Raw genomic sequence first — 128,126 nt, 5'->3', positions numbered from 1 at the left:
ATTGAATATCTGCAGAAAATGATAACGGGTAATATATTCATTTACAATATCTATTTCTGGCAGAGATGTAGTCATCATTATTGCAACCAGTGGCGTGCTTCTGTGGGTTCAAGGACGCCAACATATTCTTTTTAGAGCCCAGGACAAATTTGAATAATGGGCCCCCCACAAATATGACAATTATATCTTGGTCTACTTTGTCTTGTCTCTATCCCCTCGAGCATCCCCCTCGTGTCTTCCCATGTTACACCCATGTCAGTCCATCTTTTATGCTTATCCCTCACATGTATTTCTCCTCTTCCCCCTCAGGTCTTTCACTCTTTGCTTTTCCATAATGTATTTTTCTTATTTCCATTTCTCAATGTATTTAATTTTTATCTCTTTCCTCCCTGTATCTCTTTAATCTCTTTCCTCCCTTATCTCTTTCCTCCCTTATCTCTTGCCTCCCTTATCTCTTGCCTCCCTTATCTCTTTCCTCCCTGTATCTCTTTAATCTCTTTCCTCCCTTATCTCTTTCCTCCCTTATCTCTTGCCTCCCTTATCTCTTTCCTCCCTTATCTCTTTCCTCCCTTATCTCTTTCCTCCCTTATCTCTTTCCTCCCTTATCTCTTTCCTCCCTGTATCTCTTTAATCTCTTTCCTCCCTTATCTCTTTCCTCCCTTATCTCTTTCCTCCCTTATCTCTTTCCTCCCTTATCTCTTTCCTCCCTTATCTCTTTCCTCCCGTGTCTTTCTCTTTCCTTTTCGCCAGCATGACAGGGTCTCCCTAGCTCTGGTCTTCTCTTCAGTGTTTCAAATGTTCAGATTTCCTGGTCAAGAGATGACGTTTCCTGGTCTAAAAACTCAAAAGGTGTGAGAAGTAGATTTATCAGCAGTTTTAACATATAGGAGGAGAAGAAACTCCTCTCTGGGTGATTCCCTGCTTTCTTTTTTTTACAACTTCAATTTTATTGAGTTTTTGTGCGCAAGACATGAAGCCATTTCATACATAAACAGATGCATATTTGAGTTCACAGAACTAAGACAAAGGCCTCCTGTACATGCCCTCTTCAACGACACACAACAAGATTCCCTGCTTTCTACCTGCTGCTCTGCCTTTATTAAACCTGCTGCAGTCAGTGTGCGAGTGTGTGTCTGTGTGTGTGTTACGCCTTTAATAAACCTGCTGCAGTCAGTGTGCGAGTGTGTGTCTCTGCGTGTGTGTTACGCCTTTAATAAACCTGCTGCAGTCAGTGTGCGAGTGTGTGTGTGTTACACATTGTGTGTGTTCTGCCTTTAATAAACCTGCTGCAGTCAGTGTGCGAGTCTTTGTGTGTGTCACACATTGTGTGTGTGAGTATTCAGTGTGCGTCTCTGTGTGTGTGTGTGTGTGTGTGTGTGTGCATTCAGTGTGCAAGTCTGTGTGTGTTCCACATTATGTGTGTGTGTACCACATTATTTGTGTGTGTCACAGAATGTGTGTGTGTGTGTGCATTCAGTGTGCGTCTCTGTGTGTGTATGTGTGTGTGTGTGTGTGTGCATTCAGTGTGCAAGTCTCTGTGTGTGTGTTCCACATTGTGTGTGTGTTCCACATTATGTGTGTGTGTCACACAATGTGTGTGTGCGCATTCAGTGTGCGAGTCTGTGTGTGCATGTGCTCTGTCAGGCCTATCTGCCCTAATGGGAAGCTACTTGCCAGTGTCGGCCGCCTCCTTTCTGCCGCCCTCCTGCTCCTTTGGAATCCCGGCATCAAATGACAATGCGGACGCCCCCACCGTGATGTCACGCCGGCGTCTCGTTGCCATGACAACGGGACGTCGCCGTGTCAAATGACGTCATGACTTCGTGTTTCCATTGCAATGTGCCGCCGCCCGACGTCGCGGCATCATTTGACACCGGGATTCCAAAAGGAGCAGAAGTGCGGCACCAAGGACGTGGCAGACAAAGGCAAGTGCCATGGAAATCCGCCGTGGGGTGGTGGAGTATGAATTCTGTGCCGCGCACCACATGCCGTGTGTGTGTGTGTGTGACTGTGTGTGTGACAGACTGTGTGTGTGTGTGTGTGTGTGTGTGTGTGTGTGTGTGTGCGTGCGCGTGTGTGTGTGTGTGTGTGTGTCAGACTGTGTGTGTGTGACTGTGTGTGTGTGTGTGTGTGTGTGTCAGGCTGTGTGTGTGTCAGACTGTGTGTGTGTGTGTGTCTGTGTGTGTCTGTGTGTATGTGTGTGACAAATTCTGTGTGTGTGTGTGTGTGTGTGTGTGTGTGTGTGTGTGTGTGTGTGTGTGTGTGTGTGTGTGTGTGTGTGTGTGTGTGTGTAACAGGGGAGTAATCCCTGTTCAAGTAATGTGCCTTTAATCTGGCAGTGAGGTGGTTAACTGCTGGTAGTCAATTAATAAACACCACCTGCCTGATTGCTTACAAAAGCCTGTCTGTTGAGACAGGAAGTGACTCCTTAGCTCTGAATGAGAGCTGACTTTGGAGACAGAGGAGTGTTCTTGAGTCTCCCAGGAGAGACTGACCAAGAGAACACACATCTCTGGAGCTGACCGGTCTTGAGCTCTGCCCAGCAGAGCTGATTGCAAGACACCAAATAAGACTTCTAAACCTGGATGCTGATATTTTCTGTGCACGCACGGGTGCGGTTCCAGGAGAGCAGAGAAGCTTACTCTACAGCAAGAAACAGATAAGACTTTCATAATTAAGAGACTGCTTATATCTGCTTATTTCATGCTATATGTTTTGGGGCTGCGAGACATGCTTTACTAAGGGAGATGGGAATTAATTGCATAGGATTTCAGTAGAACTACTCCCAAGTGAATAGAAGCTTTGTTCCCCCCCACCCCACCCCCCCCTCTCTGTGTTTGGATGGTTTCCTGATGAAAAGGAAAAGGCACAATAAAGCCTATTATAATTTCACCTTATAAAGTCTCCAATTGTGTACCTCTGTGAACGTCTGTCTACATATGGTGTCCGAGGTGGGACAAGAGGTGTCCTTGTAGTTAAAAAGGACCAGAGATTTTAATGTGAAATTTTTTTTATGCTTTTTGCCTACAAACAATCTGAGAAACTTAGGGGAAAAAAAAAAAACCTCATGCAGCAGAGATCAGAGTTAAAGGGACACACTGCACTGAAACTTACAAAAACCCAGAAGAGACTGCTGAAGTAGCTAAACCTTATTTTGCCTATCACAAAGTGTAATATGGTCATTGAAATAGGAGTTTTGCCTTCCAGCCATAGTCAGGGTTCAAGAAGTGAGTCAGCCCTTAAAAAGGGATAGGTGTTTGTTGTTTTCAAAAGTTTCGCTGAAGCAGTGAATACAGATGGTGACCCACGAGTGGTGCTGATTTTGCAAATAAAGGTTGCCATACCGCATAGGGCTACCAGCTGTGAATGGAGTATATGCAGAAAAGTGTGAAAATTGATACAAGACTGTGCTGAAGCAGGGGAATTTTTAGCAAACAAATGCTGAGTGTTGAGTCACCCTGCCGGGAATGAAAGAATGTTTTTTTTTTCTGCAAGTAAAAAAGTCTGCCTATATATATCTTGGGAGCAAAAACAAACACCCAAAGTGTGAAGTGTAAATGCCATAATACCCAAAGATGAGACTGAAAATGACTGAACTCAGGCAGAAAACCTGGAGCTGACCGGTCTTGAGCTCTGCCCAGCAGAGCTGATTGCAAGACACCAAATAAGACTTCTAAACCTGGATGCTGATATTTTCTGTGCACGCACGGGTGCGGTTCCAGGAGAGCAGAGAAGCTTACTCTACAGCAAGAAACAGATAAGACTTTCATAATTAAGAGACTGCTTATATCTGCTTATTTCATGCTATATGTTTTGGGGCTGCGAGACATGCTTTACTAAGGGAGATGGGAATTAATTGCATAGGATTTCAGTAGAACTACTCCCAAGTGAATAGAAGCTTTGTTTCCCCCCCCCCCCCCCTCTGTGTTTGGATGGTTTCCTGATGAAAAGGAAAAGGCACAATAAAGCCTATTATAATTTCACCTTATAAAGTCTCCAATTGTGTAACTCTGTGAACGTCCGTCTACATATGGTGTCCGAGGTGGGACAAGAGGTGTCCTTGTAGTTAAAAAGGACCGGAGATTTTAATGTGAAATTTTTTTTTATGCTTTTTGCCTACAAACAATCTGAGAAACTTAGGGAAAAAAAAAAACCTCATGCAGCAGAGATCAGAGTTAAAGGGACACACTGCACTGAAACTTATAAAAACCCAGAAGAGACTGCTGAAGTAGCTAAACCTTATTTTGCCTATCACAAAGTGTAATATGGTCATTGAAATAGGAGTTTTGCCTTCCAGCCATAGTCAGGGTTCAAGAAGTGAGTCAGCCCTTAAAAAGGGATAGGTGTTTGTTGTTTTCAAAAGTTTTGCTGAAGCAGTGAATACAGATGGTGACCCACGAGTGGTGCTGATTTTGCAAATAAAGGTTGCCATACCGCAAAGGGCTACCAGCTGTGAATGGAGTATATGCAGAAAAGTGTGAAAATTGATACAAGACTGTGCTGAAGCAGGGGAATTTTTAGCAAACAAATGCTGAGTGTTGAGTCACCCTGCCGGGAATGAAAGAATGTTTTTTTTTTCTGCAAGTAAAAAAGTCTGCCTATATATATCTTGGGAGCAAAAACAAACACCCAAAGTGTGAAGTGTGAATGCCATAATACCCAAAGATGAGACTGAAAATGACTGAACTCAGGCAGAAAACCAAATTCTGTTGCTGAAGCGGAGAGATTGCACCTAGCAAGTAAATGGTGTAGAGCAAATAGACTTTTTTTTACCTAGCAACTGCACATCTTGTATACCTGATAAGAGAAAATGCATGCACAGTACTGCTGATATTGGAAAAAAAAAATATCCAAGAAAGAAAAGTCTACAGAGATGCCTGTGAGAGCTACGACCTCTACAAGCAAAATATGCCCATCTGTAGGACTACCACAATTGGGGGTTCTAGCAAATACAGTGGCAACAGCTGCAATAGTGCCTCCTGAGGTCAGGAAAAAAATTACATCTGATAGCCTAAAAATGGAGGACAAGATGCAGCGTTCCTGTAATGAACCCTACCCCATGGAAGAGTGGCCCTTCCAGTCCAATAAAGAGGAAGACATCTCTTACGGGGAACCCGAACCGAGTCACACGAGAGAGAGACTGTGTGTGTGACTCTGACTGTGTGTGTGTGACTGTGTGTGTGTGACAGACTCTGTGTGTGTGTGTCAGATTCTGTGTGTGTGTGTGTCAGACTGTGTGTATGTGTCAGACTGTGTGTGTGTGTGTGTGAGAGAGAGAGACAGACTGTGTGTGTGTGTGTGTGTGTGTGTGTGTGTGTGTGTGTGTGTGTGTGTGTGTGTGTGTGTGTGTGTGTGTGTGTGTGTGTGTGTGTGTGTGTGTGTGTGTGTGTGTGTGTGTGTGGAGAGGATGGGGAGAGGAGAAAGGAGGGAAAGGAGGGGGAGGAGGGGGAGGAGAGAGAAGGAGGGGGAGGAGAGAGAAGGAGGGACAGAGGTAGAGGGAGAAAGGAAGAGAGAGAAGGATGGGAGGGAGGGAGAGAGGAGGGAGATAGGGGAAGGAGAGAGGACAGGAGGGAGGGAGGAGGGGGAAGGAGAGGAGAGAGCTAGAGAGAGAAGGAGGGAGAGGAGATAGAAGAGAGAAGGAGAGAAGACAGAAGGAGGGAGAGGAGAGAGAAGGAGTGGAGACAGGAGGGAGAGGAAAGAAAGAGGGGGTGAGGAGGAGAGAGGGGTGAGGGGGAGAGAAGGAGGGAGAGGAGAGAGAGAGGGGGTGAGGAGGAGAGAAAAGGAGGGAGAGGAATGAGAGAGAGTGGTGGGGTGAGGAGAAGAGAGAAGGACAGGGAGAGGAGAGAGAAGGGGGAGAGGAGATAGGAAGAGAGAGAGTTGATCAGTGGGGGATGATGTGAGATGCAGGGGGGGATGATGTGAGATGCAGGGGGGGATGATGTGAGATGCAGGGGGGGATGATGTGAGATGCAGGGGGAGGTGATGTTTAAAACAAAATAATTACAAAATATATACACATTGTTTATTCAAAAGTACGAGTTAATTTTTATTTATTACCCTAATGCTTAACACGTCTATTTTGTGATTTACCCGTCGAACATGTGTCATCCAGATAGAGGTTCCCCGAAATTTTACAAAATACTCAAAGGGTTCCGCCAAACAAAAAAGGTTGGGAATCACTGACTTAGAGATTGATTCTTCAGTTGCTCATTTTTCATTTATCATATCATTACAATTAGGATTTTGATAACATCATATTTGGGCTTCTCTTCCTTCCTATATTGGTTTTATTATTATTATTATTATCATCGTTTCTTTGTGAAGCGCCAACATATTCCACAGCCCGGTACAACGGGGTACAGAGTTATGTATATTACAAAAACACAAAGAGTTACATACAGTTGAGGACAGACATGCTCACACAGATACAGAGAGGCAATGAGAACCCTGCTCGCGAGAGCTTACAGTCTAGAGCAGGCCTGCACAACTCGTAAAGTGAGAAGGGTGGAACTGCTCCAAGGAAAAAAAATTGGGCCGCACGGGTAAAATCATCATCATCACCATCATCATCATCTCTCCTCCAGCACCTCATCATCATCATCATCATCCTCATATCTCCCCCAGCACCCCTCATCATCATCCTCATATCTCCCCCAGCACCCCTCATCATCATCCTCATATCTCCCCCAGCACCCTTCATCATCATCCTCATAGCTCCCCCAGAACCCTCTCCCCCCTTGCACCTCACATCGCCCTCCCCCCTTGCACCTCACATCACTCTCCCCCCTGCACCTCACATCACTCTTCCCCCTTGCACCTCGCATCACTATCCCCCTTTGCACCTCACATCACTCTCCCCCTTGCACCTCAAATCACCCCCCTTGCACCTCAAATCACCCCCCTTGCACCTCAAATCACCCCCCATATACCTCAAATCACCCCCCATACACCTCAAATCACCCCCCATGCACCTCCAATCACCCCCCTTGCACCTCAAATCACCCCCCTTGCACCTCAAATCACCCCTTGCACCTCAAATGGGGAGTGCCCCATTCTCCTCAAATCACCCCCCATGCACCTCCAATCACCCCCCTTGCACCTCCAATCACCCCCCTTGCACCTCAAATCACCCCCCTTGCACCTCAAATCACCCCCCTTGCACCTCAAATCACCCCCTTGTAGACTCTAGAGAATTTACCTGATTATGTAATAATAATAACTATTTACATAGCGCTTTTCACCCAATGGGACTCAGCGCGCCTCAGAGCTACAAAAAGAGATTAAGAAGAAAACATTGCCGGTTTTAAACGGGACCAAACACCAGGAAATGTACAATACAGCAGGGGTGCGCAATCTTTCTGCACTGCCCCCCCCCCCCCTGCCTGGCAGCCCCGAGCTCATGTCTCCCCCCTTACCTAAGATCCCACGTCATTTAACGCTCGTTGCCATGGTGACGCGTCACTTCACATGACCCCAAATGACACCGCGTTGCCAGGGTGGCGCACTGTAGAAGACACTGCAGAGGCCTCAGGCAATCCCCCGGCATTTAATGTAAATATCTTGGGGAAGAGCGCAGGGTATCTGCAACCTCCGCGCTCCCCCCCAAAAAAATCTTGCACCCCCCGGCGGGCGCTCCCCCCCACTTTGCACACCCCTACAATACAGGATACAACAACAATGATAATGGAAGTCCTAAGAGTTAACACTAATGCTGTGAGCTAAGTAATACCACATGGCGGTTTCCTACTGTGCTTCCCGAGAGGCACGTGAATAATTTACACCCTGACTGCCCAGAACGCCTCCTGCAAACACAACAAAACAACCATTATTACCCATTATAATAATGCGGCTATGAATCTTGTATTAAAATGATGATTTATTTATAACACGACAGCATATTGCGCAACGCAGTACAATGGGGCGGATAAACTAGAACAATAAAACACCAAACACTAACATACATTGGCAGAGCGGGTAAGTCGGGTCCTGCTCCAAGGAGCTTACAGTGGCTACGGAAGAGGGAGAGTGGAAACCTGGGGGGCAGGAGGGAGAAGAAGGTCCGTGTGTTTCTGAGAGCTGCTTGTTAATTGAGAGGGGTTTGGAGTTGGGGAAATAAGCCCTATGGCTGCCTCCTTTGGAAGCCCTATAGTTGCCTCCTTTGGAAGTCCTATAGTTGCCTCCTTTGGAAGCCCTATGGCTGCCTCCTTTGGAAGCCCTATAGTAACCTCCTTTGGAAGCCCTATTGCTGCCTCCTTTGGAAGTCCTATGGCTGCCTCCTTTGGAAGCCCTATAGTTGCCTCCTTTGGAAGCCCTATTGTTGCCTCCTTTGGAAACCCTTTGGCTGCCTCCTTTGGAAGCCCTATAGTTGCCTCCTTTGGAAGTCCTTTGGCTGCCTCCTTTGGAAGCCATATGGTTGCCTCCTTTGGAAGCCCTATGGATGCCTCCTTTGGAAGCCCTATGGCTGCCTCCTTTGGAAGCCCTATGGCTGCCTCCTTTGGAAGCCCTATGGATGCCTCCTTTGGAAGCCCTATGGCTGCCTCCTTTGGAAGCCCTATGGCTGCCTCCTTTGGAAGCCCTATGGCTGCCTCCTTTGGTAGCCCTATGGCTGCCTCCTTTGGAAGCCCTGTGGCTGCCTCCTTTGGAAGCCATATGGCTGCCTCCTTTGGAAGCCCTATGGCTGCCTCCTTTGGAAGCCCTATGGTTGCCTCCTTTGGTAGCCCTATGGCTGCCTCCTTTGGTAGCCCTATGGCTGCCTCCTTTGGAAGCCCTATGGCTGCCTCCTTTGGAAGCCCTATAGTTGCCTCCTTTGGAAGCCCTATGGCTGCCTCCTTTGGAAGCCCTATAGTTGCCTCCTTTGGAAGCCCTATGGCTGCCTCCTTTGCTTCAACTCTGGAGTTCTTTCTAAGACAGTCTGAGGTGAAGTGAAGAAATCTGAACCAGACAGCCTCAGTACATGACCCATGGATGCCCCACTCTGCCCTTTCCTCCCCCCCCCCCTCCTATAACAGACACGGACACATATAACACGCCACACTGTATGGGATGTAACGGCCGCAGATTTTATTGAACTCCAACATATTTATATAGCCAGTATGCCAACCCGTGCCAGACTGCCCGTGGCTATGACTTGAGCCCACACATACACGTGACTCCCCCCCCCCCTGCGGTACAGATATCCAGCTCAGCCACCATGGTAATACCTACCAACCGGCAGTATGCCATCTGCCCAAACATCCCAGTGCTTTAGCCCACTATTTCCCCTGGGACCAGGTCTGGCACCCACAAAAACACCCCGCCAGCCATGACAAATAATAACCAAACAAACCCCAAAGTAACATACTTCACTTGTTAGTTCTTATTTATTCACTTTTTATGTATGTAACACCCCCCCCCGCCCCCTTTATTGGGGTTACTATATGGGTTAGAGACGTTAAATACTAAACATTTGCTCCTTTAGATCGTGATCTGCCATTGACCAGGCAGGAGTTTCGTTCCTCCTCTTTTATGCCCGAGGGGGAGGGGGGTGACAAGTCTGACAAAGTCAAGAGCAGGAGGATTCTGGGAGACAGTTGCAGGGAGCAGAGACCAAGGAAGGATCTAAATTGTGAGTATTTAAGTTGGGGGAGAAGCCCTCTTTAGTGTTTTCCATAGTAGGGATGTTTCCCTTACAGTGAAGCCCTTAGTGAAGGAAGCCAAAGAACTGTATGTCTCCACAGAGGGGGTTGCTCTGGCTAAGGTCCTAAGACCAAATCTGAAGCCAGGAATAACAGGACTTATTGTGCAGTGCCCTAAGCAGGATCCTGGGATGAGGAAGTGCTGTATAAGTGTAAGGGTGTGTTAGGAACCATATGTGTGTTCGGAGGGAGTGTGGCAGGTTCCGTGGCGGCACGTTAGTACAGGGCGCCGCCATGTTGTTGCGCAACCTTGCAGAGGGCACTGATAGAGTGGAAAGGTCGCGCATGCGCAATGGAAGCGCGCAAATGACGGGCCTGTAAGGGAAAGGCTCCGTGGAGGAACTACAACTCCCATGAGCCCTAGAGTGGTCACCTGACGGGAGGAACCAATTAGAAGGCCAGGATTATGGAAAAAGGAAAGGGAAGCGTGGGGGAGAGACCACGCTAGGCAGAGGAGATCTGGAAGGAGCCGGAGGAGGTAGTGTGAGTGCAGGGGGTCCGTGGCCCGCCTGCATAGGACAGCTATCCCCGCAGGCCCTTAGGAGTATCCCCTGAGTCACAGTAGGCTGCTGTGCTGCAGGGAAGCCCTGTCGTGGAAGTGATTGTCACCTTACTGAATACTGTTTAGGGACAAAGCACAGAGTTGCGGCGGTTGCAGTCATCTGGGACCAGACAGCTGGACACCGTGATATCTGGAGGTCAAGGGTCGGATGCGTCTGATCCTTTGCGAAGTGGTACCGGTCACTGCTGTGACCGGAAGGTATTAATTACATCAAGTGCACCAACACCGCTGATCCTGCCTTAGGCGTAACTCTTTGGGGACACTAATGAGTGGCCAAAGGCCTAAGTACACGCAGCTATCGTTCTATCATTATTACATGGACACGTGTGTGGGGCACGCGGTGACGGGACAGAGACATACTCATAAGAGCGTGGCTGAGCCACTATTGTACAGGACAATATTCTCTAGGGGTGTGGCCGAGCCACTTATGTTATAAGGACATTATCAGTTAGCGGCGTTAGAGTATAAGTATAGTGTTATAGTATAAGTGTATGCATTTTGTATTATTGCCACGGTTCATATAGAGTGATAAGGTTATTATTGCACACAGTAAAACTGGTTGCACGCATTGTGTTGGTATGTTTCTTGTCCAGGGGAATCTTACATGACGGGATCCTGGATAAGTGGAGGCGCTGCGCTAATAAGTGTTACCCCAGGCTCCCAGCTAGCGGAGGCTCAGATCTCCTGGAGCCACAGGTGCGTGCAGTTACCCGTAGTTTCTTAGAGTGTCAGAAAAAGGGCTACACATACATAAGTATGAAGAGTCACCCCATGTTACCTCCGCATCAGAGGATGGGGTGTGAAGTGAGTAAAGTGAGGTACAGAGAAGAGAGTCCCTGTCTTACCACAGTAATTATGGTGCCCCCTGCTGGGCCCCTTGGAATATCTAAGTAGGAAAGGTTACCAAGAGCATGCTAACGTATGGTCTACCCGAAGTGCAACCAAACTGAATGCCAAAAGCAATGTGCCTCCTCAGGACTGCAGGTATGCAGCGGGGGAAGTGTTGTAACCGAAAATGTGAATAAAGACTGTTTGCTTAAAAACTAAAAAAACTCCTGGTGCACATCTGTACTATCTGCATATATATGCCCAGTCTGTACTGACCATCATCCCTGATGAAGGTAATGCACCATAAGTAACCCACAACACAGAAAATTTGTAACCTCCCTTATAGCCGGGCAGGGAGGGTCACACTTATTTCTCTCTTTTTTTTTTTGTGTGATAAAAAAAAGGTGTTATATATTGCACATAAAAAGCAAAACACCACATATATGTAGCTAGGTTCCCCCCCTGGGTCCCCTTAACTCCTCAGATGCCGGTGGGTGGTGCGCGGGTGCCTCCGACTAGTGCGGGAGCTAAGGCAGGCTGTCGGCGCATAGGCAGGGCGACCGAGTCGCCGACGGCTCCTGTTGCAGGGCGTCGCCATATTTAAATTGATTGCTCATGACAAGACGCGGTAGGACCACGTGAGCGGCGGTGATTAGGTAGAAGGGCTCCGCGGGGACTACAAGACTCATCAGGCAAAGGGGCAGCTAACCAGGTGATGCCACTCAGCCAATAGGGTTGCAGCTTTCCCCTGCACCACAAAAAATACTTTTCGCACGCGTACACCACGTTAGCAGTTGGAGCTGGGACAAGTAGGGGGTAGGTTGTATGTGCTGGTGTCTGTGGCACCAGCACTAGGCCATATATCCCCTGTTAGGCCCCAGCTAGGCCCCAACACCCACATAGTTGTGGTTGCTATAGGGACTTGCTCTTAGACAGGGACCTTGCCCGCTTAGCACTATTAGTGTCAGGGACACAGTGAGACACCACATGGTGACTGTGGCCTGTGGTCCAGGACTGGACCACTCTATATTGGAAGAGACATTGTATGGTGGTTGTGACAGGGTAAATAACAGCCACCAGTTATATGCCTGGAAAACCTATGTCTAGTCTGCAGTGCAGCACTGACTAGGTTAACTTCAGCTGGGAACCTCAGGACAATTAGCTGGATCCCAGCTGCCTAATCAAGGTGTGTTAAAACCCAGGCTGTACACACATGGAGGCTGGTTGCTGATGAGAGAGGAGTAAGCTGCTGCTAAAGAGATTTCCTGATACAAGGTCTGATAAACAAACTAACTGAATTGTGAACTGTCTGTGCCCTGCATAGAAAAGGGCAACTGCCATATACACTGTCTGCTAAAGTGAAACTATTTTTGTCTGTCTGCTGAAGCAAGCCATTTTCCTTTTGTTGCTGATAAGAAAGTTATTTTTGTTTTGTGTGTTGTATATATTACAAGGCTAAATAAATAAGCCTTGTCAAGAAACCGGCGTGTGTAGTTGCATATACCCTGCAACATATGGTGTCAAGAATTGGGAAGGTTTTTTTCAAAAGGCTCCTGCAGTTAAAGGGCCACACACACACAAGAATGGAAGAATTTTTGAAAGAGTTTTTGTGCGAGCAGGCCCGGCTGCAAGCAGAGAGAGATGAAAGAATTTGGCAGCAGCAAACCCAGCTCGTAGCCCAGCAGCAGGCAGTACAGGAGGAGCGAATGGCCAATCTGCTGACCCAATTACAGGGGTCTGCCAGTACAGAACTTGCAAGCAAACCCCCGATACTCCTGAGGAAAATGCTCCGAACGAGGATCCAGAGGCTTTTTTACTGACTTTTGAAAGCGTTGCCGAAGCTCAGGGCTGGGCTACAGATCGCTGGGCGACTGCTTTGGCCCCGCTCCTCATAGGAGAAGCCCAGGCCTCATATCAGAGTCTCCCAGCAGATCAGGCAATGGACTACCGACAAGTAAAAGCCGCCATACTGGATCGCTTAGGTCTGACCCCAGAGACCTACCGGCAGCAGTTCCGGAACATGAAGTACACCGCTAAGATGAGACCCCGGGTCCTCGCTCAGCGATTATTGGACTTATGTACGCGCTGCATACAACCCGAGGAGTGCACTAAGGAGGCAATTCTTGAGCAGGTGGTTTTGGAACAATTTCTACAAATAATACCCCCCTCCGCACGCTCGTGGGTAAAACGCCACGCTGCTGAAACCCTAGCTTTGGCGGTCCGACTCGTGGAGACCTTCCTTGGGGCTGAGCAGCAGGCGAGTGTCCTGGACCCGACTCCACCGGCATTTGCAGACGCCCAAAGAGGGAGGTCAGATCAATGGGGAACCTACGGCCCATCACAGAACTGCCAAGTCCAACGGAAGGAGCAGTCGTTCCAGCAAGGACGGAGTCCAAATGCTGGTCCCCGCAGAGACCCTCATCTCCTTCCGGATGTCAGCTCGTCGCAAAGTGAGAGGAACTTCCGAGGACGTCGCCCACAGGACCCACCAGATGCCTGGTCTCCAGTAACCGGTCCAGCGGAGCGCTATCCACAGCCCCCTCTTGCGAGGGAACCTTCTCCATGTTCCGCCTGCGGAGAACAAGGCCACCGGTATGTGGACTGTCCATTGATGGATTGTTCATTCAGCAGAACCGTCGTCTCGGCTTTTTCTGGGGAAAATTACAAGCCCTGGCTACTTCCAGCCCTGATTGGGGAAAAAACCGTCCAGGCCCTTGTAGATTCGGGCTCTGGGAAAACTCTGGTGCTCCAGGAACTGTTACCGCCCAACGCGTGTTCTTTTGACTCCCCATGGAGCATAGAATGTATACACGGCGATGTAAAACGCTATCCGACAGCCAAAATCCGGCTACAGGTAAAAGGTCAGGAGGCTTACCTCGAAGTAGGAGTCGCTCCTTGGCTCCCTGCCCCGTTGTGCTCGGTCGGGACTGGCCTTTCTTTTTGGACCTAATGGCCCCAGTCTTTCACAAGGAGCCTCCTTCTAGGGCTCAGGAGAACCCTGGCAAACTGTTCCCCTTCTCGGCAGACCTTTTTCCCAGTAGACACCGAGTTCAAAAGACTCGGAAGCAAAGACGCGTGGACAAACAGGACTGGTTGCAGAAATCTGGGTCTCAAGGTGACCATTCTAGTAGTCAGAGGTCACAAGTGATGGCTGGGGATGGCCAAAGAGAGGGGGATATGGGCCCTGAAGATTTACCAGACCTACTGCACCGACACACTTTATTCGAGCAAATACCCGGTATGTACCTGGCAGATACCTGGAATGTGCCACTCCTCACCTCTGACAAGCCCCGTTGCATTTGCCTTCCCAGCCTGGGTTCATGCCTGGCTGATGGGCGGCTGATCTGTTAAATGATAATGATTAGGATTTAATAGGCTGCAATGCTTCGCGTGTCTACCAGATGGCATAAATTCATGAATTGTAATGCAGTATATATATATATATACTGTGCAGTATTGCAGCCAGCGGGAATAAAATGCTTCAATCCCTGCTTGGAAAATAACTCAATGCACTCGGGCAGAAAACAGTCACAAACCTCAATACACCCGGGTATACCCGAATTCGTGGGACTAGCCAAGCTCGAATAAAGTGTGTCGCCAGTGTATACCTCCCTAACTTTCGCCAGAAGCAAAGGGAAGACCCAGTCCTTGCTAGACAGTATGACAAGGTGATGAAAATTGATGAACAGATTTTAGATGCACAGGGGGTGATAGTATTCCCCCATTTTGAGCTATCAAAGGATATCCTATATAGGGTGAATAGGCAGACACAAACAGGGGAGGTCACCAGACAGATATTGGTTCCCAAGGCGTTTGTTAAATCTGTGTTCACTCTAGCCCATACTGTCCCTTGGGGTGGTCACCTGGGCAGGGATAAAACATTGGACCGTATTTCATCCCGATTCTATTGGCCAGGGATGCATAGTGATATTGCTAAGCTATGTGCAGCATGTCCAGAGTACCAGCTAACTAGTCCAAAAGGACAAAAAACAGCCCCTTTGGTTCCTCTACCCTTAGTGTCAGTTCCCTTTGAGAGGATTGGGGTAGACTTGGTAGGACCTCTAGAACCTTCTGCGAAAGGACACAGGTTTATCCTTGTAATAGTTGATTATGCGACAAGATATCCTGAGGCGTTCCCCCTGAGAACAGCAACGGCGAAGCAAGTAGCCAACAAGTTGTTGGAACTGTTCTCACGGGTTGGACTTCCCCAGGTTATGTTGACAGACCAAGGTACAAATTTCATGGCTAAACTGATGCAGGATGTCTTAAAGTTACTAGAGGTCAAGTCTGTTCGGACATCGGTCTACCATCGGTCTACTTATGTAATAAAAGTGTAAGTACTTTTTTACACTAGGCTGTATTCATTTCTCTACATGCTTGCTGTGGGGGCCTATGCTGAATCCCTGAGGGCACTACCAAGTACAAGAGAAACCATCCGACTGTAACCACGTGGGGTTCGTGGATATTGAGGTTGGAACGCGACACAGCACAGATTCTCTCCCCTGAATGTACAAGAAATTATCTTGTAAGTTAGGGTTATTTCCATCTCTGTTGGGGCTGTGGTTCTTTATATACTGCGCAATTGGTGTGTCTCTTTTTTATTAATTGCAGAGAAGATCTGGGGCCATTCTGAAGACCATCAAAGCCACTCCGAATTGCATTGGTTAATCCACCCATTGCCAGGACTGTCTTTTCCATCAAGGACTGTATCTTGGATCATGGTATTGTGGGCTTTAACTCATTAGGGGACCTAGCTTTTTGTATTTTCATGTTATGTTAGATTTGGAACTGTCTATTGTTTGCTGTCCCCTTGGCAGCTGTTTCACATATTTGTTATATCACGCACATTTTGTTTGATATTCATATCACATTAGCCTAATTGGATCAAGCGCTGATAGAGAGCGTTATTAGTTAGTTTGTGGTTTAGACGAGAATCACCCTTACCGAGGGGGGAGGGTGGATCAGCAGGCACGACATGCAGGAAAGAGTTGCAAACGGCTGGACTGGGCTAAAAATACTTTATTTAAACATGGATTAAAAAACCAAGAGGAGGGGAACAAACCCCTGCACCTCTAACGCGTTTCACCCAAGTATGGGCTTTTTCAAAGAGTAGTATTACTCGTGCGCAGTCCCCTAAAATACCGGAAGTAAACCGGACGTGACGTCACTCAGCCAATGAGATGCAGGTACTCCCGAGTTGGTATGACAGGAGACTGCACTCATGGCTTGCGTGTGTACGTGCGTGATGCTCCGGCATTAGGGACATGCGCAGTAGACACAAATTAAAATACAGAATAGAAGTAGAAATAAAAACAAAAACAAATGGCGCCTAATTAACATTAGTATGAAATTTAACTAATTCATAACCGCAAGTCTTGGTTTGAGTGGCAAAAATGCAATAGTATACAGTATACAAATATATGTACAAAGTCACTCAATTCCGAGTTTGCTGCTAATAACGATATTATATGGCAAAAAATGCAACATAATACAATATAAAATTAAAAACAAGCCAATTCAGGGGTTTTGAGGATTTTCAATTAAATATAAACATAAATTCATTATCTTCACATGTATATATGCATAGTTCAAGATTGTAAGGTAATCACAGTTGTAAACTAGAATGATAGTAATATATAAAAAGGTTACCAATATAATGAAGCACAGAAAGTGACACACATTTTTTTGTTTGATATATACAATGGCTGTGATGAATTTCAATTTTTTAACCATTTTTTTAAAGGCATATAAAATATTTTCCAATTAATGAGAAAAGGAAGGAAGGAAGGGGAGAAGGGAGGGGGGGAGAAGGGAGGGGGGAGGGCGGGAAAGGGGGGGAGGGGGAAGAGAAGGGGGGGGAAAGGAGGGAGGGAGGGGCTTGGAGGGGAAAGGGAAAAAGAACTCATAAATTGTTTGTGGTGTATTCTGACTAATGTATAGCCGCCGTCGTCGAAAGGGTCGTCATAGACCGGTTCCTGCGGGGTCTTCCTCACACCATCCAGAAGGGGGTCAGCCAGAATGACCCCCAAAACGTAGAGCAGTTGGTCGCTTTAGCGGAACGTCACTTTGCTGCTGAGAAGATGTCCCGGAGTTCAAGTATCCGATGAGTTGTCCGGTCCCCAATTCCCGCACGTCAGGAGGTCCGGTAAGACTGTTCATTGGCCTAAGAGGCCACAAGGACTCAGACTCACATAAAGGAGTTGGAAGTCCCACGGCCCATAGAAGGGCCTCTAGTCCCATTCTTTCCAATAGACTGGAGAAAACATCCGACCCAGTTTTGGGAAGTACATTGAATGCTACAAATGCCATGAACTGGGACATGTGGCGGAAGTTTGCCCTATGATCTCTGTCCGAATGCAATGTGACATTTCTGTGGGTTATTTTTCGGCCAGCGTTCCTGCTGTTAAGCAAACAGTTATAGAAGAAGACATTTAGAGAAGAATAGGATGTGTGAAGTCAAAGTAGATGGGGTACCTGTAAGAGCAATGCTTTTTAATGGCAGTGCAGTTACGTTGGTCGCTGCACATCTGGTTAAGCCTGGGTTTCTACCAGGGATCTCCTTACAGGTAACCTGTATCCATGGGGATAATTGCACTTACCCAGCTGCACGAATGTACATAGAAAACCCCATCGACCCAGTACATCATCAGATCGGGGGAGTGCTGAATCTGATGTACGAGGTATTGGTGGGTCAGGATTTCCTGTGGTTTTGGGAACTGTGGGAAAGAAAGTCTGATTGTGCCCAGGACGTACCCTTGGTGTCTGAGGTCCCCGATCCTGTAGACCCCGGTTCTCTGTCAGAGGGTATAGCAGGTAAATGGCAGATGAGGGTTTAATACTAAGGCAATGCATTTGGGAATCAAGAATGATCATGTTATATACAAACCAAATGAGACAACATTAGGTTAATCCTTGATGGAGAAGTTTATGTTTGTTTCAGGGCTTTCACACATTTTTTCACCAGTCCATGGGACAACTATTACATATATTTAGTGTAGGTACCTGCATGCGGTTATGCCTTGTCGTGGCATGCAGGCTTATAAATGTGAGACAACCGATTGTGATTTTACTGCTGCAAGGAAAGAATTTGATTTTGAAGGGTGAAAAAAATTCAGTGAATAGAAACTAAAAGTTGTTCCCCATTATCTGCAATAATGGTCCAGTAATTCCCGAAACGTAATCCTAAACCGTTATACTTTAAATGCCACTTTGCAGCAATTACTTTATTTCTCCTTTTATCCCACCTCCTCTCCGTGCTCTCACTGCAGCAGAGTTATCGCCCATGATAAAAAAAAAAGCATATTATTCAGACCACAGGCTGCTCGGACAGACAGACCTAGTACTCGTCTGCTCACACATCCTTCTGTGAAACTGTGACCATGAGCTCCCTTCTCACATTCACCTGGGTCATTTCCGCTCTCTATCGCTACAGGTGAGTGATTTCACTGACTGATGGTTAGGGGAATATGTCCAGTAGTATGGAGTACCACTGCTTTTTATTTACAGACCCAGAGAACCCACTACTAGATTTGCAGAACTTCCCATTCCATCTCCTCCTTTAAAGAAAAAAAAATATTATTATTATTCACAAAACTTTCCAGCTTCCTATGTGACTTCATCCAATTATAATTGTCATATCCAAATGTTTAAAAGTTAACATTTCTTTAAATTGTGTGCCGCACCTTAATTCTATCACAAAGTTATCAAATGAGCGATTATTCAACAAACACAAATCTCATCACAAAACACATAGATCAGTCCACTGCTTCTGTTTTTCTTTGTCCTTCTAGATAAATCTATTTCTGGAATGCCGGGCAAAGGGCACACAGATCAAAATATGAGAACTATATAAACACAAGGGCTATAAAAGGGATTCCAAAGAGTCACTGGCAGGAAAGTGTGCACAGGAGTTTGGTTACCAGCACCACTCCCACTGACAGAAGTACCGGCAATTCCACCTCTCTGTGAGACACACTTTATTTTGTGACGTTCCGAGTTGGTTATCTTCAGAATAAAGGCTTTGCAGATCTTGCCTGCAGCTCTGTGAGGTTATTACTATGTACTCCCAGTGACACTCCATCTCCTTTACAGTACAGTATGTCAATAATATGATGATTTCTAAAAACATGATTTAAAAATACATGCGTTGCTGGACACTCTGGAAACAAAAGGGTTAATAAAATACAATTCTTCTGTGTTCTAAGAGGGACATGTTTCAGCCTATATACATGTGTAGCCCCCCTTTGGGAACTACTAGTTGGTATAAGGGGTTAATGGCCTTAATGGGTTAACTGTGTGGGCTCACTCAGGTTACTCCCCTCCCCCTCATGTGATGTAGGATGACTTGCAGGAAGGATAGACTGGACTGGACTTCCAGTAGGTTTCATGACCAGTGATGTCATCATAAGGAGAGGGTTTGCATAGCTCCCCTGAATGTTCTAGAACCAAGTTCCTCGGGAGTGGCAGTTGGAGAGGGCCTCACTATATATCGTTAAATAGTTAAATAGTTACCTAGTAGATTAGGTTGAAAAAAGTTCCACCTACGCTAAATTTAGACGACAGATACTTATCCTATATTTGTATGTGCAGTATTTTCATCCAGAGCAAGGCACACACAAAGAAAACGGTGAAACATTATCCAATTATATCTCTCTAGAGGAAAAATAATTTCCTTCCTGACTACAAACAATGGAAAAAAAAGAAAACAAGAGAGTGGTACGTCGCTCAAACCATAATATCCAAAAATAATATGTAAAGAAAAGGCCTGGTGCACAGGGAAAAGAATTATAATGAAAGAAAGTGACAGAGGTCACTGAAGTCCCCTATTAGTTGCACTCACGGCAAAAACAAGTAGCATAACTATAAGATACAAATATCCTCAGTATGGACTCAAGGTCCCAGATGAAATAAGGTTGAAAGTGGTGAAGAGGCGGTCACAGCAAAAAGTCAGGTTCAGGAACAGTTGAAGTTAAAAGCAGCTTTATTAGTACATGCTGTACATCTCAGAAGGGGGCACTCTGACGCGTTTCGTCCCTCTCCGGGACTTTATCAACCTTTATCAACCTTGTCTACTATACGGCTGGAGCACGCAGGCTTTTCACCGCGAGATTCGCCCGTTTGGAGGTCTGACGTCATCACTCCTTCCCCACACACGTGGACACGCCGGAGCGCAGGGATTGCAGAGACGCACCAGCACTCCTCCGTTAGCCGGAAACAGCGTGAGCGCGATCACCCAGCGGGATCCCACACACACCCTGTGAAACCGTTACCACGGAGGGAGGACACCCCGACTGCACGCGCAAGGATTGACAAGACGCCGCCGACGGCACTCCAACGGGTCACCCGCATTGCATCGTGGCAAGCTTACAGCTAACCACACAGAGATACCAGTGACACCGGGCTGGGTAAGGGCAGCAGCTGTGGCGCAAGGAGGCCCGCGAGTGGAGTGTCCCTGGATGCTTCATCCCCCGCACCCGGCCATAGTCTGCACAACGGGCCCCCCGCCCAGGGTGAGTTCTTACAGTGTATCTTTTTATATTTGATGCTCACGGTGATCTGCTATATACATTCTCTAGTGGACTGTTGGTTTAATCCCACTCTAAGTTATACCAGACTTTAGCAGCATCAGGTTACTTGGGTTTACTCCCTTAGTCTTTCCTCCCAGATGAAATAAACTAGTAGCTAGAGGATATAATATCCACAGATAGACAATTGTCTAAGACAAATAACCATAATCCCTAAAGGACCATGTATCCACAGAAAAAGTCTAGTGGCCTAAGGTATAACAATGGCATCCACTATTAAAATCCTAAAAATAAAAAAACCTTTAGTACATCATTTATAACGCCGAAAAGCAAGTGACACAAAAATAAAACAATGGTGATGTTAAAAAACCCCTGTAGGGGAGCGGGTGGGAGGGGGTAGCAACCAATAATTCTTATAGTTATGCTACTTGTTTTTGCCGTCAGAGCAACTAATAGGGGACTTCAGTGGCCTCTGTCACTTTCTTTCATTACAAACAATGGAAATCAGATTTCTCCCTGGATCAACTTCCTTCCCATGTTTACATATTAGGCATATCCCTGTTTACCTTTCCTTTCTAAAAAGACGCCCACATTTTTTCTTTTAAAGATATTTTTTGGATCTGACATCACAATCTCCACGGGTAATGAATTCCAAGTTGTAACTGCCATTACTGTAAAGACCACTTTTCTTTGTTGCTGGTGCAATCTCCCTTCCTCTAACCCAGCGGTGCGCAAAGTGGTGGGTGCGACCCACCACTAAATTAAGTGCCAGGGGAGCTGCAGGGCCTCTGTACACCTACTTACCTTGATTCAGCCGGCATCTGGAGACGCGTCGTCATGGCAACGCGGCATCGAATGACGCAGCGTGGTCATGTGACGTCACGTTGCTATGGTGACGTGACGTCATGACACCGGGAATCAAGGTAAGGAGGGAGGGGGGCGTGCGGAGAAGAGGACATCCAGCAGGGGGCGCTCTAACCATAAGGGATGCCCCTGAGTCCTTCGTACTGCCCGTGGGATGAATGGTTCTTTTGAAAGCTCCTTTTATTGTCCCTGAATATATTTGTATATAGTTATCATATCCCCTCTAACATGCCACTTTTCTAATGTAAAAAAATCAGATTATCCATCTCCTTTAATAATTTGGTGGCTCTTCTCTGATATTTTTCTAGTTCCATAATGTCTTTTATGGAGTGATGCCCAAAATTGTACTCCATATTCAAGCTGTGGTCTTACTAATGCTTTATAAAGGGGCATAATTATGTTTACTTCCCTTCCATCAATTGCCCGTGTAGCAGGGTCCCCCCTGGCCCTCCTCGCCTGCGCAGAGTAGCGGGTACCCCCGCACCATATCAGGCAGTTGCAGGGACTCCCGGCGACATCAGTGCCAGGGCGCTGCCATTTTGCGTGCGTTCGCGCATGCGCGGGAAGTCATGTATGTGCAGTGTAGCCCCAGGAGTACTGGCGGCCATGTTGCGACTGGCGCGGTGTTCACGCATGCGCGGTGCATATGAGGAGTTGCAGTGGCCATTACCTGTAGTGCAGGGCCCCCTTGTTGTTGCGCAAGTGCAGGAAAGTGTCGCGGCGGCCATTAGTCTAGCGCAGGCGCAGATAGAGAGAGGTAGGTGGCCATTAGAGAGGCGCCTATGCGGTCCTCATAGGGAAAAGCCCCAGAGTGGACTACAACTCCCAGCAGCCACTGGGACTGCACTTTCACCCAGATCACATGCAGCCAGACAGCCACTAAGGCTGACAGATTCTCATGCTGCATGTGAATTCATTGTTATGTGCAGAGTCAGGCCTCGTTCAGGGTGCCAGAGGCAGGAGTTGGAGGGCGGGCGTTCGCGAGGGCGGCAGTCTGCTGGGCGATGTGTGTACATCCTCCCCAGCAGACTTTTTCAAGAGTTGAGGGGGCGGGGCTACAGACCTGAGGTTAGGGATCGATGTTGCAGTCTTGAAATCATTCCCAAGAATGATTTCATTGGCTGCCGAGGTACCAGTGACGCTGCTGCAGCTTCAAAAAACGACTTGGGTTGTTTATTGAAACTGTAGCCAGCGTCAACTCCATACTTCAGAGACAGGGCAGCTGCTACCCTGACAACACCAATTAACTTTAAATACATTGTGTCGGACGGCCGCACGCACGTCAGCACGCCCTCCCTCCGAAGCCAGCACCCTGAACGAGGCCTCAGGAAGCTGAGAGCGAAGCACATGAGTTAGTTGGAGCTGGGATAAGGGAGGGGGAGGTAGTGTGTAGGGAGCAAGTGGCTTCTTACATTAGGCTTGGTTACCCCCATCTAGGCCCAACTCACCAGTAGATGTGTAGCTGCTGTGTAGGGAAGGCCCTAAGGTAGAGACTTACCCTTTTAGCAGTAGCTTAGACAGTGAGAGACGCTGCTGTGTGCTCTGACAAGGAGGGAGCAGTGTGACAAGTGTGTCTGGGATCAGACCTGCATCACTCAAGATAGAGACTGTCTGTGTGGTGAGATTATCTGGATTGGGAGAGGACGCCATTGCTGCGTATTCCGCGTTGGACGCAGACGGGTCCTTTCCTATTGTTGCTGTACCCGGCGCAGGAGCCCCGGGCAGGTATTTCTACAAGTGCACCAACCTTAACCTACATACCGGTTTCCTTACAGGCGCTGATCACGCCTAGTGGGTGGGTTGCTGGACTATTGGGACACTTGGGTATAGCGGTGGGGCTTGTGGCCCAGTGAGGCCAGGTTAAGGGTGACACGGCTGTGTTGCTATTATTGATGGGATGTGATGTTATTGTTTTGCCCATATACTGTAGTAAACAGTTACATATATATACTCCTTGTCGGTGTTTCCTATTTGTGGGTCCTGTGTCAGGGGTCATTCTATACACCTGGAATACCTGCACAGGTGGAGGCGCTGTAAGTACGTTCCAGTATACACCCCGGGCTCCCAGTGGGGGAGGTTCAGGCCTCCTGTGAGCCTAACAGGTATTGCACCACACTGTAACAGATGTAGATTTCCCCACAGGGTCCCTATCTGCGATTGGGGGGGGGGGGGGCGGACTCCGTTACACCCGTTTAATGCAAGATAATATTTTGTTTGCTTTTGCACCCACAGCATGATTTGGGGCAATATTGCTAAGCCTGCTGTCTACAAGCACTCCTAAATCTCCCTCCATCAAGACTACACCTAATTTTTCCACATTTAATTTGTAAGACGCCTGTTTATTCTTGTTTCCCAAAATGGATAACTTTACATGTATTAAACCACAGCTGCCATTTACCTGTCCAAGTTTCCAGTTTATTCAAGTTCTTCTGGAGAGAAATTACATCCTGCTCTGATGTTACTACCTTACACAATTTAGTATCATCAGCAAAGATGGAGACTTTGCTCTCGATTCCAACCTCAATGTCATTTATAAACAAGTTACAGTAAAAAGCAAGGGTCCCAGTACCGATCCCTGAGGTACTCCACTCACGACTTTAGCCCAACCTGAAAAAGTTCCAATTATGAAAACTCTCTGTTGTCTGTCCTTCCACCAGTTTTCTATCCAGGTGCAAATATTTTTACTTCGTCCAATTTGCTTTGTTTTGTACACTAACCACGGGGGGGAGCAGGGCTGGAGTCATTATTTAGCATGTATCAATCTGGCCTGCTGCCTCACAATGAACAGAGTTGGCTGCTTCCATCATTTATCCCTGGGGGTCTGGAAGCAATACGTGCAAAGCAGTATGACCTGATTCCAGGCTTTAAGATACTGCAGTCCAGTCCTTTCTTTTAAGCCTGGTCTCTCTTGCTCACAAGAACCCTACATTTCTATGAATCATGGAGAACATTGAATGGGCTAAAATGTGATACTGCTATGGAGTTAGATTTACAATACCTTACAATCTTTTTTTTACTGTATATGGAACATATGCCTGGTACAGAAACATCTGATGTACAGATCTGCAATAGGCCACACAAAGCAACATGTCTGTGTGCCAAGATCTTTTTTTTTTTTTTTAACAATAGTGGTTGCACTTGGAGCCTCAACAGCTGTGAGACCAAAAGGTTATTATCCCAGACCTAGTGGAGCAGATACACGAGGATTGCACATTATGTAAATAGATATACAATACAGTTCCCTTCTGGTTGCAAGCAATGGGCTACACATAATTCAATATCTATAACAGTTTTAAGACTACTGCATCAGAAAGGAGATCTACAGTATAGTGTGTGTATATATATATATATATATATATATATATATATATATATATATAAAAACAAAAAAGTGTGGCGCCAAAAAATAATACTGTGATATGAATAAATTAATGGAACTATAATTAACAAATAAAGAATTGTGTAAAGTGTGTAATGTTTAAAATGTGTATAACTCTTGAACTAGTGTGACCTTTTGAAATTCTATTATAACACAACCAATAAAAATTATCATAACAGTGCATAAACGTGCTAAAAAAAAAAAAAAGAAAACAGAAAAATCAATAAAAATCCAACCAGTCCTTCAATAATTAGTCCATAATGATGAGGTTTCCGATGTTGATAAAGGGGTCTTTGGGCTGCTCTCACACGGGGTAAACCACCTCCACAGATATCTACAGACAGAAAAAGAGAGAGAGCGCACGCCCCATAGCATAATATTGCATAAAATGTATTAAAAGGGGGAAGGGGTTGGGGGGTGGGGGGGGGTAGGAATCGCACTCACAGGATGCAAATAGTTAAAAGGCAGTTTGTGAATATATCACCACCATCCGGTTCTGGATACTGGAACACGTCTCCGTGGACTCCCTCAGGGCTGCCAGACACGATCACCAGGAACCAGATGTATAAGGCTCCGTTCGCTGTCTGTGTATAGTCCAAACTCCAGCTCTCACTTCCAATGGCCGCCGATTGTATTCCCGCGCTTGGTGTAGGCTTCTGCGCATGCGCGGCGTCATCGTGATGACGTAATCACGACGACGACGCGCACGCGCAGAAGCCCCCTTTTAATAAATTTTATGCAATATTATGCTATGGGGCGTGCGCTCTCTCTCTTTTTCTGTCTATATATATATATATATATATATATATATATATATATATATATATATATATATATAAGGAGAGGGGTGTTATTTTATATTGCAGACACGTTACAATTTACACTGTTAAATTGCCCACCAAGCCCACCCTCTTTTGAAATTATAGTTGGCAAAATCTGCCTCCCCTTTTCTAAGCCCATCTTGCTTGCTGGCATCTACCGCCCCCCTAAAGCCCCTCTACAATCCCTGACTGAAATCACCCAGTTTCTTGGCTCCATTTCCTCTCTGAATGAGAAGAGTGAGCTGCTAGTTCTTGGGGATTTCAACTTCATTTGGCTTGACCCTAAAAACCACAAAATCCAGATACAACTCAAGTCACTTAACCTATCGCAACTCATTTCCCAACCCACACGGATAAACCTGAAGTCGCATAACCATTCCTTGCTAGACTGGATTCTCTCCTCAAACCCCAGCAGAATCCAATCCTCTGGCATCCTTCCTGACATTTTCAGTGACCATGCAATAGTGTACTGTGTAAGGAAAATTAAACCGCCCCATTCAAGCCCTAAAGTTCTCCTCACTAGAACATTTAAAAACTTTAACCCACAACAGTTTCTGGATGGCCTTACCAACTGCCCATGGCACAGAATCGATTTAATTCTTGACCCTGATTCTGCGCTCGACTATTTCCAATCAGAGTTCTTAAAACTCTGCGATACCCATGCTCCACTACGCAAAATAAGGGTACGGGGGGCCCACCTTCCATGGGTTACAACTGACCTTATTGCACTCTACCAGCTCAGGGATACCTTGTGGAAAAGCTACAAAGTAACTGGCTCTACCAAGGATCTCAATCACTACAGATGCCTGCGGAACATGTGCACAAGGCAAACAAGGCACGCAAAAGCACAATATTACTCTGACAATCTCCACCAAAATACATCAAACCCAGCTAACTTCTGGAAGGTTATCAACAATATATTCCAGCCTTCTAACCATCAACAACCAAGTAATATCACTAAGGGGGAGATTACTCTGACAAACCCCACTGACATTGCAAATGCATTCAATGATTACTTTGTGGGGTGTGCCACTAACTTATTAGCGAAACGCAGCCAAAACCACAAATCTGAATCTCATCCTGGGAGTACACACATAGCCCCACCCCCTCCCAACACTGCCCACAATTTTCAATTTGGCCAGTATCTGAAGAGAAGATTACACAAGTGCTCCTCAAACTAAAACTAAGCAGCCAATGCGGACCTGACACTACAATCTATGTTCCTACGACTTGGTGCCCCAGCCATTGCCAAACCAATTGCTTCCATTGTCAACTCTATCCTGTCTGCAGGCCATATCCCTAAGACCTGGAAAACCGCCAGAGTTGTCCCAATCTTCAAAAGTGGGGACAAAAACACTGTCTCAAACTACAGGCCAATCTCACTTCTCCCAATTCTATCCAAAGTCATGGAAAAATGTGTCCAATACCAATTAAGCGATTTCTATACCAAGACAAATTTCCCTAGCCAATTCCAATCTGGCTTTCGTCCCAAACAGTCCACCGTAACTACCCTGCTAAAAGTTTGCAATGAAATCCAGTGTGGAATGGAACGGGGACAACTCACTGGTGCAGTATTCCTAGGTTTTGCCAAGGCTTTTGACACAGTTGATCATGCTATCCTGCTTAACAAACTCCAGAGCTCTGGAATAGGGAAGCATGCTTTAAACTGGTTTCAGTCCTACCTATCAGGAAGATCCCAACATGTGTCCATCTCAGGCTCTAACGCCAACCCCCTGGATATCACCTGTGGTGTCCCGCAAGGCTCTGTTCTGGGGCCCCTACTCTTCTCAGTGTTCATTAATGATCTTCCCACAGCTTGTCAGGAAGCCTCAATACACATGTATGCAGATGACACAATCCTATATGCACACAGCCATAGCCTCTCTGACCTTCAACACATACTCCTGATCCAGCTAGGATTGTGCTGGCTGTCTGCCCTGAGGTAATTGTTAGCCTGGACAGACTTAAAAAAAGGTTTTGTTTCTATTTTGTTGTTACTGATATATATTTTGAGGTCTAAAAATTCTATATGTTCCTTATGGTGGTTAAAAGTACATTTTAAATCCCTATCGTTAGAATTTAAATACCTAAAAAACGACTCAAGCTGTACCTGGCTGCCTGACCAAACAAATATAACGTCATCTATGAAACGGCGCCAGAGCACCAGGTGAGCCCCGAGAGGACAGTTGTTCCAAATGTAATCTTCTTCCCAACTGTCCATAAAGAGATTAGCGTAGCTCGGGGCAAACCTCGTGCCCATCGCCGTTCCACAGACCTGCAAGAAAAACTGTGAGTTAAATTGAAAGTGATTGTGTGTTAAAATAAATTTAATACTATTAACTAGAAATGATTTAAGTGCTATAGGTGTAGTGTCATCCGATTCTAACTTGCGTGATACGGCCTGACATCCTTTCACATGATTAATGGTGGTATACAGTGATGTCACATCTGCTGTTACCCATGTATATTCGGGTTTCCATTCCAGATCTCTCAGTTACTGTGGTTGAAACCTATCCCTCACCCTTGTGCCGTATGTGATTTATGACTTTAAGTGTTAAATGGTCCCTGAATGTTTGTGATGTAAGTGTATGTGTGTAAATATAAATATATAGAGCGCCCACAGTTTATACAGCGCTATGTAGTAGCAGCCCCCTGGGCATTTCATGCACATGATGAGGTACACGACATTGCTGGAGGAACATGTGAACCGTCCTCTGATTTGGTACTCCAGATTCCTGTGTGGTATTTGTATTGTGTCCGCTGTGTGGAGCATTGCACAGGTTTTGCATCTTGCGTCCTGGCATGGTCTTGTCCTGCAATCAGTTGTATTGTTGAATACTTTACTCCCTCACCATCATTTCCTTGAGGTTGTCTGTATGATAATAAGGGTGTTACAGGGAAGACCTGTTGCTTTTATCTCCCTGGAGAATGGGTTGTAGTTCCCTGGCGATCTTGCGATCTTGCGTAGGGCTTCTAGGTGTGGGTTATATGTGACCACCAAGGAGATCACTTCTTGGTATGCAGGTGACTTTGCGGATTTGCTGGTTCTTTGGTTGTATCCATGGTTTATGAAATCCGATCTCAAGACTTTAATCAGCTGGCCTCTGTCTGCTGTGTTGGAGCATATCCGGTTGTATCGTATGGCTTGACTGTAGATGGTTGCATGCTTAGTGTGTGTGGGATGGAAGGTGTTGTCCCTCAAATAGCTGGCTCTGTCTGTAGGTTTCCAGTATATATCTGTAGTTGATGGTTCTTTATAGTAATAGTGGTGTCTAGGAAATGTACTTCGTCCGAGGAATGGGTGAGTTTGAGGTTGATGGGCGGGCGAAATGTATTGAAGTTCTCATGGAACTGTATGAGGTCCTGTTCACCAGAGTTCCAAATCAGGCGGTACTGAAGGTATGTAAGGGGTTTACAAATGGTGAGGAAAGAAAGTCACTTTCCAGTTTTGCGCAGAACAGATTGGCATACTGTGACGCCATCCGAGTACCCATAGCGGTCCCGGTTGTCTGGAGGTATGTGTCATTTCCAAATGTGAAGTAGTTATGGGTCAGAATAAATTAGTTGCATTTAGTCACGGTCTCTGTGAGTGGCTCCTGCGGTCCCAGAATGTATCTGCAGGCTGAAATCCCATCTTTGTGGGGGATGTTTGTGTAAAGGGATTCTACATCCATGGTTGCTAGTAGTGTTCCTGTTGGGAGGCGGCCAATGGCATTGAGTTTGTTTAGCAGGTCGGTGGTGTCCTGGATATAGCTGGGTGTGTTCCTGACAAGTGGTTTTAGAATGCCCTCCACCCAGCCAGAAATATTCTCAGTCAGTGTGTCAGATCCAGAGATAATAGGGTGCCTATCATCACATTTTAAGTTATGATGGGTGAAAAAGGCAACAAGAAACCTCCACCATATAGCACACAGCAAACAAAAAGATCACTTGTGCCTTTCATCAATATCACCTAGCATACAGTGCTTCTAATGCAGCAAGGGATTCTGGGACATTACATGCAAATGAGCACACCGTGTCACCTTTTGCCTGAAATACATTTTTACATGGAACCCTTATAAGCTAATGCTCGCTGTTAACACAGCTTTTAAGCACAGCATGGGAATCAGATGCAAAGCCAGAGAAACCACTCACAGACATGTTTAACCTTAATGGGTCTCATTTCCTTTTGCCCTTTTTCACCCACCATAACTTTAAAATATGATGGTAAATCCTACAGCCTTGAAAATTGCAAAGCCAGTACAACCAACCTCACACTGATGAGACCCATTAAGGTTGAAACATGTCATGTTAAATTCATATTCCCAAATGCCTGTTTTTTATCCTAAAAATTCTCTGCCTAGGAAAGTGGATACAGCCACCTTGTCCTTGTCATCAATCTCCACTTTATGACTAGAAAAGGAAAATAAACCCATTTTCTTTGGAATAAAAAGATTCCTGGGTATAGAAACACGCTCATACCTTTATTTCTATAATACTTACTTCTTCACCGTTGCATCTGTATAATTAAAATACACGCATGTATATCAATCTTAACATGTTTAATGCTGAATTTGAGTGACAAATAGAGATCTGTTACAACCGTGGATAGTTCTGCATCATTTAATTCACCGTATCACTAATGGTACAAACATGTGTTTGTGATTCTTGTGACTAATATCAGATCAATGATATTTTATATTTAGCAAATGCCAGAGTATGGGAAGTGAATCCCTGATTGGTGCTACAATTTGATCCCTGATTGGTGCCCTTTGATAAAGCGCCTACCAGGCGAGAAACGCGTCAGAGGACATTGGTACCTATTTTTGTAATTATGCTTATTTAAATAAAACTTTTTTTACTTTCAGCCTCCAGCCCTATTTTCTATTGTTGTGCTCAGTTCTTCACCCAATTTTGTTTATATTTAGCAAATGTACACAAACTTTTGGACCGTCTGTCCTGGACGCACACTCTGGCATCTCCAGAAGCTGTCAGGAATCCCTTTAAAGTTATACTAAAAGGTTTCTTGTGTTTATGTCACGGTCAGAAACAAGTTGTGACTCCGTCCCTCTCCCCCGCCCCCCCCCCCCCCCCCCACCAATTTTCTTAAACCAGGTGGCCACAGATAACCTCACTCCTAGATAAACACATAAACACATAGAAGCAAGACATTGCCTGACCTGCAATAAAAACTGCAGTTGTATTTTTTAAGACAACTGGCAACTAAAATTAACTGTTTGTGTGCCAGTTAATTAAGATACTGAATATTTTCCTGGCCTTATCACGACACTGTACATATGAATCATTTATATAAGTATTGTTAATGAAGGATAATCAAGAGTGCATATTAGGGTTTCATTTAAATGATATGTCTCCTGCCCTCTTAATTTGTGATATTCCATCAATCACATATTTTTTGGTAGATTGTATCCTAAAATGTCTAAGGATTACTATTTTTACTTATATAGCACTGACAGTGGAAGCAACGCTGAACATAGTATCTTGCAGGCTCGAGTCCCTGCCCCATAGAGCTTACAATCTATGTTTTGGTGCCTGAGGCACAGGGAGATAAAGTGACTTGCCCACGGTCACAAGACGCTGACACCGGGAATTGAACCAGACCCCTACTTCAAACTCAGCGCCATTGTTTGCAGAGTCAGTGTATTTACTCACCGAGACGCTGCTCCATCCTTCTAAAAACTATTATAAAAACTATTTTAACAAATCTAAGGACCTATAAATATTATGTTGCTGACCACATAACAGAACCTTGGATCCCCCCACCCCCCCAATAAGGTCAGTCAGGACCACCCCACTTTAAGGGTCAGTACTTCTGCTGCACCAGGCCAGCACAACAAGGATTAACCCTTACACAGACTGAGGAGTCCCAATGTGGTTACATAGTTACATAGTTACATAGTTACATAGTAGATGAGGTTGAAAAAAGACGTAGGTCCATCACGTTCAACCTATGCTAAATTTAGATACTTTATCCTATATCTATACTTACTTATTAATCCAGAGGAAGGCAAACAAAAAACCCCATTAAGGGGAAAAAATTATTCCTTCCTGACTCCAAGAAGAAAAAAGGCACACACAAAAACAATACATACATACATATTTATATATTCAAGAAAAAACGCAAAGCGGGCTGATGCTCCCATAGATTTTACACTCAGACTTGAGTCGTCTTGAGTTTTGTGTTTGAACTGCTGTGGATCGCGGAATGTTAGGCTGCGGTCCCAGTCACTGCCACAGCGCACGGCTCGGCGTGCGCTGTGCGTGTAAGCACCGCCACTCAATGGGGAAGGGCCCATTACGCTCCTTCACGCTGAAGGTGCAGCTGCGCCGTACTGCAAGATTTTTTAAAACTCAATGAAACTGAGTTTAAAATTTGCGACAGAGGCGTGGCCACGCCCCCACCGGCGGTTCACCCAATGAGGGCGAACCTGACGCGTGACGTGATGGCCATGCCCCCCCCCCCCCGCCGGGCACGCGTGTCACAGACATGACTGGAACCGCAGCCTTAAACGGACTCAGCCGGCTCCTCTATGAAATCAGGATCTGCCTCTTAGAGATGGATACAAAAGAGAAAAAAATGGCACATCGCTCCGTCTATGTGTCCTCTTAGTGAGATGTAAATGAAAATACAGATGGGTACTCACATTTGGGATGTCTTTGGTAATCACATAAATAAATGTTGCTTATCCTGAGTGGCTGTTCCTTGGGACTTTTATCCCTGAATAGAATGCCCTAATAAGAATGGATTGGTGATACTAGGTTTGAAAGCTTCTCACTACAGTAAATAAATGTATGAGAGAACGCCCTTTGTTACAGCAGCAGAGCAGTGTTAAAGCTTTGAATGTATGGTCCTTTCTGGGAACACATGGGAACTATGACCAAGTGGTAATGCTGTGAACAGACAGAAAACCTGGAGGATAGACATACAACACGTGGGATTCGTGATATCTGGAAGAGAAGAGGTTAAAAGCACAGATTGTCTCAAAGGAACAATAACACAGCAAGTCTGTAAGTTCATTACTTTAATCTGTTGTGGAGTTATTTATGGATTCTTGTGGCTGCGCAATGGTCTTTTCCTTTTTGTCCATTACATACTAGGAGGAGTTCGGAACCAGCAGCCAGCAATTGGATCACCATCGCTCCATCAGCTGGAATATTGAAAAGAACTTTCCATATCTATATGGACTAATCATTGGACTGGGGTATTGTTGTAGCCTGCAGCGCCGGGTCTTGCATTTTTTGTATAATTGTCTGTAATGAGTTTGTGAGGAATTTGTTTGGCAGAGACCCCGTGGCAGCTTTCACTTAGCAATAAGCTTATTATTCACATATTGTATTTACACTTTATATATTTTTTTGCGCTGAGTTATAGGGTATATCTTTTTTTAGTTTATCATTTGAATGTATGGTGCTCAAGCACAGGGACCCATGGGGTTAATAATGAGGAGAGAAAAAGTACTGGGAAATAATAAAGGACTGAACCTTAAAGTATTGTGGCTCCAGATGCCCTGAAGGCTGGGGTGGATGCACGGAGACACCCCCCCTTACCTCATTGGGCTGGCCCCCGTGAGTATACTCACAACTCTGTGTCACCAGTCTTTCTCTCCATCAGCGTGCTGCTGTTCCAGTCAGGAAGAGTCCAATGCAGATTTGTGTGTGTGCAGCGCACAGCCAAAATAGGGTGATAGCAGGTCTGGCAAAAAAATCTTTATTAAATGGTCATAAAAACGGAAGGTTGCAACCTTCTACGCGTTTCGTGCAATCAACTGCACTTTATCAAGATATCCGTTTTTATGACCATTTAATAAAGATTTTTTTGCCAGACCTGCTATCACCCTATTTTGGCTGTGCGCTGCACACACACAAATCTGCATTGTTAAAGCTGTTTAAAGACGCAATCTTTGTTACTTAAAAAAAAAAAAAACTTTGTATATTTGTTGCAACATCATTGTGAGAGGACTTGTGTCTTTCTTCTCGTGACCCAGGGGCTACATTTGTATTTTTTGGTGTGTGTCAAAACCAGCATGAAAACTACTAGTATCTCTGACGCGGGGTCACTGGGGGTCAGGGGACATGGATCAGCTTTGAGGGACATCCCTGTTCAGTAATTAAAAAAAAAAAAAAAAATCCCGAAATATAATCCTAAACCGTTATACTTTAATTGCCCACAGCAGCAATCACTTGAATTCTCCCCTTATCCCCACCCACACTCCATGCAGCAGACAGGGGAGGTAACACCCATCAGTGAGGCATATTCAGAGCCCAGGCAAGACCTTGTACTGCTCACGCATCCTTCTGTGCAACTGTGACCATGAGCTCCCTTCTCACATTCACCTGGGTCATTTCCGCTCTCATCGCTACAGGTGAGTGATTTCACTGACTGACTGGTTAGGGGAATATGTCCAGTGGTATGGAGTACCACTGCTTTTTATTTACAGACCCAGAGCCCCACTGCAAGATTTGCAGAACTTCCCATTCCATCTCCTCTTTAAAGAAATTCTATACAAAGCATCCAGCTTTCTATTTTTCAGCATACCGTACATGTTTCTTCATACAATTTTATAATTGTTGTATCCAAATTCTTTACATCTATATCTGGACGGCCAGGCAAAGCGCACACAGTTTAAAAAATATGACACTTGAACGCATACACATTTAGGTGTATGAAAGAAATTCAAGGTAGCAGCTGGTACAACGGTGTGTCTGCCATTAACACTCACACCGGCACAAGTACCGGCGACAACCCCTCTTTTTGAAACCTACTTTGTGTGAAGTTCCGAGATGCTTATCGTTAGAATAACAGCTTTGCTGGTCCTGCCTGCAGGTTATCACAATGCAAAAATAACAACCTCCACCTCTTTGTCTATTATGATTTCTAAAAATGATTTAAAAACGCATACGTTGCTGGACCCTCTGGCAAAAGGAGTTAATAAAATATAATCCTGCAAGGATTAGGGCAGCCGCCCACACTACTGTTTTTGTTTTTCAAAGCCCATTTAAACCAGTGATCCCCTAAAGCTGCCGTCCCCAGGGAACCCCCTGATTCTTGAGCAAAAAGCAGTATTTTCCACCAGGCAAAGTTGCGACGTTATTGGGAGAGGACTTGCAACTTTATTTTTGTGACCCAGAGTCCATATTTGTATTTTTTTTGTGTATCAAATTTGGTACAAATCTCTTGGTAGTGGGGGTCCGTGGAAGTTGGGGGTCAGTGGAAGTTGGGGGTCCGTGGATCAGCATTGAGGGACACCCAGGTTGAAATAAGCTTTTAAAAAAAAAAAACAGCTTTGTTGTTGCTGTTCTTTTTTGTTTGTTTGTTGTTTGCAAACATACAAGTTGGTAACTTTTGTGCTACAGGAAATCAACACAATCTTACTGCAATATGGGTCATTAGTTCTGCTATACTGGGACAGCACAACAAGGATTAACCCTTACACAGACTGAGGGGTTCTGCCAACGATGAGGGTTTTATTTCTCTCTGCAAGAAACCAGAGTGAATGTGCAGCCAATTTTTTATGTCATTTGATTCTGTTGCCACCCTGCTAAATTCCATCTCTGGGCAGCCCCCTCAGTGCTTTCTGGAATCTCACATTGAATCCTTTCTCACTGCAGGACATACATATCTGAGACAACGCCCGTGTTAAAGCAGAAGAGCAGGGTTTCAACTGCTTAAAGGAGAGAGAAATGCTCCCTAAACATCACTTTATACAACATGTGATGGGCACCTGTGCACAATAGGACACACCGGTGATATCACGCTAATTTAAATCATTTGCATTCCTAAATTAGCATATACAAATAATGCATAATATATGCCTTTTTTTGCCGTGGATTTGAACTTTGGGATAAAGTTTGCCTATTACGTCTTTACAATGTGATATTTTTTTTTTTTTTTCATAGGGACCAACTTTCTCAGGGTTGTTATACTTAAATGGCAGAAGGGGTGTGTTATTGTGGATAAGGTTATATGGCGTTCTGCAAACTTCAGGCGAGTTATACAAGCTCGCCAGGCTAAGATCGTAGGGGCTGCTGAGGCCGCAATAATATCGTTATAAATGCAGGACCGCATAAAAGCGCTCTCACTGTTACATACCGGTATCTAAACTGTGCCTTTGGGTAAGGTCCTCTCTAACTCCACCTTTTAGACCCATCATGTCGGGGCCTTATACCATACAAACAGGAGTAGATTGGGCCTTGCTTATAATGGCAGTGCGCGTGCAACACATGCAGAGCAATGAAGGTGTGCACGAATGTCGCGTCCAGGAACGCGATTTTTCAATAGACTTTTTTTATTGATCTTGTCACGTGAGCGTCAGCCCATGAGGGTGAACTGCTAACGTGACGCCTCCGCTGCGCCTCCGAATGCCTCCAGTGCAGGTTTCGGGTGCATCGCACGAGTGACGTCACGAGGTCGAGCGCTCAGCCGGAGTAGGCCTCGGGCATGGTCAGCGCTTAGGCGCTGAGGCGCGCTGCTGCTCGGCAGTGAGCCCCTGCTAAAGCCGCAATGAAAGCTTAGAAATTTTTTAGATTTTCGCGCTATGGGAGCGCAGGGCCTGTCACGTGAGCGGTTCGTCCAATGAGGGCGAACCAGCTCCGTGACGTCAGGGTGGGATTGGCCCTGACGGCTCACCACGCGGGAGTATCCACAATATCGTGTAGGAGCTCGTCTGATCCTTTGTGAAGCCCGTTGCAGGCTCGAGCACTGGAGTGCTCGGCAGGTAATCTGTAACATCAAGTGCACCAACAAATCCTATTACCAGACATAGGGGCTGCGCAGTCACACACACACATTTATATGACTTGGTAGTGCGGGACATTGTGTGGGGTTACTGGACACGGGGTGGGATCATTTGGTGAAGTGTTGGCGTCCGCCGTGGAGGGTTAGCGTCCGCCGTGGCGCGTGGAGTGTTGGCGTCCGCCGTGTCGCCAGAGTGTTAGCGTCCTGCGAGACGCAGTAGTTAGTGTCTCCTCTAGGGAGGGACACCTGTTGATGTTACTAGCACGTACGTTCTTATGCTCGCAAGTAAAGTCATTGATTGGTTACATACGTTGTGTTGGTTATTTATGTGTCCTGCGAGGAACCATTCCTGCTCTGCTAGGAACCATCGCAGGTGGAGGCGCTGCACCGAGTACAGGGTTACTCATACTATAATTGCCCCAGGTTCCCCGTGGCGGAAGCTCAGCCCTCCTGTGAGCCAAGCAGGTAAAGCACCACACCTGGTAACATTGTATGTTCTCCGCACCCACACTATATATGCGATTGGGTGGGGTGGAATACACGTTACATACCCATAAATATGTCTGTATGTTCTGTGATACAGAAAGTCCTTCGGCTGAAAAATAGTTCTCATAATACCATCTCATAAGTTGGAACAACCACCGTTACTAAATGCATATGTATACATGCTACAGGGTGGATTCCCCATGTGGATCTTAATCAGATCAATATTCTCACATAAGGAAATCAGAGCACAACCATCACAAAACAATGATAGATAGGACCACGGCGGGTCAACGGTAACACGGAGGGCTCCGTCACTTATACAAGCCTCACTGTAGAGGTGTCTATCTGCAGTGTCTATCGAAAGACGCCGCCACTTCTGGTGACGTCACACGTCCCGACGATCGTTTCGCGTGGACTACACGCTTCAGGGGGAGGAGTCTGTTCCCTGACCTGGCCGATAGGTATTTATACTCTTTTACATGTCAAAATCCCGCCTCCTATGACTCATGGAGGCGGAGTCTATGCCCGTGATCTAATCGGGTTCATAGTATATAGTAATTTACTCCAATATCGTGTGTCAATGGATGTAAATAGTATATCTGCGTTGCAAGAACATTATTAACAGTATGGTAAATATAATGTGAGCATACATAACTGTCTGACTATAGCAACTTACAATATCTCTGTGGAGGCCATATCAGTATGAGAGAAGATAATTACAATTCGAACTAAATTAGTTGGTAAGTATATTAATGCCTAGTGTGCTATATCGCATTATGTCACAATTCATTCACTTTCCAAAACCTTAATAAATCAATAAATATATATAGGTGTAATGGGTATTCCCTCTATCCCAATCACAGATATAGTGTGTATGGGTGGGAACCTGTGTGTTACCAGGTGTGGTGCATATACCTGTAGGTTCCCAAGAGGCCTGAGCCTCCGCTTGTTGGGAACCTGGGGCGAGTCCTTCCGCTCGAACTGGTTCACAGCGCCTCCACCTGTGCAGGGTTCTAGGAATGTAGAAGGATGCCTACACAGGACCCACATATATAATAAGTACATACACGGAGATGTATATAACCAGTTTATATAATATGCAGGAGTAACACACACTTTAATACTACTCCCCCTAGGGGGTAACTCCACAGACGCAGTCCAAAGTGTCTTTCACTCCACTAGGAGTGTACCTACCCACCACCGTGTATCCCCACACCGTGTCCACAGCCTAACCCCTTTGTCCCGTGGTCAGCGCTGCCACTGTGTAATTATAATATATATATGATACGTTGGGGCACTTAGGAAGGTACCTGCCGAGCGCTCCTGCACTCGGGCCAGCAATCAACTTCAAAAAGGATCTGCCGCTTGGTGAACCCGTCTGTCATCCAATGCTTCCTCACACAAGGGTCCCCAGGGGCGATCCCACACTGGAGATAGTCTCTGTCTCTTTAGCACAGACTTGAGCCCAAGTCTCTTCTCAGGGAGCGCAGCGTCCGCTGTGTCCCTATCTGACACTAGTACTAATGTGACAGGGTCCCTAACCTAGGGCCTGTCCCTGTAGCACCACAAGCTGGGGGGGTTCAGGACCTATCTGAGGCCTAGGGGGTTGCTGGCCTAATGCAGTGGGTCACAGATCCCTGCACTCACCTCCTTCCCCTAGCTCTTCCTGGTCCAGACTAGCGTGGGCTTCTCAGCGCGCGAAATGTATCTACTTCTATCAAAGCAGGGAGCTCCTGCAGTCCTATTGGCTCCCTGGCGTCATGGGGCCGCTCATGGGACTTGTAGTCCCGTTTAAGAGCCTTCCCTGGTAGGCTATGGTTCGCGCGCTCCTCCTTGCGCATGCGCAACTCTGCTGGGCCGCCGGGGGCTTACTGCGCATGCGCGACATAACGCAGATGGCGGCGCCCTGCTCGGGAGCCGCCGGGACGCTCAAACGCTCCCTGCACTGGCCCCCACCCTCCAGAAGTGCCGGCGGGTCCATCGAGTGACCCACGGCAGCGGAGGAAACGAAGGGGGGGGGGTCGCGGGGCAGCAGGCACGCAGAGGGGTCCATGCTACATCGGTATGCGTCTGGATTTATTTCGTGTGGTTTTTGTTATTGTAATTCTTCAAATTTGTAGTGCACTGTCAAAAAGGTTTTTTTTTATATATATATATATATATATATATATATATATATATATATATATAATACCTGTAGGATTGGTAGATATAGGAGTTATTATCAGTTTATGTATAAATACACTTGGTATAAAGAAATTTAATAAGAATACATTAATAATGTGAAATAATAATTCATTGTGAACTTCTAAACAATAAGATGATCTACACTTAGACAAATAGATCAATAAGTGATGAAGTATAAACATTAAAGGGGGTGTGTATGGTTTAGGAGTGAATGAACACTTAAATGATCTGCCCCTAATGGTCAATACCGATCCAGTTGTGATTAATAACTATATACCTGGATCCCCATTGACCAACCCTTGATAATTACCCAAGTGTAGATGTACATATACATTGTGTTCCCCCTATCAATCCAATTTAAATTAATGATGTTATACTACAAATTATATACTCCCAGATTACAGGAAAGAAGAATAAATTAATCCCTCATTAAGTCCCAGAGGGGAGAGGGTTTGTAGTTGGTATATCCAACGGCACACTTTTTGTAAAAGCCGCTTATCCCAGTGACCCACTCTGGGATCTCTAGGGACATGTTCGATACCACAGAAGTGCATAGCCCTTGAATCTCCTTTGTGATGTTGAATGATATGTCTAGCTACAGGTGTATCCGTGGTATTCTGTACATTCCCTATATGCTCTAAGACTCGTTTTTAATTGTCTGTGAGTCTTACCAACATATGTTAGGCCGCAGTCACAGGTCATTAAATATATTGTACCATACGTCAGACAGTTAATAAAGTCTTTAATTTGGAAAGTAACAGTATTGGCATGCATAAAACGACAGGCTTTACATCTAGAGCATGGGAATGTTTTCTGTTGTGTTTGAATAAAATGACTAAAACATCTGTCTTTAATGTTGGTGTTACGTCTGCAACCCATAGTTGGATTGTCTTTCAAAATCTTGTGTAAATCTATATCTTCCAATAGAACATGCCAATGTTTTCGAGAATGTTCCTTACATGACCAGTGATTCCCAACCTTTTTTGTTTGGAGGAACCCTTTAAGTATTTCGTAACATTTCGGGGAACCTCTATCTGGATGACACATGTTCGACAGGAATAAATCACAAAATAGACGTGTAAAGCAGTAGGGGTAATAAATAATAATTAACTCATACTTTGTTTATTCCAATGTGTATATTTTGTAATGATTTTGGTTTAAATATCACCCCCCCCCTCAGCTCCCATCACCATCCCCCCCCCCTGCATCTCACATCACCTCCCCCTCCCCCCCCTGCACCTCACATCACCCCACACGGACCGATCGATCTCTCTCTCTCTCTCTCTATCTCTCCCTCTCTCCTCTCTCTTCCCCTCTCTCCCTCCTCTTTCCCCTGTCTCCCTCCTTCTCTTTCCCCCTCTCCCTCCTTCTCTTTCCCCTCTCTCCCTCCTTCTCTTTCCCCCTCTCCCTCCTTCTCTTTCCCCTCTCTCCCTCCTTCTCTTTCCTCTCTCTCCCTCCTTCTCTTTCCTCTCTCTCCCTCCTTCTCTTTCCTCTCTCTCCCTCCTTCTCTTTCCCCTCTCTCCCTCCTTCTCTTTCCCCTCTCTCCTTCCTTCTCTTTCCTCTCTCTCCTTCCTTCTCTTTCCTCTCTCTCTTTCCTTCTCTTTCCTCTCTTTCCTCTCTTTCCTCTCTCCCTCCTTCCCTTTCCTCTCCCTCCTTCTCTCTCTCTTTCCTCTCCTTTACCTTCTCTCACACACACGAACACGCACACACACTGTCACTCACACACACACACACACTGTCACTCACACACACACACACACACACTGTCACAGTCACACACAGTCTTGCAGCAAAAGCTGCCTTTCTCCCTCCCGTAGCTCACATGTAAGGAGAAGCAGCTCTCGTATTTCCTTAAGGCAACACCTCAGCTACCATCTCTGAGACCTGTGATCAGTGATCTCCCATTGATCTCCCAGTGATAAACTCCCAATAGAGTTAATCTCCTGCTGAGAAGCGTGGCTTATTGGATCGTGGATTGGATTCTTTGGCACAGACTCCCCGAACGGGTTGAATGGGAACGTGTCTTGCATGCTTTTTAATGGATTAACACCTCTATCTTGTATGCACAGGCTATATATAATTTCAGCGCTTATAGATGGTGCACAGTTTTGCGTACAGGTGATCATATTCACAGACTATAAATGTTATTATTCTATTTGTGTGGTGTTGTACACTGCCTTTATGTCCACATTTGGCACGATGCATGCTGCTATTTGTACAAAAAGCATTGGTGCCGGGTTCAGTGATATGTGATGCAAGTTATCGCTTAAGCCAGGGATGCTCCACCCCACGCCTCCACCCCACATCAGGTCAGGTTTTCAGGATGTCCCTGCTTCAGCACAGGTTGCTCAATCTGAGGTTCAGTCAAAGCCACCTGTGCTGAAGCAGGGAAAACCTGACCTGTTGAGGGGAGTGCTTGAGGACTGCAGTTGAGCACCCATACATTAGGTTTGTAGGAGTATTCATTTGAATACAATGTTATTAGTACTACACCTTTCAATGTTGTTTGAGACCATAACATATATTTAGAGAGCCCCTCCTTTCTCTCATGTCAGTAGATATGCTTATTATTGCACATGGACACTTTAAAAAGTCATAACAAAGTTCTTTCTGTGATTGTTTCTACGAACATGCAGAAGTTTCCATTTCTTTCTACTTTTGTCTTTTTAAAGTAAGTACTGTAACTGCAATGTGTTTGTCTGTCTTCTCTTGCAGGTTATTCTCTCTCGTGTATACATTGTGCCAGCTCGGATCAGAGCTTCTGCTCGGGCATCCCGCAGCCCTGTCCCTCGTCACAGCATGTCTGCACTTCTTCTTACTCGATGACCACAATAGGTATGTTTAAAAAAAGCAAGTTGAAGATGAGGATAGGAGATCAGTATTACAGTCCTAGAAAGGGAAGGGACGTCATTCTGGTCTCTGTCCAAGGCCAGCATTACTAATTGCCTGAATCGGGGTAACCACCTTTGCACAGGGTTAATGTTCATAATGCATATGCAGTTGTGTCTCTGAGCAAAAACGGTGCTACATTTTTGTTTGTAGAACCAGTGCTATTTGCATTTAAACCCTGAGCAATAATGTGTGCATCAGCTGTCTGAAGAGAAAAGCAGACAATCCAGCCAATGTCCAGACCTCTGGCAGAAAGAATATCATGTAGTCTGTGTCTGGTCATTGAAGTATGAATATAGTGAAGCCTTCCACCCAGGAACTTTCAAAAGTGGTATAGTTAACTCTTTTCATGACTACAAAGACACCAATTTTTTTATTGGGAATCCACCTTTCGTCAGGTACAGAACAACCACAGTGACACGATGTGAAATAAGTCCGATAAAATCGTTGGATCCAAGGGAATGGAGGTCATCCTAAATTGAAAAATAGATTAATAATTAAATACGTCCTTACTGTCTGTTTTGGATTTCTTCCATTTCCTTTTGAGGCATGTCCTCTTTTGTAGAGAACAATGTGGCTTGTAATATGTTGAAAATATACTCTAGTTCTTTAATCTTTCTGTTGTGTAGGAGTTATTGCATGGTTGGTTAGAGATATTGCACTGTATCATTAAATCAATGCTGCACTTATTGAGGATTTGATTCCATTTTTCAAAGAATTGGCTGAAGATTGAGCCGTACACCCCTTGGGATTCTTTCCACCTCGACGTACTCCAAGTAGAGGTGCATAGTTATTTGCTTAACTGTTTGTTTAGGAGCTCCCGCTGTTTACACCGATATTAACGCGGTTTAATAATTTGATGTACAGTCACTGCTTTCTGATTTCGACTCCGTCCAATATCTGTAAAGGACATGCTTCCAATTTGTTGATGCATACCTTTAAGTCCCATTGGGTCGTAGTGCAAACATGTAATGTACCCTGCTCCAAAACAACACCTTCTAAACCATGTAGTATGAATTAAGCAAAGCTTTCTGTAATTACACTATTCGCTGATACATTAAAGCTGCAGTTCAGTTTTATTTTTATTTTATTTTTTACATTTATTTTTTTACTTCAATAGTTTCATGTGTGGAATCTCTAATTACCTAAAGAACAGTACTGTATAGCTGCAGCTCAATTCGTTTTCCATGTATTGATATGTCACCAAATTTCGACCTATTAAAAGCTGGCATTTGTTTATAATCTGCTTGACTGGCAGTGGAAGCTCATGAATATTCATGAGCATTGCTACACTGACAAGTGCTAGAGGGAGGGCAGTGCTGACAAAGGGGTGTGCCAGAGCTTGTGACAGGACATGAATGGGCAGTGCCTAAGCAAATGGCTGTTAAAATAGAATACAAGAAAATTGGTCTTTCAAAGTTGTTTTTTTAAAAACAGAAAATGCTAAAAGTATTTTTTCTTACTACAGAACTGATTTATTAAAAAAAACAAACATGCAGGATATTGACTGAACTGCAGCTTTAAATTGAATGATCCAGTATTCATTTAAGAATGACATCCATCCAGTACCTTAGGTATAAAGATGTTCGAAAACTTTCCTAAATTAATTGGCAACAGTTTTTGTATCTGTGACTGTATCAAATTCCATACCTGGCTAAAAATGTCTCACATCACACATTTTCACCATCAAATTGCTCTTTCACCTCATCGCCCAATTTGCAAGTGATTCACGAAGTATGAGCATGAGAACTATTTGGAGAGATGCCTGTGAGCCAACTTGAACGCGCCAGAGTTAGCTGGGAAAGATATTACTTTCAATCATCTGCATATCCAAATTCGCATATTTCCCCCCCTTATCTCTGTTATATCTTACTTGTGCTCACAGGTCTCTCCGCGTGTTGTGTATATAGAACATGTATGGGGTGTTGTATTTATTTCACGTTGTCGCTGTGGATGTTACACCTGGTGATGAAAGGTGAATTCCACCACAGAATGTTATTTTTGTTACTAAAAACACCATCAATCCTATAGTACACAGTGTTTTGTAGCTTCACTATATGCATACTACTTGGTTGTGAAGGCGTTGGACATAATAGAAGCATCATGGATGCTGGCGTATAATGTTATTAGAATAAGTGTGCTTTGCTCTTCGTTGAGGTTCTGGAAACGTGACTTCTTTCTTTCGTTCATATCCAGATGGAGTGAATCTATCTAAAATATTTGCCAGAATATGTGATAAAAGCCAGTCGTGTAATAAATCTGGAAGTATCAGCATCCCCCAGGGTAGGATCAAGAGCAGCACCACCTGCTGCAACAGCGACAACTGTACTCCTGCCACACCCACCTGTAAGTGCCCACATGTTTAATACTGTACGTGTATACACTTGCCTACCTGTCTGTCGCTCCGCCTGCCCTCCCACGGCTCTCATTGGCCAGTGTGCTCTAACCCAGGGGTCTCCAACCCCTGGCCACACTGCCTAAGGTGAGGAAATACTCCGTGGGGCTGTTGCTGCTGCTCCGTTATTGCCCCCTCCCCCTGCTCTGTTTTTGTCCCCCCAGCTCCGCTTTTGTCCCCCCCAGCTCTGTTTTTGTGACACACAGTGACACACACACACAGGGACACACACACAGTGACACACACACACAGTGACAGACACATTGACTTCCCCCTCCCTACCCTGCTTTTCTCCTACCCCCCCCGCCCCTGCCTTCCCCTGCCTTCTACCCCCCACCCTTGTTTTCTCCCCACCACCCCTGCCTTTTCCCCCCACCGCCCCCCCCACTCCGGCCTGCCCCTGCCGTCTCCCCACCGCGCCTTCTCCCCCACCCCTGCCTCCTCCCCCCGCCCCTGCCTTCTCCCCCTGCCCCTGCCTTCTCCCCCCGCCCCTGCCTTCTCCCCCCGCCTCTGCCTTCTCCCCCCGCCCCTGCCTTCCCCCCCTGCCTCTGCCTTCCCCCCCCCGCCTCTGCCTTCCCCCCCCGCCCCTGCCTTCCCACCCCCCGCCCCTGCCTTCCCACCCCCCGCCCCTGCCTTCCCACCCCCCGCCCCTGCCTTCCCACCCCCCGCCCCTGCCTTCCCACCCCTTGCCCTTGCCCCTGCCTTCTCCCCCCGCCCCTGCCTTCTCCCCCCGCCCCTGCCTTCTCCCCCCGCTGTCGCCTTCTCCCCCCCGCCCCTGCCTTCTCACCCCCGCCCCTGCCTCCCCCCGCCCCTGCCTTCTCCCCCCGCCCCTGCCTTCTCCCCCGCCCCTGCCTTCTCCCCCCGCCCCTGCCTTCTCCCCCCGCCCCTGCCTTCTCCCCCCTGCCCCTGCCTCCCCCCGCCCCTGCCTTCTCCCCCCGCCCCTGCCTTCTCCCCCGCCCCTGCCTTCTCCCCCCCCGCCCCTGCCTCCCCCGCCCCTGCCTCCCCCGCCCCTGCCTCCCCCCGCCCCTGCCTTCTCCCCCCGCCCCTGCCTTCTCCCCCCGCCCCTGCCTTCTCCCCCCGCCCCTGCCTTCCCCCCCGCCCCTGCCTTCCCCCCACGCCCCTGCCTTCCCCCCACGCCCCTGCCTTCCCCCCACGCCCCTGCCTTCTCACCCCCCCTGCCTGCCTTCTCACCCCCCTGCCTGCCTTCTCACCCCCCCGCCTTTCTTCTCACCCCCCCTGCCTTCTCCTCATCCCCCCCCTGCCTTCTCACCCCCCCGCATTCTCACCCCCTGCCCCTGCCTTCCCCCCCGCCCCTACCTTCCCCCCCGCCCCTACCTTCCCCCCCGCTCCTGCCTTCCCCCCAGCCCCTGCCTTCCCCCCCGCCCCTGCCTTCCCCCCCGCCCCTGCCTTCCCCCCCGCCCCTGCCTTCCCCCCCGCCCCTGCCTTCCCCCCCATCCCTGCCTTCCCCCCCCACACCTGCCTCCCCCCTTCCCCTGCCTTCCCCCTCCCCACCCTTGTCTTCCCCCTCCCCACCCTTGTCTTCCCCCTCCCCACCCTTGTCTTCCCCCTCCCCACCCTTGTCTTCCCCCCCTGCCTTCGCCCCACGCCCCTACCTTCCCCCCCGTCCCTACCTTCCCCCCTCGCCCCTACCTTCCCCCTCGCCCCTACCTTCCCCCTCGCCCCTACCTTCCCCCTCGCCCCTACCTTCCCCCTCGCCCCTACCTTCCCCCTCGCCCCTACCTTCCCCCTCGCCCCTACCTTCCCCCTCGCCCCTACCTCCCCCTCGCCCCTACCTTCCCCCCCCCCGCCCCTACCTTCCCCCCCCCTGCCCCTACCTTCCCCCCCCCGCCCCTACCTTCTCCCCCCTGCCCCTGCCTTCTCCCCCCCTGCATTCTCCCCCCTGCCCCTGCCTTCTCCCCCCTGCCCCTGCCTTCTCCCCCCCTGCCCCTGCCTTCCACCCCTGCCCCTGCCTTCCACCCTCCCCGCCCCTGCCTTCCACCCCCCCGCCCCTGCCTTCTCCCCCACCCCCCCTACCAGCCGTCTCCCGCCCTGCCTTCCTTCTCACCCCCCCGCCTTCTCATCCCCCGCCTTCTCCCCCTCCTGCCCCTGCCTTTCTTCCCCCCCACCCCTGCCTTTCTTTCCCCCCACCCCTGCCTTCTACCCCCCCCGCCCCTGCCTTCTCCCCCCCGCCCCTGCCTTCTCCCCCCCCGCCCCTGCCTTCTCCCCCCCGCCCCTGCCTTCTCCCCCCCACCCCTGCCTTCTCCCCCCCCGCCCCTGCCTTCTCCCCCCCCGCCCCTGCCTTCTCCCCCCCGCCCCTGCCTTCTCCCCCCCGCCCCTGCCTTCTCCCCCCCGCCCCTGCCTTCTCCCCCCCGCCCCTGCCTTCTCCCCCCCGCCCCTGCCTTCTCTCCCCCCTCCCCTGCCTTCTCCCTCCCCCACGCCCCTGCCTTCTCCCTCCCCCACGCCCCTGCCTTCTCCCTCCCCCACGCCCCTGCCTTCTCCCTCCCCCACACCCCTGCCTTCTCCCTCCCCCACGCCCCTGCCTTCTCCCTCCCCCACGCCCCTGCCTTCTCCCTCCCCCACGCCCCTGCCTTCTCCCTCCCCCACGCCCCTGCCTTCTCCCTCCCCCACGCCCCTGCCTTCTCCCTCCCCCACGCCCCTGCCTTCTCCCTCCCCCACGCCCCTGCCTTCTCCCTCCCCCACGCCCCTGCCTTCTCCCTCCCCCACGCCCCTGCCTTCTCCCTCCCCCACGCCCCTGCCTTCTCCCTCCCCCACGCCCCTGCCTTCTCCCCCCCCACGCCCCTGCCTTCTCCCCCCCCACGCCCCTGCCTTCTCCCCCCCCCACGCCCCTGCCTTCTCCCCCCCCACGCCCCTGCCTTCTCCCCCCCCACGCCCCTGCCTTCTCCCCCCCACGCCCCTGCCTTCTCCCCCCCGCCCCTGCCTTCTCCACCCCCCCGCTCCTGTCTTCTCCCCCCCCCGCCCCTGTCTTCTCCCCCCCCCTGCCCCTGCCTTCTCCCCCCCCACGCCCCTGCCTTCTCCCCCCCCACGCCCCTGCCTTCTCCCCCCCACGCCCCTGCCTTCTCCCCTCCCTCGCCTCCCCTGCCTCCCTCCCCCCTGCCTTTCCTCCCTCCCCTGCCTTTCCCCCCTCCCCTGCCTTCCCCCCCCTCCTCTGCCTTCCCCCCCCCTCCTCTGCCTTCCCCCCCTTCCGCCCCTGCCTTCCCCTGCCCTTCCCCCCCGCCCCTGCCTTCCCCTGCCCTCCCCCCCGCCCCTGCCTTCCCCCTCTCAGTGTTTTTTGTCCCATCCCCCGACACCCACAGTGACACAGTGACTCACACACGGTGACACCCGCCGCCTCCCGCCCCTACGCACCGACATCACGGATCAGCCGCCGCCCGCACTCGCCAGACACCTGCCGCCTCACAGACGCTCACACCCTAGCGGTAATGCCACCCCCAGCCTGCACTCAATACCCACCCGCAACACACACTCATCAGCCACACACCACCTCACACCCCTTCCCACCCTAGCGGGATCGCCACACCGCACTCACCAGCCACTCGCCGCCTCACACCCGCTCACACCCTAGCGGGACTCGCACCCACACATCACTAAGTACTGAACACCCGCCCGCCGACTCACACACCTCACATTTAGACATCACTTATGTCACCAAAATATACATTGTACTGTGGTGTGTTTACAATAAACCATTTTTAAACAACATTGTATTACATTTTCTTCCATGTTTCTTTTCAACATTATTAGACAACCTTTCCACCCCCCTATTTATACATAATTGTTAACCTATTGTTCCCCTATTTATACATAATACTACCAATTACGGATTTACATCCCGGGAAATGCCAGGTATATCAGCTAGTACACTGTATTTTCTTTAAAAAATTATGTAATTTTTTTCTCTCTCTTTCTTGTAAGTTGCACCTGAAAGCTCTGAGAAGAATGGTGTCCGCTGCGGTGCCTGCATGTCTGTTAACTCTAAATCGTGTGTTCCTTCAACTACTCTGGAATGCACCGGAAATGAGAACCAGTGTATCCTCCAAGTTTCAACTGTGTCAGGTATAAACAGTGTAATTGATTATCATGTTACACTTTAATTGCACGGCGGACACTGCTCTCTATTCCAATGCACTGAGGTTAGCCTATCATAATACAGGCAGTCCTCGGTTATCCGACACAATACATTACTCAAAATGGCGTTGTAAAGGGAAACACGCTTTCCCATAGGAACACTGTTTAAATGCAAGGTTCCGTTCCTGAAGGCATTTTTAATGCTAAAATACACCAAATATTTTATGCAGGCAATAAGATATGCAGCACACACATAAATTATATAGTGTATATACTGTATTATATATATATATATATATATATATATATATATATATATATAACATAATAAATAATATATTATATAGTATAACATTATATATATACGCTCTTACGACGCTTTGCAACGTTGTTTATGTGAATATGTGTGTATATATATATATATACACACATACAAAGCGTTGTAAGAGCGTTGGATAAGCCATTTTGGCGTTGTAAAAATGAATATAGGTATGCATTGCACAGCGTTGGATAAGCCATTCGTTGTAAAGCGAAGCGTTGTAAAACGAGGACTGCCTGTATTAATCGGTACCCCTTGACACTTAAACTGGTTCACAGATATATACAGACCTGTGATGTAAGTAGGCATTATTTTTAGATCACGCCGCAATGATTTCAGTGGGTTGGTGGGCCGGCTGTCCCATACACTTATACTATGACACAAAGTGGTACAATTGGAAGGTTGTCGTGTGGGGGAGTAGCAATGCTGGTCCTGGCTTTCAGTCTGATTAACTAATCTCAGCAGCGCTATGCCTTCAATATCAGAGACATCCCAATCTCCTTTACTAGCTGCAAAATCCAAATGCTACCCTACACGTAAACATTGTTTTTATCTCCGCTCTGGGTCATTTATGCCTGCACTGCTAACTGTTGCCTTGCACTTCCTGGGTTCAGCCTGCTGCCTTCCCTCGGGCTGCCAGGTGTCGCTTTGCACCTTGATTCTCACCTCCTCCTTCTTCCCTGGGCTATTGGCCAGTCATCCTCTCTCTGTGGGCAGGCTATGCCCCCGACCATCCTCTCTCTCTCCGGGAAATCTATGCCCCCTGGTCACTGCTCTGGCTGTGCATTGTGATCCAGTTCATCCTTTTGTGCATCTTACATTTCTATCCCTTAATCATACTGTTGCATCCTTTAGTAAGCCCAGAGGAAGGGCAGTGTGGCAGCCATGATTCCTCACAGGTGTCCTCTATTGTGGTTTTTCCTAACCTGTATGCTGCTGTGCACCCCTTGGGAGTTTGAAGTTGTAACCATTTTTCTGGATCTCTTACCCTCCACCCAACACCAATATCAGGGTATTAAAACCAAAGTTCTCAATACAATAAATTGTTAACAAATTTGTTTCCACTGTTACCTACGTAAACACAACTGACACCTTTATTGGGTATATTAGTTCCATTGTTCACTGCCAGAAAACACACAGGTATTTCCCTAGGAAGATGCACAGAAACCATACAATTACCCTTCTCCATAAACTAAAATTACACTACACAAACCATCTGGTGGATGATGGGGCAATGCTATGTATCCCTCCCTGCTCGGCTCTCAAGGAGTTTACATCAGGTGACTATGTACATGGCTGTGCTCTCGTACCTTGTCAGGGAGCTGGATCCGCTCAGGCTGGGCGTAGATGGGCTGATGGAATAATGACGGGCGCCAGGAAATGTTCTAGTTTATTTATTAATAAAATATTTTACCAGGAAGTAATACATTGAGAGTTACCTCTCGTTTTCAAGTATGTCCTGGGCACAGAGTAAAACAAATAATACATGGTTACAAGCACAGTTACATAAATGAGCAGGATATACATTATATACAAAACATTGCATGCACAGTTAAAGAAAATATATATTATGAGCGTATGAAACAGTTACAGACCAGATTAAAGTGTGAGACAGCCTTAGATTTGAAAGAACTTAAACTGGTGGTGGATGTGAGAGTCTCTGGTAGGTTGTTCCAGTTTTGGGGTGCACGGAAGGAGGAGGAGCGGCCGGATACTTTGAGCCTTGGGACCATGAATAGTCTTTTGGAGTCTGATCTCAGGTGATAGGTGCTGCATGTGGTAGGGGTGAGGAGCTTGTTCAGATAGCTGGGTAGCTTGCCCATGAAGAATTTAAAGGCAAGACAGGAAAGGTGAACATTGCGCCTAGACTCGAGTGATGACCAATCTAGTTCTTTGAGCATTTCGCAGTGATGTGTGTTGTAGTTGCATTGGAGAACAAAACGACAAATTGAATTGTAGAGGGTGTCAAGTTTGCTAAGGTGGGTTTGAGGAGCCGAGCCATATACTATGTCTCCATAGTCGATAATTGACATTAGCATCTGCTGTGCGATATGCTTTCTGACCAGGAGACTGAGGGAGGATTTGCTCCTGTAAAGTACCCCTAGTTTGGCATAGGTCTTGGTTGTCAGGGTATTAATGTGCATCCCGAATGTTAAGTGGGAGTCAAACCATAAGCCCAGGTATTTAAAACTAGTGACAGGTGTTAGGGTGGTGTTAGCGTTGGTTCTAATCAGGATCTCAGTCACTGGAAGCTTTACAAATTTAGTCTTGGTCCCAAATACCATTGTTACAGTCTTGTCAGTGTGTAAAAACAGTTTGTTTTGGGAAATCCAGTTTTCGAGTCTCAAAAAGTCAGACTGAAGTATGTGTTGAAGGTCAGAGAGGCTATGGCTGTGTGCATATAGGATTGTGTCATCTGCATACATGTGTATTGAGGCTTCCTTACAAGCTGTGGGAAGATCATTAATGAACACTCAGAAGAGTAGTTCAAACAGGAGCTTTATTGACAGCTGTCCACAATGCTCCTCACATGTTGGCATTTCCATGATAGACATACTGCTGGTATCTTAACAGTGACGTGCCACTCTTAATGCTCTAGGGATTATTTTAAACATATTACTGTCATTTTAAGTGGCCATCTTTTGTGCAGTGTCCGTAACAATTAGGTCCCATCTTATGTTACCTTTTACTATCCGGAACTGTGGGATCCTATCCCGATGCAGGATACTGCGTGCCACTCTTGGGCACTCCGTTTCTGAGGTAACAGTGTGCGTCCTAGCAGGGGTGATACAACTAGCTCCCCAGGGCCTCCTACTTGGAAAACCCCTATATGAAATGAGCTTCCTTTTTGTGAGCCTATAAACTGCTGTAGTACCATGGCTACGGACGCTTTCCCTAACTATAAAATAACAAACGGGGACAGGATAATATCGCTATACATTAACTATACACTTAAACATATTTACATTACCAATAGTGAGGCTCCTCTAACTGTCACTCCCAGAGACCTGAGTTCTAGAACCTTCAGGGCAGTCTTATATACCCTGGTGGAGACGTCACCAATCACCAGATATGGTGTGTTTGTGGCGCTTCTTTTCTGCCAAGTTACTCTTTACCATGTAAGGGGCGTTACTCTGTGAGCTGACACGGTTAACCTGTTAAGGCCGTTTACCCCTTAAACTAACTAGGAGGGGGGGCGACAACAACTTCAGTCTCAAAATGGCAATGACGACGTGGTTTGCTGTACCACTGGCTGTGTAGTGTCTGCTACATCACCGCATTCCAATGTGTGTGTATATACACCTGTAGTTAGGCTTACTGTACTTGGAGTGGCTGAGTTCTGTACCATTCATTGCACTAGTTCTTCCCTCAATCAATCGCTATCCAAATTTGGATTCATTCAACACCTATAAGGAGATTCCACACTAGAGATCATGTTCGTGCGCTGACCCCCACTCAGACTTTTTTTTTTTTTCACGTGTGCACGATGACTCCTTGAATTTTAATTTCTTGTGCTTTCATTTTTGCACGTCAATATTCCAAACCAGCTACACAGTGCAGTAGTAATGCAACATTATTTGACTTCTTCTCAGCTGGAGCAACCATCGCAACGGCTGTACGGGGCTGTGCCTCAAAGTCGATCTGCGAGTTCGGCAGCCAGGAAACCGAAATGGGAAGTATGAAGGTGAAGGCAGAAGTTTCTTGCACCAGCACTGGCATCGCCCTCCACCACAACCTGTTTCTCGTGGCTCTTGCTGCCCTCTCCCTTTGGAAACTCGTGTGTTAACCAACAGACGGGCCTATCTGCAAGAGACCATGTGTGTGCGTGTGCGTTTGTGTGTGTGTGTGTGTGTGTGTTATGCACTGTATGTATTGTACGTATACACATATGAGCTTCCAAAAGTGAATTCATTTTTGTTTGCAATGTACGCTTTAAAACATGTCTACATATTTCAGGTTCACTTCAGTGTATGCATCAGCGGGAAACACATGGTAGGCTGAATTTTATATACAACAATATTGTAGGCTCCATGAAATGAACCTTAACCCTCCACCACACCTTCTTCATGCACAGGACGAGATTGAGCTGGTGGTAGATGCACTAAGATGACTGCTCTACCCCCTGTTTGTGGCGCGCACACCCATCCTCCAGGAAATCCACTTTAGGACCTTATTCTCAAAGCAATGTTAGCCCCTGCAACAGGGGTGGCCAACTCCCATTCTCAAGGGCCACCACCAGATCAGGTGCTAAGGATATCCATGCTTCAGCTGCTTGTGCTGAAGCAGGGATATCCTTAGCACCTGATCTGGTGGTGGCCCTTGAGAGCAGGAGTTGGCCACCTCTGCCCCTAGCACATGGTAACCACTACAGTATTTAGAGAATGAATGTCATGACGATGCCCTTTTCCTTCTGGTTGTATAAAGGAATATACACAGTCTTGGTAAGCTCCAAACCCACACCCACTATATAGTACATATATGTTAGTGCTATTGGGTTTGTGACCTTTATGTACTACCAATATTTTACGGTCTTCTATATCTCTTCTTATACATGGAGAAGGAAGGGAAAAAACACTGCAGCAGACAGCATAGTGTGTGGGACATGCAGGCAGTGCCTGAAGGGTTAACATTTCAGAAGCACTTTAAAGTGCTACATATGAGCTACAGTGCAGGTAAAACTGGTTGTACTTTAATGTACTAAATGATTTGCCAAGTCGGATGTTTCATTGGTGCCACTTTTTGTCTTTTGTTATATAAAGGGATATTACTGAAAATTATCCAGAGAGAAACATGTTCTGACTCTCATTCTGCTGGGGAGACAAACTTGGGAATTAAGGCGATCTTGAGCCCTTGCTCTGCAATACATTACCCCTCCACCCCCCCCCCCCCCACCCCACCCCCTCCCCCAGCACTAAAGTGGTTATAATATGCAATATGATTTTGTAGCTTCTGCCCAATTCATATTAGATTATTTGTTTTACTATTTCATTTCCTCCATAGCACTGAAAGCTGCTTTGAAAATGACTTGTTAAAAATATCAGGTCTGTCTGACGGTGCGGGTGTAATCGGTGCACCTGACACACTGCACCAAACAGTTCTATACATACATACTGTACATTCGTATGTATGTATGAAGAGTCAGTGAAGTAAAGCAATCCTAAAAAGTTGAACCCAAGGTGCAATGGAAGGCCAGTATAGTATTGGGGCAAAGTTAAAGTCCAGAACACCTAATAAATTCATATTTAGAAAAATCCCAAATTTGCTGGAATATATATATATTCCAGCAAACTTGGGATTTTTATTTATATATATATATATATATATATATATATACACACTCTTTACCCCCCCCCCGAAAGCTCCATAGTGTAAATCGGTATTAAAAGGTTTTAGTCAGACACAAATAAAATCCAGCAACTCATAAACGCTGAAGTTAAAGGTGCAAGGGAGAACAAACTACGGGGCCATTAGTTTGATGCGTGACCGGGGACCAGAGCCAGGAACACCAGCCTGGGAAAGACGATGACGTGTATCCACTTCTGGAGAAGGACCGAGGAGCGTAACTACAGAAGTCTTCCTCCAATTTCTCAGCAACTCAGATAGGGTTCCACAGATCCTTCATCTGCGAACGGGATGACTCCAAAATATGAGAGTGCAAAAGAATCAGGAACAAGCCCTACGCGTTTCGTCGCTTAGAATTATGACTTCATCAGGGGTAAAATGTGAGAGGGCTGGTAGCTCTTATATAGTCCCAATCAATGATTGTCAATAAACATTTAACCCGTCATAGTTTATTTGAGACACAAGGTGAGACATATACAACTACAAAATAACAAACAGTCACACAAAGACACAATAAAAATGAACAAAAAAGTGCAAAAAAAAGTATCCTAATATACACTCTTCCCATCATGAAGACAGATATCATGTCTCAATATACACAAATAAAAACATTTGTACAAAAGGGAAGAAAAGACAAAATAAAAATCATCAAAGGAGAAAATGTATTTTATATATATAGAAGAATATATAAATAATTCGACTTAATGCTCATTGATGCATGCAAATAATTAAAAAGTGATACCAGGTGAAACTCAGACAAAGATTCGATTAACACCTCAAGGAGACCTCTCCCTTTGTTATTGTATGCAAGAAACAATCGATATTTCAAAGATCCGATTAACAAGTCAATGAGACCTCTCCCCTCAGTTACCGTATACGAGAAACAAAATATGTTTAAAAGAGATTCGATTAACAATTCAATAGGACCTCTCCCCTCGGTTACTTTATACGAGAAACTGTTTCAAAGAGACTGATTAAGATCTTAATAGTTCAGAGAGCAAGACCCCCAAACTGGTATTTAAAGCCCAGCGAGCCGTGAGACAGGTTAGGTTAACTTTTTCCAGCAGAAGAGGATGCTTCAGTAAGCAGCGCCACAAGGCTGACCTGAATCATGAAGTGAAGAAATTCCTCAATACAAGATATGAGCAGGAGGAGGAGGTTGATTTTATTTATATACATATATTGTAAATTTATCCTCTACTTCATCATACGTAGGAATCTTCTCCGCTACTTCGGATAGATTTCCACCCCCCCCGGGAGGCCTTTCCCTACTCTTAAGGCGCTGAACAGGAAAAGACGAGCAGCTTGGAGGAGCAAGTAATTGAGTCGGACACCAAGATCGTTGTCAAAAACCTCTCCTGTTTATTAATATTTACAGTCAGGCTTTTATAGCCGAGCGAATGTGTATACGTGCAAAGCTTACTTCCCTTATTTCATGCTTATCTGAAAAGTGACAGTTTGGGAACTTACAGATAGCCCAGACTTGAGCGACATCATAATTCTTGCTTCAAGTGCTGAGACAGTACATAAATTTAGACTAGACATCGTTGGCTAAGTTTCCTGTTTCTTTATTTCAAAACTATGTCTGAACATACAGAGTCCAGGAATTCAGCCAACATTAATTGGGTAAAAGGTCAGTCAACATTATAGCAGACAAAATGGAGTCCCCCCACTGATATATATATATATATATATATATATATATCATATAATAAAGAACAATAGGCACTCCGTCTGGTAAATCAATAAGGTGGGTGCAGATCCTATATGGTAAAAATAGGCAATACGATACCGTGTGGTGACGAATATCAGAGGCAGCACTCCAAATGGTTGTCTAAAGAATATATTGTACTAACAAGACATCATTCCAACGTTTCGGTCCGCGTGCGGGACCTTTATCAAGGTGATGTGATCACATATTCGTCGCCACACGGTATCGTATTGCATATATATAATAAATATATATATATCAAAAATGAATAGACGATACCGTTCTGTGGCTAACGTAATCTTTTATTTGTGCGAGCTTTTGCGATGCACTGATCTCTTCCAGCGATGTTACAAAGAATAAAGCCAGAAAGCTTTTTACTTTAAAACAGTGCATACAGGAATGTGATATGTGACTGAAGCCTATCCCTCCACCCTGTGCAGTGTGCGATTTTATGACTTGAGGTGTTAAAAGGTCCCTGTGTGTGCGTGTGTGCGCGTGTGTGCGTGTGTGTGTGTGTGTGTGTGTGTGTACCGGGAGGTACGAAACATCGCTCTGTCCTGTCTTGTATGTACCCCTGATGCTTGTGCTATAACTGTAAAGTGTTCTACTTTTGATACTAACCAGTGAGTGCTGCGGATCTTTTGGATTTTTGTTTTATCTATTGTTGTTGCTGGATGGGGTTCCTGGCTGCACATCACGCAGCCTGACTACTAAGATAAGATAAGTGATTTGACCTATTTTTACCAATTTGAGTGCCCTGAACAGTCTTCTTTTGTATATGTGTATCTATGTATGTAAATATAAATGTATACAGCGCCCACAGTGTATACAGCGCTTTACACAAGGGTGTGTGGAGTGGGAGTGTAAGAGGGTGTTGCATTACGATTAGTGTGTGTAGATACTATGTGGTCCATGTTGGTATATAGGTACAGAATTACATAGTGTATTAGTAGGTATAAGAAACAGCTGTGTGTGCATTCATATAGTGCAGTATGTAGACACATGGCCTTTGGCACTCATGGGAAAAGAGTTATCTTGTGTCGGTAGTGACTCATGAAACCACGATCTCGGTTTAGGCCACCGTTAAGTGTCCTGAACAGTTGCATAAATTTGTATTCATGCAACCATCTCTCTTTCGGTGTTCTAAGATTACCTTTGAGTATGGCCACCTTCAGATCGTTCATCCTATGGCCAGAATCAGAGAAATGTTTGCCGACAGGACTGTCTGTTGTTCCATATGTGATGCTGTGGCGATGCAGATTCATTCTTTTGTTTAGCTCCTGTCCCGTCTCACCTATGTAGTAGCAGCCCCCTGGACATTTCATGCACATGATGAGGTTCATGACATTGCTGGAGGAACAGGTGAACCTTCCTCTGATTTTGTACTCCAGATTCCTGTGTGGTATTTTTATTGTGCTGCTGTGTGGAGCATTGTGCAGGTTTTGCATCTAGCGTCCTGGCATGGTCTTGTCCCACATTCAGTTGTACTGCTGAATACTTTACTCCTCACCTAATTTTTTTTGAGATTATGAGGTTGTCTGTATGATAATAATGGTGTTTCAGGGAAGACCTGTTGCAATCTTGTATCTTCCTGGAGAATGGGATGTAGTTCCCTTGTGATCTTGCATAGGGCTTCTAGTTGTGGGTTATATGTGACCACCAAAGGTACCCTGTCGCTTGTCTCTTTCTGTCAGTATCAAGGAGATAATTTCTTGGTATTCTGGTGGCTTTGTGCATTTGCTGGGCTACAATTCTGCAGTTATATCCACGGTTTATGAAATCCAATCTCAGGACTATAATCCGCTGGAGTATGTCTGCTGTGTCGGAACATATCCAGTTGTATCGTATGGCTTGACTGTAGATGGTTGCATGCTTAGTGTGTGTGGGGTGGAAGCTGTCCCTCAATAGCTGGCTCTGTCTGTAGGTTTGTGGTATACAGAAGTCTGTAGTTGGTTGTTCTTTATAGTAATGCTGGTGTCAAGGAAATATAATTCGTCCGGGGAATGGGTGAGTTCGAGGTTGATGATCGGGTGGAACGTATTTGAGTTCTCATTGAACTGTATGAGGTCCTGTTCACCAAAGGTCCAAATCAGGAGGATGTAATCGATGTACTGAAGGTATGTAAGGGGTTTCAAGTGAGAGGTGGAAAGAAAGTCACTTTCCAGTTTTGCGCAGAACAGATTGGCATACTGTGGCCCCATCTGAGTGCCCATAGCGGTCCCAGTTGTCTGGAGGTATGTTTCATTTCCAAATGTGAAGTAGTTATGGGTCAGAATAAATTAGTTGCATTTGGTCACGGTCTCTGTGAGTGGCTCCTGCGGTCCCAGAAAGTATCTGCAGGCTGAAATCCTATCCTCGTGGGGGATGTTTGTGTAAAGTGATTCTACATCCATGGTTGCTAGTAGTGTTCCTGTTGGGAGGGGGCCAATGGCATTCAGTTTGTTTAGCAGGTCGGTGGTGTCCTGGATATAGCTGGGTGTGTTCCTGACAAGTGGTTTGAGAATGCCTTCCACCCAGCCAGAAATATTCTCGGTAAGTGTGCCAGATCCAGAGATAATAGGGTGCCTAGGGTTCCCCTCTTTGTGAATTTTAGGGGGCATGTAGAATGTGCCAGGTTTTGGGTTAGCTGGTATCAGGTCCAGAATTTGTTCTCTTCTGTGGATTGGGAGTGTTTTGATGATCCTGTTGAGTTCTCTCATGTATTTTTTTGTCGGATCCTCCTGCAGTTTGGTGTAATACTTTGCATCAGAGAGTTGTCTGTGCGCTTCCCGCAGGTAGTCTGTGGTGTTCATTATGACCACTGCTCCTCCCTTGTCTGCAGGTTTTATTGTTATGTTGTGGTTCCAGGATGCACTGTTTTAAAGTAAAAACACTTTCATGCTTCATTCATTGTAACATCGCCGGAAGAAGAGATCAGTGACAGTGATCGAAAGCTCGCACAAATAAAAGCATTTCGTTAGCCACAGAACTACCGTTTGTCTATTTGTTTTTGATTATTAAGCTCGGCTAACACATTTGCTATATATATATAATATATATATATATATATATATATATATATATATATATATATATATATATATATACTGTATATATATATATATATATATAATCTCCTGTAATATGTAGCATCATTTAATAACTGAAATAAATTGTAACATTGTAATGTAATTTGTTATCTTATTGCTGTATATACTGTATTGTAACAGTTTAATTTGTTCATATTAATACAATTTTTATATACTGTATTCACTTTTTTGCATTTCTATGGCACGCTTCCCCAAAAAGAACGTGAAATACAGAGTTGTTTTTTTACAGAGGGCAATCTGATTCCAGACAAATTTCCTGATCTGCTTTAGCTCACACTGCTAGAGCGCTTGCTCTGAATAACAGAGATTGTGTGTTTAACTTCTGATTTTCTTGTGTCTGACACAAACCCCATTCCTAAGGTGCTTTAAACACGTCAACACAAGAACACTTTGCGTGCTGTGGGAAGCAAGTGGAATCACTTCCTTTAGTTTGTAAAGTTTCTTTTATTTTAAAATAAAGTTTTTCGATTCAGCATGTCTCTGGTAATCTTTGTCCCTGTTATGTTATTCCGTAGCCATTGTATGTATATCCTTCATGTAGCACCAAAATGAGTGCTTATACCTGTAGTAGCTCCCTCCCCCTGGCTTCCTTTAAAGCAGGGCACGCCCGCTTCCTGGTTACCAGTTTAATGTTCCTTGTGGAGCACAGTTGAGATACCTGTGAGATACGCTAATAGCTAGATTAGCTATGTGTCAGCAGTGAGCAGCTCAAAAGTAGGATGCGATATTGATACTACAGCTGGTTTTGCTCACACTGCTAGAACTGTGATTTAGAAAAGCAGTGGTTGTGGGTTGTATTCCTGTTGGGTCTGACACTATCCCAGTCATTAGGTTGGTGCTTTAGGCTTATTATGAACTCTATACTCTTTATAGTAGGTATGGAAATCCTCTTAGAAAGTGGGGAATTGAACTCCTTTAAATTTTCTTTGCATAGTCATTAGCATATCTCTCAGCCAGGTCCCTCAGGTATGTTCCTTTTTCAGCACAGGAATGTCTCCATAATTGATTTGGAGGCACATCTGAGAGGATACATACATATACATATATATGTATGTAGCCCTGGTCTCCAGCGGCTCCTAGAGACCCCCTCCTTTGGGACAGCGTGGTCGCGGGTGCCGCTGGAGCCAGCGACGGACCCGCCGGCTGCTTCCAAAGGTGGGGGCCGGAGCAGGGAGCGGTGAGAGCCTTAGGAGGCTCGGTGGCGTACCCGGATAGCGGGGGCCGCCATGATGGGTTGCACGAGCGTGCGCGGGATCGCGCATGCGCAGGGACAGTCAGGGAGCTGCGGCGGCCATTAGGTGTTCGCGCATGCACAGGCGAATCGCGCATGCGGTCCCAATGCTCAAACAGGCTCCCCAGGACTACAAATCCCATGGGCCATAGCAAGGAGACACCAGGTGCCTGATAGTGGCCAATGAGGGCCAAGGATTCCCAGGGAGGAATAAAGATACATTCCGTGGGCTGGTAGTACGCAGTCAGTTGGAGCTGGGAGCAAGAAGGGGAAGGAAGGGTGTAAGGAGCAAGTGAAACTCCTGCACCAGGTAAGGTTTCCTCAGGTCCCAGATAGGCCCCAACTCCCCACCAGGTTAGCGGGTAAGTGATAAGGGACGGCCCCAAGTTAGGGACCCTGCCCTTAGGTTTGTGGTGTGCACTCTTGTCAGGTCACAGCGGTCAGTGCTGTGAGGGCTGACAAGCGGGCACCATGTAAGGTTGCAGTACGTTGCTTCAAGGGTTGGAAGGGTTAGGTAGGAGTGAGGCAGAGGGGACTCGGGCGGTACGGGAAGAGGTAGTGCGGGTGCAGGGAGTCAAGGACCCGCTTGCATAGTACAGGTTCCCCGTAGGACCCTAGGAGTTTTCCCCGTAAGCCATTCAAGGTTGCTGTGCTGTAGGGACGGCCTATAGTACAGCGAGCATCACCGTAGTTCATAGAGTCAGTTAGGAACTCAGCAGACGCTGCGCATCCATTCTGAAGGTTGGGCGCAGATCTTTGTTGTGGCTGCAGGGGCCATCCTGGTGGGATCGCCACGGACGGTGGATCCCGGATGTCATGAAGGGAATCGTCTGATCCTTTGTGAAGCCCGTGGCAGGCCCGAGCACTGGAGTGCTCGGCAGGTAACCCCTTTATCACCAAGTGCACCAACAATCCTATTAGTTTCATCAGTGGCTGCGCAGTCACACATATCCTCTCTCTGCAAGAGTGCGGGACATTGTGTGGGGGTTTATGGACACAGCGTGGGATCACCCGGTGTAGGGGGGAAGCGTCCTGCGCGACGCAATAATCGGTGTCTCCTCTAGAGAGGGACACCCGTTATTCAGTTGATGTTATATGTTATATGCACAAGTAAAGGTGTTGGTTATTATACATATGGTGTGCTGATTATTTGCATGTGTCCTGCGAGGAACAATTCCCGCTCTGCTGGGAACCATCGCAGGTGGAGGCGCTGCACCTAGTGTAAGTATATAACTCAGGTTCCCCGTGGCGGAAGCTCAGCTCTCCTGGTTGCCAAACAGGTACCGCACCACACTGAGAAGTAGTCAGATACAACTACCCACCCCAATATCACTTAGGGAAGGGGGAAAGAGGGCTACATATATATATATATGTATATGCGAACTGCTAACACTTATTATAGGCTAAAGCTGGTAAATTCCGGGCATTATTGAAATCCCTGCTCTCTGATTGATAATGCCCGGAATTTTAACCAATCAGTAATGGCCTGGAATTTTTGGCACCCTGTCAAGTTTTTCAGCCAATCAGCTTTCAGTTCTCAGTCACAAAGAGTGAAATTTGCTCTTAAACAGGGGAGGTGATTGGACAGAAGACAGCAGCCAGGCACTGACTCCGTCCCTTGCCTGTCTGCAGAGAGCTCCCCACAGGAGAGTGAGGGGAAAGGTTTGTGTGTCTGTTCTGTGTGGTTTGTGGATGTAAATGGGGCAGCAGAGTGTTTTATTAGTGTGTGTGTGTGTGTGTGTGTGTGTGTGTGTGTGTGTGTGTGTGTGTGTGTGTGTGTGTGTGTGTGTGTGTGTGTGTGTGTGTGTGTGTGTGTGTGTGTGTGTGTTTTCTGAGTGTAGTGGGGGCAGCAGAGTTGGTGTGTTTCTGCTATGTGTGTTTTGTTGGTGTAGAGGGGGAGCTGCAGTGTGAGTGTGTCTTCAGTGTGTTTTGTGGGTGGAGGAGGGGTGCAGAGTGTTGTTGGTGTGTGTGTCTGCAGTGTGTGGGTTTACAGGGGGCTGCAGTGGGTGTAAGGAGGGAGCTGCTGGTGTGTGTTTTGTGGATGTAGAGGTGGCAGAGTCTGTTTTGTTGATGTGTGTATCTCTGCAGTGTGTTTTTTGTAGGTGCCGAGGGTGGGGTGCAGTGTGTTTTGTGGGTGGAGGAGGGATGCAGAGTGGTTTTTGTGTGTGTGTGTGTGTGTGTGTGCAGTGTATGGGTTTACATGGGGGCTACAGTGGGTGTAGAGGGGGGCTGCTGGTGTGTGTTTTATGGATGTAGAAGGGCAGCAGTCTGTTTTGTGTGTGTTTGTGTGTGTCAGTGGGTGGTGGAGGGCTGCAGAGTGGTGTTGGTGTGTGTGTGTGTGAGTGTTTGCAGTGTGTTTCTGTGTTTTGTGTATTTGCGGGTGTAGTGGGGGGCTGCTGTTTGTGTTTTGTGAGTGTAGAGGGTGGAGACGGCCAGCAGTAGGTTTTGTGGGTGTAGAGGAGGGGGGCAGCACAGTGTGTAGGGGGGGACTGCAGTGTGTGTTTGTGTATGTAGCCCTGGCTGGTTTTGGGCTATAAGTCTGCCCTCCTGGCAGTCTAGTAAGGGTAGGTTGCCAGGAGTAATCATGGGGTTTCCCCACACTTGCAGCTCAGTGAGTCAGAGCAGGTAGTGCAATCAGGCCTGCTGTCCAATCAGGGACAGGGGGCTGGTTCTTACTGGAACTGACTTAAGTGGCTGCACATCTTAATTTAGTCAGTTGTGCCTCTACGTGATAGAGATGTGGTCTCTCCAACTCAGTAGTGCAGGGCTCTGCTTACAGAGGCCTTCCCTACGGGGAAAGGTGGAAGACTGTTCCCCTTACCCCACAAGGGGGTAAGAGAAGAGCAAGGACTGCTCCTGGTGGCTGGAAGTGAAGGTCCAGGGACATCCTAAAGGTGAAGACCTGAGTGATAAGAAGGTATTCAGTGTAAGCTGCGCACTGCTGTGATTAAGAGCCAGAGACTGAATAAAGATCACCTGTTTCTACGTTCTCCTTGCCTGAGACTGAAATCTATCAGAGAGAAGAAGAGATAGTTCTCCTGCAGAGATTTCTCCCCATACATCTGGGGGCTGCAAGAGATGGAGGCGCTGTCACCGTGAGTAAGATTCAGGCAAGACCCCAGAAGCCTCTCCTGGCCTCCCTTATAACACCATGCGGTAGACCCAGGGCCCCCTGTTACCAGCAGGTTTGCAACACACTACCATGAGTAACCAGAGCAGCTTTCCCCAAGATAGACCCTATATGAAATTGGGTGGGCGAAACAGGGTTACATGTATTGTGTGTGTGTGTGTGTGTGTGTGTGTGTGTGTGTGTGTGTGTGTGTGTGTGTGTGTGTGTGTGTGTGTGTGTGTGTGTGTGTGTGTGTGTGTGTGTGTGTGTGTGTGTGTGTGTGTGTGTGTGTGTGTGTGTGTTGATAAAAATCAATGACTACAAAAATTTCTTTTTTTATGAAAAATTAAAAATAAGCCTACATTTAGATTATAATAGTAATAGTCCCCTCAGAACAGGGCATTACTGGCCAATAATGCCCTGTTCTTCAGGGATTATTACTTAATTAAACTAGGTCTCTCTATAACAAATTTTATCCGTGTTCGTGTTCTTTCAAATCCTGTCTGAATTGTATTCAATGACGGATTTGAATTAATCCGGACAGAATTTTTACCATCCAATCCGCAGATGGATTTTAGTGGGTGTGACGTTCTTTGTCAAAATGATCCGCTGAATTTCCGGAAACTAATTTGAACAGTTCGACCCATCCCGATTTGTGAGCAATATATATATATCAGAAAATAGCCGTGTTAGTCCAGTTGCGATAGTGCAGAATAAATGAGTTCTTCAGTATTAGGTGATACCTTTTTTTATTGGACTAACAATTTATGTCATAGGACAAACTTTCGAGAGTTCTTGAAGAAGAGAAGAGAACTCTCGAAAGCTTGTCCTATGACATAAATTGTCAGTCCAATAAAAAAGGTATCACCTACTGTAATACTGAAGAACTCATTTATTCTGCAATATATATATATATATATATATATATATATATATATATATATATATAAAGAGAAAATACAGTAGCGCCACTTGTGAGACAAAGTAATATAAATTGTGAAACAATATTAAACTAAAAATTAAAAAATATATATAAACAACAATATATTAATCTAAAAAATATATTCCGTGCCAACAATAGTGATAACATACATAACAAACAAGAAAAAAAGAAAAACAAAAATGTAGAAAGTCCAACCCTTAGTGCAAGTCCACAAAAATTCAAATTAGGAACAAGATGATTGCCAGGGATCTAAGGAATAATCAATTTCAGCAGAAATCTATAGAAACAGAAGAACAGAGAGCGCACGTCCCATAGTGTAAAAAAGTACATTTAATATTAAAAAGAGGACAAGGGGATTAAGGACTCACAAAAGTAAAAGAATATTAAGCAGTTTGTGATATAATCACCACCAACAGGGCAACATCGTCCTGGATCTCACCAACGGATCGATATCCAGTCCAGTTCACCTCCAGCAGTTCTAGATCTCGGTTCCTCTGTATGTGTGTATATATATATATACCATACGATACCATGCACCACCTTGTGAAAGGTCCCACTGGGGGACCGAAACGTTGGTTTTTGTGTCTTCTATCAAATACATAAAATGTATGATTTACTTACCTGCGTGCTGTCCCTTGATGTCGTGTTGCTACCGGTATCGTATGGTCTGTTATTGCTTTATGGGATAAGCACCAAAACTTATTTACTTGCATATGGTGTGCCGGCTGTGCATTGGATTCTATATATATATATATATACATATACAGCTAAACCCCATTATAGCGCGGTCCTCGGGGGCCACCCGATCCGACTGCGCTAGAACCGGGGTCGCGCTAATTTTTTTTTAAATGGCCGCCGCGCGCCTGATCGGGAGGGAGTGAGGAGGGAATGAAGGAAGAGGTGGCCGGAAGCCCTACACGTCCCCCAGCAATGGCGAGTCCAGCCGCAACCTGCTCCTTACCTCCCACCACCGGCATCCATTTCCTCCCCCCCCCAGGGCCCCACACCTACCGGCCCTCCGCGGCATAGTGCACGCGGCCCTCCGAGTCTCAGCCTGCTCCTCCCGACACCCCCCCTCCTCCCGACACCACCCCCCCTCCTCCCAACACCCACCCCTCCTCCCGACACCCTCCCCCTCCTCCCGACACCCTCCCCCTCCTCCCGACACACTCCCCCTCCTCCCGACACCCTCCCCCTCCTCCTGACACCCCCCTCCTCCTGACACCCCCCCCCCTCCTCCTGATGCCAGCTCCGCTCTCAGCAGCCGACACCAAAGGTAGGGAGGGGGAGTGGGAGGTGTGGTGTAGTGTGCTGTGAGTGCTGTGTGCTGTGAGTGCTGTGAGAGTGGGCTGAGTGGGCTGTGAGTGCTGTGAGTGTGCTGTGAGTGCTGTGAGCAGTGTGCAGTGAGAGTGTGTGCTGTGAGCAGTGTGCAGTGAGAGTGTGTGCTGTGAGCAGTGTACTGGGAGTGTGTGCAGTGTGCAGTGAGTGCTGGTAGTGTGTGCAGTGTGGTGTGTGCAGTGTGCAGTGAGAGCGTGTGCAGTGAGAGCGTGTGCAGTGAGAGCGTGCGCAGTGAGAGCGTGTGCAGTGAGAGCGTGCAGTGTAGAGTGTGTGCAGTGTAGAGTGTGTGCAGTGACTGCTCGGAGTGTGTGCAGCATGTGCAGTGAGAGCGTGTGCAGTGACTGCTGGGAGTGTGTGCAGTGTGTGTAGTGAGAGTGCGTGGCAGTGAGAGTGTGTGGAGTGAGAGCAGTGTGGGCAGTGAGAGCATTGAGGGCAGTGTGGCACTGTGTGCAGTGTGCAAAAAAAAATGTAAAAAAAAAATGTAAAAAAAAATTGAATTTTTTTTTTAAACGGGAGCCACATGAAATCCGCGTAATAACGGGCCGCGCTATAACGGGGTTAAGCTGTACATATATATATAGAATCCAATGTACAGCCGGCACACCATATGCAAGTAAATAAGTTTTGGTGCTTTGGTGCATCAGGTGTTTCACGTTTCGCTTAACTTGCAGTTACTATGTGTATTTTGCATGTCCCTGCAATAGTTAATCTATCCAGGTATCAGCTCCAGATCAGTTTAGCCCAGGGCCTGTCCCTGTAGCACCACAAACTAGGGAGTGAGGACCTATGTGGGACCTAAGGGGTTAATAGCCTGCTCCGCTCCCCTATCTCTTCCCAGTCCTGACTCTAACTAATATTAGCAGCGCCTGCAGCAACGCACTGCAACCTGCTGGGTGCTTGCAGCAAACGTGCTGCACAAATACTGTGCCTTCTTGTCAGACCTCACAGCACTGCCAGCCGTGACCCTGACAAGACCAGCACAGTCTCACTAAGGGCAGCGTCCCTATCTTGGGCCGTCCCTTAGCAATTACCCACTAACCTGGTGGGAAGTTGGGGCCTACCTGGGATGTGGGGGACCTTATGCGGTGCAGGAGCTTCACTCGCTCCCTGCACCCTTCCTTCCCCTTCAGCTCCCCAGCTCCAACTAACTAGCGTGGGCTCAGCGCGCGAAATGTATCCACTCCTGCCTGGGAATCCTTGGCCCTCATTGGCCACTATCAGGCACCTGGTGTCTCCCTCGCTAGGCCCTATGGGAATTGTAGTCCTGGGGCACCTGTAAATACACTGGGGCCACGTGCGCGGTTCTCCTGTGCATGCACGAACATTTAGGGGCCACCGCAACCTCTCCTGGGCTTTTTCTGCACTCGTGCGACTTTTCCCTGGCTCTGGGGTACCTTCTGCGCATGCGCTATCACTGCGCATGTGCGAGTTTCTGCAATGGCGGCCCCCGCTAGCCGGGTGCGCCGCCGACACTCTCAGCGCTCCCTGCACTGGCCCCCACCCTCGCGTTGTGCCGCCGGAGCCCCAGGGACGCCGAGCGCTCCCTGCACTGGCCCCACCTTTGTGAACAGCCTGCGGGTCCGTCGCTGCCTCCAACGGCACCCGCGACCGCGCTGACACAAAGGAGGGGGGGTCTCTGGTGGTCTAGGGGCACTAGCTACACTCTCCCCCTGGTTAAAAACCCAACGTCCCCGCTTGGGGAACGACATCACACTGCATAAGTTTACACAATAAAAATTTGCATTGCATAAACGATACACTTAGCAGATTGACTTTATTATCACGCATATCTGGCATGTCATATAGGATAACTGAGGTGAGCTGAGACCATCTATGGGGTGCCCCTAACCAATCATGTGGGGGTACCTCACGTTTGCATCCATGAGCCTCCCCTGGGTGAATCTCTTGGTGAGCCCGCTCTGGGGTAACAGTCACCGGTTTCGTACTCATTCGTCCCCCTGGTGGGGAAGATTACAATGTCTCTTAACCAGGCCTTTACCCGGCCATCCGCGGCATGGATGCGGTAGGCCAGGAAGCCAGGACCTTTCCCGCGGTTCACTACATGGTGAATGGAGCGCTCCTTTTTGGGCTTAAAGGAGGCCATTTTCCCTGAATCCTTCTCCACGCAGTTTTTGTCCCTACACACTTGCGAGACTCCCACTGGGAAGCGAGCAATGGACAATGTCTCTTTCCTCAAAGTCTCTATGTCACCTGGCAGGGAGTAAAGGGTAGATACCTTACCACTGCGGTGATTCCCGGTGGCCAACAGGTCCTCGGGGACGCTGTCAGTTCCCACCTTGGCTGTCTTGGGACCTGTCCCCGGCACTTCTGGGGCAGTCCACTTACTAGCTGGAACCTCGGGAGCGTTGTATCCCAGTCCTGGGACCACTGGTGTCGGAGCGCACGGGCTCACACTCAGATCAGGAGCCGGTGGGAAGTAAGGAGGTTCCTCACCACTCCGCTGGCTTGTAATGGATTTCTCTTCATCCGGAACACTGTCAGGTAGGTACTGGTCCACTCGCACAACTGGACAGCTATCTTCTAAGGGAGACACCTCCGCCAGGACGCGATGCTGAGTGGAGCCATTCGCCCTGGTGGCCATACTCATGCTCCGCGGTCACCTGGAGGCTCACACCCAACACCCCTGGGGCAGCCAACTCACCCTTGTTTTCGTTAGGTACTGGTCCCATTGGGGTCGGCCAGATTGGCCGTTGTATGGGCACATGGGCCCACAGCAGGCTCTGTATCCATGAGATAGTTGGTTCGATGACTTCACTAGAGTGGTCCGCCGGCAGGCGCATCACCACGAGCGGTTGGTCGCTGGAATCACTAAAAGAAGATGGGGGTATAGACACCTTACCCTGTGATTCCGGAATCTGCGAGTCTGGGCTCTGTGGGTCCTTCTCTACCACAAAGATGTCCCCTTTGAGAGGGTCTGGAACCGTTTCTGTAACATGGTTTTGGACACACGGGTCCCCTGAGGCCTCTGGAATTATGACAGACTGATTAGCAGTGTAACTCACTTTTGTAGAGGGGTCAGGCCTCCCTTCTTCTTTCTCAACTGGCTCCGTAGCCTGGGGTATAATAGGCTTCAAGAACCGTACACCGCAGCATTCACATTCGGGCTCCCACGCCAGTGCACCTCTATGACAGTCACAGGTGGGACTAAAGCACTGTACACCCAGTTCTCCGCCTACCTCAGTCGTCTTTAAGTCTAGCGGTAACTGGGACATGTCGGCTCCCTCGTCATAGGCTTCTTGCAGGCAGGCACATTAGCACAAGGACATCTATTCCTGGCGCTCGCCAGGGCACATATACATTAGGGTGTATGTCCTGACAGTCTATCTCATCCTCAGAGAACAAAGAGTCTATTACTGCATCACTGTATGGTTGAAGAACACAGTACTTGCCCCCCCTCTTGGAATGTGAAGGAGGGGCAGCACACTCTTTCAAGGAGTGATTCTGGCTCTGCACTGCGTCACTCAGTTGGCGGGGGTGGAGCTTAGGTTTTCCCTCCAATCCCGGACAGTTTTCTTCGACACAATTTAGTGCAGGCTTGCAGTCAGCAGCACGTGCGCTCTCCTGCTTTGGCGGGAGACGCCATTTGGCTGGGTCGGCGTAGACTAGGGGGTACCCCTCAGACGGGCCCCTGGGCATACACATGGCAGACGGTGCCTCTGCCAGGCATATATCCGCAGTGGGGATTGCCACAAAAGGTATGGTTTTCCATGTGGACGTGGGATCCTGTTCTTCATCTAAGACACATGCACACGGCCACCCAGGAATTCTACTGCCACCACCCGGCCAGGTTCCATACATTGCCTCAAAGCCCAGGCAAGGACCTCGTGTCTGGACTTTACAAACATGGTGAAAAATATATTGGACAAATTTGAAAAAAAATGGAACAGGGCACCCCAGGTCTATCTCAGCAGCGCCTCCAAATGTAACGGGTATTCCCCCTCCCCCAATCGCAGATATGGTGTGGGTGTGGAGAACATACAGTGTTACTAGGTGTGGTGCTTTACCTGCTTGGCTCACAGGAGGGCTGAGCTTCCGCCACGGGGAACCTGGGGCAATTATATTAGGAGTAAGAGTAACACTGTACTCGGTGCAGCACCTCCACCTGCGATGGTTCCTAGCAGAGCAGGAATGGTTCCTCGCAGGACACATACAATAACTCACACACCGTAATGTATAATAACTAATACCTTTACTTGGGAACATAAGAACCAATAACCAATGATAGAATAACAGGTGTCCCTCTCTAGAGGAGACACTAACTAATCTGACACGTACTGCTGCGGCAGCCTTTTTCTTACCTTTGCCACTAATTGGCCGGGGATTTACTCCGGCTGGCGCCGTGACTAAACAGTGCGCCAGCCGCATCCCCTCCGTGCTTCCCCTCCACTTTGCGAGCATTTTTGTTCCCCTTCCCGACCCCCTAGCTGCTCCTGCCTTTGCCCCTCTGCTTCCCCGCACCCCCGCTTACCTCACTTCAACTTCAGGGGTGTCGGGGAAGCCGGGCGCGCCACGTGACAGTGACGTCACAGTGACGCGTCGACATGCCGCCGTCACCACGTGGCCCGCACGCGTCCAGCCATGCGGTAAAGGTAAGAATTAAATGTGACGCCAGTGTATAACTCTCCCACCTTCACTGGGTGATCCCACCCCGTGTCCAGTAATCCCCCACACAATGTCCAGTAATCTATAGAGAGCGGATATGTGTGACTGCGCAGTCACTAAGGAAACTACTAGGCCTGTTGGTGCACGTGTAGATCAGAGTTACCTGCGTGCTCGGGCCTGCAACGGACTTCACAAAGGATCTGCCGCTTGGTGATCTCCGTCTGATCCTGTGGTTCGTTGTCCGGAGTCCGCCAGGGGCGATCCCACCCTGGAGATAGTCTCTGTGGGCCCCGACTGAGCCCGAACCTCTTCCAGGGAAACGCAGTGTCCACTGTGTCCCTATCTAACTCTAGCGCTACTGTGACAGGATCCCTAACCTAGGGCCTGTCCCTGTAGAACCACAAACTGGGGAGTGAGGACCTATCTGGGACCTAAGGGGTTAATAGCCTGCTCCGCTCCCCTAACTCTTCCCAGTCCTGACTCTAACTAATATTAGCAGCGCCTGCAGCAACGCACTGCAACCTGCTGGATGCTTGCAGCAAACGTGCTGCACAACCACTATGCCTTCTTGTCAGGCCTCACAGCACTGCCAGCCGTGACCCTGACAAGACAGTACACACTCTCACTAAGGGCAGGGTCCCTATCTTGGGCCGTCCCTTAGCAATTACCCACTAACCTGGTGGGGAGTTGGGGCCTACCTGGGATGTGGGGGACCTTACGCGGTACAGGAGCTTCACTCGCTCCCTGCACCCTTCCTTCCCCTTCAGCTCCCCAGCTCAACTAACTAGCGTGGGCTCAGCGCGCGAAATGTATCCACTCCTGCCTGGGAATCCTTGGCCCTCATTGGCCACTATCAGGCACCTGGTGTCTCCCTCGCTAGGCCCTATGGGAATTGTAGTCCTGGGGCGCCTGTAAATACACTGGGGCCGCGTGCGCGATTCTCCTGCGCATGCGCGAACATTTAGGTGCCGCCGCAAAGTCTCCTGGGCTTTTTCTGCACTCTCGCGACTCTGGGGTACCTTCTGCGCATGCGCTATCACTGCGCATGCGCGAGTATCTGCAATGGCGGCCCCCGCTAGCCGGGTGCGCCGCCGAGACTCTCAGCGCTCCCTGCACTGGCCCCCACCCTCGCGTTGTGCTGCCGGAGCTCCAGGGACGCCGAGCGCTCCCTGCACTGGTCCCCACCTTTGTGAACAGCCTGCGGGTCCGTCGCTGCCTCCGACAGCACAGCGACCGCGCTGACACAGAGGAGGGGTGTCTCTGGTGGTCTAGGGGCACCAATGCTACACTTGTATTATTTGTCATTTTAACTCTATGCCCGGGACATACTTGAAAACGAGAGGTAACTCTCAATGTATTACTTCCTGGTAAAACATTTTATAAATAAATAAAATAAAGAAATATGAATAGATACATTTATATGCAATACAGCTAGACCAAATGTAGGAAAGAAAGGACAATGGTACTGTAAATTTTACTAGACATGTGCGAACTTTTCGCACGCTTAATCAAACTTGGCAAATACTGTATCACCTATTTCAATTCAACGACGAAGTTCGCTTCGGTACCAAAGTTCGTAGCAAATTCGATTAACGATGAAAAGTCAATGGGCAGTGCATTTTTTTTTTATTGAATTCTTTCACTTTTTCGAAATTCAATCAAACTTGTAAAATTATATTTATTTTTTTGGCTGCTATCTATCTTTTTCTTTTTAACTAGAAGTTTGGGCACCAAAAGCTACATTTTGGAGAGTTTGATTGGACCTGCAGAGAAGTGAATGTCGGTAGGTTCGTACACCTCTGTCTTTTGCCTCCCCACATGCACACAGACATGCTTTCCTGCGGATAAAGTTCATCCCTAAGCCACTTTCAGAATCAGATCGCTTGCTGGGGCATAGACCAAGACTTCCAATTACAGTGTAGGCGACACCAGATCACCCTGCTTCTGGGGTGCATTTATTAAATTACCAGATGGAAATAGGAAAAAAACAGTATTACATTTGTAGATAAGAAAGGGACCTAAACAGAGAGAACATCCGATAGTGCCCCTGGATATAAGTGCTTAGCATAGACACTCAATGAAACCATGACAGTCTTTTCTTGCAAAGAATCACAAATTGCCAGGAGAGCCCTTCTAATAATGTTAAAATATGGGTATTTCTGCAGTAAAAAAAGGTTAAAGTAATCTAGAAGGGAGCAGTCTCCAGCTTTGCCTGCTATGTGAGCGGTTTAATAGCACTTATAATGTACCGATTGCTTGCATGTTATCCTACATAGTGTTTGCATATCTATATTGATGTTTATTGCTGGTGTGTGGGATACATGGAGACAGGCTTAATAGCAGGAAATCTGGATGCAGGATTCTGTGTGTAGATCTGGATGCAGGATTCTGTGTGTAGATCTGGATGCAGGATTCTGTGTATAGACCTGGATGCAGGATTCTGTGTATAGATCTGGATGCAGGATTCTGTGTATAGATCTGGATGCAGGATTCTGTGTATAGATCTGGATGCAGGATTCTGTGTATAGATCTGGATGCAGGATTCTGTGTATAGATCTGGATGCAGGATTCTGTGTATAGATCTGGATGCAGGATTCTGTGTATAGATCTGGATGCAGGATTCTGTGTATAGATCTGGATGCAGGATTCTGTGTATAGATCTGGATGCAGGATTCTGTGTATAGATCTGGATGCAGGATTCTGTGTATAGATCTGGATGCAGGATTCTGTGTATAGATCTGGATGCAGGATTCTGTGTATAGATCTGGATGCAGGATTCTGTGTATAGATCTGGATGCAGGATTCTGTGTATTGATCTGGATGCAGGATTCTGTGTATTGATCTGGATGCAGGATTCTGTGTATAGATCTGGATGCAGGATTCTGAGTATAGATCTGGATGCAGGATTCTGTGTATAGATCTGGATGCAGGATTCTGAGTATAGATCTGGATGCAGGATTCTGTGTATTGATCTGGATGCAGGATTCTGAGTATAGATCTGGATGCAGGATTCTGTGTATACTGTAGATCTGGATGCAGGATCCTGTGTATTGATCTGGATGCAGGATTCTGTGTATTGATCTGGATGCAGGATTCTGAGTATAGATCTGGATGCAGGATTCTGAGTATAGATCTGGATGCAGGATTCTGCGTACAGATCTGGATGCAGGATTCTGTGTATAGATCTGGATGCAGGATTCTGTGTACAGATCTGGATGCAGGATTCTGTGTACAGATCTGGATGCAGGATTCTGTGTATAGATCTGGATGCAGGATTCTGTGTATAGATCTGGATGCAGGATTCTGTGTATAGACCTGGATGCAGGATTCTGTGTATAGATCTGGATGCAGGTTTCTGTGTATAGACCTGGATGCAGGATTCTGTGTATAGATCTGGATGCAGGTTTCTGTGTATAGATCTGGATGCAGGATTCTGTGTACAAATCTGGATGCAGGATTCTGTGTATAGATCTGGATGCAGGATTCTGTGTATACTTAGAGGGCTTTAGAGTACAGATGGGCAAATAATGTTGATGGATTTGGATCCGCCTTGGATCAACCGGTTCTTTTTGTCCGGATTTCCACAGATCAGTCTCCAAAAGGCCAATCTGCATTTATGGATTTAGTTATTTTTTTTAAGAGAGAGATATTGTGGGTTGTTGTCCTGTTCGGTCTGACACTGTTCCAGTCATTCGGATTGTAGGGGCACATCCATTCATTGAATTATTTTATTGAATTACACTTTTGTGTCTCTTTTTATTTATTATTTCTCTACCATCTATGTATCCCAGTTTGGTACATTATTGGCCGTACCAATCAATAGGGCACACATATTTTTTTTTATTTTAGAGTCATATGTTCAGATACATTTTTATTAAACTCGGATCACACCGCTTTAGCTTGTTTTCTTTTCCCTATGGCAGAATACTGCTTAGTGAATCTGGCCCACTGTCTTTATCCTTTATAAGATTAGAAGTACTAACTCACGTCACCATCTCCATTTGTTATGTTACTTTCTCTCTACACCTGCTTTAATTGCTGCGCTTCACCTTGTGTTTACCTTGAGTGAGAAGTCTGAGTTTGAAAACATTGTTTTCTGGAATCTCACCTGGCCTCAGTAACTCACAGCCTTCAGTACATGTTACTTGTGCAAGAAGTCCTTTCAAGGTTACAATCAACAAAAGAGATATCCCTTGGAGGTTTGCTAGTTGTAGACAGTGTGCACTGCAACCCATCAGCTGGTTTAGCTCACACCGCTAGCGCTATGGCCTAGAAAAACAGTGGTTGTGAGTTCGAGTCCTGTTGGGTCTGACACCATTCCCCTCATTAGGTTGGTACCTTAGGCTTATTATCTATATAGCTATATAGTTGATATGGAAATCCATTTAGAAAATGTGGGATGGGACTCATTTAAACATTTAAATATACTTTGCATAGCCATTGGCATATCTCCCAGCTGGATACCATTTTAAGCACAGACATGTTGCCCTAATGTGTTTATATACAACTGGAGACACTTATTACATTTGAATCTTCTCCCTCTGGTTCACCCATCCCTACTTTGGAACAGATGTGGTGTTCCACTCCGCAGAGCATATGCGCCACAGAAATATAATGATTATAATAATTACTATTGTTATTATCCTATAATACACCATTAATAGAGATGGGGGAAAAAAAAGACCAAACCATATTTGCAGCAGATAAAGATCCGTTGTTTAATCACAAACGATGCATCGACTTGGATACTATTTCACTATTATAGCATGGGCTGGACCGTGTGTTACATTACAGAGCCACATAAAGACGTGTGTTTGTAGTCTAATGAATTTAACTTTAGGAAGTAGATGCCTCCAATACAGATATATGCTCATACACAGTATTTCCTGTGTGTCTACGACCTAGTGCGGTCTGGCATACATCCTACACCTCGGAGCTGGATGGTCCTCAAGGAGGATGATCTGGTGGTAAAATGGTAATCTAGCTTCTTAATTGTGCAAATGATTACAACTCTGTAATTGACAAGTTAATTAATTACTTGCAGATGTTCTATGGGATTTTTAGATCCAGCCACAAAAATAACATGTCAGTCTACAAGCTGATGACATAGGCAGAACACGTATGTTGTGTAGCATTATTTCATTGAGAGAGATTACAGGGCTGGAGAAGGCCCCACAAGTGCCAACAAACTAACATACTGTATCATCATGAGACAGAGACCAGTTCTGCTTTTCCGAGCCTCCATGCTCCATAGAGCTACAAGACTATAGTGTACTGCAGTGTTTCTCAACTCCAGTTCTCAAGTACCACGAACAGGTCAGGTTTTAAGGATATCCCTGCTTCAGCACAGGTGGTGCAGTCTACACCACCTGTGCTGAAGCAGTGATATCCTTTAAACTTGACCAGTTGGGGGTACGTGAGTGCTGGAGTTAGGAAAACACTGGTGTACTGGGATTATAGGTAGAAAATCAGACCTGGACTGAAGCCTTATGATGATGACATGGAGCCAGGCCGGGAATGCCAAGGAGGCGACTACTGAGTAAGTGATAGAGTCGTTTCTTAGTACTAATCGTCTGTCACAACAAGCTTAACGCGGCATATTTCTTCAATGTTTCTAAATACTCGGAAGTTGTAGATTATTCCTCCAGGATTACTGCAGGCTTTGAAAGAGCAATTCACTATCTTGCCATCTGTGGAAACAAAATACCATATAGATCAGTTGACACAAAAATACCTATACTGTACATACACGCCATACTGTTTTCATTCTACTGTAAAGTCCAGGGACAGATATTGTAATAACTAGCACTACGTACAATACATTGTTTTGGGCCCTTATATTTATTTACGTTCATAAATAAATACAACAAAAGACAACGGTGCCCAATGCTACATCCAATTGACAAAACATATAAAGTAATAAGTTTAAAGTTTGAATACTTCAATAATAATATTTACTTGGTTATTTAGTTAAACCCTTTGGCCAAAGCGTCATAATCCTGCATACCACGTCAAGGTATAACCACAATTTCTGAGTGGTAACAGATAGATGGAGGTAGGTGGCACCTCCCCCCAGAGCTCACTCCTCCTCACCTTTTTAACTTGGGAGGTCTTTTCACTTTGCTGCAAAGAACAGGACCTACTATGGTTCTTTCCCCTCATACAGAGGTAAAGGGAAGGGTTCACCGTGTAGTGTAGGACCTGCATTTATTTTGGTTATACCTTGACGTGGTATGCAGGCTTATGACGCTTTGGCCGAAGGGTTTAACTAAATAACCAAGTAAATAATATTATTATTGAAGTACCGGTATTCAAACTTTATACTTATTACTGTATATGTTTTGTCAATTGGATGTAGCATTTGGACACCCCTGTCTTTTGTTGTATACATTTGCCACGCCCAGTAGCACTCTTTTTGACATAAATATATATTCATGATGTGGTGGGTGTGGGAGTTTGAGCTGGCTGGGAATGCGAGTCAGAAATAAAACAATTTGATGTAATTTACAATAGATGCAATGAGAACCCATTGAAAAGTGTTAAGCATCATTTGGTGGTTCTGTGGCCTACGACATTTCAATAATGGAGCACTTTCACTAAAAGAAGTTTCTAACTACTGTGGCTACAAATTCAGGTTAGAAGTGGCCCATATTGTTGAAAGCATATATATGTACATACATATACGCAGTGTTCGACAAGCCTATACATTTGCACGCCCCGGGCGAGTGAATTTAACATCGTGGCGAGCTCCTATTGGCCCAAGCAGCACACGTGTGGTACTAGGTGGCGAGTAGATTTTTTTTGTTTGGCGAGTAGATTTTTTGGTGATTTGTCGACCACTGCATATACGTATACAGTCGGCCAATGCAAGAAGGGGACCGGCCATCCACAAAACCTTGTATCAAACATAAACCCAGATTCACTCCATTAGCGAATATAACTTCCGGTCCTGATTAAGCACCCCATGCACACACTCCCTTTCTACTTAACCAATCAGGCCCTGCTCAAATGCACACACGCCTCTAAACTCAACGACAGGGCCACCCCCGCTCAACCATTTGGCTTTATTTCCCGTTCAACCAATAAAGCCCCACACGTTTTTCTAAATCCAGGAAAATTGGCAGTTTCAGATTTAAATGTTCGGGTTTTTTTTTATTAAATAAAATTGCTCAATTTCCTTCCGAATGTTTTCAATGTAAAGTTGACAGTATGTTTGTTTGTTTTAATTGAAGAAAGAACTTTTCCAATAGCACCAGTTATGCTTTCAGGTCTATAGCTCTTGACACGTCTGATTTTATTTCCAAAAGTACCATTATTATAAGTGGTTGACAAATCACCCAAAAATCTACTCGCCGAACCAAAAAATCTACTCGCCACCTAGTCACTCCCCCAATCCCGCCCTGCTTGGGCGGCCATGAGGAGGTCGCCATGGGGTCAAATCCAGTCGCCACGGGCCTGTAGTTGAATGGATTTGTCGAACACTGATTATTATTATAAATTATTTACAACTCTGTAACACATACAATAGCCCTGTACCACACCACTGGGATTACCTTTCCCAGGGAAAAGCCGTTTAACCACCAACATTACTACTTACACATCTTTATTGGCCAGTATAGCAGAATTCTAATGCAAAGGAATACCTGAAAGTATGGCATTATTTCTGCCCATGTAAGAAACGTGTATCAAACATACTGTAGGTGGAAGACTTGTGTCAGAGTTTGGATGAGATTGCATGTATTAAGCCCCCAACACTACAAATCATTACCTGGTTTTTTCACAACACCAATATATTCGATACACTGAGTCTCATCTCCTCTACATTCCATTCTCTCTACATTGGTGCATCCTTCCAAAGTACCCTCTTCGTAGCAGGAATTGCACGTTTTACCTTGGAAAACTTCATTATCCACAGGCACTAAAGAATCATGATCACAAACATCCATTAGTTCCACAATTAGGGGCATTCAGAAATGACATTAATTCCTTTCTGATCAGTGGTGCCTCTACAATGCACGGCATGGTCAACAATTTAAATTTTGGTGGATTAAGCAAAATCTCTAGGGTTTTCTAAGGGTCAGTACAAGGTTTCTCTACAATGCCCACTAAGATATTTCCCCTGGTGTGAATGCAATGTCATTAAGCCTTTCACTTCCACATCAACCAACAATGCATTTCTTTACAGTGTGTTGCCATCCTCTCCCGTGTCATTCTTAGTCGCTTTTTTGATCCTGTGCGCGTGCAGATTTGTTGCAGGTGCATTTACATTATCATCATTGAATTGTACACTAATCAGTATGTTAAATATGTCACTAACATATACACCTTCTATGTATCGGAACCGTAAGCAATTTAATCAAAGTTACTACTTCTGAGTTAATTTGTAGCATTAGTACCGCTGTATGCTGTATGCTGTATGCTGTATGCTGATTCTCTCTAGGAAACATTACGTTTATTAATACCACTGGTTCAGTAAAGTGGTTAGTAGGAACATTATTTTAGGACATCAGTAAAGTCTTACTTGACTCCCTAGTTGGCAACAGCTCGATATATTCTCCTTAAGATTCTCCGTTGTTCACATAAGACACTTACGTTTATATTCCTCGGTGTTGCAGTTGTCTCCAGAACAGCATTGTAAGTAAGATTCGGTTTTAAAGTAATGGTCAGAATAACAGAGCCATCCACCACAGGGCAAGTCTTCTGCACAGCCCTTGTATAATGTGGGATACTTATCTTCACCTGAAGTGAGCGTAAATTCAGAATGACATCACGATTAACAGAGCTAAATGTTTTCTCCCATAAAGAATATAGTGTCGAGCGCTCTATGTATCGGGAATAATAATTATAACATTATAACACAGAGATATATATATATATATATATATATATAATAAAAAGATCACTTGTGAGCACATACACATGTCTTAGGCAGGTCTGCAACCCTGCCTTTCACCATTATCCCCAGCATACAGTGCTTCCACTGCAGCAAGGGATTCTGGGAAATGACATGCAAATGAGCACACCAATGTGTCACCTTTTGTCTGAAGAACCATTGTTACATGGAGCCCATATAAGCTAATGCTCACTGTTAAAACAGCTTTAAAGCACAGCATGGGAATCAGATGCAAAGCCAGAGAAACCATTCACAATCATGTTTAACCTTAATGGGTATCATCAGTGTGAAGTTGGTTGTACTGCTGCTGGCTTTGCATTTTCAAGACTGTAGGGTTTACCATCACGTTTTAAGTTATGGTAGGTGAAAAAGGCAACAAGAAACAAATAGCAAATAAAAGATCACTTGTGAGCACATTCACGTCTTAGGCAAGTCTGCAAACCTGCCTTTCACCATTATTCCCAGCATACAGTGCTTCCACTGCAGCAAGGGATTCTGGGAAACGACATGCAAATGAGCATGTCTGAAAAACCACTGTACAGTACAACCGACTTCACACTGATGATACCCGTTCAGGTTGAAACATGTCTGTGAATGGTTTCTGTGGCGTTGCATCTGAATCCCATGCTGTGCTGTAAAGCTGTATGAACAGTGAGCATTAACTTATATGGGCTCTAAGTAACAATGGTTTTTCAGACAAGAGGGGACACATTGTGTGCCGATTTGCACACACGCACACACACACATATATATATATATATATATATATATATATATATATATATATATATAGTCAATTAATCATAACTTATATTTCTGAATGTTCTGTTACTGCTTTCCCTGGGGCATCTGCTCGATATGGGGAAAGTAGGCACCTGCCCTGTCAAAACTGGGGCATTTTCCATTCTGCACCTATGTATCCAAGTACTTTTCTCCAATGTTTCCCTGTCTGCCCCAGCTTGAGACTTGGGTAGTGTCAGTAAGAATAGTTGGGGAGCGGGTTAGATCAGGGGCGCTCAACTGCAGTCCTCAAGTCCCCCCCAACAGGTCAGGTTTTCAGGATATTCTAGCTTCAGCACAGGAGACTCTATCGGTTCCAGCTTCAGCACAGGTGGCTCAATCAGTCCCAACTTTAGCACAGGTGGCTAAATCAGTCCCTGCTTCAGCATGGATGGCTCAATCAGAGGCTCATTCTAAGTCTTAGACTGAGCCTCTGATTGAGCCACCTGTGCTGAAGCTGGGATATTCTGAAAAACTGACCTGTTGGCAGGTCTTGAGGACGGGAGTTAAGCCCCCCTGGGGTTAGGTGTCACCGAATGTTATACATCTTATTATAATATCTGCATCTCTTTCAGACATTCCTTCCCCCTTTTATTTGCAAAACACATCTGCCATATTGGAAGTGTAAAATTCTGCATCGGATGTAAGAAACTGTTCTTAATATACAGTATATTTAAAACCAGAGACATAACATAAAACACAGACACAGCTCAGTGCACATCCAGTGAAACCTTAGAACTTTTGCAACTAATTTTGACAGATTTACTATAAATCATTCTTCCTGGCAATGCACAGGTTATTAAGAATCTATATTAGTGTTAGGGACCCTTGAAACGTGGTCTGCCGTGCAGTTGGCTCAAGGGCTTACAACAATTTGGCCAAAATGTTAAACTAAAAGACCATTTTATTTATTAGTTATTTATACATGTATATTTAGGCACTGTACTGTGTATAGGTTTTACTGGATGTGCACTGAGCTTTGTCTGTGTTTTATGTTCTGTCTCTGGTTTTAAATATATATATTGCCATGCTCAGTAGCACTCCTCTGTGAAACTTATATGCTTATATATATGTTGTGGTTATTTTGGGGGTTCAATATGAGCTTATAGGTGTTCTGTATGTAATATACAGTATGACGCAACTCTACTTTAAAAAAACAAATGTAGCCGTGTGTCAAGAGAATAACAATTAATGTCAAAGTGTGTCAAGACACACTTTGCTCTGGGTTGATACATTGATCTGCACATAATGTACATAGGGAAACATCAAGAGTGGATCCACAAACGTTCCCCAAACCTTTTGAGATGTCTAAAATATCACAATTTAAGTGCTTTCTACTTTTACCCCCTTTTCTTCATACGTTTCCCATTTAAAGATTATTGCATTGTTTGGTATCGCTCAAGAATTTGAAATTCATGGTGGCTTCAATGAAAGATGGACCGGTTCTGAAATATGAACTTCAAATGAATTTTGAGATCTGAGCAAAATTGGAGCCAATGCCAGAGAGAGTCATTAGTTCATTGTCTTTTTGTTTTAAAAATGTATTTATTTCTGTTTTTTATTACATCGGGCAAACTTCTCGGACACAGGAACCTGACGAACTTTTGCGAAAGAGTTCCATCGTTTTTCAGAGACTAAACCGGTCAAGTTTCAGCAAAATGGAAAACACAAAAGAGTTTGAAATCAAAAACTAAAACACCAGCAAATGTGCCCACCCGTAGCCTGGTATTCAGCTGGTTTTTGATATAATCAGCACGCATCCTTTCTCTATTCTGAGCAAGTTATCGTACAGAGTTTTAAAAATGATACTTACCATATAGAGCATAACCGGACATCACAACACATTGGGCAGTCTCATCATCCCCGGGATTCTCATCATCCCCGGGATTCTCATCATCCCCGGGATTCTCATCATCCCCGGGGTTCACAGCATCCCCGGGGTTCACAGCATCCCCGGGGTTCACAGCATCCCCGGGATTCTCATCATCCCCGGGGTTCACAGCATCCCCGGGGTTCACAGCATCCCCGGGATTCTCATCATCCCCGGGGTTCACAGCATCCCCGGGGTTCACAGCATCCCCGGGATTCACAGCATCCCCGGGATTCGCACCATACCCGGGATTCACAGCGTCCCCGGGATTCACGGCATCTCCAGGATTCACACAATACCTGGGATTCTCAGCCAGCACAGACTTCTTACCGCACTTTACAAACGTCTCAATGCAAGTTGTTGAATTGTAGCTCATACAGCTCCAACATCCCCGGTTTTCCACTAGAATATAAAAAATATCAAATAACTACTGTATTATCCCACCATTTCCCCACTACTACTACTAAGATCAGTATCTCCCTCTGACCTTTCTAGAAGGAGATACTGACATGTCAATTACGGTAAAGTGGGAAAATGTTACAGACCTGTGTACTATGCCACTAGTTCACCAACTGTATATAGCTCCCGGTGGAATCTCTGGGCACTAATAAGAAACATTAATAATTGTCACGGGTTCATGTTGGTGAGAAGAGGAATTTGTAACCATGGTAGTGATGTATTGGATTTGAAACTTTGGCTGTTCCTTTCTAGAAGAGAAAATAAGAGAAAGAAGAGGGGGGGTGGGGGGGTGGATCACGGAGCCTGATTTTCCAGCTAACGAAAGAGACTGGGATATTTTTTTATATTTGACGGCAGAGACCAGCTGTGATTAATTAATCGGCCTGCCTCCGCAAGGCAAATTGAAAGCCAAGATTGTATGCATTAAGAATTAAAGGTTATGTTATAACACATTTGTAGCTCAACAGGCTACAAGTGTAATAAGCAGTGCCGTCTTAACGCATGGGCACGCTGGGCAGTTGCCTGGGGGCCCCACGAGCATAGGGGCCCCATGCTAATCTATGCACAGACCAGAATTTAACACACATTTTCCAATCACCCGCCTCAACATGCAAATCTCCCGCTAACTCCGTAGAAGGAGAAACATGACGACTTGTAGCGGAGAGTTGGAATGTCTGCATTCGCCAGAGACATTTTGCAGGGCCCAGTGCACGGCTTTCCCCGAGGCCTATAATGCTGTTAAGACGGACCTGGTAATAAGGGCCTTTTTCTGTCTCTCATTTGAGCTTGAATTTATAATTTTTTTCCCCACCTGTATTTTAACTAAGGTTGAGCGAAGGTTCTCGTTCTCTTCCTAAGGTAAGCCCTTTAGCCTTGGGGGCGGGCACAATGGCCACAGATGCTGCTAGCTGACAAATTCTTTTTACAAGAGTCATGAAGGAGGACACATGGTAGTGGTGGTAAAACCCTTAAGTTCAGAGAAGGAAAGACTAGGGCTGGCTGGCCGGCCATCACCTGAGGAGGGGGAGGACTTGCAGGGATACACAAGGGAATGCCTGGGGGTGAAAGCATCATAGGGGGGTGCCAGGGGTGGGTGTGCCAAACCAAAAAACAATAAGGCTATGTGGTCAGATAAATAATAGGTGCAGACCAGGTTTGAGGAGTGCAAAGCTCAGAAATGATCAAGAACTAAGATAGGGGAAAAGTCTGAGCTGAAAATCATGGCAGAATGTGGGGATAGCTACTAATTTTCTAGCTAGCAAAAAAGGCTGGGAAATGTTTGACATTCACAGGCAAAGATCAGCGGTGATTACGGTAATTAAGAAGCTTGCTGCTGAAGCCTTCCAATTGTACAGCTGGAGAGCAGGTCCCCGCCGGGCAGACCTGACCGTTTAGCATTAGGCTGCGGCCAGGCAGGTTACGGGCGTGCTGGCGCTCGTGCGCTGCGCCCTGCTCGGCCGAGCAATTCGTGGCCATCTGGGTGCGCGCTCACGACATCACAGAGCTGGTTAGCCCTCATTGAGCGAACCGCTCAAGTGACGCGCTTGCGAGCAGCAAAATCAAATTTGCTTGCTCTAAGCGCCGAGCGGGTGGCAGGCGCTCGCTCACGCTGGCCACACACATTGCCGCAAAGTGTTTCATCACGGCCAGCGTGAGCGCACGCGCCCGCTCAGCGCCGCCGAGGCCTTGGTTTCACTCTTGCAGTGTCGTCACCAGTGTAGAACTTAGACAAAATGCTACAATTTAAGATGAGTGCGGGGGAATCTATCTGTAGGTAACTGGAATTCCATAAGGTCACGTAAAGCAGCAATATAGGTTAATGTTTTTAAAATATACACATCTTTTATTGAATTATGGGCTTGAAGCAGGGGATCTCCAGAGCTGAACCCAGATAATTTCAGCTCCAGGGACCCCCTGCTTCCAGAGATACTTACCTCCGTAGGGGGCGCCGGTAACTCTGTGCAGTTTAAATCCCCCCGGTCATGCGGGCCAATAAGAAGCCACACCAGATGATGTCACGGCCTCCTGTTGGCCCATGTGACGCAGAATATTTAAACCACCGTTAGATTAAAGAACACAGATTCTCTGCCTGCAGGAGATACCGGCACCACTACGGAGGTATCTCTGCAATCAGGGGGTCCCCGGGGGTGAAATTAATAGGGTTCAGCTCCAGAGACCCCGATTCAAACCTGTAATAAAAAATAAATATATGTTATTATTTTCAAGTTAACCCATATTTCTGCATTAATTGCAAATCCCCAACAGTTATAAAACTGGATCACAACCTTTGTTCTTTCCTGCAGACAGCAGACCAGTTTCTCATGTCTAATTCTCCCTGTTACTATTTCTCTAATACTATGTTATTGTATGTTAGTTGGATGTTTGTTAGTTAGACTGCAGGAATGACAGAGGATTCATTTAATGTGACAGTATATAACGCTGCAACTAAATGCTCTGGAGCAAACACCATCATTTAATCACATTATGCTATTGCAGAAAATGAACAATGTTACCTGTGGCTATGACAGCCAAGAAGACACAGATTGCAAAAATAAAATATCTCATAATGATGATTGAAGTGGAGACTAGATGCTTCTTTCTCTGGTTATCTAAGAGTTGTAGAAGAGAATGCTCCTGGTGTATATGGAGTCCTGGTATATATACATTTGGTGGTGGGAGGAGAAGAGACCGTCTCCATATGGAATTGATTATTTCCATTGAACTTATGTGGCAGAGGAGATATTCCAGGTTCGCTATTTGGCAGTACCACCTTTTTACGCCTTCTGCAAAGACTGAGGGCACCAATAAAGTTGGAAGGAAAAGATTGATGGCAGCACAGAGAAATTAAAATTAAGTGCATTTTGATGCCAAATGAAAAAATATTAAAATTGATATTTACAGAAGGTGTTACTTGGCATATACACGTAAATGATTTTTAAACTGCTCTTTTCTATTAGCCCAAAGAGTAAACGATCAATGTTACATGCAGTTTGAAACATCCACTAACAGGATTGGAATACTGAATACAATTCAAAAAGCAAATACAATGGGATTTTGCTAAAACTCTGAGACCACTTTGTAGTGGCCCTAGAGGACACAACTACAAGGCTTCAATTGAATCAACTCTAGACGAGGAAGGGACGTCCATAAAAAGCTAGGAAACTCATACAAGTCTGAAGAGTCCCAATAGGAGTCTTGAGTTTTGTAATGTTGACTGATAAGTTAACTAAACATTGAGCAATGCCTACTGGTTCATACCATGGGATTGCAAGATGTGTATCTGGATATATTTGCCCTTGGGAGATGCTGGATTTGGTATTGAAGAAGAATGGGTTTGGATAATAAATGCAATTAGCTTTTTAGCAAAGCTCTTAGGACTTTGGCACTAATTCTACCATCCACACCGCAACGTACTGTAATACCCAATATGAATTGAGTACCAATTAGGGAAGAGGCATTATCTGGCACAACCAGCACATTATCAGAATATGAAAGACATTGCTAGAGGAAATGTTGGACCCCACAGTTTGTGTGATATAATCCTTCTCCCAATCAACATATTGGCTGGAGAAAAAACATTGTCCAGTGGGGTGCTTTTGGTACTCACCCCTACTGCCCCTACCCCCAACCAATATTTTACAATCTAGGTGGAGCGGGTATCGCTATTCTCTTTCGTTAGATTATTTGCCAAGACCTTAATTGGTTTCTCCCTGAGAAATATTCCCTCAATCCCATGTAAAGCAAGGGAAAATGAATAGATCTCCCACATTTTCCAAATCTCCCTGAAAATAACTTGTAAGTGTTGGCTAGTATGGATATTATAGCATATAGTATGGAAATAGCATAGAGTTAAGTTTACAAATAATACATGGTTACAAATACAGTTACATAAGTGAACAGGGTATACACTATATCAGGGAGGCGCAAACTTTTTTCCCTGTGCCCCCCTGCCGGCGGTCCCCTCTCTTCTGCACCCCCCTAACCCCCACTTACCTCGGCGTCATGACGTAATGCTGCCATAGCAACGTGACGTCACATGACCTCGATGCCGCGTTGCCATGGCGACGCGTGTGGTGCCAAGGTAAGTAAAGGTTTACAGAGGCCCTGCAGCTCCCCCGGCACTTAATTTAAGTGCCTTCAGGAAGCGCACAGGGCCTTTGTAAACCATGCGTCCCCCTGCCGGCTGTCTCGTCCCCCCCCCCTGGGGGTCGCACCCCCAGTTTGTGCATCGCTGCTGTAAACTACACCTAGTTTGGCATAGGTTTTGGATGTCAGCATGGGCGTCCGCAGGAGGGGGTAAGGGGGGGGTGCTTGCCCGCCAACAGGGGGGGCACAGGGGGGACAAAGGGTACTGCTTCCCGGGCCCCGTGGGTCAGGCCGGGCCCCCTGTGCGGCCAAGCACCAGTTAATTAAATTAAAAAAAAAAATGGCGCCGATTCTCCGCGGTCCCGGCGCGCATGCGCAGGGCAAGCAGGGCCCGCTTCCCCCCGCTCCCAAAGTGGGACGGAGGGGGAAGTACAAGCCAGGCTCCTCTGCGGCCCGCTCCCCCTCCCGCTCCCAACGTGGGATGGAGGGGGAAGTACCAGCTCCGCTGCGGCCGCTTCCCCCCCTTGGCCAGCTTCCCGCGCACCCACCTCCCACTTGCCCCCCCCCGAGCCCTCCTCCCACGCCCCCTCCCCAAGCCCACCTACCGTCCCTGGCAGCTGCCGTGGGGATATCGGGGGCAGAAGGGGATATCGGGGGCAGGAGGGGGAAGCGTCCAGCGACAAGCTGCACCCACCCGGTCAAGGTAAGTCACCCCACCCAGTCACTGTCACCCTCTGTCACTGTCACCAACTGTCACTGTCACCATCACCCACTGTCACCGTCACCCACTGTCACTGTCATCGTTACCCACTGTCACCATTACCCACTGTCAACGTCAACCACTGTCACCCACCAAGTCACTGTCACCCACCCAGTCACTGTCAAGTCACTGTCCCACCCAGTCACTGTCACTCACTCAGTCACTGTCTCCCACCCACTGTCTCCCACCCAGTAACTGTCTCCCACCCACCCAGTCACTGTCTCCCACCCACCCAGTCACTGTCACCCACCCACCCAGTCACTGTCACCCAGTCACTCTCTCCCACCGTCATTCACCCACCCACCATCATTCAACCACCCACCATCATTCACCCACCCACCATCATTCACCCACCCACATTCAACATTCACCCACTCACTCACTGTCATTCACCCACCCACCATCATTCATCCACCCACCTACCGTCATTATCCCACCCACCCACCCACCGTCATTCAACCGTCATTCACCCACCAACCGTCATTCACCCACCCACCCACCCACTGTCATTCACCCACCGACCCATTGTCATTCACCCACCCACTGTCATTCACTCACTCACCAACTCACCCACTGTCATTCTACTGTCATTCACCCACTCACCCACCCAGGCAGGCAGACACATGTCTTTTGTTGAAAATATAAAAATAAACAGGTTGCCTTGTAATGTTTTATTCTGTAGTACAATAAGAAAACAGTTAAGTAAAAGTTGCGCTCTAAAAGATATTTTTTCGTGGTAGGTGCGCTATGGGTTCGGGGGGGGGCGCTATGGGTTCGGGGGGGCCTGCTCCTTTCATTTGTCCTGGGCCCCATGATTTCTGTTGGCGGCTCAGCCTGGATCACTCGCAGTCCTGGGCTGTTTTTGGCATTTATGGCGCCGTACAGTACGTTAACGGCGCTATAAACGCCAAAAACAGAGTCTGGGTGGACCGGGACGGAGGTGGGTGGACCGGGACGGAGGTGGGTGGGTGCCCCTGGCGCCGCGGCAGGCAGCTAGTGGTAGGCTAGCCTATGCTGCTACGCAGGAGGAAGCGCAGCGCACTGTCATTGGTAGCACTCGGGAGTTTTGCGGCTCTCATTGGTAACACTACCTACCAATGAAAGCCGTCTCACTCCCAAGTCGGGACCAATCTGTGCCGCTGCGGTTATAAATTATGCCCCCCCATGAAAAAATTTCTGCGGACGCCCATGGATGTCAGGGTATCAATGTGCATCCCAAATGTTAAATGGGACTCAAACCATAAGCCCAGGTATTTAAAACTAGTAACAGGAGTTAGGGTGGTGTTATTGTTGGTTCTGATTTGAGCTCGTCCATTGGAAGCTTTAAAAATTTAGTCTTGGTCCCAAATACCATTGTTGCAGTCTTGTCAGTGTTTAAAAACAGTTTCTTTTGGGAAATCCAGTTTTCAAGTTTCAAAAGGTCAGACTGAAGTATGTGTTCAAGGTCGGAGAGGCTATGGCTGTGTGCATATAGGATTGTGTCATCTGCATACATGTGTATTGAAGCATCCTTACAAGCTGTAGGAAAATCATTGATGAACACTGAGAAGAGTAGGGGCCCCAGAACAGAGCCTTGCGGGACACCACAGGTGATATCCAGGGGGTTGGAGTTAGAGCCTGAGATGGACACATGTTGGGATCTACCTGATAGGTAGGACTGAAACCAGTTTAAAGCATGCTTCCCTATTCCAGAGCTCTGGAGTTTGTTAAGCAGGATAACATGATCAACAGTATCAAAAGCCTTTGCAAAATCTAGGAATACTGCACCAGTGAGTTGTCACCGTTCCATTCCACACTGGATTTCATTGTAAACTTTTAGCAGGGTAGTTACGGTGGAGTGTTTGGGGCAAAGGCCAGATTGGAATTGGCCGGGGAATTTGTCTTGGTATAGTAATCGCTTAGATGGGAGTGAACACATTTTCCATGACTTTGGATAGTATTGGGAGAAGAGAGATTGGTCTGTAGTTTGAGACAGTGTTTTTGTCCCCACTTTTGAAGATTGGGACAACTCTGGCAGTTTTCCAGGTCTAAGGGATATGGCCTGCAGACAGGATAGAGTTGATTATGGCGGCAATTGGTTTGGCAATGGCTGGGACACCAAGTCTTAGGAACTTAGATTGCAGTAAGTCAGGTGTTGAATGGACTTATGAGATGGTTGATAAATAGACTCTGACTTATTCACTACTAATTAGTCCTATTCTATCTCATACCTAGTGCACGTAGCTCTATAGCACAGCATCACTATACAGGGTGGTGCTCTTGTATTTGTTATGTAGCAGAGTCCCCCTCCTTAGCTCCAGTGAGGGGGAACTGCTGCAAGGTTCGCTGGAGCTCCATGCAGATCGGGAGTGCCATTTTAAGTTAGCGCATGCGCAGTATAGCGAGGTGCGCATGCGTAGTGTGCATAGTGCGGCGGCCATCATAGAGTGGCTCCACAAGACGCAGTGTGGGACTACAAGTCCCAGGATCCTCAGGGAGGGAGACATCACGTGGGGAGTCCCAACCAATAGGGTTCGAAGGTGACAGGATATCCTCTGAGGGCTAGGGAAGTGCACGTCAGTCGCACGGAGAGCGGCAAGAGAGTTGGTAGTGTCAAGGGAGCAGTGCCCCTGGACTAGGCCTAGTCTTGCCCCGTAGGCCCCAGCTAGGCCCTGAGTCACTCCAGTGAAGTGTTTCAGGGAAGGCCACAGATTCCCTTTAGTATTACAGCAGTGTTGTTGCGCCAGTGACCGGCCATGCGGTGCTCTGTGGTCTGGGACCAGGCCACAGGGCCATATAGACATTAGGTGAAACACTCCAGCTGGAGCTCGCCTCACAAAGCGGATTGTGAGTCATAAGGAGAGGGGGGATTGGTGTCGGAGGCCCCGTGACGTGGGACCTGACCGATCCTTTGATCCATCGGCGAGACCTGGGTACAGGAGTGCCCAGGGAGGTATATAAGTGCACCAACGATCCACACAGGGGAGTAGCACTACATCACACTTTGGGAGGGACTGTTCTAGGGACACCTGGTGTTTAGGTGCCTATGCACCCTCAGTACTTTGGGGGAACCACACTGGAGTGTTGGGTATTGTGTTTGGGTACTGCATTGTGATATTGTATTGTGGGTGTGTTATTGTTATAGTGTGAGTAGTAAAGAAGTTATAATATATTCAGTTGTATAGTGGTTATTGAGTCCTATGTGGGACCATCCCGCCCTGCTGGGATCCCTCATAGGTGGAGACGCTGCACCGAACAGAGAGAGAGATCAACCGCTGCCTCCCAGAAGCGGAGGCCCTCCTGCACGCGAACAGGTACAGCAGCAGTTTCCCTTAGTCATAGGGAAAGGGGGTTACAGTTATATATAGATATCATATAACATCTACTGCACTTAAAGCACAAGAGCCCCTAACTTGTGCTGATTACATGCACACATAGCAGGTACTTTGAGCACCAAACTAGTATTGGAGATCTTGTCATTCTCTCACCTATTGTCTGAGCCGATGCTATTAATTTGTAGCTAGATGAGCTCTGTGTCACCTTTCTGCATTCGGAATTTTATTTTGCCTCATTGTTATCTTGGTACCTGGGCAGTTTTAGCAATTTACTGCAAGTTCACTCTCTTTGTAAAAGATCCACTCACTTATAAGGCAGTGAGTGGCCAGAACTGGGTGACCTTTTCATGTTAAGGTCACTGTATAAACTTAAACATGGGGGTGCACTGGCTTTCTACTCCCTGCAAGGGCTGAGCGAGGGCATATTTCTAGTTTGATGTGTTAGAAATACTTGCAAATTGTTGAACTACAATAATTTTTAAGTCTTTAAATGTATTTAGAATGACATTTTCTTCATACTCTTATGACCCTTCTACTGCTCATTTTTTTGGGGATCTGGCCCCTATTGGAAACCTAGTTGAACACAATGAAGATCTCCGGCGTACCGTGTACGCCTAGTGGATTTGCACCGTAACAAGTTGTGAATTTTACCCTGGTTTGGTAAAAAAAAACTTATTGAGTATTTAACAATGTGAAATCCACAAGCCTCATACTATAGGAGCCAAAAAAACAGTTAATAAATTAAGCAAACTAAATTAAAAGATTGGCATTCATATACTAAATTAAACAAGCAGAATAAAAGTGCAAATACTGTATAACTTGGGATGCAGCTTGGGATATCGTCTATTTATTTACAATAAAACATAGTTCTGTCAAACAGCTCCAGGGGTGGTGGACTCTTACCAATAGGATCAGTAATGGTTGGCCGATGTTAGTATGCAGTCTATAGAGAAGAGTCAGCAACTAGCCTACAGAGTTACTGTACTGTACATGCCAAGAACAGATTCTGATGAACATATTGGCTCTCGGATTGAGAACCAAAGAAAGGGCAGATGGCAGGGGTACAGATTCTTGTGGCTTAAAGACCAGAATAAAATTGTATTGAACATTCATACTAATGTGCAGAAAAAGGGACGCACAAGTATTATGTATAAACGAGGGTCTTGTTGTGCTCTGCTGTCCAGTGATTTACTTGTCTATATAGGTATCTACATCAAATGTAAAGAAAACATGACGTTTTATACATTTAATCCAAGTTCAAGTTTATTAAGGCCAAGTCTAAAGGTGTGGGACAAGCCTGCATGGAAGCCTATCTTGCATACATCTAACATCCACATCCTCCCCTCCAGACACATTGGGACCAGCTGGCCAGCTGGTCATTCTCCGAGCTAATACCCCTAACATCCCCACCCACAAACCTTAGTGGAACAAGCTGAGGTTGGACCATACTCCATCCTGAGGAACACACCATTCTGCAATGAGCAACCACTTTACCTTTTGTTTCAACATTGTCCCTCATTCCCTCTAGATTGTAAGCTCTTGTGAGCAGGCCCTTCATGATCTTCTGTATCTGTGTGTGCATGTTGTCCTTATTTAATATGTAACTCTGTTTATGTAATTCACAAATCTCTGTACCCCCATTGTAACGTGCTGCAGAATATGTTGACACTTTACAAATCAATGATGATAATATGGGGAAAGAGGGGGAGGTGATACATGGAAGAGAGAGAGATGTGACATGGGGGGAGAGAGTTGTAGAAAGGTTACGGATGAGAAAGAATAGACAGAGGAGATGAGTGATGTAACTAGAGAGATTGGGAGAGTGAAAGGTGATATGGGAGAGTAAGGGGGCAAGGGGGGACTGACGTGACATGGGAGAGTAAGGGGGCATGTGGGGACTGACGTGACATGGGAGAGTAAGAGGGGCATGTGGGGACTGACGTGACATGGGAGAGTAAGAGGGGCATGTGGGGACTGACGTGACATGGGAGAGTAAGAGTGGCATGTGGGGACTGACGTGACATGGGAGAGTAAGGGGGCATGTGGGGACTGACGTGACATGGGGATTGGTACTTCCCAGGGAGGGATAGAAAAATGGAAATGGGGAAAGAAATAAAAGGGGTGTATGGAGAAAGTAAAGAAAGGGGCACAGCGAGAGTGAGCATTAAACATGATGGTCTTGTCCCTCCTGGGAAAAAAACAGGCGAGAGCCTTGTAAGGTGCGGTTCTCCCAAGCAGTGAGTTATTTTCCCGTCCTTACTCCAGTGTGCAAAGCACTGCACTCCCTGACTTCACTGGATGAAAGTAATACACGATTAACACAAATTATCCATAATGACACCATGTTGTTGTTTGTAAATATTTATTGCATTCATCAAATCTCCTTTGAAGCCTTAAGCAATAAAAAATATGGACTGGTCCAAGAAGTATGTTGAACAATAAGATAAAAGGATGTTGTGTGTGGTGTGTGTGCACGTGTTCACCTGTTCACATTGTACATTCGGTTTAAAGGGTTAAAAATTCTCTGCGTGATGAGCCGCTTTGGAGCTTCATTCATGATATTGTCACAAACTCAACATGTCCCACAGGCAAACTACTAACATTGACCTGGATTCTCTACTCTTCCAATATATTCCATGCACTGGTCCTCTTCTCCTATGAATATCACCATAGCATCACTGACACATTCCTCCAAGCTGTTCTCTTCCAAGCAAGAGGGGTAAACTTCCCACATGGGCTCTATTCTGGATTCAGGCTCACTTGTAGCATGTGAGAAGATCCATGTAGCTTAACTCGTCCCCTTTTTAAAGCACACAAAGTCCTTCTATTATCTTCACCTTTATTGAGTGGGGTTAACAGAAATATAAAAGTACTTTCATGTAGGTTATGATAGGAAATGTCTCTTGTCAGGAGAATTAGCCTTGTGAGATGAAGGTGCTTTGTTATGTAGGGAAGGTCAAAAGGATTCCCTTTCTAAGGGAGCAGTGGAATATGTGTCTAACTCACTGTGTCTGCTGATGGAAAGAGAGAGCACACTTTCCTTTCCAGATAGGAACAAGCCAAAGGGAATAACAAAATACAGATAAGGGCAGGGGAGAGGACTAAACCAATCTCAAATATGAGCATTGGGAGGTTGCCAGGGCAACTGACTAGTGGCTGTGGAAAAAGTATTATTTGTAACAATTGTTGTGTATGTGGGATATAATCCCAATCCTCAGGGCTCAGCTGTATGTGGAAATTTCTTGATTGAAGTTTCAATCACAATACATCTGGTCATTAGAGCATGTAATAAGCTGTATGAGGCTCAATATAATGTAATACAGATAGGTGTACAGGTACAACTGGAGGAGTGACACAGAACTCTATATATACCATAAAGGCACTGTCTAAATCCCCAGTAAACCAAAGTACATACCTATTGATCAATTGATCTGTGATGGAGCCTCAGTAGAACAGCTGCTCTGACTCAGAAGTGTGCGTGCATCACGCCAATATCTTGAATAGGCAGTGGGTGGTCCCGTGGGGTCCAACGGCGGAGCACTGCTGCTGTAGAAAATGGGGGCTGCACACCAGTTCCAGTTAAAAACGGCTTTATTTGGTGGTCATCTGGAGTACAATTGAACACTGACGCGTTTCAGGACGGAAGCATCTTGACCATAGGTTGCAGGAATTGGTCCACGTACCTAGAGAGACCCGCAAGAAGGGAGATGGGTCAAGACCTATGGTCAAGATGCTTCCGTCCTTCTTGCGAGACTCCATAGACTTGTTGACAGATATACAAGAAATCACATGGACACAATCTTATCGGTGGGTCACATTAGATGTGACCTCCCTGTACACCATTATTAATCACACATTAGGTATTAAGGCTATAAGTTATTTTCTTAATCACTCAAATATTCACCTTGCACAGAGCACTTTTATTCTTGATTCAATCATCTTCCTATTACAGCACAATTATTTTTTATTTAATAACACGTATTATCTACAAACACAGGGCACAGCTATGGGGACCTCCTTTGCACCCTCATATGCCAATCTATTTATGGGCTTTTGGGAAACCACTTTTATTTTTGGTGATGCTAACCCATTTAGACAGTATATTATTTATTATCGTCGCTACATAGACGACTTATTAATTATCTGGTCCGGTAACACTTCTACTTTTCACAAATTTCTTGTATATCTGAACGACAATGTTTTCAATCTCAAATTTACATCAAATATACATGAGAGCGAGATTGACTATCTTGACCTACATTTATATATAGATTCAGATCTTAGAATCCAAACTAAGATGTTTAGAAAGGAAAACTCCAGAAACTCCCTGCTCATGGCAAACAGTGCACATCCCAGACCCCTGATCAGAGGTATCCTGAAAGGACAATATCTGAGACTTCGGAGACTGTGTTCAACAGATGAGTCATTTCTGAGTCAGGCTCACGAACTATCGGAAAGGTTCAGATGTAGGGGTTATAGGGATGAAGACATCAATAGTGCCCTAGATCATGCACTAAAAATGGACAGGTCGACACTTCTAACACAAAAAAACAAGTCTAATAAACAATTAAAAATGCAAAATCAATTGACATCCACTGAGGGTTCACCATTGTTTATTACCACCTATTCTAGACAGGCCAATCAGATTAGAACCATTTTGAAAAAGCATTGGGACATACTGAAACTAGACAAAGACCTAGAGACATATATACAAGATCAGCCAAAAATGGTGTTCAAGAAGGCGAAAACAATAGCCAATAAAGTGTCGCCTAGTTTATTTGATCCCAATAAAAAGAACTATAAACTAAAAGTTAAAGGCTTTTTCAGATGTGGAGATTGTAGAATGTGCCGACATGCTTCCCCTATAAAACACATACTAAATGTGAACACAAAGAGAACTCATACTCTCAACTCCCTGATGACATGTAATACAAAATTTGTGATATATCTCCTTAGATGTACATGTGGTAGTTCATATGTAGGCAGGACAATCCGCCCACTAAGAGAGAGGATTGTAGAACATGTTAGAACAATTAAAAATAAGGATGTGAGATACCCAGTTGCACGTCATTTTGCAAAATGCCAATCTGGTTCCCTACAGAATTTCTCTTTTAGCGCGCTTGAACACATACGTCTTCATGTGCGTGGAGGAGATAGAGAATCCCTCCTCAATAAAAGAGAAATGTTCTGGATTTATGCCCTTGGGACATTGGCACCCGGGGGCATGAATCTAGACTGGGAACTGAAACATTTTTTGGATTAAACTATATAGCACATGTACCTTGCACGATCACCTGCAACACAGAATATTATATTTATATACATGTATTAATTATGGTCATGTTATATTTATGTCTACATGTGACATAGAATATTGGTATAACCCATTGGAGATGTATATCTGAGATAATATCTGTTACAGTATATCCGATTATGGTCCTTCATAATAGCAAAAAATGTCTATCCTCATGAATTTGCTCTCCATTGTTTTCAAATGACATCATCATATATGTATAGTTATTAGTATCATAGACTTACATTGCCTCTTTCTTGATTAGAAATATGTAATTATTACAAGAGGGTCTGAATCAGATGAGCAGATTAATGATGTTGTTTCAGTGGGATTATGTTAGATATTGAATATGAATGATCATTTTGATGGGAGTGTACTCTCCAGATATCAACATAAGTACGCTTCTAACATATTGTCTTCCACCTTTTTTGCTTTGTTTTTAAACGTTGCGTTTTTGTAGTTTTTTTAATTTTTAATTAGAATACTGTTATATAGTATGTTTTAATGTCACTTATTTAGTGTTTTGTTTCATTCTGAGTGTTTCTCCGTTATGGAATATACTCCGTAGCCTTTCCTATTAAGAAAATATTTCCCCACTAGCTGCGCTATTGGTTTAAGTTATCTACCAATGAGCAGGCCGTTTCATAAAGTCACGCGATATCCATACAATGTGTGACGTCACCATTGGGGGCGGGAGCAAGAGTCTTTAACTCCAATGCTACTCCCATAAGGAAATTATTCACCCACGCCTTGCGCAATTGGCTAACAGGGCATCCAATGAGAAGGGTATCTTACCAAATCACGCGATAGTTACTGAGCGTGTGACGTCACTGTTGGGGGCGGGAGTAAGAGTACATAACGGAGAACCCAGTAGACGCGCAGCTACTCTTTGATAAAGGGACAACAGTCCTGAAACGCGTCAGAGTGTTCAATTGTACTCCAGATGACCACCAAATAAAGCCGTTTTTAACTGGAACTGGTGTGCAGCCCCCATTTTCTACAGCAGCAGTGCTCCGCCGTTGGACCCCACGGGACCACCCACTGCTTATTTGTAACAATAATGTTGCAATAATGTTGCAATACACAGTAGCTCTTGCTGCTTGGAACAGGGAAAAAACATGCAACTTCCCTGGGGAGAGCTGACAGTGTGAGAGAAGAGAAAAGAGAGAAGAGAAAATATACAGAAATTATACAATCCTGTTCCAGGACAGGCTCATTATTGTCCCCAGGAACTAAGAATGGAAGAAGTCTTAGAAATAGTTCTCTTTTTATACTGCCCTGTCACTTTTATTCCCCCCTACAACATGGGTGCAGTATTAATGGTTCTGTTCAGAGCGACATATCGAAGAGTCAGCTCAAAATTCAGATGGAGATTGACTATGAAATAAAAGTGGTGTCTCTGATAAAAGGTGAGAAACTTGGCACTTTCACTGGGTTGGTTTTGGTTCTAAATAAAAAAAATCATGTGTTGGTTTTGCCCAAATTCATTTGGTTGAGAAGCTGCAGTGTATTTGCTAACCACCATATTACAGTAATGCGAATAAGGCAGCGACTTCACTAGATCAATATGACTACCTGGAGTTTAGATTACAAAGCCAGTATAACCAGCCTCACACTGAAGGGACCCAAAAGGTCAAAAAAGCTGTCTATGAGTAAGTTTACTGGCTCTGCACTTCGTTTCCCCAAGCTTTGCTGAAAAGCTGTGTAATACAGCAGGCCTAAGCTTATAGAAGAAGGAATGAAGCTGGGGCACAAGGATTTCCAAAATAAAGAGATTTATTAAAGCATACACAACGTTTCGACCCTAAGGTCTTTGTCAAGTGCAAAAAGTGGCTTAATGAACAGAACACCAATTAATCTTTAAATAACACCATCTTAAACACATGTGGAACTGAAAAATTAGAACAGGAAGCACTGTGGGTAATTATTGTATTGTATGTCTTTATTTATATAGCGCCATTAATGCACATAGCGCATCACAGTAGTAATACATGTGGTAATCAAATAAATAACAGATAATATAAATAACAGATCATGGGAATAAGTGCTTTAGACATTAAAGTAACATTAAGGAAGAGGAGTCCCTGCCCCGAGGAACTTACAGTCTAATTGGTAGGTAGGGAGAACGTACAGAGACAGTAGGAGGGAGTTCTGGTAAGTGCATCTGCAGGAGGCCAAGCTATATGTATCATGTGTTCAGAATATCTACATATGCTTCTTTAAGCAAGTGTGTCTTAAGTTGGGTCTTAAAGGTGGATAGAGAGGGTGCTAGTCGGGTACTGAGGGGAAGGGCATTCCAGAGGTGTGGGGCAGTCAGTGAAAAAGGTTTAAGGCGGGAGAGGGCTTTAGATACAAAGGGGGTAGAAAGAAGACATCCTTGAGCAGAACGCAAGAGTCGGGATGGTGCATAGCGAGAAATTAGGGCTGAGATGTAAGGAGGGGCAGAAGAGTGTAAAGCTTTAAAAGTGAGGAGAAGAATGGAGTGTGAGATGCGGGATTTGATCGGAAGCCAGGAGAGGGATTTCATGAGGGGAGATGCTGAGACAGATCTAGGAAAGAGTAGAGTGAATCTGGCAGCAGCATTTAGGATAGATTGTAGGGGAGACAGATGAGAGGCAGGAAGGCCGGACAGCAGGAGGTTACAGTAATCAAGACCGGAGAGAATGAGGGCCTGAGTCAGAGTTTTATCAGTCGAGCAACAGAGGAAAGGGCGTATCTTTGTTATATTGCGGAGGAAAAAGCGACAAGTTTTAGAAATGTTTTGAATGTGAGGGGCGAATGTGAGGGAGGAGTCGAGTGCGACCCCTAGGCAGCGTGCTTGGGCTACTGGGTGAATGATCGTAGTTCCAACAGTAATGTGGAAGGAGGTAGTAGGGCCAGGTTTGGGAGGAAGTATGAGGAGCTCTGTTTTAGCCATGTTGAGTTTAAGGCGGCGGAGGGCCATCCTTGATGATATAGCAGAGAGACATTAAGAAACTTTGGTTTGTACAGCAGGTGTAAGTTCAGGTGTTGAAAAGTATATTTGTGTGTCGTCAGCATAGAGGTGATATTTAAACCCAAAAGATGTTATTAGGTCACCTAGAGAGAGTGTGTACAGAGAAAAGAGAAGAGGTCCAAGAACAGAGCTCTAGGGTACCCCCACAGAGAGATCAATAGAGGAGGAGGAGGTGCTAGCAGAAGAGACACTGAAAGTACGATGGGAGAGGTAGGATGAGATCCAGTATAGAGCTTTGTTCCGAATACCAAGAGTATGGAGAATATGAAGGAGAAGAGGGTGATCCACGGTGTCAAATGCTGCAGAGACGTCGAGTAATATGAGCAGAGTGTAATGACCTCTGTCTTTGGCAGCATGGAGGTCGTCAGTTATTTTAGTGAGGGCTGTTTCCGTGGAGTGAGCAGTGCGGAAGCCAGATTGTAGAGGGTCTAGGAGAGAATAGGTGTTGAGAAAATGGAGCAAGCGAGAGAATACAAGACGTTCAAGGAGTTTAGAGGCAAAAGGCAGGAGGGAGACAGGTCGATAGTTAGAAAGACAGGTAGGGTCAAGCTTGCTGTTTTTGAGTAATGGTATAACTGTTGCATGTTTGAAGGAGGATGGAAAGGTTCCAGAGCAGAGGGAGGAGTTAAAAATGTGTGTGAGCGTAGGGATTATAGTAGGAGCAAGAGGTTTTAGGAGATGGGAGGGAATGGGGTCGAGAGGGCAAGTGGTAGAGGGAGAAGAGGAGATCAGCAGCGACACATCCTCCTCTGAGACAGCAGAAAAAGAGTCAAGGGTGTTATTTAAAGATTCATTGGTTTTCTGTTCATTAAGCCACTTTTTGCACTTGACAAAGACCTTAGGGTGGAAACGTTGTGTTTAATAAATCTCTTTATTTTTGAAATCTGTGTGCCCCATCTTCATTCCTTTGTTGTATGCCGTGGATTGGATGCAGCCGATCGTATATTGATGGGAGCACCGGTAACTGTATCACTCTTTGTCATATTGTGGTGTGCAGCATTTACTCTTTGTTACTAAGCTTATAGAAGTTCATGTTATAATGGATTTGTAGCAAAGGGTGACACGGTGTGCCCATTTGCATGTAATTTCCCAGAATCCCTGCAGTGGAAGTGCAGTATGCTAAGAGACAATGAGGAAAAGCATGGTTGCACTGTAAAACACGCTTCCAAATATTGCTGACCCTTGTGTTAGCGTCGAATGTTAAGAGATTTATTCAAATTATCTTAAAATCCTTTTAGTTACTTTATTCCATATGCCACATTATTAGAAATTGGCAGCATTACTTTTAAACAAACAGAACTTTCTTCCAACTTACTATAATACCGAGAATATTAATTTCCTACTCTACTTTCTGTGCTGGCAATGACCTGTACATTTGTATTTCTTTCACATACTGGTTTAATTGCAGGCTGCTTCAGTTAAATATGTTTTTACATTTGTAACTCACCCTGCTTGACTGTCCATTATAATTGCCCTTTACTGGACTGTTTCTAGATTACCCAAATCTAATAATACTATAGGGGGCGTTTGCTATTTTCTTGTAACACACGTGAAAGATCTTAAAGGTTCAGTCAAAGCGGCATTTAAAAAAAAGACGGGGTGTGTGCCGAGCATGCGGGGTGTGTGCCGAGCACGCGGGGTGTGTGCCGAGCACGCGGGGTGTGTGCCGAGCACGCGGGGTGTGTGCCGAGCATGCGGGTGAGTGCCGAGCACGCGGGTGTGTGCCGAGCACGCGGGGTGTGTGCCGAGCACGCGGGTGTACGCCGAACACGCGGGGCGTGTGCTGAACACGCGGGGTGTGTGCCGAGCACGCGGGGTGTGTGGGGGTGTGCGCCGAGCACGCGGGGTGTGCGCCGAGCACGCGGGGTGTGTGCCGAGCACGCAGGTGTACGCCGAGCACGCGGGGTGTGTGCCGAGCACGCGGGTGTACGCCGAACACGCGGGGTGTGTGCTGAACACGCGGGGTGTGTGCCGAGCACGCGGGTTGTGTGGGGGTGTGTGCCGAGCACGCGGGGTGTGTGGGGGTGTGTGCTGAACACGCGGGGTGTGTGCCGAGCACGCGGGGTGTGTGCCGAGCATGCGGGTGTGTGCCGAGCACGCGGGGTGTGTGCCGAGCATGCGGGTGTGTGCCGAGCATGCGGGTGTGTGCCGAGCACGCACGTTCTCAGTGACAACTTCTTTGTGTTTTGTCACTGAAATTGTATTTTGATTTTGATGTTTTTGATTGAATGAAAGACTTTTGCGAGTATAAGTTATTTTATTTATTTTTCTTTGGATATGAAAGTACTGGTACTGTGGCATGTTTGCTTATAAAAGTACTGGTACTGTGGCAGGTTTCCTTATAAAAGTACTGGTACTGTGGCAGGTTTCCTTATAAAAGTACTGGTACTGTGACAGGTTTGCTTATAAAAGTACTGGTACTGTGGCAGGTTTGCTTATAAAAGTACTGGTACTGTGGCAGGTTTGCTTATAAAAGTACTGGTACTGTGGCAGGTTTGCTTATAAAAGTACTGGTACTGTGGCAGGTTTCCTTATAAAAGTACTGGTACTGTGGCAGGTTTGCTTATAAAAGTACTGGTACTGTGGCAGGTTTCCTTATAAAAGTACTGGTACTGTGGCAGGTTTCCTTATAAAAGTACTGGTACTGTGGCAGGTTTCCTTATAAAAGTACTGGTACTGTGGCAGGTTTTCTTATAAAAGTACTGGTACTGTGGCATGTTTGCTTATAAAAGTACTGGTACTGTGGCAGGTTTCCTTATAAAAGTACTGGTCCTGTGGCACGTTTGGATATAAAAGTACTGGTACTGTGGCATGTTTGCTTATAAAAGTGCTGGTACTGTGGCAGGTTTGCTTATAAAAGTACTGGTACTGTGGCAGGTTTCCTTATAAAAGTACTGGTACTGTGGCAGGTTTGCTTATAAAAGTACTGGTGCTGTGGCAGGTTTCCTTATAAAAGTACTGGTACTGTGGCAGGTTTGCTTATAAAAGTACTGGTACTGTGGCATGTTTGCTTATAAAAGTGCTGGTACGTTGGCAGGTTTCCTTATAAAAGTACTGGTCCTGTGGCACGTTTGGATATAAAAGTACTGGTACTGTGGCATGTTTGCTTATAAAAGTGCTGGTACTGTGGCAGGTTTGCTTATAAAAGTACTGGTACTGTGGCATGTTTGCTTATAAAAGTACTGGTACTGTGGCAGGTTTCCTTATAAAAGTACTGGTGCTGTGGCAGGTTTCCTTATAAAAGTACTGGTACTGTGGCATGTTTCCTTATAAAAGTACTGGTACTGTGGCAGGTTTCCTTATAAAAGTACTGGTACTGTGGCATGTTTGCTTATAAAAGTACTGGTACTGTGGCAGGTTTGCTTATAAAAGTACTGGTGCTGTGGCAGGTTTCCTTATAAAAGTACTGGTACTGTGGCAGGTTTGCTTATAAAAGTACTGGTACTGTGGCAGGTTTGCTTATAAAAGTACTGGTGCTGTGGCAGGTTTCCTTATAAAAGTACTGGTACTGTGGCATGTTTCCTTATAAAAGTACTGGTACTGTGGCAGGTTTGCTTATAAAAGTACTGGTACTGTGGCAGGTTTGCTTATAAAAGTGCTGTCTGCCTGATTGCTTTTTCGTCTCCACCACGGACTTTGCGTGCTGTGGGAACTTTGTGCCGGCGGACGCGCGTCTGATTGTGACACATTTTCGCCTCCAGGAAGGCGTTTTAGTGCTATGAGACATTAGGTGGGGGCCAGCAAAGAAGTTTCACTTCACAACAAAAAAAAAAAGGTTTGAAGCAGGGGGTCTCCAGACTTGAACCGCATTGATTTCAGCTCCAGGGACCCCCTGCTCCCCAAGATACTTAGCTCCGTCGGGGGCGCCGGTACCAGCTCCGGCTGGGCTAGTTTGGGTTCTTCTAATGGTGGCTTAAATGTCCTGCGTCACGCGGACCAATAGGAAGTCGGGACATCATCCGTTGTAACTTCCTACAGGCCCCCTGGTGACCTGGACATTTAAACTTGAGAGAGATACCAGCACCCCTTCCGAAGATGCCTCTGTAAGCAGGGGGTTCCTGGAGCTGAAATCAATGCGGGTTATCTCCGGAGACCCTCTGCTTCAAACCTATGACAGTATGTAATGGTTTTTCTGGACCCCACTTGACCCACCCAATCTCAAATTGGCCCCTGTGATCTAACCGGTCCCCATTACATGGTTGTGTCTTGTGGTGCACCTGTTGGCTACACTTCTCCTGAGTCGCCCGCATGATGTTAGTGGGGATATCAGCAAGACAGTCAGCTGAGGTAGTGTGCTTTGAGTCCTACCTATATCCAGTGCAGCGCCTCCACCTCATCAGGATTCCTGCTTCCGCAGGGAGATGGTTCTGATGAGGAACTCCTTCTGGGTGCCTTCCTCTGCTAAGTAACTCCACACTCACACATGAGGGTTTTGATGAATAAGGGCATCTTTATTGCAGGTTCAGGCAGACTGCCCCTCATGGCGGTCGTACTAGCCGCTCATCTCTTTGCTGCACTCCATTGGGAAGGTTCCTCCTCTCCTAATAGAGTTGCTCTCCACCTCTCCCCTTAGGGAGATTCACCAGCTTGTCTCTCTGCTTTGAGCTGCACAGACTCACAGCTATTGCATCAGACTCTGCAACACTGTTGCAGACCTCCACATGACTCTCCTGAACAGAGTCAGAACACCAACAGCAACAGAACCACTAACTTTAGGCAGTACTGTGTCTTATATCACCTCCAGGAAACAGACACCCTCTGTGTCACTAATCGTGGACACAAAACATGTTGTCACTTCCTTTGGGACATATGACACCTCACCAGGGTTTGAGGGCAAACCTCCATGATTGTTACTGGCAACCCTGCATACTTACCAGGATTACTGCCAGCATGAAAGAGATATGTACACCAATTTTACACATGGCTACATTTACAACAACAAAAATGCCGATTGGACTGAACCTCAAACCTCTACCTACAGTTTCCTGTACACAACCTACTACAGACGTGCGAACGGCTTTTCAAAAGTTAGTGAACTCACCGAGTTAGACATTTTCCATGAACAATAAACTACATCTTTTTGGCCCAAAAAGTTTGCAGAGTTTTTTCACACAAAAATGAACCCCAAAAAGGCAAAAATTTGCAATCTGAAACTTTCTCTACCAATTACCAATTATAATCCAGCCACAATTTTTTCTAACTTTTGAGAAGACCCCCTAAAGTTTTTTTAAATATAACACTGAGGAACTGTATACCATCCAGATAGTATGAAACATTTGGATTCCTCGTCACAGCCAACAGATGTTTTCACGCAGGATGTAGAATTGCGGCTGAAACAATTCGTGCGTTTCTTGCCGTACAATAGAATGGGAAAATTAGTAAGAATTGTCCATTGTTAACCTACATTTTAAATGCAGGAAATCGATATTATGTAGAATAGGAGATGAGGACAATCACTCCACCATGTTTATGCGCTGCTAAGGAAAGGGATAATTGGCCACATCTTCCTGTGTCTGCAATAAAGTGCCCCTGCCAATGAAATACAATAGAACGTGAGACAATGCTCAATCCAGGCACTGTAGGACTTCCGGGATGGTGGGCAGTGTAGCTGCAGTTGGCACTTTCTATGTCTGAAATATGGGAGCCCTAGGTTATGTCGCGAGGAGACATCCCCTACCTTACATAGAGGAGCTTAGGAGGTTTCTGTTTGTATACCAGGTCGGCTCTGACATGTAGAGTAGAGGGAGTCAAATACTGTTCAGGCCTGAAGCATCTGTGTCAAATGTAAGAAAGTGGTATTCAAACCTCAGGTATTCAAGGTGTTTCCGAATACTACACTCGACGACGATAAGACTGTAATAGGCACAGAAAAAGGGGACACGGAGAAATTGGAATATATCGTGGAGCATGTTCTACATACGTCTTTATTGTTTACTTACATTAATTCTTCAGATAATGAACTAGACAACATCTGTGTTATTTTCTCATGGTGCACTGTAGGTGGATAGAGGAATGATGCCATCTACCTATACATCTCTATTCCATGCTATTCTGCATGTGAGTGGGTAAACCAGAAGTCATGGGATAAATGACTTGGCAGGACATGTGCTCTCGCTTTCTCCTTACAGCTAGAGATATGTCGCCAGTCCTGTGAGCACATTACAGGAAAGCTCTCAAACAGGAAGTCCTACGTTAACCAGATCACTGAACATTGTTACATTCAGTTACTATTAGTTCCAGGCCCCATTATATTTTACTGCTTATCTCCTCCATAACATGCAGTTGTTAAATTGTCCCAGATGGGGGTTCTTACGTATAGCATCATTCAAGGAAAGATAGTAACTGAACACATTTTATACATTTGTCTCTGGCTCTAACTGATGAAAAATAACCTTGTGTACTTCTTCAGGTAGAAAAATTGCTTTTTTGATACACACAAATGTAGCAGACTTCATTTTACCTACTTCTGATAACACAACATGTCACGTTATAATGCAGAATATCACAGAGTTTCAATAGGATTACATAGCAATGATCATGCATAATATCACAGAATATCGCAGCACAACACACCAGCAATAACGATAGCTACATCTGTATCCCTCCAAGTGACAAACATTCCAACATTATGGTATTATATGTCTGTTTCACAAAGCTTAGCTGAGGCTATCAAAGCCCACAAGACTAAGTGAGTGATGGGGACAATATCTCATAGTTATTATGGAAGATAAATGTAGTCAGACACTTCCCTTTCAACTGGATGATCCCTGGATACAGAAATGAATGAATAAGACCTGATTTTGTGTGTATGTGCATGCGTGTGTGTGTGCGCATGCACGTGTGCGCATGTACATGTGTGCGCATGCTTGTGTATGTGCGCATTTGTGTATGTGCATGCGTGTGTGTATGTGCATGCGCATGTACGTGTGTGTGCGCATGCGTGTGTGCGCATGTGTGTATGTGGTGTTTTCCAATGGATGGCATGTCATTTCCAGGTTTACCTGTACTTTGCCCTGGGGGTTAGGGTAGGCAGGAAAGACAGGACAGGAAAGTTTTCAGTCCAACTTTTCTAAACACACGACTAATAATCTGAGCAAGCAAACTTGCACAGCCGAGAGTATTAGGGAATGCTATAGGCTTTTTGGAACACAAAGCACTTCTGACAGTGGAACAGTAAAAGTACATGCCTGTGAGTTATATGCTACATGGGCTGGATCTATTTGTAGTCCAGTTTAGCTCCAAAGAGTTTTATTGCAGTACATTGAAGTCTTTGTTGAACCCTCCACTTTATTTCCATTCCATTTCTCACGGCCTTCCTATTCAAATTTATTGACAACAACATCATGGATATATTTGGATAAAAGGTAAGTATCCAGAAATGAAATAAACCCTCTCTTGCAACTGTGAGATTAACACATACCGGCCTTATAAAGAAAAAATGTCTCATGCATATAGTGTAAAAATGCAAGATTCCTACGATAGTGTAACAAAAGTGGTGCAATGCCACGCGGCAGGCTTGAAATGTCGCTGGCATTTGCATCATGTGATTCACGGTTGATATTCCTGCAATTAGTGTGCTCTGTGCTAATCAGGGCCAGACTTTGACCTTCTGAAGCCTTAAGCTATGTCACGTTTAAGAGTCCCCAAAAATTAGAAATACATTTATTATTCTGACTGAAGGGACCATTGGAAATATAAACATGAAACTGGAATGAATTAAAGCGTTATACTCGCATTGTTATATACAAAGATGCCGGATTTTATGACTATATGGAGATATGATTCCCATTGGACATTACAAGTAACCATGCTTCTAAGAGATAGGAGGGGCTTACTTCAGGACTTACATAATGTCTTTGATTAATGAGGAGGTAACTTTCCACACGTGTTTAATCAAGATGATTTTTTCAGTGAGCATTTTGGGTATTGTGGGTGTTATATAAGGTATCATTAGGGAGCTGGGCATTAAGCCACTTACACTTGACAAAGACCATTTTGGTCGAAACGTTGTGTCAGCTTGAATAAATTATTTTGCTAATTTTAAAAATCCGTGCGCCCTGTCCTCTATCCTTCATTGTGCAAAATAGAACAGCAGGAGTCTCCAGCAGCAGATAGTGATGGTGACACTGTCAGACCTCGAGGCTCCGGGCGCTCAATTCCCCCAGCTTCTGACGTCACGTCCGATGATGTTACTTCTGGTTTTGTTGCACTTCGAGATGTCTCTAATAATCTGTTTTTCACAGACAGAACAGCGAAACAGATCTCTGAAAGTAGGGCTCAGGACCCTACGCATTTCACCACGAGTCTTCTGATGATGCCAGCTGTGGTGAAACGCGAAGAGTCCTGAGTCTTGAGAATTGGTGACATCTCTGATAAAGTACATGTATTATCAATGTAACGGGGATTCCCTCCCCCCACCCAATCGCATATATGGCGTATGTAAGGGGAACCTATATGTTACCAGGTGTGGTGCAGTATACCTGTCAGGCTCACAGGAGGTCTGAGCCTCCCCTAGTGAGAGCCTGGGGTGAATCCTCTGGAATGATCTTCTAATTACAGCGCCTCCACCTGTGCAGGATTCTAGGAGTGTAGAATGCCCCCTACACAAGACCCACATATATGAACCACATACACCAAGGTATATATAACACAGGTTTAATATATGGGCAGATAAACCACAATACTCATGCATCAACAATATGACATCAACAGTACATAACTTCAGTGTCACCCTGTAACACTACTAAGCACAACTATCCACACACCTCGCAGGGCCTTAACCCCACACAGTATTCCCAAAGTCCTTGTACCCAAAGTCGCAAGAGTCCCATAACCCCAACCAAGTGTGGGACAGCACTGCCCACTAAGATGAAGTGTATAGGTGGTGCACTTGGTGACTTGGATAATACCTGCCAAGTGCTCCTGCTACCGGGTGCGCAGATGACCTTTACTTGGAATCCCTTGCTCCAGGAGATGATCCAAGATGCCTCCGCCTCAACGGTGGGTGGCTCCCGCATGGAGTGATCCACCTTTATAATGTCTCTTATCCTTGCTACCGCAGAGGATGTTATACCTTCACGCAATTAACCTTCACAGCAATTGCCAGGATAGTTACGTTTCCTGGCTGGACCCTCACTTGTCTAGGTTCTACAGGACCCTGTCCCTAGTCTAAGGGAGTCCCTGTAGTAACCACAAGCTGAGGTGAGTAGGGCCTAGCTGGGGCCTAAAGGGAGACTTCTGGCCTAGTGCATGAGGCTACTTTCCTTCCTACACAAGCACACCCTCCCCTCTCTGTGTCCCAGCTCCTAACTGACAATCCCTGTCTTCACACAACATTGTTGCAACTTTGCAGCATGAGAATCTGTCCGCCTTTTTGGCTGTCTGGCTGCCTGTGACCAGGGTGAAAGTGCAGTCCCCAGAGGCTGCTGGGAATTGTAGTCCTTGGTGGCTCTCTTTAACATTGGGGCCGCGTGCGCGCTGTGTAATGGCCGCCGCCGCTGCTAACTGCACATGTGCGAACTGGGGGATATCCTTGGCTATGGCGCGCCTCTTCTCACTCCCTGTAATGGCTGCCGTATCGCATCTGGGGCTATACTGCGTGTGCGCGAGCTTCCGCCTATGCGCAAACGCACACAAGATGGCAGCGCCCTGTAGCTGATGTCGCTGGGAGCCCCTGGTGACGCGATCACCCCTGCAACTGCCCTCACACTGTCGCAGGTAAGAGAGAGAGAACCGAATGTCTGGGGAGCCAGAGGGGACCAGGCTACATTCTCCCCCTGGTGGAAAATTCAACGCCCCCGCTTGGAGAACATCACAACATAAGGTTACACAATCAAAATGCAGTGCATAGAAGGTATAACTTAACATATGTACTCTAACATCAATGGTACATAACATACTCACATCAGTGATACCCGAGGCCAGCTGAGTGTTAGCTGTTTGCTGAGACCAAGTGTGGAGTGCCCCTAACTTATAATGTTGGGGTACCTCACTTTGACTTTTGTGAGTCTCCGCCTGGGTAGTCTCAACTACTGACACTAGAGTCTCTGTAGACTCTTTGAGATTATGGTCATATGCAACAGTCACTGGTTCCATACTACTTCCTCCCCCTGGTGGAAGGAATAGCACAGTGTCTCTTGGCCAGACCTTTACCCAGCCATCCGCGGCATGGATGCGGTAGGCGAGGAGGTCTTGACCCTTTCCTCGGTCCACATGGCGGACAGAGCGCTCCATGTTGCGCTTAGAGGAGGCAAATTTCAATGGGGCATTCACAACACAGTCCTTGTCCCCGAGTACTTGGGAGGCTTCCACTGGGAAGCGAACGATTAACAAAGTCTCTGTACTCAATGTCTTTACCACATCCTGCAGGGGGTAAAGGGTTGATACCTTTCCACTGCAGGGATTCACGGTGGCCAGCAGGTCATCAGGAACGCTGACTGTTACCACCTCGGCTGTTTTGGGACCGGCCCCCGGCACTTCTGGGGCGGTCCACTCACTTTCTGCAAACTCGGGAGCGTTGGATCCCAGTCCTGGGACCAATTGGGTTGGAGCGCACGGGCTCACCCTTAGTTCAATCACAGTAATACTTATGGCAGCACTGGACATCATGATGGGGCTGACTTTTTTCTTCACCTGGACGACAGTCTCGCACCACTGGACAGCAATCTTCTAAGGGGGACACCTCCGCCATGGCGCGATGCCAAGTGGAGCCAATCGCCCTGGTGGCCAGACTTAAGGAGCTACCGTGCTCCGCGGTCACCTGGAAGCTCACACCTGACACCCCTGGGGCAGTCAACTCACCCTTGTTGTCGTTAGGTACTGGTCCCAAGCCTAGGACCGATGGTACCATCGTAGTAGGCCGGACTGGCCGTTGTAGGGCACACGGGCCCACATCAGGGTCCGCTACAATTGAGATAGTTGGTTCTTTGTCTGCAGCTTCACTTGAGTGGTCCGCCGGTTGGCGCATCACCACAGGTCGTTGACTACTGTCTTCAGTAGTACAGGATGGGGGTAGGGACACCTCCGCAGAGCACAAGTGTCGGGTCGCCTCGCATTCATTGGCGGCAATCGGCATGAAGCGGTCCTGCTCCGGCGGTACCAGTGGTAGCGATCCCCCTTCTCCCTGTGCAGTCACCTTACCCTTCGTTGATTCTGTCATCTGTGGTTCCGTCATCTGGGGTTCTGGTTTTGGAACCAAATCTGGAGCTGTCTCTGTCATCAGGGCTTGGTACTCCTCAAGCGTAGGCAGAAAAGGGCTAGACACAAGATGGTTTGCTCCATTCACAAAGAAAATAGCTCCCCAAACAAGTTCTTTCCCAGGAATATACAATCGGTGCCCAAACACCTCAAGCTGGTGATCTCGTCAGTGGATACTTCCAGGAACCCTTTAGGCAATGAGTAATAGGCAAAGTCAATATTGCCCTTCCTCACTTTATGCAGACACGGGCACAAAAGAAATGGTTGACTTTTCTCACTCGCCATGCCCCTGGTAGCTGAGGTTGTGGTTTGCTGCATCGTGTATCTTTCTTAGGGGGAACAGAAGTTGCTACTGACAGTTCACTGTGCTCACTCCCCCTGCTGGAATTTAGAGGAGGGGCGGCACACTCTTTCAAGGGGTGTTTCTGGCTCTGCACTGAGTCACTCACATCGCAGGGGAGGGGCTCTGATTTTCGCGCCAAACTTTTGTGCACAGTCCCGTTAACTACGCTAGGGCTATCTGCATATACAAGGGGATAGCCTTCTGGTGGGGCACCTGGGGCTGATAAAGTCCAAGGGCCATTTTCCCTGCATAATTCCTGACCCGTCGCTATCCATAGGCTACTCCACTGGACAGTGATGTCAAACCTTTGCTCCATCTGCTTCCACTCTTGGTCTAGGCCCAGGAGTTTCTTTAGGGCCTCCCAAATTTCAATCCCGTCCCCATGACTGGGAACGTTCCCTACTACCAGGGGACCTCATGGATTGAGGGTATGAACATGGTGGACAATTTGACACAAAAACAAAATAGGGCACCCCAGGTCTGATCTTAGCAGCGTCTCCAAATGTAACGGGTATTCCCCCCCCCACCCAATCGCATATATGGCGTATGTAAGGGGAACCTATATGTTACCAGGTGTGGTGCAGTATACCTGTCAGCCTCACAGGAGGTCTGAGCCTCCGCTAGTGAGAGCCTGGGGTGAATCCTCTGGAACGATCTTCTAATTACAGCGCCTCCACCTGTGCAGGATTCTAGGAGTGTAGAATGCCTCCTACACAGGACCCACATATATGAACCACATACACCAAGGTATATATAACACAGGTTTACTATATGGGCAGATAAACCACAATACTCATGCATCAACAATATGACATCAACAGTACTGTACATAACTTCAGTGTCACGCTGTAACACTACTAAGCACAACTATCCACACACCTCGCAGGGCCTTAACCCCACACAGTATTCCCAAAGTCCTTGTACCCATAGTCCCACAACCTCACCCACGTGTGGGACAGCGCTGCCCACTAAGATGACGTGTATAGGTGGTGCACTTGGTGACTTGGATAATACCTGCCCGGTGCTCCTGCTACCGGGTGCACAGATGACTTTTACTTGGAATCCCTTGCTCCAGGAGATGATCCAAGATGCCTCCGCCTCAATGGTGGGTGGCTCAAGCATGGAGTGATCCACCTTTATAATGTCTCTTATCCTTGCTACCGCAGAGGATGTTATACCTTCACGCAATTCACCTTCACAGCAATTGCCAGGATAGTTACGTTTCCTGGCTGGACCCTCACTTGTCTAGGTTCTACAGGACCCTGTCCCTAGTCTAAGGGGAGTCCCTGTAGTAACCACAAGCTGAGGTGAGTAGGGCCTAGCTGGGGCCTAAGGGGAGACTTCTGGCCTAGTGCATGAGGCTACTTTCCTTCCTACACAAACACACCCTCCCCTCTCTGTGTCCCAGCTCCTAACTGACAATCCCTGTCTTCACACAACATTGTTGCAACTTTGCAGCATGAGAATCTGTCAGCCTTATTGGCTTTCTGGCTGCCTGTGACCAGGGTGAAAGTGCAGTCCCGAGAGGCTGCTGGGAATTGTAGTCCTTGGTGGCTCTCTTTAACATTGGGGCCGCGTGCGCGCTGTGTAATGGCCGCCGCCGCTGCTAACTGCGCATGTGCAAACTGGGGGATGTCCCTGACTATGGCGCGCCTCTTCTCACTCCCTGTAATGGCTGCCGTATCGCATCTGGGGCCATACTGCGCGTGCGCAAGCTTCCGCCTAGTTGCGAACGCACACATGATGGCGGCGGCCTGTAGCTGATGTCGCTGGGAGCCCCTGGTGACGCGATCACCCCTGCAACTGCCCTCACGCTGTCGCAGGTAAGAGAGAGAGAACCGAATGTCTGGGGAGCCAGAGGGTACCTGGCTACATCGATATCACACTCTGCGAGGTGGAGAGCTATTGTCACTTTTTACCCCCATCACTCATTTGGGTACTTGGTATGTAAAATGAGAGAAAGTCACGCATTTCATACACAGTCTTGCCCAGGGAAGTCTCTGGCAGGCTTTTCTTTTTACCCTTGTTCAGTATGTGATGAAGAGATAGCTAACACACTGACTCACTGAGTGTCACCAGAGAAAGTTTACAGATTTTTTAATGTCATGTCATTCTGGGAAAGAGCCAATTAACGGACCATGTGTTGCCTTCTTTTTAGCTACCATATTTTGAGCTGACATAATGTGTGGGCCTCGCCTATTTACACAGCTGGCTAAGCTAATAATCAGAGAGTAATTGGATGTACCTAACTGCAAAAATCAATTATTATAAACAATTGTCTCAAATAAGGATTAAATCAAAAAATGATGTGTTTACATGGCAATTCAAACATTTGATACTGCAGCTATTTTTTAACACAATGATGGGTGTCAATATGAAGAAAATGATTATAGAATTTGAGAAGGCAATAGGAATTACAGATGTTATCACCTGCAGCGCACAGATGTTTAATGTAGAGATAGCAACCTCCTGTGGCGCTGAGGCAAGGGCGTGTATTGGAAACAGGAATCTTCTCTTAAACGAATACCTCAGGAGAAAAGACAAAACATGCAGATGGCCTGCAATAGTGCATTACCCAGGGACAACTAGGATTACTAATAAAAAGAGCAATTTATTACACAATGTTAAAACTAAACAATAAAAATTACAATGTATTACACTAAAACTTTGATGTACCTCTGCACTAGACCAATTGATCTTGGAACTTGCTCAGAGGACTCTATGTCTAATCGACCATTATTCAATTGACTAATGTCATAATTGAACGAACTGGGGTATATATAGAAGCAGAGATGCATGGAGCATTTATCCCTGATGAAGAAACCCACTATTTGGAGTTTCGAAACACGTAGGAGGTTTTTTGCCACCGCAGGGACACCGTAGCAGTGAAATTCAGTGGTGACGTCAGCGGAAGAGTTGATCGAGCGTTCTCCGGCAGCAATTTTACACGGAGCATAGAAGTTGATCCTCCACACACAACTGGCGTATTTCACCCTACGGCGAACGGTTGATCCGGCGGAAAATACCCTAAAACCAATGCACATGTCCTATTCACTTCTGGTGAGTAGGATTCCAGTTTTTACCGAGGCGGAGCAAGTTCCAAGATCAATTGGTCTAGTGCAGAGGCACATCAAAGTTTTAGTGTAATACATTGTAATTTTTATTGTTTAGTTTTAACATTGTGTAATAAATTGCTCTTTTTATTAGTGATCCTAGTTGTCCCTGGGTAATGCACTATTGCAGGCCATCTGCATGTTTTGTCTTTTCTCCTGAGGTATTCGTTTAAGAGAAGATTCCTGTTTCCAATCCACGCCCTTGCCTCAGCGCCACAGGAGGTTGCTATCTCTACATTTCCAAGTCTGGTTCAGAGATACCAGAACAATCTCTTTGGGCAGCTCCAGGACTACCTATTGGACATTGTATCTAAGGTTTTGTTTTATATTTACGTATGTGTACATGAGCGCTTATTTTTGCACCTATTTTTTTACCAAGCACAGATGTTTAATGCTGACAAACAGCTGCAGGAGAGGATTGACGTGCTTTGGAAGAATCATTAGAGAAGAGAGAGCCATGTTGGAATGCTGCTACAATATGGTATTGAAATACATTGTGTGTTTTAGTTGTGAGTTTGAAGGCTATTAACTCACATTTGCAGAGATATGTACACAGCAGGGCAGGATCAAAATATCTGATTAAATGAGTGTATGTGTCTAAATAAATGTTGAGTGCCTTTAAGCCGCAGTTTGCCCCTGCGCCTTCCCCTTCTTTGTTGCCAGGATGGGAAGCAGAGGGTCCCCGGAGCTGAATATTGTGCTGATTGTCTCCCCCCAAAACTCCGCCTATAACCACTACTCAAAACGCTCATGGTGTCCTTGATACGTATGCCCCATGGGGCCATGGACTTTATCAGACACGATAATTGTGTGCTGGTGACATACAATATAGCTAAATAAGATCCCTTCCCCACTACAGGGCCAGGTCGAGGTAGTGAGGGAGTTGGTGAACATTATATGCAGACAACTGCTTCAGAAGTGTGATTGGCAGGAGATCTGTGGAAGGGGGTTTGGAATTGCGTGGTAATACACTGCATTATATACTCCAACATGCTCACTGAAAGGTTAAGAGCACCAGCTGCTGTAGTGGCGAAGAAATGAGTTAGTGGCATTTAGTATCTCAGTAGAAATGGCTAAAGAGCAGCACTGGGTACAATCAGTCTACTGTTCTGGAATCTCGACTGGTTGTAATGCCTTTTCAGGGGTATCATGCAAGACAAAAAAGCCCCAATGCTACATACAATATGACAAATTACTTAGTTAAATACTATCTGTTTTTCTTCTCATAAGTAAGGGCCATTTAGTTAAATTATTTGGCCAAAACATTAAAAGCCAACAAATATCAAACCAAATATCACAGGAACAAATATATAATATATGTAATGAAGGGTGAGGGGCTAGTCCTGTACAGTCTAACACAGAGCACATAGCAAGCAATACTCACTCAACGCTGAGTCTATACAGGTTGGCGCACTAAGGGTAAAACTAGAGACAAAAGCAAAAATAAATCACCTAAACGGGGAGGTGATTCCAAGACCCTAATAGCATGAACCCAAAACCTTGGTCTACTTAATGTGAGAGATAATGATAATACCAAAAAGGATGAGAAGGTATGTACAGTAAGATCAATCTAAACTGGGCTATAGGTCTTGCAAGGTCTAATGGAGAAGTCAATTGCATTGAAAACCCATCTAACTATTCGGATGTTTGACATATGAGAACCCTCCAGAAGAAAGGTAGAGCCAAAGGACACAGACTAGTACAATGTTGCACACTGTATAAATACTGTATGTGCTCGTGAAGTATTGACATGTGTTGGCAAAAATCCTGGTGTGTCCTATGTTGAATAGAAATTACTCATCCTGGGTTGATGGGTAACAGGCACTGATCTATTAAAAGGCATATCTTTATTGGTTATTAGAGATGGGACATTTTGGGGCGTGAATTTGGATTCGTGTGCCTGCAAGGGGTCCAGGTACAGTACATCATATTGAGTATTTTCTCTAATATACTTATGTAGCCCACTTTCCCCCACCCTAAGTGAGATTGAGGTGGGTAGGTGTATCTGACTACTTATCAGTGTGGTGCGGTACCTGTTTGGCAACCAGGAGGGCTGAGCTTCCGCCACGGGGAACCTGGGGTATATACTTACACTCGGTGCAGCGCCTCCACTGATGAGGGATCCCAAAGTGGTGGGAGTGTCCCCTCACCAGAACAACCATACAGTAAATACACACCGTGTAAATAAACAGTATTTACTGAGCATGAACGATAACTTCAATGAAACTCTCTTTGCATAACATCAATACATCATAGGAATAACATTGCATCACCCTGAATGCATACCATCCCCTCACCCACAGGTCCATCATCACATCACCCTCAGTTCCTTTGATAATAATGTGAGTGTCCACAACCATAAAGAGAGTGTGAGTGTGAGTGTGAGGGATAGCGCTTCCCTGTGTTGGGGCCCGGTGGTGCACTTATTCTACTACCTCCCTGATTACTGCTCCTGATCAGGATAATCCTTGGACTCAGCAACACCGCACATTGATCCCACGCCGCACTGCGCTGCTCTCTGCAGGAATGGATACTCTTTCTGCACTCAGGCTGCATGGCATTCAGGCACTGTCCTGCAGCATTTCTCTTCATCTACCTCTGAGTATGTGAAGGAGTCCCTGTCTTAAGGCAGTCCCTATCACATACAGTATTCCTCTAGTGTCTCAGGGGACTAACTGGGCCCTGGGGTATACCTCTACCCTAGTCCCTGCATGCAGAAGATCTCTTCCTGTAGCTCCTGTCTGATCCCAGACTCTGGCAGTTCACCACATGCAACTGGCACTGGTGATATTACACACACTGTAAAAACACATAAACCGGCGCCGCAAAGAAATAAAAATAATAGTCTGACCGAATATAGTCCAAAAAAGCTGGGATGAGTTCCAAGGAAGTATCTTCAATGTAGTCTCAAACAAACAAACATAAAAGACGACAACATAGAAGAAAAAAAGAGAAAAAGATCATAGTGCAACTAAAACAAAAAATCACTGATAAGGTATGCAAGAAATGATAGCAGTTTAATACAATGAATAAAAATAAATATAAATACAACAAACAACAAAAGTATTGAAGATACTTCCTTGGAACTCATCCCAGCTTTTTTGGACTATATTCGGTCAGACTACTATTTTTATTTCTTTGAGGCGCCGGTTTATGTGTTTTTACTGTGTATATTGGTTTGTGTGACCTATTTTTTTCCTGGCTGCCTCCACTCCAACATTTGAGTGTGTATTCCTATTAAGTTAGTTGCTTAATTGTCACTAATTTTTATATTAATTGCATTAGCGCTGTTCCCACTGCCCTTCCCCTTTAGATATTACACACACTGTATAACTAGAAAGCAACCCCCCCCCCTTCTTCCTATGATGGGCCTTTCCCTGACACAGCCAAAGCAACTCCTCTAGCTGCACTGCACACAACACTGTCTCTTCTTGTCAGAGCACACAGCACTGCAGCTGTGTCACTGACTAGACTTACACACACCTAAGGGCAGGGTCCCTACCTAAGGGGCCTTCCCTATGAATTTACCCACTAACCTAGTGGGGAGTGGGGCCTACCTGGGGCCTGGGGGTAACCTGGCCTAGTGTAAGAGCCACTTGCTCCTTTCACACTTCCTCCAGCTTCCTGCTCCCAGCTCCAACTGACTAGCGTGGTCTCTGCAACATTGTATCCTTCTCCAACAGGAGAAGCTGAAAACCCTATTTGCTGGCTGGCTGCACGTGATGTGGGTGAAAGGGCAGTCCCCAGAGGCTGCTGGGAATTGTAGTCCACTCAGGACCTCTTTAGCATTGGGACCGCGTGCGCTATCCTTACTGCGCCTGTGCGAAACTGTAATGGCCGCCGCTATGCTTAACTGCGCCTGCGCGACCTCTAGAGGGCCTTCCTGCCTCTCTGCCTTCTCAATGGTGAACCGGGGAGCCAAAGGGGACCTGGCTACACTTAAAGTCTCAAATGACTATAAATCCTGGTCTTTATAAATGATGGCACAATTAAAGGGTAAATCCTTCCATTGCAATAGATACAATAAGCTATCTGCTTGCTGTGGGTTGTAATTAATCAATACTGTAGATGTTTTGTTTCAGAGAGTTTCGGTTCCCAGTGTGACCTCTTTCTTCGCCTAGAGGACGTTCTGTTGATGCAAGAGGTAACAGGACAACGATAGAAAGCATGAGAGAGTACGGGAATGCTCACTACCATTCATTGTCTGCACTGTCATTTCTGAACACATGCTTATTCAATTATCTCATTAAACCTAGTTAATTAAGGCTTTCTTCTGGATCCCCCAGTGATTAAGCTTTTAACTTTTTCCATTGTTTGTGATGTTTTCTTTCTTTTTTTTTTAATCTTGGGGTAAGGAATACATTCATTCAAGAAGAATGAAAACAGGAAACAAAGAGGGAAAAATACACAGGGCAAGTGTAAAGCAGAAAGCATTATAACACAAGTGGCCAACGCCAGTCCTCAAGGGCCACCAACAGGTCAGGGTTTCAGGATATCCCTGCTTTAGCATAGGTGGCTCAATCTGTGGCTCGGTTGAATACGGTCTCACAGGATGTTATAGGATCTCTGCCAGCTTTTAACGAAGACGTTCTTTTTTTACCTGCTTCCTCTCTCTTCAGCTCCTGTGAATCTTTCATAGTTACAATCTTGACACTAATTCAATCACGTCATCACTAGCAGGTATTTCATCATGTGGATATGTTTAATATACTCTTAAATATGTAAAAAAGCATACAAACTATAAGAATATTATTGATAATACACGCAATATTTTTTTCTTATGCAGCCCTCACATTGTCAGCAGCGCAGCACATATCCCTTTGCAGGCATGAGGAGTCCCCTAAATAGGGTGACCCCATTTCCAAAAGTAAAAACCGGGACACAATAAAAATGTATTTCGAAAACATCTCTTAAAAATAAATATTATAATGGTATTTGTCCAATAGTGTCGCCATTTATACTGTTTTATTCATTTCACTCTCCCCCCTCCACTTCTTTTCCCTCTCTCCTCCCCTCCTCCACTCTCTCACACAGACAGATACACAGTCACACACAGACAGACTCCCACCCCCCAGTCTGTGTGTCTCTCCTGCACAGGTAGCTTTGTCTCAGGAGGGGGCCGCGCCCCCAAAATGTTATTGTAGCTCCTCCCATTACTATGCTGTAAAGTTTAGAAAATGTTTGCAGTACAGAACCAATATATCTCTCCCCCCAAGTCTGTGCGTGTGTCTCTATCTCCCCAGGTCTCTGTGTGTCTCTCTCTTTCTCCCCGGTCAGAGAGAGAAAGAGAGAGTGTGTGTGTGTGTGTGTGTGTGTGTGTGTGTGTGTGTGTGTGTGTGTGTGTGTGTGTGTTTATTTAGCCACATTGGTTTTAGCCAAAAGACTGCCCATTAATCTTCTAAATTTTCCCTGCAAAATACATTTTGTTCCCATTTACACTTACATTTAGAGATGGGCAAATGTGCCCGAATCTGTTTCCCGGATTTTCTCGCATTTTCACCAGAAAATCCGTTTCGCGGTGTAAAATCCGCAAACGGATTTGGACGGTTTCAATCCATGCGGATTCATAGAAATCTACCATTGGATGCAACCCACTGACAGATTTGCAGAACCCAATCCGCGGATTCAGCAATCCATTGCTGGATTCTTACGAATTCTTAACGATTGCTGAATCCTCAAATCCGTCCACGGAATGAGGAACACGTGGAGTGTATGGGTGTAACAAGTAATTACCCCTGTTAAGAAACGTGCCTCTAATCCAGCAGTGTGCTGGTTAATTGCACACCTGCAATCAACCAACCCCACCTGCCTAATCAGAACTCTGTCAGAAAAAGCCTGCTCTGAGACACAGGAAGGGGATTCCTTAGTCTCACAATTGGGACTGACCCAGGAAGGACAGATGTCTTGAGCTGCAAAGAGACTGCAGGCTGACAGCAAGACAAAGGGGAGAAGATTTCTACACCTGGATCCTGATATTGCTATAGCACACAAGGAGAGCAGAGGGGCCTTCCCCTACAGCTACAAGATACAGATAATACTTTCTTAAGGGACTGTTATATATCTGTATATATGTATATATATTTGGGGCCGGTAATTAGCTTCGCTAACCACCCAGTTAGAGAGGGCTGGACTACATGTGTAGATAGTCTCCAAAACGGAGCAGGTTTTTATTTGGCGTATTTTGAATGTTCTGCTGTGTTAAAGGGACAGGCGCAATAAAGCCTAATTTTAGTTTCACTTTAAACGGTCTCCATTGCGTACCTCTGCACACATCTCTTACAATGGGTAATAATAATTTAAAAATCCACAAAACGCGAATCGCCCTTTTTGAGAGTGACCCACGGAAATTCACGGGCGAAAGGAACCGGACGATCCGCTACAGATCCAAATATGCAAAAAATAAATCCGCCAATCTCTCGTTACATTGTATTCACTGTTTCACTTGATTTAATTTTATTGCCTGTGGCACGGGGAGAGGAAGTAACATGCCCAAGATGGCAAGGAGAGTTGATACCGAGAGTTAATCAAGCCCCCGCAGCCCCAAGCAGAATGCATTTAGAGGTAAATGTATACCCATTTAGTTCTTCACTCACCTGCTTTTCAGTGTGTCTGTTTCTTCATGTTTTCCTGCTCTCTTCTTCACATCGTCCAGCTGATTTTTCTTCCTTTTAATGTAACGCACAGCGGTCATTCAGGCCGTTCTCATTGGAAAATCTCCATTCAGGTTTATGGGGATTTTCGCAGAAAGCAGGGGAGCGAAGATGGGTCCCCATAGGAGAGAAAAGCATAACATAGGGCAATATTGCAGGGTTCAGTGAAGATCTTGTGACTGGTCTCTTAGAAGATTATACTCACAAAGGAAGATTAAAATCAGGCATATTCAATCTGTGGCAAACGGGGGTCGGACTTGCGAAAGTGGTACAAATAATACAATAATAATATTAGGGTTCAGAATAATCAAATGAGTTTTTATTGTATACAAGTGTACACAGGGAGAGAAAGCTTACAGAAGCTCTCTCTGACAATATAATGATTGACAGTACCTTTTATACACTGCTAATGAGTAATACGCCCCTTCAGAAGGGGCTGGCGTAGAAAATGGAAAAATACAGAAATTACACAAATAATGCTAAAAAAAACCTTATACAAGCTTAAAAAAAACTTATTTTATACAGGCGACCTTTACTCTATATATTTCTGCCTCTGCGTGGGGGTTGTGATTTTGTGATTACACAGAACATATTACAGCCTCGGGTATGCCAGCAGCTAGATAAGGGAGGTGGCTCATATTCTGAGAGTCAGAACAACATCTATTCCTGAGAATTAGTGGGGGCTGACTTCTCCTGGGAGCGACTGCACAAACCAACATTCCTGCATACAGCTTACATACGCCATTCACTCAAAATGTTAGAACAGACAAAATGGCTGCTATGGTTCCTGTGCCTGACTTATGATCCATGTGACTTGACACATGCCCTGGGTGACCCCCCACCTTCCTCACATCCAATCTTCACAGACTCCACCTGCTCCAGTAGGGCTCAAGGAGAGAAAGAGAGACTGCAATGGTGCAGATAATTCTTATAAAAACAATTTACTAGCATAAAACAATATCCCCCTGAATTCAAGGCTTACATCAGGGTAGATAGTTAGTATGAACAACCTGAATAAGCCGCCGTAACTCCCGTGTGTACTATATGGTGAGTCGCGTTCTCACCACACTGCAGGACTCCGCCCATTCCGATCACATCACTTCCGGGATCCCGATGATGCGGAGGGTGCAGATGGCGCTTCTCTCAGGCGCTGGTACCACGCTCAGAGTCTCCTACTGTGACAAGTGTTGGACTCAACACGTTTCGCTCTGGTTCGCTTCATCAGGATTTTAATCTTTGTTTGTGAGTACAATCTTCCAAGAGACCAGTCACAAGATCTACATTGAACCCTCCAATATTGCCCTATGTTGTTCCTTTCTCTCCTATGGTGATCCATCCTTCGCTCCCCAACTTTCTGTGGATATCATTTGTGGAGGATATGGAGACATATCCTGTTTCAGGGTTTTCGAGAGGAGGCGTATATATATATTTTTAATTGTTCTATCACATATTATTATATGGTCACTAATACAGTACGTGCACCAGTATAATATCACTGTTTATTATTATTCTTTTCACTTTTTATCACTAGATTTATCTGTCAATATTGATTTGACTGTTCACCACTTAGAATAAAAATGCAATCTTAGTATAGATTTATTAACGTTTTATCCAGTGTTTAGTGCCAGGCTCTTTTTTTTTTTTTTACACGTTTATAGGGATTTTCATCTGCAAACCTCTCAAATGGCCAGTTTGATAGTATATAGAATTAATTGTACTATCTCTATACAAACTCCATAGAAAACATATACATTCCAAGTTGCAAATAATAAATATATATCTTTTTTTTTTTTAAGTTAACCCGTATTGTTTATCTACTTAAGATAGTAATCTAACATTAACCCAGTTTTACTCTTTTAAATAGTCTAGCATTAAATGGAGCAGCAGTAAGCAGCAGTTTGTCCCATGTTCCTGTGCAGGACGGGTCCTCTGAGACCATTCTCCATCCCGCAGAGGTAAATGAGAATATTCACAGGTAGTGCCAGGACCTGCATACCGGTCATGCCGTGACGTGGCTGCAGGCTTATAACGCTTTGGCCAAAGGGTTTAACTAAATTACCCTTACTCATAAGAATACTAACATTGAAGTATTTAACTATGTATTTTGTCACATTGGATTGTAAGAATTGAATCCTGTCATTTCATCCTAAACTGTGATTTTAAATTGCAACCAGTTTGACCTATATATTTTCAACATCTTTTTATTATTAAAGTAAATTGTAACATTGTAATGTAATTTGTTATCCTATTGCTATACATACTGTATTGTAACAACAGTTTGATTTGTTCATATTAATAGTTTTTTTTTATATTCACTTGTGTTTGTGTTTCTCTGTCACACGTCCCCAAAAAGAACGTGAAATACAGGATTGTGTTTCTTACAGGATGTAGCGTTGGGTATTTTTGTTTTTAGTGCTAATAATATGCAAAAGAGACGTTTCCCCTCACATCACGTGTCCCTTAAAGGCCGTTACTGCAAACACAGGGAATTAACGTTAGATTATTTGGGTCATGCCTAAAGGTGGCATTACCCACACCCGGACTCAGACATATGCTTTTGATTAAAGACCTAGGCGACATGATTTGATTATACTTTGTACTGTACATCCAAATGAGCACATTTCCCAAGTATCTCAGGTGTGTTCAGGTTTGTTGACAGGTATCTCTCAGGTATATGGTACAGGAGTTTTAGGGCAGGTACATAAGTTTCTTGGTAGGTCTCCCTCTCCCTCAGGTACGTGCTAATGCTATTTTGCCCGTTAATCCCTGGAAACTATTCGGGATGCCAATTATACAAAGTAACATTGGAACTGGCCTGCTGAGTGCCCATGAAAACCCCACTGCTCGCTGTCTCAGGATCATTTTAAATTAACCACAAACCCCGGAGGCTCCCGAAATCTTGGGCAGATGCAAGTTTTTAGCTGAATGTCACATGATTGTCTGTGTGTCGGTACGAATTCAGGCACAGTCTGTTTGCTATGCGATGAATGCATGAAACGATGAGTGTATGTATGTATGTATGTATGTATGTATGTATGTATGCTCGGGTGAATGCATGTATGTGACTGTGTATGTCTGCATGAAGGCAAGTCCTATTATTGCATTTGTGTCCATTATAGCCCTGGGGGGCCCCTACAATCTGTTTCCACTTAAAGCGGCAATCCATGAGGGCGATCATTTTTGTTTTGAACCTAAGATTGAAGCAGGGGGTCTCCGGAGCACAGAACCCCATTCATTTCTGCTCTGAGGGCCCCCCTGCTTCCCGAGATACAAACCACCAAAGGGGGCGCCGGTCTCTCAGCAAAGTTTAAAGTTCCGCGTCACACGGTCCAACAGGAAGCTGAACCTGGTGACGTCGCGGCTTCCTATTGGCCGGCAGGGCGTGGGAGCTTTGGAACTCTGGCAGCTCCGGAAGCAGCGGGTCTTCGGAGCTGAAATTAACGGGGTTCAGCGCCGGAGACCCCCCACTTCAATGGTGTAAATGTTTTTACAAATAAATGCAAAAAAAAAACCCCAAAGTGCTTGGATTTCTCCTTTAAAAGCCCGGTCCGATGCTATCCCTGCAGCCACACGGCCTGGGAGTTGGGGGCTTGCAGAGGGCAGTGAGTGGGCCCCGCAGCTGCTCAAACTGCAGCACAAATTATGAACTCCTGCCAATCGCTGGTGCTTTTTATTAAGAATATGTTTCTCCAATTGTAAAATACTAAATAAATCAGACAAGGAGGGATATGACTAAAGCAGGGGTCCGGTCCGCAAGAGCTACCAACAGGTCAGGTTTTCACAATATCCCTGCTTCAGCACAGGTTGCTCAGTCGACTTGGGCTGATTGAGCCACCTGTGCTGAAGCTGGGATTCTGAGTCACCTGTGCTTAAAAAGAAACGCCAGTGGGTGGAGTAGGAGGCGGAGTTTGGATGTTATCCGCGGCCACCTAGGCACATGATGCAGAATGTAATCATAAATACGTTAAAAATGGCCGCCCCGGTTTTTTCTTTGGGAAAAAGGCAAATGCGAGGAGGCGCAAACAATTCCGAACGCTTCCGGATGGATGAACATGACGCGCACCGTACAAAGACTGAGAAAACGCGAAGAAAATGTCAGAACATGACCAATGACAAGCCAGCAAAGGCCGGTAACTCATTTAGGCTAGGAATTCATTTTTTGAGATTTAACGCCCTCTTTTCATTTGTTTCAAAATAAAAAAACTTTATATGTAGCACCCCAGAATATGACAGCAAAGTGGGATACACAAAAATGGCCGCCGTACTTTGCACCTGCACACTGCTCTGCATTATTCTGTCGTGGGACATTTTGGGGGCTTACAATTCAGGGCAAAAGTGGTGCAAACCCGTGGCAAACAGCCGTACAACACACGTGGTTAGCACCAAAGCATGCCACATTGTAACAAAAGGAGCTTCAAGTTACACAAATAGAACAAGTGGGAAAAGAATAACACAATGGCGACAAGGACTTTAACATTCACCACAACCACTGCCAGCCTCGTCAATCATGTACAAAGTTTATTTCACTGAAATAGAAAGTTGTTAATGCATTACATTGTGAATGGGATTTACAAGGGGGAAAGGACAAATCATTCCTCGCCTGCAAGACAAAGATGCAATGGATTAAATAAACTAGGCTGGTAAGAGGTGGATACTCAGCACTCGTATGTCCAATGGCCCTGACGCTCTTCTAAAAGCCAGGCCCCCTTTTGAGGCAGGAATGGGAAACACTGCAATATCTCTGGATATGAAGCAAAAAACTTCTGCACCTGCTCTGATAAGTTAGAGAAACACATCTTTATTTGACTTCTGTTTACATAATAAGTAATCGAATAACTTAAAACTGATAACACAAACTCGGACAACTTATTAGGACGTCACTAAAAGACATGCATCGATAAACACAGAAAACACATTCACGTGTGCATGTACAATATTAATGCGGTTAGCAATAAATGGCTACAAATGTGTCCAACAGTATTTCTGACTGTATCAGGAAGACATCTACTAATAGTTCTCTCAGCCCAGGGGTGCGTCAGGGGCGCGGAGGCGGTTAAGGAATGTGACATATGCAGAAGGGTTTGCTTCCACCTTGATTTTAAGTATACAAAGCGTGTTGTTGTTATGATCTGCCTGCAGTGAGCAAGAAGCATTCTGGGGACATGTGGCTATGATCAAGCTAAGCAGATTGCCTTAAGAGGCAGCAAATCCCAATTTGTGACATCATTGTTATGGAGTCAAGAATCCCACGTTTAACCCTTCGGAGGGCATGATGATGTTGGGGCACCATTATAAGAAGTGGCTGACTGGGGGGGGTCCCTGTGACGTTGCACCAATGTCATTGGCGTTTCGCTCGTTTCTAGGGGAGGTCGCGACCTCCGTTCTTATCGAGCGGAGAACACCATTGGAAGCCAGAAAGTCCGCGGCCCCAACCTTGCAGGACCCAAAGGGTTAATGCAATAAGGCATTTGGGGTTTGACTCATAGAGCTCTTCAAGGGACGTGTCTTTTGTTTTCTCTTTCTAACTCCAGTCCGTAAATAATTGCTCGGTCGCGAGGCTGTCACCTTATTATGTGGGAGAAAAAATATTTAAATATGGTTTCCTCGTTAGCCTCTTTGTTGACAGAGGGGCCCAAACTGGCCCCTCCCAAACTGAAGGGGTTAAGTCAGAGATTCTCAAGACCTCCCGTCAGGTTTATGGGATATCCCTGCTTCAGCACAGTTGGCTCAATTAGTGGCTCAGTCATTGTGCTGAAGCAGGGAGCCACTGATTTGAACCAACTGTGCTGAGGCAGTGATATCCTGAAAACCAGACCTGTTGGGGGAGTGGGGATAAATAAAGATCCTACATGTTACTATCAGTGGAAGGATTTTGTACTTGATTTAGATGTATATTCTGGATGGCTTCTAATAAACGCTGGGGTGACATTCATTTCCAGCGCCTGTGGCATGTAATAATTTCGGCATTTCCTGAGCCCCGCTGTAATGTGAAACAGAGGCCGCCTTTAAGTCGGTAGATGTGACCACAACATAGCATCAGCCGGGTGTGCGATATCCAGTCTCACCGCAATATCTGGTCAAACACTTATATCAAAGGAGACTTCTGCAATATGCATGTACTGTATGTATGTCAGGGGTCCCCAACTCCGCTCCTCAAGACCCCCCAGCAGGTCGGGTTTTCAGGATATCCCTGCTTCAGCACAGGCGGCTCCATCAGTGGTTCCCTGCTTCAGCACAGATGTCTCAGTGGCTCAGTTAATGACTGAGCCACTGATTGAGCCCCCTGTGCTGAAGCAGGGATATTCTGAAAACCTGATCTGTTGGGAGGGTCTTGAGGACTGGAGTTCAGAAACCCCTGATGTATGTAATAAAACTCGGTCTAACACATGGCAAAGAACCCATGTTTCCACTTAGCAGTTCAGCTACAAACATACAGACCTCGAGTGTCAAGATCAAGATATCCATGTTGCTATTTCAATCCAAACACAGTAACACAATCAATGTGTGTGTGTGTGTGTTATTTGGTCATGCATAGCTGGGGACTCGGGACAGGCAAATTCATCAGGTATCAACAGCTGCCTGATGCCAAGCGAAGACGGAACTGAGAGGCCCCTCTGCACCCAGGAACAGTGGGGCCAATGTGGGTCAGAACAACCTGCATCAGATGCATCAAAGGCGTTCTTTTTGTATTGATTTCAATCAGATTTTTTTCTTTAATGCATATATAACGATGTTTTTTTACCGCAGAATTGCACCGTCTTTGCCTTGATGCACGTGCCCCTTCATGTTTAAAGAATGAGAACCGCTGCGGCTATGCCTGTCTCTCTGCGAGACTGGGCTAGAAGCAGCGCACAGAGGAGCTCCGGGATTATCAAAGTAAAGGAAGCCCCGTTAGAAGAAATTAGAGCTTTACCTTTCCGAAATCCGCTGCAATTCTGCTGGTTTCGCCTGCGTTTGGTTTCTGGGAGACTTCAGTAAGTAACACACTTAAGGGTCTAATTCAGTAAAGACTAATGCAGCCATTCGGGCCCTTTCCAGCTGCAAATCCCCAGTCACGTCAAGTAGGGTTTGGTCCGGAAATGGCACAAACGGCTGCTTTGGGCTTTATTGAATTAGACTTATCTCAAGTGTCACAAACCGGAGCATTGATCCTAAACCAGTGACAATGGTGTCGTATGTATGCTTTGCCCAGTGTTAGACCCGAATAGATCCACGCGCAGAATAGCCAGCAATGTTCTGATGGGTTTTATGAAGCAGTTGAATTTAGGAGGAGATAAAAAAAAAGAATTTAGGAGGAGATAAAAAAAAAAAAAAACATTCTAAGCTGGTCGGACTTTTAAACTTATATCACAGTTATGAAGCTTGACATGTGCTTTATATTTGACACTAAAGGACACAGATCCATACTCGCTAAGCAGATTGCTGCCATAAAATACCTTCCAGCACTGGAATACACCGCACAGCCCATACACATCGATCTCCTGTAAGCACCGTCCTTCAGCACTGGAATACACCGCACAGCCCACACACATCGATCTCCTGTAAGCACAGTCCTCCAGCACTGGAATACACCGCACAACCCATACACATCGATCTCCTGTAAGCACAGTCCTCCAGCACTGGAATACACCGCACAGCCCACACACATCGATCTCCTGTAAGCACCGTCCTCCAGCACTGGAATACACCGCACAGCCCACACACATCGATCTCCTGTAAGCACCGTCCTCCAGCACTGGAATACACCGCACAGCCCACACACATCGATCTCCTGTAAGCACAGTCCTCCAGCACTGAAATACACCGCACAGCCCATACACATCGATCTCCTGTAAGCACAGTCCTCTAGCACTGGAATACACCGCACAGCCCAAACACATCGATCTCCTGTAAGCACCGTCCTCCAGCACTGGAATACACCGCACAGCCCAAACACATCGATCTCCTGTAAGCACAGTCCCCCAGCACTGGAATACACCGCACAGCCCATACACATCGATCTCCTGTAAGCACCGTCCTCCAGCACTGGAATACACCGCACAGCCCACACACATCGATCTCCTGTAAGCACAGTCCTCCAGCACTGGAATACACCGCACAGCCCACACACATCGATCTCCTGTAAGCACAGTCCTCCAGCACTGGAATACACCGCACAGCACATACACATCGATCTCCTGTAAGCACAGTCCTCCAGCACTGGAATACACCGCACAGCACATACACATCGATCTCCTG

The 128,126-nt window shown here is 46.0% G+C and overlaps 2 protein-coding genes across 3 annotated transcripts; one reads left to right on the top strand and one right to left on the bottom strand.

Moving 5' to 3' along the window:
- The first annotated feature begins 33,859 nt into the window (after positions 1 to 33,859).
- LOC142497871 (phospholipase A2 inhibitor NAI-like) lies at positions 33,860 to 53,527 on the top strand. The gene is made up of 5 exons (XM_075606268.1): positions 33,860 to 34,015; positions 41,776 to 41,895; positions 44,146 to 44,295; positions 48,278 to 48,418; positions 52,343 to 53,527. The coding sequence occupies exons 1-5, from the start codon at positions 33,964 to 33,966 to the stop codon at positions 52,534 to 52,536; spliced, it is 657 nt and encodes a 218-aa protein (XP_075462383.1). The 5' UTR covers positions 33,860 to 33,963; the 3' UTR covers positions 52,537 to 53,527.
- Positions 53,528 to 75,536: 22,009 nt separating this feature from the next.
- On the bottom strand, positions 75,537 to 120,239 carry LOC142497870 (uncharacterized). 2 transcript variants are annotated; one of them, XM_075606267.1, is made up of 5 exons: positions 119,832 to 120,239; positions 81,623 to 82,081; positions 78,729 to 78,875; positions 77,905 to 78,054; positions 75,537 to 75,826 (listed from the first exon to the last, which is right to left on the bottom strand). In XM_075606267.1, the coding sequence occupies exons 2-5, from the start codon at positions 82,053 to 82,055 to the stop codon at positions 75,702 to 75,704; spliced, it is 855 nt and encodes a 284-aa protein (XP_075462382.1). In that variant the 5' UTR covers positions 82,056 to 82,081; positions 119,832 to 120,239; the 3' UTR covers positions 75,537 to 75,701. The 2 variants fall into 2 exon arrangements, with proteins under 2 accessions (XP_075462382.1, XP_075462381.1); XM_075606266.1 differs by lacking the exon at positions 119,832 to 120,239 and adding an exon at positions 84,652 to 84,811.
- Positions 120,240 to 128,126: the final 7,887 nt, after the last annotated feature.

Source organism: Ascaphus truei, chromosome 6, assembly GCF_040206685.1.
Source record: "Ascaphus truei isolate aAscTru1 chromosome 6, aAscTru1.hap1, whole genome shotgun sequence".
NCBI lineage: Eukaryota > Metazoa > Chordata > Amphibia > Anura > Ascaphidae > Ascaphus > Ascaphus truei.
The sequence above is the reverse complement of the archived record's forward strand: the minus strand, read 5'-3'. Positions and strand labels throughout refer to the sequence as shown.

Excerpts from the sequence above, each read along its gene's own strand:
- LOC142497871 (XM_075606268.1), top strand. The coding sequence starts at position 33,964 with ATGAGCTCCCTTCTCACATTCACCTGGGTCATTTCCGCTCTCATCGCT. Across the intron at positions 41,896-44,145 it reads TTACTCGATGACCACAATAG|ATGGAGTGAATCTATCTAAA; the intron begins GTATGTTTAAAA and ends GTTCATATCCAG. Across the intron at positions 48,419-52,342 it reads CCAAGTTTCAACTGTGTCAG|CTGGAGCAACCATCGCAACG; the intron begins GTATAAACAGTG and ends ACTTCTTCTCAG.
- LOC142497870 (XM_075606266.1), bottom strand. The coding sequence starts at position 84,703 with ATGAGATATTTTATTTTTGCAATCTGTGTCTTCTTGGCTGTCATAGCC. Across the intron at positions 78,055-78,728 it reads CAACACCGAGGAATATAAAC|TGCCTGTGGATAATGAAGTT; the intron begins GTAAGTGTCTTA and ends ATGATTCTTTAG. Across the intron at positions 75,827-77,904 it reads TGGTGTTGTGAAAAAACCAG|ATGGCAAGATAGTGAATTGC; the intron begins GTAATGATTTGT and ends TTGTTTCCACAG.